General features: G+C 44.1%; 14 protein-coding genes and 1 long non-coding RNA gene across 22 annotated transcripts; 10 read left to right on the top strand and 5 right to left on the bottom strand.

Annotated features, from left to right (window-relative positions):
- Window positions 1–1,206: 1,206 nt before the first annotated feature.
- On the top strand, window positions 1,207–6,200 carry LOC127765063 (probable UDP-3-O-acyl-N-acetylglucosamine deacetylase 1, mitochondrial). The gene is made up of 7 exons (XM_052289862.1): window positions 1,207–1,365; window positions 1,435–1,734; window positions 1,857–2,063; window positions 2,979–3,077; window positions 3,441–3,505; window positions 4,119–4,263; window positions 5,857–6,200. Exons 1-7 carry the CDS (start codon window positions 1,303–1,305, stop codon window positions 5,941–5,943), a joined length of 966 nt encoding a protein of 321 aa, XP_052145822.1. The 5' UTR covers window positions 1,207–1,302; the 3' UTR covers window positions 5,944–6,200.
- A 12,808-nt stretch (window positions 6,201–19,008) lies between these two features.
- Window positions 19,009–24,271, top strand: LOC127767912 (two-component response regulator ORR21). 2 transcript variants are annotated; one of them, XM_052293398.1, is made up of 6 exons: window positions 19,009–19,392; window positions 20,660–20,812; window positions 20,895–21,293; window positions 21,471–21,547; window positions 22,303–23,640; window positions 24,067–24,271. In XM_052293398.1, the coding sequence occupies exons 1-5, from the start codon at window positions 19,269–19,271 to the stop codon at window positions 23,623–23,625; spliced, it is 2,076 nt and encodes a 691-aa protein (XP_052149358.1). In that variant the 5' UTR covers window positions 19,009–19,268; the 3' UTR covers window positions 23,626–23,640; window positions 24,067–24,271. The 2 variants fall into 2 exon arrangements, with proteins under 2 accessions (XP_052149358.1, XP_052149357.1); XM_052293397.1 differs by having other exon boundaries at window positions 19,010–19,392; window positions 22,303–23,648.
- A 698-nt stretch (window positions 24,272–24,969) lies between these two features.
- On the bottom strand, window positions 24,970–28,447 carry LOC127767911 (alpha,alpha-trehalose-phosphate synthase [UDP-forming] 6-like). Its single transcript, XM_052293396.1, has 3 exons — window positions 26,279–28,447; window positions 25,641–25,914; window positions 24,970–25,548 (listed from the first exon to the last, which is right to left on the bottom strand). The coding sequence occupies exons 1-3, from the start codon at window positions 28,309–28,311 to the stop codon at window positions 25,234–25,236; spliced, it is 2,622 nt and encodes an 873-aa protein (XP_052149356.1). The 5' UTR covers window positions 28,312–28,447; the 3' UTR covers window positions 24,970–25,233.
- Window positions 28,448–38,337: 9,890 nt separating this feature from the next.
- LOC127768219 (uncharacterized) lies at window positions 38,338–40,919 on the top strand. 2 transcript variants are annotated; one of them, XR_008016562.1, is made up of 4 exons: window positions 38,338–38,549; window positions 38,633–38,756; window positions 39,768–40,006; window positions 40,576–40,919. It is a non-coding gene; the product is annotated as an uncharacterized LOC127768219 (long non-coding RNA). The 2 variants fall into 2 exon arrangements; XR_008016561.1 differs by lacking the exons at window positions 39,768–40,006; window positions 40,576–40,919 and having other exon boundaries at window positions 38,633–39,172.
- Window positions 40,920–41,861: 942 nt separating this feature from the next.
- LOC127768697 (heat stress transcription factor A-9) lies at window positions 41,862–45,711 on the top strand. The gene is made up of 4 exons (XM_052294324.1): window positions 41,862–42,351; window positions 43,583–44,468; window positions 44,945–45,002; window positions 45,402–45,711. Exons 1-3 carry the CDS (start codon window positions 42,028–42,030, stop codon window positions 44,965–44,967), a joined length of 1,233 nt encoding a protein of 410 aa, XP_052150284.1. The 5' UTR covers window positions 41,862–42,027; the 3' UTR covers window positions 44,968–45,002; window positions 45,402–45,711.
- A 3,771-nt stretch (window positions 45,712–49,482) lies between these two features.
- LOC127765733 (mitogen-activated protein kinase kinase 9-like) lies at window positions 49,483–50,826 on the bottom strand. The gene has a single exon (XM_052290679.1). It carries the CDS (start codon window positions 50,739–50,741, stop codon window positions 49,722–49,724), a length of 1,020 nt encoding a protein of 339 aa, XP_052146639.1. The 5' UTR covers window positions 50,742–50,826; the 3' UTR covers window positions 49,483–49,721.
- A 6,130-nt stretch (window positions 50,827–56,956) lies between these two features.
- Window positions 56,957–62,688, bottom strand: LOC127765741 (cyclin-SDS-like). 6 transcript variants are annotated; one of them, XR_008016154.1, is made up of 8 exons: window positions 61,828–62,688; window positions 61,553–61,723; window positions 60,323–60,489; window positions 58,975–59,103; window positions 58,707–58,887; window positions 58,405–58,449; window positions 57,975–58,281; window positions 56,957–57,870 (listed from the first exon to the last, which is right to left on the bottom strand). XR_008016154.1 is itself a non-coding variant. In XM_052290687.1 (7 exons), exons 1-7 carry the CDS (start codon window positions 62,509–62,511, stop codon window positions 58,249–58,251), a joined length of 1,410 nt encoding a protein of 469 aa, XP_052146647.1. In that variant the 5' UTR covers window positions 62,512–62,688; the 3' UTR covers window positions 56,957–58,248. The 6 variants fall into 6 exon arrangements, 2 of the variants coding, with proteins under 2 accessions (XP_052146647.1, XP_052146648.1); XR_008016153.1 differs by having other exon boundaries at window positions 56,957–57,585; window positions 57,671–58,281; XR_008016152.1 differs by having other exon boundaries at window positions 56,957–57,595; window positions 57,671–58,281.
- Window positions 62,689–63,454: 766 nt separating this feature from the next.
- Window positions 63,455–65,775, bottom strand: LOC127765208 (pentatricopeptide repeat-containing protein At5g47360-like). The gene has a single exon (XM_052290056.1). It carries the CDS (start codon window positions 65,739–65,741, stop codon window positions 64,329–64,331), a length of 1,413 nt encoding a protein of 470 aa, XP_052146016.1. The 5' UTR covers window positions 65,742–65,775; the 3' UTR covers window positions 63,455–64,328.
- Window positions 65,776–67,055: 1,280 nt separating this feature from the next.
- Window positions 67,056–70,767, top strand: LOC127765023 (uncharacterized). The gene is made up of 4 exons (XM_052289822.1): window positions 67,056–67,097; window positions 68,396–68,755; window positions 70,178–70,249; window positions 70,444–70,767. Exons 1-4 carry the CDS (start codon window positions 67,056–67,058, stop codon window positions 70,765–70,767), a joined length of 798 nt encoding a protein of 265 aa, XP_052145782.1.
- Window positions 70,768–73,749: 2,982 nt separating this feature from the next.
- On the top strand, window positions 73,750–81,343 carry LOC127766764 (nuclear pore complex protein NUP133). The gene is made up of 8 exons (XM_052291903.1): window positions 73,750–74,083; window positions 74,288–74,412; window positions 74,513–76,288; window positions 76,873–77,588; window positions 78,619–78,777; window positions 78,947–79,256; window positions 79,863–79,930; window positions 80,423–81,343. Exons 1-8 carry the CDS (start codon window positions 73,908–73,910, stop codon window positions 80,963–80,965), a joined length of 3,873 nt encoding a protein of 1,290 aa, XP_052147863.1. The 5' UTR covers window positions 73,750–73,907; the 3' UTR covers window positions 80,966–81,343.
- Window positions 81,344–81,744: 401 nt separating this feature from the next.
- On the top strand, window positions 81,745–88,332 carry LOC127767643 (conserved oligomeric Golgi complex subunit 6). The gene is made up of 11 exons (XM_052293046.1): window positions 81,745–82,094; window positions 82,228–82,280; window positions 82,855–83,002; window positions 83,147–83,254; window positions 83,828–83,895; window positions 84,903–85,026; window positions 85,124–85,270; window positions 85,602–85,862; window positions 85,942–86,226; window positions 86,853–86,996; window positions 87,624–88,332. Exons 1-11 carry the CDS (start codon window positions 81,879–81,881, stop codon window positions 88,137–88,139), a joined length of 2,070 nt encoding a protein of 689 aa, XP_052149006.1. The 5' UTR covers window positions 81,745–81,878; the 3' UTR covers window positions 88,140–88,332.
- A 1,783-nt stretch (window positions 88,333–90,115) lies between these two features.
- On the top strand, window positions 90,116–94,596 carry LOC127768831 (wall-associated receptor kinase-like 14). The gene is made up of 3 exons (XM_052294484.1): window positions 90,116–91,112; window positions 92,116–92,190; window positions 93,182–94,596. The coding sequence occupies exons 1-3, from the start codon at window positions 90,344–90,346 to the stop codon at window positions 94,450–94,452; spliced, it is 2,115 nt and encodes a 704-aa protein (XP_052150444.1). The 5' UTR covers window positions 90,116–90,343; the 3' UTR covers window positions 94,453–94,596.
- Window positions 94,597–99,317: 4,721 nt separating this feature from the next.
- Window positions 99,318–101,227, top strand: LOC127768833 (allene oxide synthase 2). Its single transcript, XM_052294486.1, has one exon. It carries the CDS (start codon window positions 99,523–99,525, stop codon window positions 100,957–100,959), a length of 1,437 nt encoding a protein of 478 aa, XP_052150446.1. The 5' UTR covers window positions 99,318–99,522; the 3' UTR covers window positions 100,960–101,227.
- Window positions 101,228–107,349: 6,122 nt separating this feature from the next.
- Window positions 107,350–108,464, bottom strand: LOC127768836 (non-symbiotic hemoglobin 2). Its single transcript, XM_052294490.1, has 4 exons — window positions 108,232–108,464; window positions 107,986–108,100; window positions 107,769–107,885; window positions 107,350–107,676 (listed from the first exon to the last, which is right to left on the bottom strand). Exons 1-4 carry the CDS (start codon window positions 108,366–108,368, stop codon window positions 107,536–107,538), a joined length of 510 nt encoding a protein of 169 aa, XP_052150450.1. The 5' UTR covers window positions 108,369–108,464; the 3' UTR covers window positions 107,350–107,535.
- A 912-nt stretch (window positions 108,465–109,376) lies between these two features.
- LOC127768837 (probable protein kinase At2g41970) lies at window positions 109,377–110,114 on the top strand. The gene is made up of 3 exons (XM_052294491.1): window positions 109,377–109,503; window positions 109,653–109,739; window positions 109,822–110,114. Exons 1-3 carry the CDS (start codon window positions 109,378–109,380, stop codon window positions 109,939–109,941), a joined length of 333 nt encoding a protein of 110 aa, XP_052150451.1. The 5' UTR covers window position 109,377; the 3' UTR covers window positions 109,942–110,114.
- The last annotated feature ends 5,843 nt before the right edge of the window (window positions 110,115–115,957 follow it).

A 115,957-nucleotide genomic window follows, 5' to 3' on the forward strand; every position in this document is an offset into this window, starting at 1 on the left:
TTTTTTTTTTCAGAATATTGTTTCTGTAGCTCCAGACATTTGTAACATGCTGAGTTTTTTGGGCTGATCAAGTTGGGGAACAGCTTATCATAGCTTACATGTGATCAGGTGGAGCACCTGAATCTTTGCTTGCTACTCTGTCGTGCTAAAACCTGTCCAGTTCTGCACTTTGGTATGCTTTAACGTGGGGCTGGTACAACAGTTTTTTTAGGTGGTTATTTTAGGACCTAGGGAGTACACCTCATCCGTACCTTTTATTAGCAAGTAGAAAATAATTGATAGTTAAAACTTTTATATACGAGTTTTTAACGACAAAAAAGTAAATGCTGTAAAATAAATCATGATTAAAAAACCATAAAGTATAAGCGAAACCATAGGGCTGTTAATATACCTGTGATCCGAGTTTTTCCTTTTTATAGTGGAGTGGAGAATTTTTTATAGGCCGGAAACAGCCAAGAAATAACAAGTCAGTGGTTCTCGTATATTGATTAATCCCATTTATAAGTGTAGCCATAAGTTTTCTTGCCCAGCTTTGATCGTCCGTCTTATTTGAAATTTTTTTATAATTAGTAGTTTTATTATTATAAGATGATAAAACATGAATAGTACTTTATATGTGACTTATATTTTTATTTTTTTTAAAAAAAATTAAATAAGACGGACGGTTAAAATTGTGCACGGAAAATCATGGCTGCACTTGGAATCATAGTAAAAAAACCAGACCGGCCCAATGGTTCAACCGGAAAATCGGAACCAGTGCATGTCACGGTTCGGTTTACAGAAAAGACAGTCAATATATTTGAACCGGTACAAAACCGTCGAACCATCAGGTTTTCTGTTGAACCGGCTTAAAACCGGAGCGGTTGGACCGAAAACCGTGCTAGACATGACTTAAATACCGGTTCATGGCTAATTATTTTTTACTTCATAATTGACTTTAAACTGCTAAATAGAATAGCTATTGCATTCAAACCAACAAATATCTCTGGCACAGTTGGTTTGGTGGGAAAGTTCAATGAATGCAGCGCCACAAGCATATGAAAGTCAATTACGACTTAAAAAATAATTAGCCATGAACCGGGGAACCGGCGGTCTGACCGGTGAACCGACGAGCTCACCGGGTCGGTTCCCGGTCCGGTTTTTTCCGAATGTGACGGAGTACTGACATATGGATCCGAGAAAAATGCCGGCCTAGTCCCACCGTCATACTCATCGGGGGCTCGCCCGTCTCCGCAGAGATCGCCCCACACCTGAGAAAGTGAGAAGTTGAATCCCTTCGCCGCCGCCGCCGCCGCCGCCGTCATGTGCGGCTCCGCCGCCCGAGCCCTGAACTCCGTCTCCCGCGCGGCCTTCTCCTGGAAACCAGTGAGTAAGATGGTTTGCAAAACACTTCTCTGAATCTCCGATACTGACTAATCCCCCTTTCTCTACCAGACAGGGTTGCCGCAGCAGACGCTCGCCGCTGCGGTGAGCAGGTCGGGCGTGGGGCTTCACTCGGGGGCGAAAACCACCGCCACGCTGCTCCCCGCGCGAGCCGGCGAGGGGAGGTACTTCGTCGTTGAGGGGGAGGAGACGAGGGTGGCGGCGGAGGTGGCGAATGCCGAGGCGCACTCGCCGCTATGCACCGCGCTGCGGCGGGGCGGCGCGCGGGTGCGCACGGTCGAGCACCTGCTCTCCGCGATGGAGGCGCTCGGCGTCGACAACTGCCGCGTCGAGGTCAGCGGCGGCGACGAGGTGCGGCGCCCTTTTGGTATCTCGAGGAGCTTGATAGATGTTGATGTGCGACTGCACTGCAACGAGAAAAATGTTGCAACATGATGCCTTCCCGATTTATGTGAACTGTTCAGCGATGACAGATTCCGTTGCTTGATGGATCAGCGCAAGAGTGGGTGATGGCTATAAGAGGTGCAGGTCAATGTGCGGCCAAGGATTCCAGTGGCCAGAAACTGGAGAAACTGGCTCCGGAAATCCATGAGCCTGTTTACTTGCAGAAGTCTGATTGTTTCATAGCTGCACTCCCTTCCTCAAGAATCCGTATAACCTATGGGATTGATTTTCCAAAAGTATGTTTTATCTCTTCCTTTTATGATCAGGAAATGCTAACTTCTAAGCACATTCATTTATTTTATGCAGTTCTTTTAAACCCTTATTTGCTTCTATTTCTTCTTCTAACTTTCTTATAGGATTACTGATAATTAAGTTAGTCTTACCTTTTGTAATGTTGATTATGTCTTCATTATGCTGCAATACATGTGATTGGTATGTAATTGGGTTTAAATAATGGGTGTTTTGTTAATATGCACTGAAATAAAGGTCAGCTTACCCAAAGTTTCCCTTATTTTGGACCTCAAGATTTTTGTTTCTAAGGTTCAAGAATCACATGAATAAACCACATATTATCTATTCCCTCAGGTGACAATACAGTGTATGCTACCTACTGCCTTTGTCCACAAATATAAGCATTTGAAATTTTTCTAGATATATAAGAAGTCCTACCGAACTACTTATCCCATCAATCACCTCATTCAAATTTATCCCCATCTTACCCTCAACAATCCTCTCACCCCCAATCATCCCTCATTCGATGAGCGGCACCAAAAATATTTTCTCCTCAGCCTTAATCTCTGCTAAACAACCTAGAAATGCTTATATTTGTGAACAGAGTGAGTAACAGTAACTTATAAACACTATCTATCAGCTATCAATATCTTATGAGAATATATTGGAGGTAAAAAATGCACAGATTGTCAATAAAGGTAGTATCATATTATTATATGTTTACCATCTTAACTACGTCGTAATAGAAATTAATAGTCAAAGTTGTGTTTTCAAAACCATGTCGTTGAATGTCCAAAAAATCACTCTATCAGAAGGGAGTGTCTTTATTATAATATTTGGAATATTTAACTTGGATGTCAATGCTAAAATATCTCAAAATATATGTTTAGAACTTGAGCAGAGCATGCATCCTGTTGCAGGTGCCAGGAATTGGGTGTCAGCGCTTCGCAACAGTCCTAGATGCTAATGTCTACTCAAGCAAGATAGCCCCAGCAAGAACTTTCTGTATATTTGAAGAGGTATTTTACAGTAGTTGATGTTATACAATATGGATGTTGCCTTCTATGTTTTGTTCATGCAACTTATGGTGTCTCTTACAAGAATCATGGCAATGTAACTTTCCATATATGCTTTCGCGTTCATCTACTTTGTCACGATCTCATGTTGCATTAGATCATCCATCTTTCAATCACATCTGTTTTCATATCTTGGAGTAGTCAGCAATTTCTCGAATCTTGCACGGGTAAGGCCTAAGTATTTGAAGTACTTACATTTTCTGCTAGTTGTGCTGTCCACATTATTGTTTTATCCTCTCTTCCATTTTTTTTTAATTTTGACCGCAAGATCATTTTTGTATTTTGCTGCATTTATGGAATTTATAGGTTGAAAAATTGCGTTCTGCTGGGCTCATCAGAGGAGGATCGCTAGAAAATGCTACGGTTTGCAGGTGAGGAATGATATCCTGGAATTTTGTGTTCTTTGCCGTGGGTTGGTGATTTTTTTTCCTTGACGTAGTTCTGAGAAGCACATACCTGTTGACTTATTGCGTGATGGATTTTGATATTGGGCAATAATCAGATCATGGCATCATCCCAACCTGTATGGATTTAGAAATTTGGACTTCCACTTGTTGCTTTATTTCTTAAATATATCGGGTTGTTTCTTAAATATTGTCTGGCGCAATGTCTGAATGAGTAACAAGTCAAATGATCTTATAATTGCTAGATATTTTAAAAAATAGGTCAACCTGCTTAGTGCTTTCTATTTAATGTTTGTATTGTCTAGGTTAGCATGAATACATATTTCAGGTTTTCTGAAAAGAACTTAATACTATGCACAATAGCTTAGCAGTGAACTTTATTCGTGTTCTATGATCACCATCCAAAGTTAGTATACTGTGTACAGTTCAATTAGTGGCAGTGCAACTGTTTTTACAAAGATATGCCTGTTGATGATGTTGGGCTCATGTGGCTAGGCGTTGAAATTGTTGCACAGCTTAAACTGCAGATTACGTTGTTCTAATTCAATTATATAATTGTATACTCATTGGCTATTGGCAGTATTTCTGGTGGTTGGCTTAATCCACCACTGCGGTTTGAGGATGAACCTTGCCGCCACAAGATTTTAGATCTTATCGGTGATTTCTCGCTTCTTGCACAGAATGGTAACCAGGGTTTTCCACTTGCTCATGTAGTTGCCTACAAGGTATGTTCTTGAAATTTAATTTACTACAGCATTGTTATCTTCTGATGCTGTTCGTAGCACATGCCATGTCAGTGGTAATATAGTATAGCAGCTTTGAGATGGCATGTCAGATTTTTCCAGTAAAATTGTCAGCAAGTATGCTGGAGTTATCACATATAGAATATCCATGTTCACATATGGGACAAAGCTGTGAGTGAATGTAATCTCAACCCAGTAGTCTACAAGTATAAAACCAGTTCTACATGTGAATACTAATCTATGTGCCTATCTAATGAGTGGAAAGATAGAGGAAATTACGGTAATGTACTGGGATGCCATGCTGTTTATGAGAACCTAAGCGACATGATTTCACGTGTATATGTTTCAGTCAGAAATTCTGTGCTAGCTTCTCAGGCTAATGCTTCCCACCTGAGTAGCATCGTCTGATAGGTGGTGCCACTCTGATTTTACATGGAAACTAGGAAAGGCATTTCTGTCTAGTATGGTGTGAGGCCTGTGAGAATCTATGTTTAACCATTCGTAAAATGAAATCATGCCCAAATACACAGGATACAAGATCCTTACGTAAATATGGGATGCTGGGACCAGTCACACTTGCTATGAGCTATATATTTCTTCCCTGCCCTGAAAACTAGTGTGTGTTGACACCTTGAACATCATTTTTTTTTTCTGGAGTTGTCTTCCATCATTTGAATTATTTAAGTTCACCACTGGTCATCCAGTTCCACGCTTGGATTTGATTAACCAGTGGTGAGTTATGTAGAACTTCTTGTCTTGATTGTTTATCTTTTGCCAAATAATTCTTGAACTTGTACTAAATCTTGGAGATAACTGAAGGGTGTGCTACTATGGTTGAGAGTTGAGATTAGTTTGTTTCGTGAAATTTCATATGTGCATATTTTTTTTTGAAAGAAGTCAAATTTCATAAATTGTACGTGTGGTTATGCTCATAGTTGACTTCTACAATTCCATGTACTTGTTGTCTTTTAGGTTTGTGCAGCACCCTTTCTTTTTACCAATCGCATTGACCTATATTTTTAGCTTTGGCTGGATTAGACCATTCTGTTAATTACTTAATTTCATTCCATTTTAACGGTAGCTATATAGCTTCTGAGTTATGAAGTTCATGACAATGAAACTGTGGATGCTGACTTCTGACCATTGGTAAAACCTGGTCTAAGCTTAGTAAAAGTTACCATTGGTCCTAAAGGGAACATCAATTACCAACCAAAAAGTATTATTATTGTGTTATGCTGTTCAAGTGAACGTTTCATAATAAGTTGCAAAAATACTCATTATTCTGATTGTGACCTTAAAGGTTTAAACTACATACACATTTTTGTTTTTGCTGATGCATCACAACCTCTTGCTTTCAAGTACTGTCTATAGCATGTGGTCCTTACACTAAAAGGTTTATCTGAAGCCATAGGATATTCCTTATCATATTGCCTTTCTGCAGAAAGAAAATTCTCTTGTATAGAACAAATTGCAAACTTCTGTGCTAATTTCTACTTCTACACCTTTTATTCTATCCCTAAATATCTGTAACCCAGTTTGTGACATCTAATTTTAAGCTTTCCTTCTGTGACAAAGGCTGGTCATGCCCTTCATACTGATTTCCTACGGCATTTGTTGGGAAGGAGCGCTGTGGGCCAAGAAAACCTTGCTGAGCAATGTTGAAAGCATATGGATACCGCTGCTCCGTCGATAATGGCAAGGACGCAAAATTTCAAGGATACAAACATAGGATGGTCGCCCTTCTTCCAGCTAGGCCATGCAGTACCAACTATTCATCTTGCAATTATCTGCCAGCCATTTTTCCATCTATTCCTTTCTCTCTCTTTCTTTTTTGATCTGATGAATCATGTAGCCCATCAGCATCTGTACAACCTGTTTAGTCTTGCAAAGTTGCAATTCAGCATAGAAGTAGATGCCCATGTTATCTGTGTGTACAGTTCTGAGCAGCCAAATACAACTCAAACTGAACCCTTCTCTCCCTTTTTATCCTCTGATGTGGATGGAGAAAGCTGCCATCCAACCAGCGATCACCCAGGCCTCGCCACGTCGTGGGGTGGCTTGGCCTGGCCTCCCTTTCCATTCCCCGCGTGCGGATAACTACGAAGGAAGCCGAGGTGGCGCCCAGGCGGGCGGGCGGGCGAGCGACGCGGTTGGATCTGGAATGGATGCGAGGCAGGGGTGGAGTCGTGGAGGCGCGAAAAGGGACGAAAGCGACGGCGCGACCGTGGAGAATGTCTTCACGGGGAGGAGGAGGAGGTATCGAGGTAGCCGTCGATGGATGGATGAGTCGGCCCGCGTCGTAGGCTGGCCGGCTGGCTGGCTGGGTGCAGGCACAGCGCACGGCACACAAGCCGACCGAAAGCGCGGTGCACTTGAACTTTCCCCCGCGCCGCAAATGTGGCGTCGCCATCGCGGAGGACGCCGACGTACGCCTCCGTGGTGGTGGTGGCCTGGTGGGTGTTAAGCCTGGGCCTCTTATCGCTACAGTTTCTCCTATAATTACAAACTTTCTTAATAGTTTCGCTTTTAGTCTAAGATTTAAAAAGGTATAGTTATATAATTGAAGAATATAAACTACGAGCTATTAAAAACACCAGAAAACCTAGAAAAAAAACAGTATCCCGTTGGAACGGGAACGGGATACCTTTCTATAAGACAGTATCTAATACCTGATACCTATTGTGTTACCAGCTGCATGATACCCGATACCTGTGATATCTGTTACCCGGTATCTGTGATACCTAGGACCTGATACCTGTGATACTCGTGCAAGAGAATAGTTAATATGTCTATCCTGTTACAACGGGATTCCGTTTTGTAGCAGCCCTCTAAAAAAACCCTACTCCCTCTATTTTAGGTTATAAGACGTCTTGACTTTGGTCAAAGTTAAACTATTTAAAGTCGGATTAAGTTTATAAACAAATATAGTAATATTTATAATACTAAATTAGTTTCATCAAATCAATAATTAAATATATTTTCATAATAATTTGTCTTAGGTTAAAATGTTATTACTTTCTTCTACAAACTTGGTCAAACTTAAAACTGTTTGATTTTGACCAAAGCTAAAACGTCTTGTAACCTAAAACGGAGGGTGTAGTTTTTTAAATTATTAAAAGGTATATTAATCAGGTGTTTCTCGTAACTGTCACTATGTAAGCTCTCTTAGGCTGTGTTTGAGAAAGGGAAGATAGAGAAGATTGGGAAGATACGTAAAACGAGGCGAGCTATTAGTGCATGATTAATTGAGTATTAATTATTTCAAATTTTAAAAATGGACTAATATGATTTTTTAAAGCAACTTTCCTATAGAAAATTTTTATAAAAAACGTATCGTTTAATAGTTTGGGAAGCGTGCATGTGGAAAACGATGTGCAATCTATCTCTAATCTCCCAGAACGAACGCTGCCTAAATTTCCCAAGTAAGATTTGGCTTTCTCTCACTGAGGCGAGCGAGCTGGCACTTGGGGGTTCCAGGGCGAAGGCAGGAAGTGACGGAAAGCGTGCGAGAAGCTGACGAGATTTTCATGTTGGTTGGTCAGAGTTGGACGGCATGCTTGGTGACTACTGGTCCTTGTCCTACTCTACTCGCTGCTCAATTATTCGTCGCTTTGGTCCAGTCGTGTGCACCTGTACGTGTTCGCTTGATCACTTCCAAATCAAGGAATTCGAGGAGTTCTACATGTAGGAGGTCAAGCTCATGTCAAAATTGGAACAGAACAGAAAAAGCTACTATCATGTTCAAAGCCAGTAGAAATAGGCCTGTATCCTGTAGAGAGCCAGCATTTTTCTTGGAGGCACGTCTCAAGTTGCAAGGTCCAAGGGCTTTTTATGTCACATACAGATAGGTACCTTGGGGATTGGATTAGACATGAAAGAGTAAACATCTACAGCAACCAGAAGACCGAGCAAATGGATCCAACTTGGGGGAGCAGACCACAAAGCACGCTACAGCTTCAAGCTGGCCATTTGGCTTAATGATGCTAACTAAATCGCTTTCCTGCAAATTATAAGGCGTAGCATCAAGTTGTTGTCATGCAACTGCTTGCGTCTGCATACACAACAACGGATGCCTGTCATGCTTTTATGAGGCCCCTGCATAACTAATAACCAACAAATGGCACAGAAGTACACAACATCGATGTCAAACAAGACGCAAATAACACAAACCTCTCGCAAATGGACAGGCATCTACAGCAGAAGGCAGCAGCTGCATGCTGCTACTTGTAGAACAAGTGGAGTACGTGCTGTGCACTTGAATAAAATTTGGAGTTCATTAAAAAGCCCCAACTTGATTAAGCTGTGCGGCTCTGCCATGCCCATGCCCAAAAAGATTCGCCATCAGGTGGATTTAGTTAATTAACCGCTTGCTAACCATCGAAAGAAGAACCAAACCAATCCTTTCTCGGGACGCACGAAAGAAGAAGAAAAAAATGGAGAAGAAAAATTGAGCTCCAAGATTCCCTAGCAAGCACCTTGAACGCACACCAAAACCAGTAGTGCCGCTCTTTTCTCCCATCTTTTGGAGGTTACTGCAGTTTTCATGGCAGGATCCAGATCTTCTCCTCGTATTTTTATACTGCAGATAAACCTGGCACAGTGTGCTGACCTGCTGATAGTGCGGCCATGGTTTCGTCTGTGTCATGCAATGACACATGCTTTGTTAAGGTGGTCCCTGATCAGTGATCACCCAGTGCACAGCGCGTGTACGTTTGAGTTGCTGCTCGGCTGGAGAAAAGTTGCAGTAAATTAAGCGTGCAAGTAAGTTAAGATAGGAGTATCTCATAGGCGTCTCGGTTAACACAGTAATCTATACCCAACAGGTATGACCAAGGAACTTGTGTATCATCATTTCTACTAGGTTTGTAGTGTCTAGTGTGTATTCTCAATGCAGAGCCCGAGCCCGAAGTATCTTACGATCTTCCCCGAAGTATCTTACGATCTTCCAGTATCTTAGGGCTCCTTTGATTTATAGGAAAAATGTAAGAAGTTTGGAGGATTTTAATCCTATTGAAAAAAATCATATGAAGGCCTTTGAAACAAAGGATTGAATCCTATCCAATCATTTAAAATTCCTATGGAATGGGTAATCCTATGCACAGTTTGGAGAAAAGTTAGCAATAGGTCTAACATCTTGGAACATTTCCTCTGAGTCTATCTCTCTCATCTGATTCCTGCATTTTTTCTGTGGTCCAATCAAACGGTCATTCTTATGTTTTTCCTGTGTTTTGCAATTCTCTGTTTTACAACTGTATTCCTGTCAGAATCCCGTGTTTTTCCTATTCCTCTGTTTTTTCATTACTACGATTCAAAGGGGCTCTTATAAAAAATAAATCATCCTTAAGATAGAACGTGTTTTAACTGTAAAAAAGCTTTAATAGTATATTTTTCTTATACTATTTCGCTTATGGTTATAAAATTATTGTCATACGAATGTATTTTTAAACATGAATCAAAATTGAATAATCAACGTCTTATATTACTGAATGGAAGGACTATCATTTTCAGAGAAGCAATAGGATCTTATTACCATTTGATTTCTGGAACCCTGTTATTCACTAATGGTGTAGTTTTTGTTAAACAAAGAGGTCTCCTAACAATGATCAAGTTTTAATTGACTTGGAACCAAAACATTTTGAATGAACAGAAAAGAAAAAAAAAGAGAGTAGGTGCTCTCCTATTATGTGTGCCATTTTAAAACATCAAAGGTTAGGTGCAAGATCACCGGAGAAAAGGAGTAATACAAGTACTAGTATTACTAGATTGGTCGATTGGTTCTGTGCATGTAGATGAAATCATGAAAGCATAATGATGTCAAAAGAGCTTGCGCAAGGCAATTTCAGGTACTCGCTCATCACGAGCCGAGAATGGATGGATGATCCAGCGAATTTTCTTGGGCAGATTTTGCTGGATGATGTGACTATAGTTGTACTCCACCCAACAGTGGGGCAGGCAGTTCGAGCGGTCCGGTTTTCTATATAAGCTCAGTTTGGTGGATTGCTTTTGCGTTGGCAGTTACCCATTTGCTGTGTGCAAAACTCTGATTTTACTATGGTTGTTTATCGTTGTTGTTGGTCCCAAAACCGAGAACGATCTCTTTGGCCACCGACCCATTGGTCTGTTGCTTATATTAGGATGAACATTTTGTTTGGTATACTGGCGTAGCATTTTTGTGATTGTTTTTATTCTTAAAATATACTCCTTCCATCTACTTTTGATAGTCATATTTCCAAATCTGAAAAGTTTATTTTTGATAGGCATATTTCAATCCAACAACCTACCCTCTTAATGATTTTCTCGAATTTAATGCGTGACTCACCATTCTTCCACACATGATTGGCTACATGGGCATTGAGAAATGTAAATATTAATGAATCGCTTATTTACGAGAAATGACTAATAGCATGTTTAAATGGATGATAAGTAGAATTACTTATCATTGGTCTGTGTGTTAAGATGAAATATGACTATTAAAAGTAGATGGAGGATAGTGATTAACAATCAAACATGATACAGTATTGACCATTGACCCAAGTCCAAAATAGATCATTAGAGCTAATTGTGCATAACAATTATGGTACGATTTAATATTCTTCTTCTTGTCATTCTATTTCAATTTTTTTAAGATAATAATTCACCCTGCTTTGTTTACCTCAAAGCTACTCCCACCATCCCAAAATATAAGTATTTTTTAACTTCGACATGGTCTTTAAGATGCTACTTTGACGAACGATATCTATAAAAGTGAGATGTTTCAAATAAAAAGAGTTGTATATTGTGTTTGTTTAATGATAAATATATTAACATCAATTTTACATGGTTGATCTTTTTTATCTTTTTGCTATTAATAGTTAAAGTTACAAATATTTGACTTGACACTATACTAATCATATTTATATTTTAGGACGGAGGAAGTATACGAAAACATCACACCGTACTAGCACTATACATATCCTAGTACTACTAGAACTAGTAAAATACCCTACTCCATTTGTTTTCTTCTACAGTGATGTACTTAGTGTATCAAATTGATCATCTCTGGGCAACTAAACAGGCAAGTACCTGTTGGCCTGACTGCTTGAGCCTGTCAAGTGCCGGAAGTTCACATGATTCTTCCATCATGCCCTGTCCGGGCACTTGCGCCAGCCAAGTCCCATCACATGCCACACATCGGCGTCACCTCACAGGATCCCCAAGCCACGAGTAAACCTTGACCAATCATAGCCCCATAGTCACAGAGTGCAGGTTTTATTCTACGCCTTTCTACGGTGTGACCTACGCTGTGGCGTTGGTAGGAACCGCAGGTGTTTGGGACGTTTAGAGCCCACTGCTAGCTCCAATATAGCCGATCTAATAGCTAATTTATACAATAGTTGCTTGCTATACTATTAATATATGGTCCCACCTGTCATACACACATTGCGTCTTGGAGTCCGTGCTGCAGCTGGCTACAGATCTATAGCCTGCTGCTCTTCTCTCTCATCTTTTATCTCATTAAAATATGTTTATAGCTGGCTAATAGTTTGCTATTGTGTAACACCCTGAAAATTCGACCTACAAAAATCTAAACTCTAAAAATATGGGCCTTCAAAAACTTTTTAAATAAATTGTATCATGCCGATTTTATTCGCCTATTCCATTGGATTTTGATTTCGGAGTTTGTTGATCGCGAATAAAGAATAATTAATTAGGAATAAAACCTAAAATTAAATGAGCAAAATAAATAACTGAAATATAATTTAAAATAAAGGTTGAGGTGGGGATAGAAATGAATAAAATATCATCGCAGTCATATTTGTATTAATTAAATCTAAATACGACGGAATAAGAATTAACCCTAATTAAAAATTCAAATAAATTATATAAATAAAATATGAGTAATATTAATCTAGAGTAAATCCATTGGTTAGAATGACACAAATATTGAGTAAACTTCATTTATACAAAATCCAGGATTTATAGAATCAAATTTACAAGAAATAGGCTAAAATGGGGATTAAATAGGAAAAGACACTATTCATCGGCCGCCAGGTGTTCGACGTGGTCCCCTAACCCAGCCCCTCCTCTTTCCCCCTCTCTCTGTCGCCACCTTCACCACGCACCGCCGCCCGTCGCGCCTGGCCGTCTCGCGCCCCGAGCCGCCGCGCGCCGTCGCCATCGTCGCCTGCCGCCGTTGCCATCGCTGCCTGTCGCCGTCGCCATCCCATCGCCGCTGCCGCGCCGCGCCGCCGTCGCGTCGCCTCGTGCCGCGCGCCTGGCCGCCTCGCGCCCCGCGCCCCGTACCTGTCACGCTGTCGCGTCGCCGCGCGCCATCGCCACCGCCGCTGCTGCGCTGACGTCGTCGCCGTCGCGTCCCGCCTCGCGCCGCGCGTGCGTCCCATCGCCGCCTCGCGCCGCGCGCCACCACTGCCGCGCCGTCGCCGTCGCCATCCCGTCGCCGCGCGCACGTTCCATCGCCGCCTCGCGCCCCGCGCCGCCGTCGCGTCACCCGTCCCCTCTCTTCCCTCTTCCCCTTACTCCCCCCTCTCCCCTATAAAAGCCCCACCGTTCTCCCCTCTCCTCACTCCATCTTCCCCCTCCTCTCCCTCTTCCCCTTCTCCACGCGCCGCCGTCGTCGTGCCGCCGCGTCGCCGCCTTCGAGCCGCCGCGCCGCCGCCCTCGTGCTGTCGTGCCGCCGCATTCGTACCGCCGCGCCGCCGCCTCAGTGTGCCGCGCCGTGCGCCGTCGTCGCCACCGCCGTCGTCGCCACCGCCGCCATCGGTGAGCCGCTGCCCCCCCCCCCCCCCCGGTTTGTCGCCGTGCCGCCGGGTAGAGAGGGAGCCGAGAGAGAGGAAGGGAGAAGCCGAGGGAGAGAAAGAAGAAGGAAGGAGGAGAGAAACCGGGAGGGAGAGAGAGAGAAAGAAAAAGAAAAGAAAAAGAAAGGAAGGAAAAAGAAAAAGAAAGGGAGAAAAAGAAAAGGGAAATAAATAGGAAATTAGAGGGAGATTAGGGAAGTTTAGAAAATTTAAAATAATTAGAATTTAATTATAGATTAATTATAGTCGAAGAATTGCGAAATTTAATATAAATTATGGATTATTCTTGGTAATTTCTATAATAAATCAATTCGCGGTAGTAATTTAGATGTAATTAATAACTAAACAAATAGATGAATTCTTATAGATTATTTTTGGGTAATCTCTATAAGTAATCGATTCACGGTAGAAATTCGGATTTAATTACTAGGGATTTTAGCCGTGTGTTATATTTAATCGTTTAATCATAGACTAAATTAAATCGTACAATATTATAAGATGATTTTTGGATTTTGTCTGATATTTAGCTCGCGATAGAAATTTCTAACCTATTATATGGATATAATGCTCGGGTAGATTAAATTAAAAACTTATGATAACAAAATATTTATACCCGCAAAAATAGTTTAGGATGTATAAATCGAGATTGGGTTTGCCCTAGTTCGCGAATAGTGAAGTTAATATAAAAGAGTCGACTTTCGCATTCGGCTTCCATTTGGATTTATTTGGATTTTTATTTGAATTCTAACCGAATTCAAATCAATTTTCGCACGTAACTATAGAGCCCGAGGGAGTTGCGGATCCAAGTGAAGGCCAAGACCCGCAAGACTTTGAACAAGGCAAGTCATCACTATTCTTTGAACATGTTGATCCCAATTGCGAAATTATTTTTATTTACAAATAAAAATTGCATGCAATGATGAACATCCTACTTGTGATTATGCCATGCCTTGATTATTGTTACCCTTAAATCCTTGTAACCATGATTTACGTATAAGTCCCTAGTCAACTATGACAAATGCTTAGAAATGCTACTCTAGATTTATGTATACTCATATTTATCAAATGCTATATGCTTGGGCAATTACCTTTGGGAAGGTAATTGAGATGCGGCATGTGGAGACATGAGCGCCACATTGCCATGATGTTGATGATATGATTTGTGAAAGGAGAAATAAAATTAAACAACTGTTTTCGACTGGGGCGGACGGAGGATTTGGGTGGTATCTGGAAAAGGCTAGTACCGTCCCCGGTCAATTAAGGACCGAGCCATGAAGTTAAGCATGAAACGACCCCCGTACAACCGTACTTCTCGTATGGGTATAGCCGAGCGGAGGCAGTATCCCTGCATAGATGGTTCACCCCTGAGTGAGGCAGGTGCGCTACGGTGGGACAGCCATTGAGGTAGGGCCGAGAGGCGTGCCCTACATCGGTGTCGCCATCGGTAGGACTGCCATGAGTGTGTGAGAGAGAGAACTTAACTTGAACCATAATTTAATATGTGTGTGAGACTTCTCTTTCTCGGGAGCGCCAGAACTCCTCTCACTGCTAGAAACATGGACGTCTAGAGTGCATGAGGATTTAAGTTCATGGAGCGGGTACTGCCAATGCGAGGTTATCGAAAAGCTTTGCCGTGACGCGTCTCATGTGTTGGGACGAGGCTATGTGTTGGGCAGTCGCGGAGTGCGGGTAAAGTGTACATCCACTGCAGTGTGAGTAAACCAAATCTATTCGAATAGCCGTGCTCGCGGTTACTGAGCACCGGGACATGTATTACACTTGGCTAGACTCTAAATTCTTAACTTGTGTGGGATGGGATATTGCATGATGATTTCTATGCTGATGGAGCCACTTCCTGAGAGGCGGGAAGGTGGACGTCCTCAGAAAACCATGTCGACTCAATGGCGGGAAGCTATCCTTGGGATCACAATGGATGGTGGACAGAACCGTCATTGTTTAATATGAACACTGGTAATAAAATTTGATCAGTCTGTGCTAGGTCTTAGGTTTGTGAAAAGAATTACAAAACTTGCTTTGCGCAAAAGAATCATAGCCATCCTTTGAATACCCCTGTCATATGCATTGTTGCTGTGGTGGCTTGCTGAGTACGGTTGGTACTCACCCTTGCAATATACAAACTTAATCAGAGGCCGGAGATGAAGCTTCGGAGGATCCCTATGCCTATTACCAGGAGGGTGATGAAGACGATGGCGCCCAGTAGGTCTTAGTTACGGTCGTTGCCTGTGGCAATGGCGTGCCGCTGCCTTAACTCCGCTGCCTTATCCACTTCTGTTTTTGGAATGTATTCCGGACCGCTCGGTCCGATGATTTAAGACTATGCCTGCGGGCTTATGATATAATGATTCGTACTAGACACTCGTGTATGTGCACTTGGTATCTCAGCTACGAATTCGTGTGTACCAGACTACTTGATCCAGGGAAATGGTACTGTTTGCACGATTGATTCCTGTTATAAAAACGGGGGTCGACATATTGTACCTGCTCTTATTAGGTGGGGAGGGACATGGCCCTTTATTTTCTTCTTTTTCAGGGGATAAGCATTGTTTTATTTTTCTTTTGAAAAAAGTGGTATCACCAGGATTTCCCTTACCGTCGGCGCCGGAGTTACCGCACCCTGACGATAAGCATGGTTGCCACGCGGTAACCGTGGCAAACTGTATAAAATTTAGCAATAATTTGAATTATTTTCTAAATTTATTTGAATTTTAATGGGGTTTCCGCGGATTTATCTTTATCGTACCCTGGAGGTAAGCGCGATAACCGCACGGTTACCGCTGGTTTTGTAAACATTGGGTGTCACAAACTTATGAACTTTGAGTTTTTGTGTAATCCATTTGCAATGTCTTATGGTGCTCAATATTAGCAATTTTTTCCTTCTAATTTGATATCTCTTAGCCAAAATATAGAAGGAAGCAATCCATCTGACATAGAGTTCATTTTGTAGTTGGAAGTAGCTTTTAGGTTTCTTATAGTATTAGATATATTGAATCCATGGGTTGAAAAATCCTTAGTTGATGCGGTAGGTCGGTGTTGTTAGAGTTCGAATGCTTGAGTTGAAGAAACTATTTGTCCTCAAAAGTAAAGAAAAGTTATTTTTTGTCCAAAGGTAAAGAAAATTATTTTAAAGTAGAGTAAATTTCACAAAACTACACGTTTTGTGGTCCAAGTTACAGACAACCACACACACTTTGACACTTGGCGTTTAAGTACATATATTTTGGTAGTGTAGTTTCACAAAACCACACTATCAATGAATGGATTCACCTGTGATATGACGTGGTTGTTCCACTTAGGACAAGGACGTGGCACCCTATTACAAGCCATCGCATGAAATTAATAGGATGCCACGTCCTCATCGTAGGTGGAACAACCACGTCATCTCACAAGTGAATCCATTCATTGATAGTGTGGTTTTGTGAAATTATAATGCCAAAATATATGTATTTGAGTGCCAAGTGTCAAAATGTGTGTGTTTTATGCAACTTGTATCATAAAACGTGTAGTTTTGTGAAATTTACTCTTTAAAGTATAACATAAATCTTGGCAATAAAAAGTTTTATATGGGAGTTGAAAGTTTGTGTTCGTTTTACTTGAAAGCTTTTTCTCGAGATGAAAAGTGATTTGGTGGTGGCAATCTAAACAGGATGAGGCGATTTTTCCTTTACTTTCAGTAATATAGGATAATTGCTAAAAGCAACATAGTAAAACATTTTGTTAATTCAACTATTATACCATTATTCTTTTATTCTAAAAGAGACCTTTCGATGATCTACCGTTGGATCAGCATCACATGGATCTATGTCTACCCTGTACCCTTTATATAGCCCTCTTCCTCCTTCACACCCTAACCCTAGTCCAATACCTCCTCCCTCCACCGCGCTGCGCCGCCGCCGCCGCCACCACCCTCATGCTTAGATCTTGCCAACAATTCAGGGCGGTAATGATGTTCTTCCTCAATAGAGTAGAGATGGACGCGATGTACTCACTAGTTTCCTTTGCAGGTGCTCTTTCTAACTTGATCTATAGTATTCTTCTAATAGTACCAGGCCTCCTTTTGCACGGAGGGATTTTGCGGGAATTTCACGGGAATTGAGTTGATTCCTGAAATTCCTGTAAAATTCCTGCGTTTCAAAGGAGCCCTCGATGTTGATATCCCTAGCCCTGCCCCCTAGATCTGAGACTCCTTAGCTAACTTCGATATTCATCTGTTTTCCAAGACTGAAGGTGGAAGTGCAAACGTTGCATTGCCACCGGTAGATTCCACAAAAAAGAGCATCACGATGCGAAAATCATGATAGCCGCCTTCGAAGCCCTTATTGGAGCATGGATTAAAACAACAATCAGTTGGTAAGAAAATCAACTATTTTCACTATAAAGTTCTTCAATTTAATCATTGTGCATCCTTTAGATTGTATAAATTTTCTATTGAGATAGTAGTAGCGCGGTATATATTTTCAAGGGAAGAAATGGAAATAAAAAATAAGCATGGATGGCAAGACATATAAATTTCTTTTTCAATACTCATTTGATTGTCTATATTTATTATTGAATTCGTTCAATAACATAATCAACATGATGTATCATTTTCCCACATATACATATATATATATACGCACTATATATCAATAGATGTATGCTAATTACTAACACACATGGCAAGTGGCCCACTACATGCAACATTCAAGAAAAAAACATAGCAATTTGTTGTTGTAGGATTGCTAATTTTCCTGTTTTATATTGACATATCTAGTAAAAAAAGAACGTGTGAGGTATATCATATATGCCCTCTTGACCTACTTGTGATAAACAACTAATTAATTTAAGATTCACCTCTTTATTTTGAACTTTGAGGACGGACAAATTATACTAGAATGAGGGAAAACTTAGTTGTCCATCTGAAGACAAAGATCCTAATATTGGTGACTCCATTTCTTTTCTAATCAGCGAGGGATAATTATATGTAGCATACCCTTGCTAGTTAAGCCGCTTTCATCGTGTCAATTCATACCATTGACGTTTAGAAAATGTCGAAGATGCCTTCTGTTATTTTCCAATGAAAAACCTTGAATTTTTCGTCCGTTAGACGCCCAGGTGGAAAACTAGCATTAAAGTAATTAAGTAAGGCTAATGAATTAACCAGGTGATGCTAAGAAAATATATTTTGAATCAGATCAGCTTTTGATTTCGTATGAATATTGAAACATGCGTGCCTGCATTTTGATTCCGATTTTATTTATGGACACCATTCACGTGCATATATAATCAGAAGCAGCAATGGTGTCTTTCCCAGTATAAAAGAGAGAAAACATTTGCTCTATTTGATGACACTCCGGTGACGTGTTCTCCATACAGTCAATTCTAGTAGTCCACATGGAAGAATTCTCATCTTAATTTATCTGATTATCTGGTTTTTCAAATTCAAAATTCCATACTCAAAACAACACGTGTTACAAATACAGTGGAAACCTCACGGTGTCATTACGCGTAAACATGGCTGTTAAGGTGGTGCTAGCCATGTACCTGCCATATTGGCAATGCCACAGAAATCCTGATACAACTGTGTTTGTATCTGTACTAGGGGAATTTTTATTGCAATTCCCAAAACAAAGGGGGGAAACTCAACTAGAAAAAGGGAAAGAAATCAATGGAAAATCAATGCGGCCCATTTTTTTTTATAAAAAAAGGGAAGCGTCCCGGTAGCCGCCAGCTCAGCGCGCACGCAGCCATCTCGGGGCAGAAAAGGCGCCCCCACCCCACCCGCAGCCGCAAGTGGAAAGCAGAGAGAGAGAGAGAGAGGCGGCCGCGGCAGCAGTAGCAGGCATCATTAGCTGCTAATCCCTCACCCCCTCTGTCGCTAATTAATCCCTCGGATCGCCGTATTTACTAGGTTTACTAATCACGTTTTGGCGATTTAGTCTTCTCTCTTCTCTCTCTCTCTCGTCTCTCTCTCCCCCACCTCTTCTTCCCTTTCCCCCGCCTCCCTCTCCTCTTCGTCGTCACCCGCCGCCTCCCGCTGAATCCGCGGCTTGGGAGGAGACGCCGGAGTCGGGGGCGTGGACGGGGGTTGGATCTGCTTGCCTTGATGGTGGCGATTGGAGCGTGAATTCGTGAGGGGGGCGTGGTGGTGGTGGTGGTGGTTATACGGTTTTCGGTTTCGTGGGCGGGGGAGAGATGGCGCCGGTGGAGGATGGCGGCGGGGTGGAGTTCCCCGTGGGGATGAAGGTGCTGGTGGTGGACGACGACCCTACATGCCTCGCCGTGCTCAAGAGGATGCTCCTCGAGTGCCGCTACGACGGTGAGCAGCTCTGCCTTCGCCTCTGCCTCTCCCGCGTTCTCTGTCCTTGTAGTCTATCGCTTGCTGTGCTGCGGTTGTGTGGGCGTGACATGATTGGTTGCGTGGAGGCGGTTGGTCGGATAAGTTTCGTTGTTTCGGTTAGTGTTTCGTGTTCCGATTTGTCTGGGGTTGGGGAGGAGTCGGCTGCTCCGTGGGTTGATTTGCTTTTCAGTGAATTCTGGGGAGTTTTTATTTTTTCTGCACATCTCCGTTATTGGGAATTTTTGCCCTTATTGTCGGTTTTCTCAATCTGGGAATAGATTGTTGAGTTTATATAGATTAGTGATTGTATTGGAGATCTGAGCGAGTTTGCGGTGTGAAATCTGAACCGTGTTGCTAATATCTAATCCTGCCTTTTTGTTTGTGCTAATATAAGCAGTAGTTTTTAAGATTCTTATATTCTGTGGATTCATGCGGGCTTCGAATTACTATTATATCATCCCAACCTAAGACTTACAATATATTGGGAATATATCGTCGATGCTCCTAGCTTTTGTTCCCTATCCCGATAACATTTTGTTATGCCTAATGACTGTGAATTATCACCCATAGTGATGACTGCAAATTATCACGGAAAGTTTAGCTTAGGATCAGGAGTTTATTAGAGGCGCTATGCATCACCCACCTACCCCACAGTTAAGTTTTGTTGCAACAGGAACGAATACTCCAAGGATGCAATGCGGCATATCTAGGTTGCAGCCTATATAGAATCTTTGTTCTGTAAAGTGTTGCTATTCCTTTCTAGTTTCTGTTCTGGGCGCCAATAGTTCACATATGCGCATCACAGCTTAGGGGAAATAACAAATAATATAATGGGTTTATTACTGATCTATTTTTTCTTATTATATTACAGTTGATTTATTTCCTACTATAAGTTGAATGTGTGCAGCATGAGAAACTGTTGGATTTTATTCCTTATCCAGTCTTCTCTATTGAATGATCTCTGCTTTAAAACGAACGTGAAAAGCATTAGGCATACCCATGGAGGTATTCAGTATTCATAATGTAATGCAATTGTACATAAATATCATCTGCTGCTTTTATGCCTTCAAATACACTTTTAAGTTTATATCATGTTGTGTGCAGTACTTTTTCGTTGCTTTGTTTTGTTTTCACTCTGTTGTTTCCGAAAATTCCACTCGTTCGTGGGAAGCTAATATCGTAATTTGCATCTGCTTCATTTGTATGTCTGAATAGTTATTTTGTTTACTTTGTTTTTTTTGGGCAGCGACAACTTGTTCTCAGGCTACAAGAGCATTAACTATGCTGCGAGAGAACAGGCGTGGTTTTGATGTTATAATTAGCGATGTTCATATGCCTGATATGGACGGATTCAGGTTACTTGAACTTGTTGGCCTTGAGATGGATCTCCCAGTTATTAGTAAGTAGATTAATATTCTCCACCCTGCTTGTTAATTCTGGTTTGTCAAAGGCATTACTGAAATCTGTTGATAATATTGCAGTGATGTCTGCTGATTCAAGGACAGATATCGTTATGAAAGGAATAAAACATGGAGCATGTGACTACTTAATTAAACCCGTCAGAATGGAGGAGTTGAAGAACATCTGGCAACATGTTATAAGGAAAAAGTTTAATGAAAACAAGGAGCATGAGCATTCAGGTAGCCTAGATGATACAGATCGTACCAGACCAACCAATAACGATAATGAGTATGCTTCATCTGCAAATGATGGAGCTGAAGGTAGCTGGAAGTCTCAGAAAAAGAAACGGGATAAAGATGATGACGATGGTGAATTGGAAAGTGGTGACCCTTCTTCTACATCAAAGAAACCAAGAGTTGTTTGGTCAGTTGAACTCCACCAACAATTTGTAAACGCAGTTAATCATCTGGGGATAGACAGTAAGTTTTTCCTACTTTTGGCACTTATTTTCATCAACAGCAATGTTTGGTCGGCTGTACACTTGCTAATTTATTTTTCTTTTGGTGTTGTTTACCACATTTGAACACCTGAACCTTGCAATTACATCAAATCTTTCCGCTTTCAAGCTTACACAAATTTTATAACTTTCTCTTCAGAAGCTGTTCCCAAGAAAATTTTGGAGTTGATGAATGTTCCTGGTTTAACTAGGGAAAATGTCGCCAGCCATTTGCAGGTTTGATTCTGGTTTTCATTTTTAATCACGGGTCCTTTTTCTTGTATCATATTTAGCATGGTGTGGTGGATGTTATGTTTACTGGCACCATGGAATATCTACCCTTTTGTATTATCCTAATTGTTATTATTCGTATTTATTTTACACATCCTTGCTCTACCTGAATGTATCTACTCTGATTTAGTTAGCAGTAGAAACCAACTAACCAAAGGACTTGCTCCTGGAATGATCTTGTAATTCCAGGGACTTGTACATACACTATTTTAGTGCTGTTACACTCTTTTATTGTAGAATGAAACCATACCAAATTATAGATCATTCAACCAGTGCAGATGGCAACGAATCGCTCTATAATAGATGTTTGATAATAAACATTGTTTTTCTGTTGTTCTTATTGTGTTGCCTGGGGATCATCCATTTGAAGGTTTTGTCTACAGAGTAAAATTCCATTGGTTACCTTGTGCATTTGTGCTGCTTGTCTGTTGAGCTCCAATCTCCCTGTTACCTTCATTTTTTTAATATATACCAGGACCTGTTTAAGTGCTTAGTTCAATAGTCATGATATACAGTAGCTTAGACCCTGTTTGAACTCAGGACGTCCCTAAGTTATCTTGAAACAATGTCGTTTTTCTTGGGCATATTGAAGTTGCTGAAACAGTAATGAAGTATCTGTTTGCTCTTGCTGTAACTTCCAGTTTTTTAGTTATGTAATGATAATCATGGTGATGCAATGAGTTTTTTTTTTCTATTTTCAGAAGTTCAGATTGTATCTGAAGAGGATTGCTCAGCATCATGCCGGAATAGCTAATCCATTCTGTCCGCCTGCTTCTAGTGGTAAAGTAGGCTCACTGGGAGGACTTGATTTCCAAGCTTTGGCTGCCTCAGGTCAGATCCCTCCTCAAGCCCTGGCCGCCTTGCAGGATGAGCTCCTAGGGCGACCTACAAATAGTTTGGTATTGCCTGGAAGGGACCAGTCATCTTTACGGCTTGCTGCAGTCAAAGGAAACAAGCCCCATGGGGAGAGAGAAATAGCATTTGGTCAACCTATATACAAGTGCCAGAATAATGCATATGGGGCATTCCCTCAAAGCAGTCCAGCTGTTGGAGGAATGCCTTCATTTTCAGCTTGGCCCAATAACAAACTTGGTATGGCAGACTCAACCGGCACATTGGGAGGCATGAGTAATTCTCAGAATAGCAATATAGTCTTGCATGAATTGCAACAGCAGCCAGATGCCATGCTGTCAGGAACCCTTCACTCTCTAGATGTCAAACCTTCTGGGATAGTTATGCCTTCTCAGTCATTAAATACTTTCTCAGCCAGTGAGGGTCTCTCCCCTAATCAAAATACCTTGATGATACCTGCTCAGTCGTCTGGTTTTCTAGCGGCCATGCCTCCATCCATGAAGCATGAACCTGTTCTTGCAACTTCTCAACCATCGAGTAGTCTGTTAGGTGGTATTGATTTGGTTAATCAAGCTTCTACAAGTCAGCCCCTAATAAGTGCCCATGGAGGGGGGAATCTTTCTGGCCTTGTAAATCGTAATCCAAATGTAGTACCTTCTCAAGGGATCAGTACTTTTCATACTCCAAATAATCCATATTTGGTTAGTCCAAATTCTATGGGAGTGGGCTCCAAACAACCACCTGGTGTTCTTAAGACAGAAAACTCTGACGCTCTGAACCATAGCTATGGTTATCTTGGTGGTAGCAACCCCCCTATGGACTCTGGCTTACTCTCTTCACAATCAAAAAATACACAGTTTGGTTTACTGGGTCAGGATGACATCACTGGTAGCTGGTCGCCTCTGCCGAATGTTGACAGTTATGGTAATACTGTTGGGCTAAGCCACCCTGGGTCCAGTTCATCTAGTTTTCAAAGTTCTAATGTGGCTCTTGGGAAATTGCCTGATCAAGGGCGAGGAAAGAATCATGGATTTGTTGGTAAAGGTACTTGCATTCCAAGCCGCTTTGCAGTGGATGAGATTGAATCTCCAACTAACAACTTGAGTCACAGCATTGGAAGCAGTGGAGATATTATGAGCCCTGATATTTTCGGATTTAGTGGACAGATGTGAAGGCTTCTTGAATTTGTAAGTAGGTAGGTACAATATCCTAATTTTGGTAGCAGATAGCTTTGGTGTTCTTACCCCAAATATTGCTTTAATGCATTTTGTCCTCTCTATAATGTGATCGTCTCTACCTAGTGATCCCATCAATTTTGGCATATCATTCATGTTGCTTCTTTGGACAATAACAGACCTTGGTTATGTTTCAAGCTTTGAACACCTTGATGGCTTGGTTGCTATATTTATTTTACCTCGCGCATTTGTTATGGAGTATTTGATTTGTTATGCCTATGGTAATTTAGCGAACTAGCAGTATGTTCTTCGTGAGTCATGTTCATAATTGATATTTCAAGTTGACTGTACCTTTTGCCTTTTATGCAAAAACATTGTTTAATTGTGCAATTACCGAAACCTCATTTTTCTAATGGCATTGTTTATTTGTTTATGCAGGGTAATCACTGGAAACAATTTTTAGTGGGTTGATGAACGGTTGCCGTGTTTTTCATTTCATCCTTTTTTTTTCCTTCTGTAATTGGTTTATAAAGGGAATAATTTATGTGACAGCATGTCGAATCTTGGTTTATAGAAGGTTGTTCGGTTTAAACAACTTTGGATTATTTAGCCTCATGTGACATAGCTCATTTTCCTTTGTTCATTTTTTGTGTACAGTTTTCTGATTTTGTTGCAAATCTTCTTCTCACTAGTTCTTCAGCTTTTCTGTTTTCCTTGCGATCTTCCACTTAAATTGTTACCAAATTAGCTATTCATCCTTGCATCTCCCAATGAGCAGGTTGCAATTCATTTGCTGTACATGTTCTAATCACTCTTACTCTTTTCATGGAGAAGATGTTCTCCAAGTGCTCGTTAATTCTCCCATTTGAGTTACCTTGCGACATATTCTGCGCATAATGATAGCTGCTGAAATACAATGTTTTGCATTCCGTAAAGTTCAAATGTATCTTAAGTACTACTCCGTCCCAAAAAAAAACAAACTCTAGCTACGAACCATACGTTACGTTCAAGTTCATAGCTAGGATTAGGTTTTTTTTGAGACATAGCTAGGATTAGGTTTTTTTTGGGACAGAAGGGTAGAACAACTCCATTTGCATGTACATTTATCCGAGCTAGTGGGTCTGGACCATTTTTATCCGTCAGTTCATCATTTAACAGTCTGTTTTCTAGTAGTACTCTCTTCCATCCAGTATATGACATCGACTGCATCAGTATCCATCTACCAACCGGAAGTGAAATCAGACATGCAGATTTGCTCCAGATGAAGGACCATGCATTGATTAAGCAGCAGATTTGTCGAGATATAGTTCAACACAAGATCACGTGTTGCTCGGAGAAAAATATGATAATTGTTGCGGTAACCCGAGCTTTACTAGATCAATAATACTCTCTTACTGATGACAAACCAATTCATGATGCTCTAACCAAGGACTAAATCACTACGCCGTACGGTACAATACCCTGAAGAATCATAGGAAATCATGTACACCTAACTAGCAACTACGACCCATCAAACGCTCAAACCGGGGGGAACTAAACGAGGCTCTCCGGTGCACCGCACTGCCTAATCCTTTCCATGGCACGCCTCGCGCGCCCTATGGGTGCTCATTCGTCGTCGTCCTCCGGGGGGCTCGCCGCCCGAGCCAGCTCGTTGGAGACGGAGGCCAAGCCCTGCATCAGCCTGACGACCTCCGCCGTGTCGTCGAGGTAGTACTTGGCCTTGCTCGGCTTGCGGCCGACGGTGCAGGCGAAGACCTCCGCCGTGGCCGCCAGCGACTCGCCGCAGGTGGAGCTTGTGATCATCTGGAACATTTCCTCGTCGGAGCGGTCGTCCCCGATGCACAGCACGAAGTCGGTGCACATGCCCCTCTCCTGCATGCTCGCCAGCAGCCGCCGCGCCACCAGGCCCTTGCTCACGCCCTGCCAATGGCAAAGGTATCAAACACCGCGAACGACCATGGCGCTCGATGCTAACAACAACGAAGATGACGAGGAGTAGGAGGAGGATTCACCTGTGGCTTGACCTCAACGGAATGGCCGGTGCTCTTCACCGAGACGGGCTCGTTGGCGAGCACGCTCTCGAGGTGGTCGACGAGCTCCTTGGCTTGGCATGAACCGAAGTCAGGGTCTGCGTCCTCGTAGTTCCAGACGAGCACCGTCTCCCTGTTCTCGATGATCGAGCCGTCCGTGGTCTCCCTGTACAGGCACATCACCGGCTCCGCGATCTGCTTCCAGCTGCAGTCCGCGGGGGGAATGGAAATCTCCCACTCTGCATCCCTCGATGACCTTCAGAAACATCATACAGATTTGTCAAAGTGTTGAAAATTGCTCCCCTTTGCAAGAAACATCAAGGCAGAAAAGGCGTTTATAGTGTTGAAAGGTTTTCTCATTTGGCCATTTCAATGTTACTACTGAAACATTTCCCCATCCATGTGACACTATGTTTTACTAGTGCAGATCACAATCATGTAGTACTACGCTTTTCATTAAGTAAAAAGAATGTACTAATCTTTTAATTCATTTCTAGTCATGAATCTTGTTATCTTAGAATCAGGTTAGCTAGATGGTCCGTCCACATGCACAATTCGGTATTTTGAGTCATGAACTGTCCTTGCAAGAACACAAACCAGAGTAAGTCACAGGATCATACCTCAGGAAGTAACCGTGCTCAGCCGCCAAGCCAAGGTTCTCGCAGGGGAACCAGTCATGGAGTGTTCCCTTCTCGAACCCGCTGCAGAGGAAAACCTTGTTGCTCTTGTCCCTGCACAAGCTGGTCAGCGTTTCGACGGAATTGGCGCTCGGGCTCTTGTTGATCGCCTGCGGCATGAGCGTGCCGTCGTAGTCGAGCAGGATGGCGCGCGTCTTCGCCCTCCGGTACGCCATGACAATGTGCTCCATGGCGAGCTTCCTGAAGCTGAGGTCAAGCGACACCACCCTGAACCGCAGCCCGAAGCCGATGCCCCAGCACCGCCGCTGCGCGTGATCCTTGCACGTCCTCTCGAGGTCCTGCAGGAAGCTGGTCGCCCAGTAGCCCACGTCGTGGGTGTCCACGTAGCGGTAGTGCTTGTCGTGGCGCATCCGCTTCTCCTTCTCCGGCAGCACGAGCGCGCTCTCCATGGCGTCCGCCACGGCCTCGATGTTCCACGGGTTCACCCTTACCGCGCCGCTCAGCGACGGCGAGCACCCGATGAACTCGGACACCACCAGCATGCTCTTCTTCTCCTCCGGCTTGCTCGGCTGCAGCATCCTGTCGAGCGCCTCGTTGCCCTGCCTCGGCTGCAGCATCCTGTCGAGCGCCTCGTTGCCCTGCCTGGACACGATGTACTCGTAGGGGATCAGGTTCATGCCGTCGCGGACCGCGGTCACCAGGCACACCTCGGCGACGACGTAGTACGCCACGCGCTCGTAGAACTGGAGCGGCTCGTCGATGAGCACCACCGGCTCGTACCCGGGCGCGCCGTACGCCTCGTTGATCCGCCGCACCATGGCGTACGTCTCCCCCTTCACCTCGTCGACGTCCTTGCCGCGGCCGCGCGCCGGGTTCGCGACCTGGACGAGCACCAGCTTGCCGCGCCACTCGGGGTGCTGCCGCAGCAGCTCCTCCATGGCGAGCAGCTTGAGGCTGATCCCCTTGAAGATGTCCATGTCGTCGACGCCCAGCATGACGACCCTCCCCTTCCCGGAGTAAGTCGCCATCAGCTCTGCCACCTTCGCCTCCGTCTCCGGCAACGCGAGCACCGTCTTGAGCTGCCCCATGTTCACCCCCACCGGGAGGATCTTGATGCTCACCGTCCGGCCGTAGTACTCCAAGCAGATGTGGCCACGCTTGGACTCGTAGGAGAGCCCCAGCATCCGGCCGCAGCAGGAGAGGAAGTGGCGCGCGTAGTCGAAGGTGTGGAAGCCGATGAGGTCGGAGTTGAGCAGCGCGCGCAGGAGCTCCTCCCGGACGGGGAGCGTCTTGTAGATCTCCGACGAGGGGAACGGCGAGTGGAGGAAGAAGCCGAGCTTGATGCGGTTGAAGCGCTTGCGGAGGAAGGTTGGGAGCACCATGAGGTGGTAGTCGTGCACCCACACGAAGTCGTCGTCCGGGTTGATCACCTCGAGCACCTTGTCCGCGAAGATCTTGTTCGCCGACACGTACGACTGCCACAGCGCGCGGTCGAAGCGGCCGCCGAGGTCGGGGGAGAGCGGCAGCATGTAGTGGAACAGCGGCCACAGATGCTGCTTGCAGAAGCCATGGTAGTAGCGCTCGGCGATGTCGGGGGGCAGGAACGCCGGCACGCAGTTGTACGACTCGAGGAGCGCCTGCGCGACGGCGTCCTGGTCGGCCAGCGGGATGTCGTCGCGGAGGCAGCCGATGTAGATGAACTCCATGGCGGGGGAGGAGGACGAGTGCTGGAGGTGGCGGAGGAGGGAGTCCTCGTCCCAGGAGAAGGTCCACGGCTCCGACGGCGACGCCGGGCGGTGAGCCCGGATAGGGAGGTGGTTGGCGACCACGATGGTGCGCGGCCGCGGCGACGGGGACGGCGTCGAGGGGGACAGCGGGGAGTCGTCGATGAGCCCCGCGGTGGTCACCACCCGCGGCAGCCGCCGCCGGAGCGCGCCGAGCGCCGCCGGCGCCGGCGCCTGGTCCGCCGCGCCGGTGGCCAGGTCCAGCAGGTTGGAGTAGGACCGAGAAACCATGGCTTCTATCTGGTTCAAAGTTTTGGATCAAAGATTTGGGCTCTCGGTTGGGGAAGAACAGTTGCTGCTGGGGAATCCAAGAATTGCGAAGAACTGAATCCAAACAGCGCCGCAATTGGGGTTTAATTAGCCAAGAACAGAGCCGGTGTGTTCGGCTCACTGTTTCTTGCAGGAAAGTTGCACACTCGCACTCGCAGCAGTGGTTTTTTTTGGCCTTTCGGGAGAGGTGGCACACGCACCTGGGATTCAACAAGCCTCCAAATGCCAGTATCCTCACTGTGCCCTTCTCTTTAATCTCGAATCAATATAGTTGTGGTTATAATACAAGGGAGAGAACCTTCTCTTGCAAATTGGTGATGGTGGTGTTCCTTTCCAAGTTCTAGCTTGGTTGGTGCAAGAACATGGGAGGCACTGAGAAACACAGCTCAGATACTGTCTCTGCGGTAAAAATCCAATCCTTTTCAGCTAATAATGACCATCAAGATTTGATCTCCTGCAAATAAGGCACCACCCGGCAAGAAGAAAGAAGGAAAAAAATATCAGGTAAAAGTGCCAGAAGAACTCAAATGAAAAGAACCCAAAAAGGAATCTGGGAGCCTCCGTGCCTCACACAACAGTTGCTCCAACCCCGGACGATCTAGGGCTGCTCATGTCGTGTGAGAGGGAGCGAGGAGGGAGCAAGAAAAACAGCTTTTAATAGGAGAGGAAGGATGACTCACCTCATCACCAGCATCATCTCGTTGAGTTGTCCTTGGATTGATCAAACGACCGGGACAAAATAATCGCATGGGACAGCAGGAGTGATGGAGACTGCAAAATTTTTCTCTTCCTCTCTTTTTTGTGGTTGATGGATCAATTCAAAGGCGAGCAAGCGAAGGGAAGTACAAGAAAAGGCGCAAAAGAGACGCGAGATTATTCGGAGATCGAGAGGGGCTTTGCTTGGTTTGGTTTTGGTGGTGGCGTTTGGATCTTTCGGTGGCTCACAGTCACAGCCACGCAGCTGCTAGATTAGTTGAACTGAGCAAGAAATTTACGGAGGGGAAAGAGAGACCAGTGGCCGTTCCAATCAATCAATTTAATCGTTTTATGGTAGGACACAGTGAAAGAGCGTGCAGGTCTAACACTTTATGGATTTGTTTCTCTTGTGGAATTTGTTCCATTATGGTTAGGATAATTTTCTTAGGACAATATTCCAATCACTGGAATTTGTTTCATAGAATTTGTTTCGGAGGACAATATGGCATGGCATGGAACAGGTAAAGAACTGAAATAGCAAACTGAACTGACTCCACCCACTTATCAGAGCCAAATACAGGCTAGATTATATGCTCTCTACCCAACAGAGAGAATATTGCCTCCTAATTTAAGCTGCCGGTAGATGAGATCTATCCATCAAGGCACAGGGGCTGGCAGTCGCCATCCTCATCAGTTCGCACCAGGGAAAAGGACTGCATTACTAATCTAGGTTTAGCAGCAGGGAATCTTGAATTCTTCATCACCCTTAAGTCTTAGGGCTAGTTTGGTTTGTGACCTAAATTGGCCTTACCAATTTTTGGCAATGTCAAATTTTGACAAGTTTTGGCATGACAAATTTTGGGAATGCAAAATTGTATTTGGATTGAAGCCAAAATAGCCTAAGTTAACTATTGAAATGGCCTATTTTCGTAGACATGCCAAAATTTGGCTTCAAAACAAATAGACACTAAACAATATTAAAATTGCCAAATATTGGTAAGTCAAATTTAGACCTCAAATCAAGCCAATCCTTAACCTCACCCCAGTCAAAACAAAGAGATAGGAGATGCCTCACGCATTTGGTTGGAGCCACCGGACAATCTTTTGTGCATCACGATTGTTTGTTTAATCGAAGTGGATTCCGCTCTCCACCGATGACTCTTCTGCCATTGAACACTGACAAACCTCTAGCCTGCGTGAAGATGCCATGCGAGCGAGCCGCGGCTGTCCGTGCGGCGGCAACAGCGACGGGGCCGGCGTGGCGCGCTGCGGTACGTCCGCGGCGGCGAGTCCGGTCGGGCCAGTGCACCGGGAAAAGGCTTGACAAGTGGGTGCCAGGCGCGCGCTGTTCTTTCTTCTCGGGGAGTGCGATAGATCGAGGAAGAGTGACAGTGACTAGTGGTAAATGTCATACTCCATGTTGGGGACGGTATCTGAGGCTGTGTTTAGCTCCGACCAAAGTTTAAAATTTGATTGAAATTGGAGACGATGTGACTGAAAAGTTATGTGTGTATGAAAAGTTTAATGTAATAGAAAGTTGGAAGTTTAGAAAAAAACTTTAGAACTAAACACACCCTAATTGGGTTTCCACTTTACTGTCATCCACGCTGGATCTGGCGTTCTCCAGAATTGTCTCCCAAAAAGTACAATTCACCCATTTTAAGCCACTGCCTCGTTTAATTATCTCCTCATCGTATATATAATACTCCATATATCGCATAACACTCTTTATACGCCCAAAATATATTTTAATTTGTACCGAAAAATGATTTATTTTAGAGTAAATTTCACTTCGGGCCACCTTTTGTTACCTATGTTTCACTTTGGACCACCTTTTAAGCAATATTTTTACTTTGGACTGGGTAAACTTACATTTGTTTTACTTTGGACCACCCAACTCTCTTCTCAAGCATATGAACGATCTCGATTACGCCGTCTCCTACTCGTCAATGAACTGCCACAGCTATATGTAAGACTATTTCTTCGACATATTACAAGTTGGATGTAGATGGATAAAAGAGTGAGGGTGGTCCAATGTGAAACAAAGGTAAAAATACCCGGTCCAAAGTGAAAACATTAGTCCTAAGGTGGTCCAAAGCGAAACATCGGTAATAAAAGGTGGCCCAAAGTAAGATTAACTCTTTATTCTACCACCAATTTATTATGCAGAGAACACTACCACCAAGTTACAGGACTGAAATGTGATGTCATTGGAATGGTACTCTTCAATCTATATAGTACAGTACTGAAATGCAGAGTAGCCGCATCCTGTTCTGCCGAGCCTGTGACTTGTTGCGGGGTCAACTGGGCCACAAAGATAAGGTTCCAGCAAGTGTACAGTACTCGTTTTTGTCACCTGCCTGTGCTGCCACTTTTCTCGTTTGTTGCACCGTCCATCCCGTAGACGCCCTGTGCGCCGCCCGCGCCCACCATCGCTGGCCGCCCGCGCGTCCCCCGTCCCCTCCGCTGAAACAACAACCGAGCAAGAAAACGGGGGAAACAAACCCCCCCCCCCCCCCCCCCCGGGGCACCACGACGGGCATTGTGATTGTGCTCGCCACCGCCGCGCTAACCCGTCGACCGGATCGTCACTGGCACGCCACGCCACAGCGTATTTGCGACCTCACCACACGATGATTCGTCGGCGAGGAAACGTGACGAGCCGCGAGCAGGCGCGGCCCCGTCACCTCGCCCTCGTGGCACGAACGATAACCATCATCTCATCAACCGAGAACGCGCGTCGTGATGGCCGAGATGACCCGCGGGCAAACGGCGCACGTACTCCTCCGGTCCCGACCATCCGACTATTAGCCGTGCGAAATCCGTCGACGCGACGGCTGCGATGCTTAGTGCTACGAGATCTTTTTTCCATACTCCAGTTGCTTCCATGGGCGTGCACGTCTCGTCGCTGCAACTTGCCATGTATAACTGCGGCCCCGAGTCATACGGTTTGCTCCACTGCAACTGGTGGTGGCTGTCGGTGTGGCTGATCGCACTGTAGTACTGTAACATCTACTACAGGGGAGCAACTTTGATGTGAGGACTAGTAAGGGGAAGGCATGCCACAGTGCCGCACGCAAAGGGCGTTCCACTGATAAGGCACACTGTACGTGCATCGTGTCTACTAGGAGTAGAAGTACTGCTATTATTATCTGTTTTTTTCAGCAGGTTGGGCCTCGTTGTCAAAGGAGTCAGGTAGCGTATCGAGTGTTTAATCTCCTGATCGTGACGTCTGCTGTTATTAACTTCTATAGCTCCAGCAACCTTGGACGCAAGCCACCCGCAGATAAAATTTCCAGGTAAATATCGTGGGTGTGACGAGCCGTGAGATTTGAGAAGACTGTAACCGATGTCGGTCTCATTGGATCGCTATATTTTGGGCCTTTGAACTGTCATTGGTCGGTAACCTCTTGAGGTCTCAGGTATGACTTACGGAACAGTATCGTTTTCGCTAAATAGAAGTACAAGTGACTTGCGTGTTGCATGTCGAGGTTGACTTATTTATTTACAGATCACTCCAAATATAGGCCCACTAAATCTCAATTCAGCAGAATATATGCTTCGACTTTTGCAACTTAGGTTTGGTACAAATCCAATTGAACGAATTAAGTTAGATACTACTCTATCGGTTAGCAAATACTTCCTCCGTACTCGTAAAGGAAGTCGTTTTGGACAGCGACACGGTCTCCAAAACACAATTTTGACTTCTTGTTTCTATAAAAATATTTATTAAAAAAATGAAATATGTATACTTTTATGAAAGTATTTTTCAAGACAAATATATTCATATAATTTTTACATTTTCAAACTCCACAACTTGAGAATTATTCATGATATATATTCCTAAGGTTTGACTTAAAACATTGTTCTAAATGACTTTCTTTATGAGTACGAAGAAAATATAAGCATTTTAGTAGTTTTAGATAAAATCACCTTGTAAAATGTCGTCGCGAGATTACTTTCAGAAAATATCATACTGAAAGATGCAATCACCAATGAGCAATAAATGCAGCGTGTGGATGAATTGAAAAATTAGCTCTCCCGTTTTAAAACATGACTTTGAATTTTTCTTATCAAAGTTTATTTTTATATTGGTTTTCAAATCACAAAGGACATATATATAAAAGGGTTTACCTAGAAATTATTATTCGTTTGCTAATAAATCGTATGGATTATAATCAATATATGATCAATTGATGAAGACTGGTACTAGAAATATTTACGTTTTTGGATAAATTTTAAACGATAAAAGTAGTTATATTTCTGAACGACGGCAATATGAGTTTCAAATAATTAGATCACAAAACTTCTTGTGCTACTAGTACTTACCACCAGGGTTTACGTTACCACCGATAACCGCGCGGTTACCGTGGTTACCGGGCTTACCGCGGGGTACGGTAATATAAATACCACATTAACCTTTTTAAATTTAAATAAATTTTAAAATTATTTTAAATTTTTAATAAATTTTGCACGGTTTTTCACGGTTACCACAGTTACCGCACGGTAACCGTGCTTGCCGCTAACCGTGCTTGCCGCCGGGGCGAGGTAACCCCGGCCCCGGCGGTTTGGGAAACCCTGCTTACCACCTGAAACCTTTGAGCAGTTGCACATACTACCACTCTCCTCTCTAGACTTGCCTACTTGCCTCTAGTCCTCCGTTGGTCTGCGTGCTCTCTTTCTACCAACAATCCTCTCAAGATCTCGCGCTTCTCACATGTGGTCATACTCTACATTTTGGCGCTTCTTGTTACTTTATGTTAATCTCAAGTTCTCAACCTCTACTCTCGCCCATAGCACTAGTGATGGGTTACGAATACTGGCCTGTTTGCTTTCGACCATTGGGCTGCCACCCGATCTTTCTGTATCCCCACGCTGTTCATTTTCATAGAAGGGATGAATGCACGTGTTTCTTGAGCTCTAAACCGGTACGAATTTTATTAAAAACAATCTATGTATTAAATTATTTAAATTAGTTTTAACTATAATAGTTATTATTAATTTATAACCTAGAATAATTCTCACAAATCATCGTGGTATTCTGTCACCCAGCCATTTAGCGCAAAAAAAAAAAACTTAACACCCTCATATTGCTAATGAACTTTTTATTCGTAACCCGAAGCTCCGATCTGATAAGAGAGGGCTAACCCGCCCCAATCGCAATTGACATCCAACAAATAGAGATTTTGCTCATTTTTGGGAAAGAAACTTAAAGTAAATTTTGTTTGGCAAATCCCTTAATCAACTAATTATTCTATAACTACGAGAGTTTAGGGAAAAAACAGTTAATATAGGATCAATTTTGTATTGATGGTACAGACCCTAAATGCTTTAATCTGGATAAGATTCGCAGCTTGTACAACAACTCTCGCTTTTAATATTTCTAGGTAGCAGATACTCCTACAAATGACTTGGTTGATGTGCGGGCCGTGTCAACATATCAGCTTAAGGACCAAGCTGCCATTTAATTGGGTCGATCTCGTGGCAATTGATTCTTCATCACGCAGAAGAAAGCGAGGACACAGGACACTGTGGCTGTTTTTTTGTAAGCGTGATCAATGTTTTTGGCACACACACTGATCTCGTTCCGTGTCAACTCGTCATCACCAACCTTGCTTGCCATTTTGCCTACCTAGTACAGCTACTAATCCTAATCCTTTCGTGATTATCCAAATGGTCGTTGCAGCCAAAGCTTGCAACAAACCAGGAATGGCTAGCTAAATAATCTGGCAAACTGTCCACAACTTCTCATGTGAAATGTAGTCTTTGATCTATACGCATTCTTCTTAAATAAATTGGTACTACCATGCTTTTCGCCTTTTCCTCTAAAAATATCTCACACTGTCTCTCCTAAAGGTGTGCTTATATTACTTGTAGGTAGGCAGTTGCTTGTCACTATCTTTTCAATTAGATGGAAATGATTGGGCAACGTAAAGTTCAGTTAAAAATCTTCTTTTCCGTCAAGAAAAAGTAAAAAAAATGTTTTCCGAGACAAAATATATAAAGCATTGGTAAATTTTGGCCCTTTCAACATGAACAGAGATGAAACTTTCTGTTGGCTAAACACGTTTGGCTGCACCTCTTGTTCGGAAGGTCTCTAGGATAATACAGTAATACTCACCCATTTGTTGAGTACGCACTACAACAGCTACCATATCATCAGGTCCAAATGATATAATGCAACATCCGACAATTGGTCTAAAATTAGTGATTAGATAAAGATACATTTTGTGGGGGACAAAGAAAGGTTGATGCCTTGTTAGTATCAACTTGGAGAAGATTCATTGAACCTGGGACGGTGAGAGCAACGCCCCATCGACCAGTTGTAGAATACTGCATCCGTTCCTAAATATTTGACGCTATTGACTTTTTAAATATGTTTGGCCATTCATTTTATTCAAAAAAATTTTAAGTAATTATTAATTTTGTTTCCTACCATTTGATTAATTGTTAAATATACTTATATGTATACATATAGTTTTACATATTTCAAAAAAAATTGAATAAGACGAACGGTCAAATATGTGCTAAAAAGTTAACGGTGTCGAATATTTGGAAACGAAGGGAGTACTAATGATAATTAATGGCAGTATCGCTTACATTGAAGTTGGCCTCAAATGGAAGCCGCTGTTTTTCTAACCATGGCCGCTGCCCGCTGGCCCGCATCGTATGTAACGCGGTCGCATTGCTGGTTGCTAGATCAACATAGAAACAACAGACGAACACATGATCGCTTTAGCTTCTGCAAAAATACTCTCATAAAGTTTCTTTAACCTCGATGATCATGCAAGATGACGAAGCAAAGCCGCAAAAGCGACAGCATACATCTTAAGTTCGTTGATTTACTCAAGTGGCAGTACTAATCAAGCAAAGCTTTTGGCAACCACCGGCAGAGCAAGAAAATACCTGCATACCATCCTTGCGGATGCAACATTTTCCTAGGAAATTTCACTTAGGAGATTAGGAACACATTATATACAGAGGTCTACTTATGGCACTGATATATAACTTGTCTTCGTACTCCCTCGGCCCCCCCCCCCCCCCCCCCTCCCAAAAAAAAAAATCACTTATAGAGTTTAAATTTTGTCCCACATAAAACTAACTTTTATTATTCTGCCAACCCTTAACACGTAAAATGAGAAGTTTTATCCATTTAATATTCTTTACCTATCTATCACTCTTACTATTTTTTTTAATAATTAAAGATATTTTAGCCATTCTCATTTCTCGCTAATTCTACCTTGAAATATCATGAATTATTTTTTAGGACGGAGAGAGTATAAGATTAATATAAAGTAGTTAGCATGATAACCAACTCCACTTGGAATTATTTACTCACATGAATTGTTCCAAAGGGAATCAATCAAAGTTCAGTAAAGTCAAAGTGAAGTCGATGAGTTGATGGTGAAACTGTCGCGTTGCATCAGCAGCTACCAACCTGCACGGTTGCAGGACCTGGCAGGCGGGCCTTGGTTTGTTAATTGTTAGTAAATTAATTACTCCAGGTCATTGTTTTAGTAAAACCATATATACTCATGCCACTAGCGTTTGTTTGGCTGTGGATGGTGACGACCGATGACGTGTCACTGGTGCACGGGCCCACCAGCCAGGGACGATGCCGCCTAGTAAATCCTAGAATGTTTCATAAAAAACCAAGTTAGTACGGGATTTGATATATTAGGACTGATTGGTTCAGCTGGCTGCAGAGTTTTGGGCTGCAGCTCTGCAGCCTAAAATTCTACAGCAACTCTTATGTTTTGAATGTGCACACTGCTGCAGAGGGCAGCTGCTTGTTGGTTGCTGTTGCAGCCGTTGTAGTTGTTGCGAGCTGGCTGCTGCAGCTCTGCAGCGCTGCAACAATAATCATAAGCGATCAACCTTATTATATGTCTAAATTTATAGTAATAAAATGTGTTATATCTAATTTTAGATTCTTTTTTATGGGACATAGAAAGTATACGCCAATGGCCGGCCGGCCTGCCTAGTATACAATGGAACGGCGCATTTGCGTCGTCTTCTCCGACGGCGTTGGTGGACAGAATTGCAATGCGAGAGATTCAGCTGGAGGCAGTTGCGTTATCCAGCGCGCAGTAGCGGAATACGTGCTCTGATGAAGCAATATAATAGAAGGGTTCATCAGAGATGCAACTTGCAAGATGCTCTCTCTATGATCCTATCCATTCTAGGGACCGTACGAGATAAGGTTGGGATTAGTTTTAGTAGAGGTGTCATGTGCCCTGCTGCATCTTCTGTTCCAAGGACGAGAGGAGTAGGACGGAGCCGATAAGATAATGAATATTACTACTGCATCTCCTTTTCAACCAAACAAAAAAATTCTAAATCTTTGCTTAGGGAGTAATCAAGCAATCATGGTATCCTCTTGCTGGGGAACGATGGATGGACCGGTAGCATTGCCATTGTCAGCTCTGATCAGCACCGGCTACTTTGTCCATCTGTCTTCTTTCAAAACGAACAACAACAACGACCAGTCTAAAAAAACGAACAACAACAACAGAAAAAAAAAAGCTTGGGCCTTTGTCCTGTATACTGCGAAGTTTATTGGGCCTACATTCTTTTATGGCCTGTTTGGGGCAAAATGCCAGGCTGGTTGGGCCTGTTTTGGAAGAGAGGATACAAGGGCCTTGTGGCTCTCTCCGGAAGCCAGTTACTAGTTCACCAAGGTCCCTCAATTTAACATCAAGATTTTTTTAATATTCCTAAATCACAAAACAGAAATATATACACCTAAACTCACATAAGAGCAAGTTTAATAGTATAGCCAACTACTAACTTCAATTCATCTATAACCAATCTAATAGCTCATCCATACAATAGTTACATACTACACTATTAATACCTGATCCCACCTGTCATATACACTGCGTCTTATAGTCCGTACTAATGCTGGCTACAAATTTGTAGCCGGCTTATAACCTGCTATTACACCTGCTCTAAACCATATAACTCATCGATGTCACCGTTCCAGCGAGAGTGCCTGAGTCTCGAGGAAGGAGCTGATGGATGACAGGAAGGGGAAGAAGGGTGGTGGTCGGCGAGAGGCGGCTCTCCGGCGAGGACCAGATCGGCGTCGGCGACGGCGGAGAGGGATAACGCAATTAGCGCCATCAACCGTTGCGATCGTGGCCCAGATGGAGGAGAGCAAAAGCTGGACCTTTCTGACCGTTCGATCAACGTTAGCAACGGCCGCGATTAACCAAACGGCAAAGGGAATTTCGCATCGGAGCCCTGATTTAACTGGAGCTTATCCTCAGTTGCACTAATCCCATCTGCCCGCTACGCTTTCCTTCCTCTTGCTCCGCGCCTCCGCCGACGAGCTCCGGTGAGGAGCGGCGGCGACCGGCAGCCGGCAGCCGAGACAGACAGCAGTGAAGGATTGCCATCAACACGAACCAACTGGACATCGAAATGCTCTTGCGCGGCGAAGCCGGAGACTAGCCGTCGGCCAAGGTCTTCCGCCGCTTCGTCCATGACGCCATCGAGAGGTGAGATTCTAATCCTGAATGGCCCCCAACATCAAGTACTCTCTCACCGCTGTTAGTATTAGCGATTTTGCTCAAATGCGCAGACCGGACGAGTTCATATTGCATCCTGCCGCTCCGCTGCCACCATCCGTGGAGATTGTCCGCGTCATGGATGTGATATCCAATTTTGTACCCCACTTCCTCTTGAAATTTGCAGCATCTGAGTAGGTATGGAGGGAGTGATGCGTTTTTTGCGATTGATGATTTGGTCAGGTTTACTCACTGATTCAGCAGAGCTGTAGAGGAACACGCAATCAGATAGATAAGGCTGTGTTTAGTTTAGCGCAAAGTTTTGATTTTAGTTAAAATTGAAGATGATGTAATTGAAAAGTTGTGTGTGTATGACATGTTGATGTGATGGAAAAGGACTGAAGTTTGGATCCATTTGAGTTTTTGTTTTCAACGTTTGACCACTCGTCTTGATTAAAAATTTTTGAAATTATTATTTATTTAATTGTGACTTACTTTATTATCTACAGTACTTTAAGCATAATTTTTCGTTTTTTACATTTGCAAAAAAAATTTGAATAAGATGAGTGGTCAAACGTTATAAGCAAAAACTTAAAATCCCTTATATTGTGAGACGGAGGGAGTAGTACTTATGTACTATGTGAGTTTTTGGAGAATTTTGAGCATCTTGAAATAACCTCGATAGTACCCAAATCGTTTGGTTTGAAAAGAAGTGATCGAACTGAGTGAAACATGACCAGGTCTGTACCGTTAAATTTCAATTTCCTGTAACTCTCTGTCTCTAAAATCCTGTATATACATGATGTTTGAATCTTCTAAAAATGTAGATTGAAAATGTAGATGAAGATAAAGATTAAGTGTTTCACGTAAAACGAGGTGCTGATAACGTGTGATTAATTGAATTTTAATTATTACAAACTTGAAAAATGGATTAATCTAATATATTAGAGCAACTTTCATATGAAAAGTTTTCGCACGAAACGCACCGTTTAACAGTTTGAAAAGCGTGCCATGAGTATCCAAAATTTCATCCAAACCTTGTTGGAGAAAAGAACAGGGCACGTTGAGACTGAAGCAAGTAAATCAAATTGCATGCTGACCTTCGAAAGATCTTCCTAAAGGTTTCCCTTTTTTTGTGTGTGTGTTACCGAATCCCCTACTTCTTTTTAATTGGAGTGTCACTAACAACCTAATGTTACTCCTTTACAGATAATGTCGAGCATGTTAATCAGATCAACCTTGAGATTGCTAGCTGGGTAGAAAGTGACTATCAAATACAGTTTTTCCCGTCGAACTATTCATCTTGGTTTTGCATTCCTTGTTCCAGTTGACTATCTGCAGCTTACTATCAGCAAGTGATATCATTATTTGGTACCATTACTTGTTGGTGAGATATATATGTTCGACATATATGGTGTTGAGTTCACACACAAACCTTTGGTAAATTGGTAAGCTTATTTTTTGAAAATATATTATCGTTTAGTGATGGTGGTGTGCATAACTAATAAGTACAAGGCTAAGGTGTATATATGTAGTCCTCTCGGTATATATGTATAGTTGATGATGGTTTATTCAATATACAATTTCCTCTTTTTTCCATGTATAGCTGGAAATAAGAAACATAATATTGGTTCTCAGTTTATTTGCTCCATGTCACGCACAATATGCTTGAAAGTGTATTCATAAACGATCTGTTATTCAAATGTCAGTTCTGAATTGTCATAAGAAATTCCTGTAAATTAACTGTTTAGTTTTTTTTTTAAAGGAAGACAAAAGCTTTGACTTTTTTATATTGATAAAGGAGTTTAACTGTTTAGTTACCTTGTAGCTTTCCAGTTGCTGTCCATGTCCAGTATATTTTCCTAATATCTTCTTTTTAGCGAACGCGAAATATTTTTTTTCACTAAATTGATTCTCTCTGTTGTAATTTAAAGCCGATCCCATTGATTTGAGGCTCTTAAATATATAAATCTGCCTGTGGCTATTGCGAACTTATTTGTTCTTTTTCCTGTGCCAGGTTCAATGAAAATGTTATGAAGAAAGCTGTCCACCTGCAGGTTGGATTCCTAGGGGGGTTGACTGTTGAGGAATAAAGCAATCCAATGGATATTTCAAAGTAAAATGGTCTAATGATAGTTACAGGTTCAGGAACCTTATCATCAGCAATTGAGATGGGCCTCAGATGAGGAAGTATGTCCCCTTCGTTCCAGTCACCAAACATTAGCTAAAAAACGTGTCCCCTGCACTAATCTAGCTGTTATTTTGATCATATGTCATAAACTGTTCAAAAAATAAGTCCACTGACTGTTGTCCGCAGTCTATGCTGTTCCATGAAATCTGTAATTTAATCAAACGTTGAAGAACCGGAACAATAACTCTTATCTTAATCGCGTCCCCCTGGTAGTACTGTTACTGTACTACTACCGAAGTACGGATTGTAGTTGGTAGCAAGAGCAGGTCAAATATTTCATCGAGGAAAAATATTTGACACGCCTTTCTCTAACACAAGCAGCTACTCCTATTCGTTTGGTCAAAGTTGAGGTCCAATGTGTTCATCATCTCGCTCGTGAGAACGCAACGACAATGCGCTATATTCTGCGCTGACAGGTGGAGCCCAGAAAGGATGAAGCGCGTCCGTAGACTCCGTACGGGGAAGTTGCTACGAACCGACGCCAGCTGGACTTTGTACTCCAACAAACGGCAGCGATGACGCCGACCGACCTACCTTCCCGCATGTGGGCCCGACACGTCAGCCTCTACATTCGGCCTTTGGACTGCGTCCTAAAGATCTCGTTATTTTTTATATTTATTTTCTAAAAGATTTAAAATATAAATTTCCATTTCAAAATTTTTACATGAAAATACTCCTCCCGGTAGAAGTATATTTTTTAAAACTTTGAAATGATAATTTATTTTTAAATTCTTTTTAAAAAATAAATATAAAAGTTTAAACAATCCAAGATCTCGCTACTTCCGGCCCGGGCCGACCTGCCGCTTCCCTTGATATGACGCACACGATTTTACTGCTGGCCCCACATGTCACAAGCACAGCCACGAATTCGGAACGAACCATAAACCCCACCCGCGGACGTGACACAGCCACGCTGACTATCGTGCCCCACAAGAAATCCTGCACGCTGTTAACTGAAACGCTTCTGACTGACGGGTGGGACCAAATTTACGGGCCCACAGGTCATTCAACAAGGAAGGTATATATAGCAATATCGCATAAAGTATTTTGCAGGCCACGCGCCTTTCGTGATCTCTGGTATAAAAGTCTACTCCTACCAATTAACCTCCTACTACTAGTACACCAGACGACAACACACACACAAAAAAAAAAAAGAAGAGAAAAACCGAACGAAAATCCCCTCGCGCAGACGACTACTACATCCTTCTCGTCTCATCCCGTCGACCCGCCGCCGCCTCAATCTCGAAGCCTCGGCGAGGCTAGGGTTTCTGCGTCTCCATGGGCTCTAAGAAGCGGTCGCCTCAGCATCCGGCCGCCGCGGCGCCCCCTCCCGCCGTCGGCGGCGGCGGCGGCGGCGAGGTCTCCGGCGATGGTGGCGCCTCGACGGCGAACGGGCCGGTGGTGCCGAAGCCGTCGGAGGTGGCGCCGTTCCTGACGAAGGTGTACGACATGGTCTCGGACCCCGCGACCGACAACGTTATCTCGTGGGCCGAGGGCGGCGGCAGCTTCGTGATCTGGGACTCGCACGCCTTCGAGCGCGACCTCCACAGGCACTTCAAGCACAGCAATTTCACCAGCTTCATACGCCAGCTCAACACCTATGTGAGATTCCCTTGATCCCTGTGTTCGTTTGTTTCTGATGCGCGAATTCGGTGCCATTTCCAGTTGGTTGGACGAAATCGGAAGTGAAATCTGAGTTTCTGTTCCCAATTTGTTGTTTATTATCACGGCTAGACAGCAAATCTTGCTTGCAATTATAAATTGGGCAGTAGCTTCCGATGCACTGCATATGAATTTGTTTGAATCGTGACTGCGTGTTATATGATGTTACTTTCTTCTATTTTGTGCCTTTTAAGTTGATTGCGTGTATTAGGGATTATCTGCCATTTTGGAGTTAATCACTTATTAAATTTTAACTACGTTGGAAGCTGTTGGCGATATAGTTGGATGCCTTTCTTCTTCTAGTCGAAAGACACAATAGAACTAGTTTCTGCGGTGGCTTTCTATTCAACAACAACTTCTAGAGTTCTAGTACATAAAACACGTCATTGGGGGTGGGGACTAATATTGTTAATTTTGAGACCAGTTTCTGTTCTCTTAATGTTTTGTGAATTTGATCGTATGAAAGCTGGCTGTAGAAACTATGCCAAACTCTTGGCTTTAAATTACAGGGGAATGATATGTGTTGCCTATCACTCCTTCTAAAAGTCTATTTCCCCCATATTTGTATTTAGTGAACTTCAGAACTAGAGAAAGCATGATGTTATAACCTACCATCATGCTGTATAAGAAGAATATGTTCCCTCTTGTTTGGCTGAAAGAAATGCATGTTTGGTTGTGCTGATATTGTACTGCTATTATCTTCTTCTGTGTCATTTGCCTCAATACATTGTTTTATTTGAATTTGAACTTCCTTTTCACAATCGAATTTGTCTGATGAAATATAAGATTATGAATTTGCTCTTTTATTGAACTATATGGACACTTGATTTTGTGCTTTTGGCAAATCCATGTCCTCATTTTGATTTCTGGATAAATCACTGGACTCTTGCACCCAGGATTTCTTCTGATGTCTAATTACTTAAATGCGAAAATCACCTGACTTTTGTTCACTGGGTTGCTTTCCTGTAGTTAGGAGTAGTTCTATTTAACCATCTATTAGTTGTTCTTGGCTTCATATACTCAGTAAAACTTAAAAACAAAGCCTGAAAAGTGAAATCTCCAATGGGATCAGTAGAAACATTACTTTATCTGCTTTCATTGATGTTCTCTATTCTTTTGGAGCATATGTTTTATATTAGCTGAAGTTACTCAAGTTTCCTTTCATAATCAGGGATTTCGTAAAGTTCACCCTGATAGATGGGAGTGGGCCAATGAAGGTTTTATTATGGGCCAAAAACATCTTCTGAAGACCATTAAGAGGAGGAAGAAGTCTTCTCAGGAAGCACCTAGCGAGATACAGAAGGCGCCTGTCAAAACTGCACCTGGTACTGAAAATATTGAGATAGGAAAATATGGTGGCCTTGAAAAGGAGGTTGAAACCCTTAAGAGGGATAAAGCTCTTCTCATGCAGCAGCTTGTAGATCTCAGGCACTACCAGCAAACATCTAACCTTGAAGTGCAGAATTTAATTGAACGGCTTCAAGTAATGGAACAGAACCAGCAGCAGATGATGGCACTTCTAGCAATCGTTGTCCAGAATCCTAGTTTTCTCAACCAGCTTGTGCAGCAACAGCAGCAGCAGCGCAGATCCAACTGGTGGAGTCCTGATGGAAGCAAGAAAAGGAGATTTCATGCTCTTGAGCAGGGCCCTGTAACTGATCAGGAGACCTCTGGCCGTGGGGCACATATTGTTGAATATCTCCCACCTGTCCCAGAAACATCAGGTCAAGTAAATCCAGTGGAAGGAGCCATTTGTTCGGCCAACTCACAACCAGTTCCAAGTCCTGCAGTTGCCACACCCATGGACATGCAAACGTCTAACGTTGCTGATACTCTCGGTTCATCTGAGGAGCCTTTCACTGATAACTCTACTCTACATGAATGGGATGATAACGACATGCAGCTTCTGTTTGATGATAACCTAGACCCAATACTTCCACCATTTGAGAATGATGGTCAAATGGGCCCTCCTTTGAGTGTTCAAGATTATGATTTTCCGCAGTTAGAGCAGGATTGTCTGATGGAAGCACAATATAACTCCAACAATCCTCAATATGGTAATGACTAATTACTGTATACCCTATGTTTTTGTTCATCATTTTGTGGAAAACAAGCGTGATGTCATTTTAGTTAACTGTGGAGTTTCTATGTGCATGTTTCATGCCAAATGCCAAACAATGGATGTTTACAGACCACCCTTTTAGTCTGTTGTGCTAGGATTTGGCAAAGATGACATGGAGCCTTATTCAAAGTTCAATACTTGCTTCACAAATGGCTTTGATATTTCCTTCTGTTATTTCACGAAAGTAGTGTTTGACAACTAGAGTGATATTTTTTTTTATATCTGGTTAATTGGACAATTTTGATCACGGCCAAACCTCTTGATTTAGTTTCCTCAACCAAAACAGATCTAAGCTGTGCCTGCATCACATTGATTATTTTCCCAATCAGCCTATTCTTTGTTTGATCATATCGGTTTCAATTCACTCTGCAGTACTTCTATACATGCCTGACATCTTCCCTTTTTCATCAGCTGATGTCATTACCGAAGCTTGATTGGTGGTCCAGGAGCATACTTGCAGTAACATTAGGTGGGTACAGTCCATTTTTAACATGAAAAAGGAATTATTCCTTAATGTGCTTTGTTAATGGAATGCTTACTTTGCGTTGCAATACCAAAGTACCAAACTGAAAGACATACCATCCTTGTTTAATTCCTCTAGCCGTTGTTTCTTACAGAACTTTAGGCTAGTATTTCGTGTCAGGCTAGGACTATATGGTCAACTAACCCTGCAACCGCCTCCAAATTGAAATTCAATCGAAAAAATATTGAACTTAATGGCTTGAACTGAATGCTTACTAAATAAACATGATTGGTCGTTAAAAAAATGCCATCAGCCATTTCTTGTAAATAAATACACGAAGCTATATTTTTTTTATTTGTATGACCAATGTTTGTTCCAGTACTGATCCAGTTTCAACATCTGCAGTTCTTCGGTGACCAACCTCCGGGCGCATCTGCACCATTGGCATCCCGAAATGGCGTCCTCAGGGTGTACCGATGAATTATGCTAACACAGAAGAAGATATAACTCTAATCTGGTTGACCATACAGAACTACCTTTCTTGTTCAAGGCATTTTTTGGGGACAGGGGACGCCTTTTCGCAGTTCTCGTCGTCTTACACTAGCGATGGTTGCTACCATCGAATTCATTTGGTGTATATACTGTTGTTCGTCTTATAAAACATGAGCAGTTTTGTACATTTACCTTGCGTATCATGATCGCAGCTGTGTACCTCTGCATTGCATTACTCTTACCTTTTTGCACACCAGGCTGCCGGCCATCTTGCGTGATGCCGTTTATGTAGAAGCGCCTTTCCGGCTTTCCGTCGTAGAGTCCACCGGTTTTTTTTTGGACTGCTGAAGGATGAAGGATGCATTCACTGCCGTTTATTAGCGGACGACCAACGATTCCTGGACATCCAAATTTAAAGGGGAACAAGCTTCCAGCACCAAAGAAGCGCATCTGGTGTAGTGGTATCATAGTACCCTCCCACGGTACTGACCGGGTTCGATTCCCCGGATGCGCATTTTTTGGTTATAGCCCTAGGTTCTGTGTCCTTTACCATGTTCTGTGTCATCTTTTTGCCACGAACAAATGCTTGACGATGACGTTGCAATGCTGCATAGCCTGAACAAACATCCATGTTCTGAATAGCCGCACGCGCTTCAATTCTCAGTTTATCACACATGAAATGGAGGTCACGACTCGTCCGACGAGTCCCGACCATCGCGCACCGCAGCAGCGGCCGCTAAAGCTTATAATAGGCTAATAGAACTGAGCAATAGAACATGCCGACCTCTGTATCGCACTGCTAGAAAAACTATTTTTCAGACGATGATATTTTTTTCTCTGACGGGTATGCCACTCAGAGCTAAATGACCGTATGTGAAAATAACAACTGCGGAGCGATATCGTCGTCCGCTTGCAAAAAGGTTAAACATGTTAAAAACATTACCTACCCACCAAAATGCTAAGTCAGAGCACTTCGCCCTCACACCTCTCCCTCCTCTCCCCTCTCACCTCTCCTCTCCCCTCCTTCTCTCCCGCCGCGGGATCCAGTCGGAGGGCGGTGGTTGCGGCGGCTACCGGCGTTAGCAACGCGGAGGGTGGAGGACACGGCGGCTTCCTCCCAGATCCGGTGGAGACTGTGGCGACGGCGCAGAGGGTGGTGGTGGCGGCGGCTCCAAGCGCTGGCGGTTCCCCTTCCTCCCTCCTAGATCTGGCCGGAGAAGGGAGGGGTGATGGTAGCGGTGCAGCTGGAGGTGTATAGGGTGAGGGATGGGGTGGTATTTTTTTTATTCTCCTAAAATATCTCCGCAAACGAGTGGATACGACGCCTATTTTTATAGACTTATACGCACAGACGGGCCGTCCTCCCGTCTAGGAAAATGATTTTTAACCGTCTGAAAAAAATGATTTCTCTAGTAGCGTCGAGCTCTCTCGCTGCCTGACTCATGGAGAGATTGCTGGGACATGACGCAAAGGCCCAAGGAGGCGGAGCCACGAGCCCACGGTGAACTCCGACCTGCGATCTCACCCGGTCACGCCGCTCTGTGCCTCTCTATTCACATCGTCCTACCTGTCCATCTCCGTCCCGGTTGGCCTCACACCACTCGTGCCGGCTCGCCGCCGTGCCTCGTCATCTTTCTTATCCCGTGGTGCCCCATCCGCATCGCCCGATGGCAAACCGACGGCCTTGATCGCCCAACCGGATCAACCACCGCCCCCGTCTTACCGTTACGTTGATCCAGTCAGTCGCGTGGGGAGATCTGATGGGCCACCGGCCAGGCCGCCCAAGTTTTTGCACCTGCGAACCCACCGGGCGGGCTCCTGGTGGGCTTCGCCTTCGGCGAAACGCCCGCGGCCGGTGCCCTTCTTCTTCCGCCGAGGCAGGAGGCAGCGGCGGCTTCCGGCTTCCTTCTTGTGGCTGGTCGAACCGTCTCCGATGATACCTTCCACGCAAGCAGCTAGTCGATCGCGCCAACGGGGGAAAAGCCATTCCTATCATCCTGTGGACGCAATAATGCGCCGTCAGTTATCAGGTACTGCTGCCTCCACTTGTGCTGCTGCTCTCCATAAATGTCCAACTTGACAAAACGGCGACTTTGTTGTACCCTGGCCCATTCGATCTGCAGTGGTACACATATGATACGTACCCGCAGCGACTGTTGCTCGTTTTCGTTTTTGCGGCCGTGTGGCCGTGTCCAAACTGGGCGCAGAGCCAACCCTCTCTACGTCGGCTTGGGAATATTTTTGGTGGCCTTGCTACTTGATAAATATCTTTTGTTTAAAATGTGTTCATATATACTTACTCCGACTTATAAAAATTAAAATTCTAACTCCGAGGCTTTATCCCATAAAAAAGTATTTCTAATCACGTGAAACTCAACAAGTAATTTAAGAATGCTAATTATGTGGATTAATTATCTTAATTTTTTTAATCAATTATATATATATAATGTATGTATGTATGGGGTTCATTATCGTGGTCATTTGTCTATCCTTCTAATATGTCCTAAATTAGCTAGAATTTTAATTTTTAAGGATAGAGGTAGTAAATAGTAATATTTGGGTTATAGCTTCTCCATCCTGACCATTCCTTATTTATTTTTTATTAAATCCTTTATGAATACTTATATTCGTGAACGAGGAAAGTATTTTAAGATCATGATTCTGAAGTCTGAAGACCATTTTGGTCAGGAGCCTGATGAAATTTCGTAGCAAATTTTTACCACTCAATACAGGCCAAAATAAATCAAAACCAACTTTATTAATATTTTAAATTTAAATTATAGCTTTTTAGATGATAACAATTTTAAGTGTCGTTTTTTTTACCTTGCTTGAGAATTGAGATATGGTGGGGGGATTTTCAGGATCCTGTGGTTCTATATGAGGAGAGTCCCCTAGTCAATATCATGCGCATATGAGATTTGACACACAAGATGCATATATATATATATATATATATATATATATATATATATATATATATATATATATATATATATATATATATATATATATATATATATATATATATATATATATATATATATATATGACACTCTCACTACACATGCTAATGAAGGATCCAAATGGCGATCCATCGCTGCACATGTACAATGTGTTGCCTATAGCACATTTATGGACGTTTTATTATTTTGCTCACTACCTAATGGAATGAGTACAACACTGCAGTAGTTGTGCTGTCTATCTAAAATTAAAACATATCGTCCTTTCGACCGGTTGTTGGAGCTACATTTTCAGCTCACAGCGACCCGGGTTAGTTTCCTGTACCCGTTTTTGTTCTTTACATCTTCTGTTTATGCCGCTGCATCTCTGTCGTATATGTTGGTATGAGTCACCACATGAATCCAGCAACTCTAAAAGAGATTTCTTTTTAATCAATCCACTAATACTAAAGCTAGCTCAGGCTTGCTGTATTCACTCAGTCACAACTTTATCTCCTTTACAGATCGGGAGGCACAAGTGGGGGAGTTTACAAAAGCAAAACCATTGAAGAAAAATGGCATGTGTCCTGGCCCATTGGAAAATAGAATAATTTCTTAAGAGAAGGTACCGTGTCTGTGTGCGTATGTTTTTTTAGGACATGTGGTTACGCAGTACCTGTTCATTTGAAGTTTTTCAAATGAAGCAATCTGTTCCATGCCGTCAAGTTTCCTCCAATGTTATAGATGTCTCTAATATAAGTTAGCTTTGCAGTAAGCAGCATGTGGTGAATTTATGAATCCAAGAAATTCGATTTGTTTTTGGTTATATCGCTTTTATAATAAGATCTTTTTTTTTCGAAAAAGACGGCAGGAGGACTGTCTCTTATCATTAATAGAGAATGAGAGAATACAGATTATTTACAAAATAAGACCAAATTGTTTTATGATCTGAAGGAGCACATGTTTTATGATCTGAAGGAGCACAATATCATGGATAATTTTTCTTGCTGTGCTCTGGGTTTCACGTAGTTGCAGAACTTGTAGCAAACATATCATTCAGACAATTGAACTAGACTCTTTAGTCTCTCATTACGATTGCACAAAATTGTGTTTTACAATTTGGCCAAGAACGAACTTAAAAAACAAACAAATCCTTGGATGGCAAGAAGTGAAAAGAGAGGAAGAAAAAAACACACGGGACAAAGCTGTTCGTCCACGTGGCAGAGATTATGTACACGTCATCTCTGATTGGTTCCTAAATCTGCAGAGTTAATTTAACCGGCGGCTCGATTGGCTATAGATCGCCGCTCTGCTCCGCCTCGGCGACGAGCGCGGCGAGCGAGCGCTGCGCATCGGCGGCGTCCCGCTCGGCGATGAACGGGTGCTCGAGCAGCTCGCCGACCGACGCGCGCCGCCCGGCCTTCTTCTCGAGGCACCGCGACACGAAGTCCCGGAACTCCTCCGACGCGGCGGCCGGCATCTCCGGCGCCTCGCCGAAGCATATGGCGCACATGAGCGCCGCCCAGTCGGGGCGCTGCCCCACGGGGAGAAGCGGGAAGTGGCCGAGGTACAGCTCAAGGATCGCTACCCCGAGGCTCCACACGTCGGCGGCGTACGGGTCGTAGTCGCCGGAGTAGGCCTCCGGGTCGAACCTCTCCGGGGACATGTAGGCCGCCGTCCCGACGTAGGACGCGCAGGGGTCGAGCCGCCGCCGCAGGACCTTGCCCGCGCCGAAGTCGGCGATCTTGACCTCGCCGTCGGCGCCGAGGAGCAGGTTCGACGGCTTGAGGTCGCGGTGCACGATGCGGAGCGCGTGAAGGGCCTCGAGCCCGAGTAGCGCCTGCCTCGCCACGGCGGCGATGGGGCGCTCCCCCATCGGGCGCCCGAGACGGCGAAGCAACCCAGCCAGGGAACCCCCGGGCATGAGCTCGAGCGCCAGCGCGGCGGGCTCCTCCACCCCACCGGCGGCCGACGGGACCACCGCGTGGAGCCTCACGACGTGCGGGGCATCCGCCGCGAGCCTGAGTATCTCGGCCTCCCGAGCCGCGGAGAGGTCCCCGGCGGCGAAGAGCTTGAGCGCGAGCGGCTGCTGCGCGGGGCAACCCCGTCGGTGGCGCGCCTTGTACACCGTCCCGCCGTTGCCGTGGCCGAGGACGGAGATCCTCTCGAAGTCCGAGAGGCGGACGTCAGAGGAGGTGGACGGCGCGACTGCGGGCTGCTGCTGCTGCTGCGGCGCCGGCGGCGGGCGGAGGGCGAAGTGATCGAGCGGGAGGGTGAGGTGCGGCAGGTGGCGTCGCTGGCGGACGAGAGCCATCGGTTGGAGAGGAGAGGAGAGGAGAAGAGAAGAGAGGAGTCGAGGAGAGATGGGAGCTGACGAGGAGGGGAGGGGAGGGGGAGCGGGCGTATATATGGAGTGGAGAGGAGAGAGCAGAGAGGGGGGGAGTGAGATGGAAGGCGATGTGTGGGTGCGAGTGGAGGAGAGTGTAGTGCGGGTGGAGGCACCGCCGGGTGAGTGATTGTGTGTGATTCTCGGTAGGATCTGAGTTCTGTTTTTTCCGTTTCCGTTTCGCTTCTCCTGTCATGTCCTGCCGTGTGTAACTGCTTCATCTGGGCGCGGAAGAGATGGCCAGCTGGGGACATTTCATTGTTTTCTATGAGACTGTCTAGGCTCGTTTTTCTTAGATGATGAAATAGGGCATCATGATCTTTGCTCAAAAGTTACAGCCAATTATTACAATCTCACATTTAAAATAAGTGAAATTAAAAAAACTTAAAAATGAAACCAACCAACAAGAAGAAACAAACTAAAGAGTAAAGATTGTCAACCTAAGATAATTATACAATTATTGAATTCTGTTTAAATTTGGATTTTATGAAACCAACTCATTGCCCCGGATGCAACATTCCAATATGATTTATAGATTGCTGTGCATTAGGAAGGGTATATACAGTGGTGTGATTTCAGCTGGCTGGGAAATTTGGCACGCAAAAATTTCAAGTGACGTGAAGAACATATTAATATCATCTGTTCAAACATCTTGTAGATAGTTTTATAGTATTATCTAAAATACTGTAGGAACTGCCTATATAATCAGTTCATTTCGTGTTAAGGGTGGAACCCATGCACCCACGTCGTGACGTCGTCCATCCCATTTTCTCCGTCTTGCCATTGCTAGGGGGCAACCCCATGTGGTTGCGAGGATTACATTGGCGGGCTCTCTTCCTCTCTCACACCCCATCTATATTGGTTGAGAAAGTTTGTATTCCCTCTATCCCAAATATAACAATATAAAAGAGGATTAAACAACGTATCCAGATTCATTATATCTAATCTTTTTTACTAGATTGCTATATTTTAAGAGAGAGGGAGTATATATCTACTAATAAAAATGACAAAAAATTGTGCATATCTAACAAATACCATCATACTATACTTGCAAGAGCAAGTTCCCAACACTCCCCTCTCATTTTCCGCGTGCACGCTTTTCAAACTGCTAAACAGTGCGTTTTTTACAAAAAAAAAAATTTCTATACAAAAGTTGTTTAAAAAAAATCATATTGATCCATTTTTGAAAAAAATAGCTAATACTTAATTAATCACGTATTAATAGACCGCTCCGTTTTCATATATGGGAGATGGGTTCCCAACACCCACCTCCAAACACAACCTTAGAGCATCTCCAAATTCCACTCTCCAAATACCTATATAGCTAACTCTTTAACTGATTTGGGTAATCAAACTAGGTGTTCACTCCAACAGTCTCTCTATTTACATCCCCAAAATAACAAAGGGACCCACATATAAGCCTCTGTTACCTTCTTCCTCTTCTTTCTCTTCTCCCACATCGACCCATCCCCGCGCGAGGTGGACGGCGGACGGCGACGGCGGCGGCGGCGGCGGCGGCAACTCCTCGTGCGGGCGAGGCGGAAGGCGACGGCAGCGGTGGATCCCCGCGCGCGAGGCGGGAGGCGACGGCGGCGGCAGCTCCCCGCACGCGCAAGGCGGACGACGATGGCGGTGGCTCCTTGTGCGCGCAAGGCGGGAGGTGACGGCGGCGGCGGCGGCGGATCCCCACGCGCGAGGGCAATGGTGTTCCGGGCGGAGATGATGAAGACGGTGGCGTTGAGTGGCGACCTCGGCAGCGGTCGACGGTGGCGTCGGCAACGCACGACGACAAGGCGGCCTCGGCAGCAGAGGGCAACCGGCGGCGGGCCCGGCAGGGGGCGACGACGGCGGAGTGGTGGCGCCGGCGGAGCTGTATCTGGGGAGTGGAGAATCGGAGAAATTGCAGAGAGAGTGTGGGATGGGAGGGGGAAAAGGTGTGGGATCCACGTTTGGCTAGGCCATTTTGGCTGGCCAAAGTTGGCCAGCGCGAGAAGTGCTATGGCCAGCCGGATGGCTTGGCTATCCGGTTGGCTAGTCTGTTGGAGCATGATTTTGATCTAAAATTGCCAAATTTTGGCTTAGAGAGTGGAGTAAGAGGCTGTTGGAGATGCTCAACTTTCAAAAATGCCGGTTTCCATTAGCTCATAGACTATATGTATTGAAGAAAAGTACTTTTTTTTTCTTATATAGTAGTTTGTGCCTACGGAGTCATGTAGATATTTACATTACCTCATGCGTTCCAAATTGCTGATCACGTGGTATATTAGCAGTTTGTTAGCACACGCGAGCTAACCTCGAGAGACTTGTCATTAATCAGGTCCATAGCTTATGCCTACATTCTACCGACCGAGTTAGGTTAGGTAGGTGCACGATTTGTTTCAGTCTGAGATATCTAATCTGCTCAAAGTCCGGAGCCACAACCGACAACAACAAAATTCGGCAGGGGCGGCCGCGCGCGGTCCTTCGATTTTCTCCGTTTCTTTCCAATCCTCTAGACTTCCGAGTGGGATTGGTTCTTCGATTCTCCCCGTTTCCTGCCTTTCTCTCGGTCTCTCGCGCGGGGAGGTCAAGTCCATTTCCGCAAATTCTCAAAAAAAAAAAAAGTCCATTTCCGCAGCGGAGCCATCCTCGCGCGCGGTCCCGAGACCGGTAACCACACCAACTTCCGCAGGCCAGTGGGGGCGAAAGCAAGATCTAACCGAGAAAGTGAGGGCGAAGTGAGGCCCCGCCCCGCCCCGCGCGATAAGGACAAGGATTTTTCTCCGTTTCGTCTGATACGATATGCGTGACGTGACGGCGGCAGCGAGCGAAGGGCGGCAGGCAGGGGCATTCGCGAAGAGGGGAAGAACTTTCCGACGTCACGGCGCGCGCGCGCGCGGGCGCGGGCAACTTGCGCCCAACGGGAGGCAACCGCATGGGGGACGGGGCGCGTGCGTCCGTGCGTGACTCGTCGCGCTCTTACGCCGTGGCGTGGTGTTCCGTTTTGTGCTTGCGCTTGGCTTGTTTTGTTTTGTTTTGGGGTGCTTTGCTTTTGCAGCTGAGGTGCCACTGCCCACCACGTACTACTGTGCAAATTGGCCGCAAGAAAGCGATGCTTGGATAGGTACTTGCTCCGTTGCTCGTCGTGTGGCCTGGATCAGTGGATCTCGGAGGGGATAAGCATGCATGTACCGTGCGTGCACCTATAGAAGTGTAAGTAGAGAGAGGTGAACTATTGGGCGAGGCAACTCGAAAACTTGATAGGTGGCACGGCAGCGAACACAAGTACACAACATGTAGTAGTAGATCTTTATTTTTTCACCAGTGGTATGGCTAGGAACGATCGTGGAAGCGTGAGTGAGTACGGTGAATTTTTTGCGGTGATGTACAACGGGCCAACCTTTTGATTTTATTTTTTATTTTTCTATGCGTGGGGCCAGGTTAGTGTCAATTTCAGCGTCGTTTTCCAATGGCATAAACAATGCTAAATGACGCACGCATTGTTCGTGATAGGATATCCATCCCGTCTCTCTCTCTCTCTCTCTCTCTCTCTCTCTCTCTGGCCCCGGCTATCCTCTCCCTTTCTTCTTTTTTAGGCGCAACTTGTCAGTTGAACCCATCTCGCTCGGTATTAGCTTTGCGTTCGGTTCTCGTAAAGACGGAATAAAAAAACCATAATACCTTTGTGAAGTAAAAGTAACCAACCCCCATCATTCAATCCAATCCAACCTGAGGTACACGTGATCGAATACGAAGCGCGCACGATGGCACGAGAGGCGCGGCTTCTTCCGCCTCGCGCGATTCGCAACCGTCCGTTCCTGCCTCCTTCCATTTAACTGTGGATCCATTCCTGCCTCACCCCTGCAAATCTCTGTGCGCCTTGCAGGTTGGAAGAAAAAGACAAGAGATACGAAGTGGTCTCGTTTCATCTCGTGCGCTAGAAATGCTGAGATGATGCCCAGTTTTTTTAAGAAAGTTTCTCGTGGAATTATGGTGGTTTGAGCTCACATCAGCCGCCCCTGTTGGAGGAAATCTAACGTCCCAACCATATATTACGAAGTGGATGGATTAGGTGTGCCATGATTAGTTTTTCAGATAATGATGCGATGATTAGCTAGCAGAATTCCAGCAACTAAACATCGTACTACGTAGAAATTAGTAATTGGCATACGCGCGCATTTGTCTCATTGTGGAGGAGTGAGTGCTTGAAGAATCTCACCTGCTGGCCGTATTTGGTACGAAGCCGCTAAGCCATCGAAATAAATCAGTGGAAAACGAAAAACTCATTGCTAGTCATCCAAGAAGATGGATCAACCAACTATGCTTAAACGTGCAGACGATTGTTGGAAAGATTCTTCACCCCCACTTACTAGTGTTCTGTTTTGTCCGATCCTGTGTATAGAATAAATGCCAACTATTCTTACTCGTAGCTAAAAAACAGAGTACAGTGGTTCAATGTGAAGAACCGTTCCTGGAGTATATCCCATTTCGTTTTCTCACCGCACCAAAAACCAAGCAAAGATTTAGGCATGTATTGCTTGCCTTCGCACGATACCTGATAGTTGATCAATGGATTCACTGTTATCTAACCATCATGAATAAGACCTAAGCAGCGACTTGATGTACGAGTAGTTATCGGAGTTCCTCTCGCTGGCATTGAAAGAAATTGAGACAGGACGCTGGCAGAGAGCGATTGGATCACTGAAACCTTTTTGGATCAGCTGAATTTCAATTTGCAAGAGATAGTAACATCGATACATTAACAAGTTGCTCCATAATTCTTAAGAGGTTATACCACTTGAAACATAACATATCTTATGTTTCCATATTTAGGATAAATGCCATGTAAGACACATGCATGGCTTTCGATCACCTGGTGAGTTGCTTGTGATATTAATAAGTCCTAAAAGAGACAACTTCCATTCTCAACTCGCAAGTAATCTACATTACCATGTTACTTGGAGGTGATCTATAATATTAATAGGGTAGAATGGTTGGATATATATTAGAGCACTGAGTCTACCTGTATATAAATTTATAATTGCTTCCAAATGACTTATAATCTTGCCCACAGTTATTATGTAAGAAATTCAGCTACTCTCTCCGTCTCAAAATATAACAACTTCTAGCATTAAAAATTTATCCTAAAATGTAACAGCTTATCCACCAATATTCTCTTCACAACCAATCACAATCCTTCACCATTCAATTTCTTCACTTACCTCCACGTCTCAACCAATCACAATATTCTCCTATTTCATTATATCTACTTTCTTAATAGCTATATCAAATTATAAAACTTCTAATATTCTGGGACGGAGGCAGTAGCAAATTTGGTAAAGTCATCATAGTTCACAAATATTATAAAGATTATGAGCATTTTCAAAACTCGCCTATAGCTCTGTACTGTTCTATTATATTATTGCATATAAGGTGAAAAGTTCACAAAATTTTCAAAACTCGCCTATAGCTCTGAGACTGTCATATTGAACGGGATAGCAAACTTTGGACCAACTCACTTTGCATTTGCCTCCATGCATCTCCTCATTGCCAACCCATAGGAAGCGCACCTCTTGTTGCCTTGTCAATATCTTGAATGGATTGTTTTGGCGGCTTCAACACTGTGAGGACGTATGTTGGGATGGCACTTAGGACTGAGTTTACCATAATCTAGCGTCCCCCTGCATATAAGAACGATGGATTCCATCTCAAGAGATGACCCTTAATCTTGTGTTGGACAAGCTGAAGATGTATACTTTGCGCAAATGGCCAAGGTTGAGCCGTAGTCCAACAAGTTGGTGGGAAGGTAGCCCTCACCATAGAGGAGTTGCACAAAACGTCATCGAGATCAATTTCCTGACATCGTATGGGTGCCAGCAGGCCCTTTCCGAGATTGACATGCAACTCTGTTGCCTCGCGGAAGTCCCTAAGAATGCCAATAAGATTTTCATAGCTCCACTTCATTCCTTGCTGGAGTGAGGAAAACAGCCGCATCACCCACATATAAGATTTTCGGATTTAAATGCCAAAGTTGTAGTATAGTACTAATATAATTATATTTATAGGTAGATAAAAAAATATCGGCATTAAAAACAAAGAAAACGACTAAAAGCAAATTTATAGGAGACATGGATCCACACTTTGAGAGAGTGGGAAGGGGCAAATAAGCATTTACCATTTTTCGATGTGGCGTTAAATAATTTGTCACTTATATGTTTATGATTTGTAGGTTTATGTGGTAAAATATTACATCTAAAAGTGACAAATAATTAAATATCTCTGTCGATGAATGGAGTAACCACTTCAGGTTCAGTAGTTCAGTGCCGGGACTGGTTGATCGCCACCTGCTCTTCACTTCAGCAGCAGCTGAAAGTTGTTGGCACACCACATTACCCGTCGCCGGCTCGCCCGCTAACGTGCCGACCCTATTCACTCTAGAACCCCAAAAGGCAGACGGCTCAACGAGAGCGCGGGCGCAAGTGGGGCTGAAAGGGGGGTGTACGCGAACGCCCTCCCTTCTGCAGACGCCCCCAACATTCGGGGCACATGCATGAACAACACTCTGATTAGGATGGCTCAACAAATGCCACGCACTTCATCATAGAGAAAAGAAGCCACGCCCTCCCCACCTCGTTTTCCTCATTTTTATGGCGTGCAGGAACTCTCGCGATCCGAGTTTTTAAAGTGGCCGAGGCATCGGGCGCAGCCGGGGTCCCCACTAGGCCACTCGAGCAGCGGCACGAAGATGACCGCTTCGTCCACTTCAGGTAGCCCACCTGGATGCAGACCCTTCCTGTTGCATCCTGGAGATAGATTGGAATAGAGAAGTCTAGAGAATAAAACTAGAGATTAGTAGTAGATGTTTTGATGACATGTACCTGAGCAAACGAGGTGGTACTCTGGATCTTCAGCTAACTGAACATCTGTTTGCAGATCCAGAAGAAGATGATACTACTAGTAGCATTTTATTCATCCCAGAATCTGAAACCTGAGCATCAGAGTATCTGAGTATGCGTCTTTCAGGGTCACAGAATCGAACCTCGTGCAGTGCAATACCACCCGGAGAACAAATTTCATTCTGGCACCAGTTGCAATTTGTAAACAGGATGTTTGATTAGAACAACAAAGTCTCAACCTTTGGTTGCCCTTAACACAACGAAGGCTGATTTTAAGACAGCTTACAACAGGAGGTTAGTCGTAGTCACTGAAGCCGGCAGTAGTAGCAAAATTTCGTGGTTGCGATGCTCCCTATAAGTCTGGTGCCATCACAACCACGTTTAGCCGGCTTCTTTGCCCTCTTTTCTACCCTGCTGTCAAACTAATGCTATGCACGAAGAATTAGCTACAGTGCACGTGTACTATGTACACCTCCTCCTAAGCGACTCTGTACGTACTACACTGTGTTTCTGGGAATGGGCAGAAGATTGGGTCGGCATATCACCTGGGTTTGTTCAAATCAGGAAGCATAATTGGTCAACCATTCGAGACTCTGCATAAAAGGATTACTGCACGTTATATGCCATGGCACACTAAAGATCCGGGTAATAGTCAAATTGCTGCAAACTGTGTACAACACTTTTCACCAGAATCATAATTTGAGGAGAAAACAAACCATTAGGCATTCAGGCAGATCATCATTCTTCGTTCTCATGTGAGTCTGCATTTATGTGAAGAGCAAGTGGTTAGACATTTGTATTCTTTGCAAGGATCAGTATGTTGTGAATTGGAATAAGCATGTGAAGACCTAGGTGATTCATGGCATTTGTCATCTGGCTACGAGATAACATGAAAGCAGCAACATACAAAACTGAGCAAAAGTTCAGAATCTTTTTCCTTAAGGAAGTTCTGAACGAATAGCAGACTGCAGATATAAGAGAAATAGCATAGCCAGTGATGGAAGATTAAAGTATTTACCTCCATAACCAAATGGCATGATGACTCATTGTTTGTGGCAAGGCAAGCAAGGGCTACCACTGCGGCTGCCACAGTGGAGGGCCAGAAGGAGAGATGTTTGTGGTCCAGAAGTGAGAGCAAGGCCAAGTACTTCGCCAGGTCCTCGACTCTGTCATCTGCATTCACAGCCTTCAGATAGAACCTGAAAAGTTGAACCAAACAATTGTAAGTTTCTTATTCATTCTGTCCAGCTGACACAGAAAATGAAGCAAACACACAGGCATAGTACCAGAGGAAATGATGGGTTGTTGTGACAAAGCACTGGAAGTCAAGGACCTCCTGAACCAGCCACTCCATGGCGACGACCTCACTTCGGCTGTAAGTATTGATCCCTACTTTGAAAGCTTTTTGAAGGATGCTGAAAGAGATCGTATTATTAGGTTCCTGTAGAGTGTTCTAAAGAAAAGGTCTATATTGCACATTGCCCTTGACAGAAACTAGGCGCTTGAAACAAATGCGCATCCAGAGGCAAACTCATAAGTTCAAAAGTGATACTTCGTGCAAAGTAGACAGGCAAAGAAGAATAGTTCCTGGGTTCACTTCACATGCTTCTGTGCAGTAATAAGTGGCACATAAAACATTCATTTACTAGCAAGTTCTCAGGGATACAAATAAGGTCTACTTTCAAAAATGCTGAAGATTCATATGAGTTTAGTCTTTAAAACTTAAGGGAAAACACAGAGAATATCTCGCCCACCAGAGCGCTGATGTAATAGCTTTATTGTAACATCAAAAACAGAGAAATAAAACTATATCAAGGAGATCTATGCAAGTGATAATTTCTCAAAATCGCATCTCTCCCAATAATTGATAGCTTAGTTCTTTTTTTCTTAAAAAACAATAGCTCAAGGATGCCAACTGGCGCGGTAAATTATTTTGAGAGATGCTTGATCATAGTCAACACAATCAAGAAACTTCTGGTGTGTTTGGTTCTCAGCCAATCAAAACCATACCAATATTTTGGTCTGCCTAAAATTTTGTTAGCTTTCTTTTTGTCACCAAATTTTGGCAACACCAATATTTTTCCTTGGTAGCAAACTAAATACTAACCTAATCAATCTTGCCAAAAAGTTTGTCAACAAACCAAACAAGTCCTTTGCCAAGATTTTGGAGTGGCTAAATCTTGCCATTGCCAAAAAATTGGTATGGCCCACAATGGCTTAGAACCAACCAAGCCCTTCATTTCTAAAATACCCATCGTGTGAAACCTTTTTGTAGAACAATGGTCCAATGGTCTGAGTTCTCACATGCAGTGCTCAGTATTGAAAGTGATAAATAGCTACTAGATGAGATATGAGTTACCATCGGATGTTCCTGTTGTTATTAAGTTATTTATAGAACATAATTAAACTCATAAACTCATGCTAATGTCTGTTAGAATTAAGTTCAACTTTCAGAAAAATCAAACTATCAAAGAATACTAAGGAATTTGCAGCATTGCAATTGAGCACTATCCCATTTAATAATACATGCTATATTCAAATGAGACGAACTATTTAGGTGAGTACCAGACAAGCAGACACCAACAACTTGCAGAAGTATTCATACTGAAACTGGTCATTTAAGGGAGCCATTACCAATTATAGGGTTGATTCTCTTCAATGCGGGTTGCCAAGGTGGTGCAGGCGATTCCCAGCAACTGCAGGTTCCTAGAGCCCTTTACATATCCACGTGTCAAGAAGCGGTCCATCAGCCCTATCCCCATGAACACGGTCTCTGGCTGCAGCTTCATCGCTTGTGAATGCTAGCGATGCATAGAGAACAAGTCATTCTTTGCAAGTTATGTATGAACTCTATGTAAGAACAAACATATTCTCCACAAATGACAGTACATTATTTTCAGAAAAATCAAATTACAAGTATAAATGATCATATCACTTAAGTACTTATCGCTGAGTTGCCCAAAAAAACTTCAAACAAAAAACACACAGCGATTTCATTTTCAAAGGCTACCTGAAGTTTCAATGCAAATATAAACTGATGGAACTAGAGTTAGAAAAGATTAAATTCAGATGATGGTGGATACACAAAAAAAGGGAATACACTGGCAATATGTTTTTCTAACACTTATTGCATATATAGGTTTAGAAGTAAAAAGTGATGCAGACATTTCTGGAGGCCATATGCCAATGCCCAATGCCATGGGATTTCAGATGGCAAATGACTACAGAGCAACTTTCAGGTGCGAAAATAAACACCTAGAAAAATCCTATGTATCTCTTTTCTTTTCATACAAGCATGCCATTACATCCAAAAAAAATATGCAAGCATGCCAAAATAAGCACCTAGAAAATCTTTATCACTGCTCTATAGAACGTGAATGCGATGACATAAAAGTTAATGACTAGAGTTACATTGAAATCACTAGGATTACCACCACACTGCTGGCAGACTAACACGGGGAATGCTGCAAAATGTACAGGCAGCTAACTGTGTGATAAACGAATCAGCAAATGCAATGCGTATATTGGTATCAGATAGCTTCCCCTACACAAAATATGCAAGATCACAACCGGATCTGCTACCTCAGCACTCCCACCCAGCACAGCATTTACACTGCAGAGTAGCATGTTAGTGCAAAATGCAAGCAACTACTGTTCTTGCAGAACACATCAGTCAGACAGATAAGCTGATAGAATCTAGATCAGTACAGCACTCCGAAAGAATACATGTGCATTATCAGCACAATACCCGTGCAACAAACATCTGCAGCTACCACACAACAAATTGCGCTCGAGCTAGATGAATTATTGGACCAAGGCAAAGTCATGGTCGCAGCATACGTGTACAATGCAGAGCATACTGACCTCCATGATCCAGTTCACCATGACAACGCGCTGCTCCACGACGGCGCGGCCGTAGCTGCCGAGCATGGAGGAGTACACCTCAATGTAGTCGCGGGCTACCACCCCTCGCCGCTCGCGCCGCCGGAACCGCTCGTAGCTCACCTCATTGTCCAAGTCCTCAAATCTCTTCCCCTGATACAATAATTCCCATCTGATTACATCAAATGTCGCACTGATTCGGGAGAGAGCAGCCAAACTCCAACAAATTTGAGAGAAGCTGTGTGGAACCTGCTTACCTCTCCCGCTTGTAGAGCGACATCCGTGGCGGTGGGCGTTTTGGGATGCGTGAAGGGGACGAACTGCTCCGCCAAGGCGAGGAACAGGGAGAAGGTGGGGGAGGGCACGGCGTTGTCGTCGTCGGACGACGAGGACGACTCATGAAGGGGGCTAAACGAGCAATCGGTGCAGACGCAGGGACCACTGCGCACCTCCTCCTCCTCCTCCTCCTCCTCGGTCTCCGACAGCGTGAGGTCCTCGCGGGCTGAGGAGTAGGCGGTCGTCTCGGCGTCGTTGGCGAGCTGCTCGGGGCAGGCGAGGTAGGACTCGAGGACGGAGGCGAGGCACGACGACTCGGAGACCTCGACCTCGGCGGCGCGCGGCCTCGCGCCACCGATGATCTCGGAGCACTCGGAGGCGGCGGGCTGCTCCTCGTCCACATCCTGGTACCGAGGCCGCTTCTCCGGGCGCTGAGCTGCGGCGAGGGAGGTGGGGCAGGTGGTGAAGGTGGCGGAGATGACCTCGCTGTGGAAGCAGGAGGAGGCCGAGGTGGACGACTCCGCGGGTCGCTTGGCTGCCGCCGCCGCCGCCGCCGCGATCTGATCAGGGAGCAGAGGAGGAGCCGCCGCCGCCGCGCCTCGCCGCCGGCGGAAGGGATGGGAGCGCGGCCTCGTCGGCACCGATGCAAGCATGGTAGGAGGCATTGGCGTGCGGCGCTGTGTGCTTTGTGTGTGAATTGTGAATTTGTGATGCTATGGGCCTACGGCTATGTTCGTTTGGCTTGCTAGTTATATAGCCGTGACTTGAGGCGTGGAGAGGAAGGGGGAGAGGAGTGTTCAGCAACCTTCGGCTGTTCGCCGCATCGCCTGATCGGTGAAGTGTTTTTTGAACTTCCAAAAATCCTCAAGCCACGACTGTGCTGCGACGATGCACATGCGCCGCTCGCGCTCCATTGGATGGCCTGTGTACTCCAGTCCGTGTAGATTCGCCGGCGTATCCCTGTGGGTCCCAGATGCATCTGGTGCACGAGCGATCCGCCGGAATAACGGCCTTGCCTCCCGTGTCCCAGCCTCCCAGGCAAATCGAGGCGTTTGCTTCCAGTGGGGAATGTCGGGCTGGGGCCAGCGCATATGCCGGAATGCCGGATGGGCGGACGGCGGCCAGGTTGTCAAAATGCTATCCTGACCCTGATTAATTCCTTACCCGAACAATCTCGATCGAACGATCCGGTTAACCCAGTTGGGATCGGGGAAGAATTACCCAATCCCAACCAGGTTGTCTCCAATTGGGTCACTGCATACTCGGATCACTACGTTTTTAAGGAAGTACAGTTGAAGCTCGATTGTTTGAATCTGCTGGTATTCCGGTGGTATTTCAAGTTACACATAGCTCCTTTGATTTGTAGGAAAAATGTAGGAATTTTGGAGGATTTCAATCCTATGAAAAAAAAAATCCTATGAAGGCATTTGAAACAAAGGATTGAATCCTATCCAATCCTTTAAAATTCCTATGGAATGGATAATCCTATGCATATTTTGGAGGAAAGTTAGCAATAGGTCTATCCTCTTGGAACATTTCCTCTGACTCTATCTCTCTCATCTGATTTCTTTCATCTAATTCCTGTGTTTTTCCTGTGATCCAATCAAACGGCCATTCCTGTGTTTTGCAATCCTCTATTTTACAATTGTATTCCTGTCAGAATCCTGTGTTTTTCCTATTTCTCTGTTTTTTCATTCCTACGATTCAAAAGGCCTTGAAACGGCTTGGATAAGGTTTGGAGCAAATAGCTCGGGAAAGAGGAAATGAAAGAAAAGGAAAGTGTATGCATGTAGATGGGACCCTGATGGACTGATTGATAGTCTGATACACACTTCTGAAGACCGTCATTTGCCGCAGACTTCAGAAACGTCTCCTCTGAATCTGAATTCTGAACAGAGTACCGAAAACCTTGGTTCCCTTGTGCATCACCCTGGGGAAACACAAGAGTTCCCGTAAAACAACATTCACTACTAAAGTCAGGGAACTAAAACACTTGCATCAAAGGATGCAAGTTGGAACATTCTAGCTGTAAATCGGTAACCTGATCTTGATTAGAGTTGGCCGCTATACAACGAAGGTCGAAGAACTACTACAAGTTACAGTGTCAGCATATGTGTTCTTTAAAAATGTAAAACATTTGATTGATCACCACTTAAACAAACATATCTGTTTGGGAGCATACTAATGAGGAACCTGAGAATTCCATCGCAATCATAGTTCACATGTCCTGAAGCATCCCTTGGACTGGAGGATCTGAACAGAGTTCAGAAAAACTACAGGAAATGGGCAAGTAAATGAAGTAACTCATCCACATTTTGCTCACACAAATCACTCTGTGCTGCACCCTATCCCCACCAATCTATTTCAGCGTAACAAACCCTCAAAGCCTTTTCTTGCTGTAATCATGCAGCACGGAAGCATTTTTCTTGATTTGAAATCAACCAAGCATGATACTTGTAGGAGGGTTCGGATCACACATTGGTTAATGTGACAGCACTTCAGAGCACCTCCTCAGTTCTGATATTTTTGGTGCTAGCTCCTCATCACCATATTGCTTTAGCAAATCCATCAAACGATCAGCACAAGAAGCCTCTATGAGAATCCCCCTCTCAGCAACCTTCTTAGCCAACGCCAAGGCCTCACCAACATGCCCTTCCACACACAGCCTAAGCAACAAACCATTGTAGACATCAGTGTCACAGAGCACCCCGTTCTCTTCCATGACTCCTATCCAGTAGCAAGCATCCAATAGCCTATTCCTATTGCAAAGCTCTCTGACCATAACACTGGCCGCAAGAGGGCTCAGCCGCACCCCTTTCTTCATCATCCTCTGCACAAGCCCTTCAGCTTCACCATCCATCCCAACCCTCCACAGGCAAATAAGCAGCACATTGTAGCATTGGTCGCTCGACACACTCCCATCGCTGACCACACGCTCCACTACAGCATAAGCGTCTGCGACCATCTCCTCTGAACAGAATCCACCGACGAGCGTTCGCACGAACACCCGGTTGGGCATCACCCCTCTTCCTGTCATCCTATCCAGCAAGCTCAGCGCCTCCCCCATCCTCTTTTTCCCACACAGGCATTTCACCAAACACGTATACGACACCACGTTGGGCACGCACCCTGCACCCAAGCTCCAACCCTCCATCTCTTCCACCAGCCCCAGCGCTGCATCCACATCCCCGAAACTGCACATCCCGTCGAGCAACGCGGTGTACACGGCCACATTGGTCACGCACCCAAACTCCGGCATTTTCTCGATCAGCTGGCGGGCACCGACGAAGTCCCCCGCGGTTGCCAGCTTATGCACCGAGGTCACAACCAGTGGGACGCTCGGCGAGACACCGCACGCCGACATGATACCGAGAACGGCACAGACATCGCCGGGAGAGCCGGCCGAGCGGAGGGCGGAGCGGAAGCAAGCAGCATCGGGGGCGAGGCCGAAGGAGCGCATGTGCCGCAGGAGAGCGAGGGAGGCGGGGAATAGTCCAGCGTGTGCGGAGATGCCCAGGAGGAGGGCGTAGTGCCTGAGCGGGAGAGGTTGCGGCGACGAGGAGAGGAGGAGGGGCACGGCGGACGGGAGATCGGGGAGCGAGGCGGCGAGCGAGGAGAGGGCGTACGAGGACGGGAGCGGCGAGGAGGGGGGAAGGCGCCACAGGAGGAACCGGAGGGAGAGGAGTGGGGAGGGGAGGAGCGGGAGGAGGGAGGGGAGCTTGCCGAGGGGGAAGGAGTCGGATGGGGACGGGAAGGCACTGGAGAGTGCGCGCGGGAGCGACGTGGAGGATGCTGGCGGCGAGCGGAGGACCGAGAGGAGGGCGGCGAGGTCGCCGTCCCGGCAGGTGGAGAGGCGGCGGGTGAGGGACGCCAGGCGCGGCCGCCGCTGAGGCATCCCGTGCCGGTTTGGGGTGGGGGATCGCGCTCCTCTGCGGAAAGGCAAAGGCACACGGTCACGGACGACGGGACTAGTCGACGAGGTGGATGGGTGAATCCAGTACTCCAGGGAGAATTTACTTTCGAGTTGTTTTTTTGAAACTCAAAATTGATTCACCTTTCTTAAAAGTTAAAATCAATTTCAGAAATGAACTGATAAGGCTGGGAAGAATTTGAGCGAGATCAAAGGCGGACAATAGTTGAAATAAAAAACAAGAAAGCTTCAGAACACAATATTCATTGGGAATTTTGGAACAAGAAACTCACCCATAAATATTGTGTTTTCTATTGGTTTACTTTTGTGTCGGTATAATTTGTAGGAACACTGGTTTAAGTTTTTAAACTGATTTTTTTTACAGTTTAGTTTATAAGTCGGTGGTTTTTTATTCCTTAAGTTTAATGGTGGGTCCTATTAAAAGCCTCTTCTTATTCATAGCTCCACAATTTTTCTTTTCCGCGAACGCCTAGCTCCACAATTTTCATGGTTCATGTATTAATTCTCTTTATTTAAGCCACTCTTTGCATGCATAATGTCACTTCTCTGTTAGTAGAAAAGGAGAACGAACATGAGTGAACCAGTTTTTGATAATCTTTGATCATTTCATGGGAAGTGAAAAAACTACATTTCTATTGTAAAGCCACCATATTACAAGGCTAATTCGCAAACATTTGCATGGCTAACTCACGTGAGCACCCACGCTTTAATATTTCTACAACCATATATTTCCTTTTTTTTTTTAAGTTTATACACTGAGAATTTATATATAAAAATAAGTATGTTCTATTCGGAATCGAACATTTATACACCGAAAAATTATATGTCCGATTCCGATTCGGAATCAAAGTTTCTTATATATCGTATGCTGGAGAGATTCTCGGTTGGTGTGTCCATTGTTCCAGTGAAAAAAATGGAAACGTGAATATATATATCGCGATGCTCTCAAAAATGCATATGAAATGGTTTTCCTTTTTAGAATGGGTATGAAACGGCATCTTTAGAACGTGTATGCATTTACCCCTTGACATATAGTTGGATAGATTTAATGCGAACGTTAAAACTCTGTGGGATCCAGTTGTCATACAGAGGGCAAATGTAGAGTGAAAAATGTCCGCTGTTTAGTTTAACGTGTTGCGTTTCTTTCCTTCTACAGCCAAGTGCCATCTTTGCCTCTAGCTTCATAAAAACCCAGTCCTCTTTGGCACAGTACTATTTGCTCATGTTCGTGAAAATCATTGAGCTCTGCAAGGTGCAAGCTTTCTGCTCTCAGCCGTCATGTTTCCCTTCGGCTCCAAACCCATCCCGTCAAGCAACAAGGTAAGGAAAGAGCTAGGATACGATAAATTCAATGGAGTACCTCCATTTCTTTTTGTTTGACGTTGGTTAGTTCTTTGACTAATCAAGGCTGTAAAAAAAATAGAGGGATCATATGCTATTTTGTTTCATAGCACCTTTCTTCAAAAAAGATTTCGTAGTATATTTGAAAACATAATTTCTTCGTTTTTGCATATATCAATCTTTTGGGATTCTTGTAATGTTGTAAAGCCTGGTTTTGAAGACCATGAACTCAACTATATTGTTTTCAGTCGTTTTTTTTATTTTTGTAGAAACGGTATGCTTAATTTCTAATATATGAACATGTTGTTTGAATGATTGGAGATTATGTTCAATCCGTTTGGATTGGCACGAGAATTACAGATCTCTGGATATCCAAGAAAATTGGATCTACTGTCTTTTTATTTAGTCAAGCCCTGAATGGATGGCAAATAAATTATAAAGGGGTAATGGAGGGCAAAAGCCAGCTGTTCACAGGAAACCAAAACCGTTTGAATTTTTGGCAGTTCTCAAACCTTGTCTGTCATATATTTCTTCTTTTAGTTCCACATATATATCTTAGGTTTAATGATAATAGCAATAACAAGATGAAATTGCTTGCGAAGTTAAGAAAAAATAACACTTGTTTGTGTACTTGCCGGTCGATCTGAGTGTCTTATGTAATTTTTCAGTTTTCTTTGTGGGGGTATGGCTTGCCTATTTTCCTGTCAATGTTTAACTTTTAAAACTATCCTTCCAATCTTAATGAATTTTGGTTAGTCTAATCCTTTGGCCGATCCGGCCAAAATAAAAAGTATAGCCTAAGCTCAATTGCCTATTTATTTTGGTGCCAAGGACCCCATTATTTCGCTTATTGACGGAATAAGCGAGAAATGACATATTTGCAAACAGAAAATAATTTATAAATAAAACTTTTATGTATATGTTCTTAGTGATCTAAAAGCAAATACTGAAAAATAAACTACGATGATAAAACCCCAAAATTAACTTAAAATTTTAGGTTGAAAATTCAATTTTTTACCTATAAGCATAAGCATAAGCCAAAAGATATTTTTTATGAAATCAAACTATCTGGCACTGGCATACCTGTCAGTGTTTCATGTCGAGAAAATAAAAATGACAACATAGTTGCAGCAGAGTTCATGATCCTATTATTTGATACTCTATATTCTACTTAGTGTTAACAAACTATTTGCCGTTATCTTCCCCAAAGGGGGGAAAAATCCAATCTATCCAAATACAAACTGACTAATCAATCAGCCCATCAGTTTGTGGTGCAGCTTAAGGGTAAGGAGACCAGGGCGGAGCCGGATGTTTCCAGCGTCAGCAAGGCCTCGGGGGGCAGCAGCGAGCACATCAACAAGCTGCCACCGCCGGTGCCGGTGCAGGAGGAGGAGGAGGCGCCGGAATGGCTGGACGTGCTGCTGCGGACGAAATTCTGGGGGCAGTGCAAGCAGCACTGGGACGCGAGCCGCGCGGAGGTTTGCATCTTCTGCCTCAGCTGCCGCCAGGTGCTCTGCCCGCGCTGCAGCCATGACGAGCCCGGCCACCGGCTGCTCAAGGTCCGCCGCTACATGTACCGCTCCGTCGTTCTCGCCAGGGACTTGCAGGACCTCAACGTTGACGTGTCCAGGGTACAGGTAAGTAATTAAGCGCGTGTTGGCCGTGTTTTCTTCCTGTCTAGTCTTCATCAAGCCAAACTCCATTTTAAAACATGTAACATTGAAAGTACTCCTAAACATCTTATATTTAAAAGGAAAAAAAAAGTACGAATTACCCCACAAACCCAAAATCCATATATTTTTCACTCTCAACTTTCGTTACCATATGACCCTCCAGCAGCTTTGCAAAACGGTTTTGGTCTACGTGGCAGTCCAATCAGCAAATTTTTTATTAAAAAACAATGGGGCCCACCTGTCAGATCTTTCCAGTCTATCTCTTTCCCTCTCACACACCCTCTCTCTCAAATGTCGGCGGCTGCGACTTAAGCACTGACGGCAGCGGACGACCCCTTCGTCGCCTCGACGAGCCGCGTGGCGGTGGCTGCAGGCACTTCCTCTGCCGTCCGAGCTCCGCCCGCCGCCATCCTCGGCTCGCTCCGCCTCCCCCTCCTCCTGCCGCCCCAAGCTCCGTCGCCCTTTCCTCCCGCCGCCCCTTCGGCCCCGAGCTTCGCCCGCCATCATCCCAAGTGCCCCCTTCGCCACCCCTCCTCACGCCGCCATCCCGAGCTCCGCCCGCCGCCGTCCCCTTTTCCGCCCACTCCACCCGTCATCGTTCCGACCTCTTCCCATCGCCGTCCTAAGCTTCACGGCCCCTTCGTCGCCCCGAGCTCCGCCTGCCGTCCTCGAGGTGAGGGAAGGAGAAGAGAGTGGATTTTGGAGAGAGATAGAGAGGTGAGGGAAAAAGAGAGGGTGGGAGACTGACAGGAGGGGCCCGCTGATTTTAAAAAAAATGAATTCATGTCTGGACTTTCACGTAGACCAAAACCGTTTGCAAAGCTGCTCGGGGGGTTTTTCATCCGGTATTGATAGTTGAGGGTTAGTTGAGGGTGAAAAACATCCTTGTTTCGTGTTTAGGGGGTAATTCGTACTCACCCAATATTTTAGGGGGTAATTTGTACTTTTTCATATTTAAAACGACGTGACTAAACAACGTATAGTCGCTGTATTGTCTAAACGCAGCCCACTTTTTTTCCTAAATCCGTACATATACGGATGTGCGTCTCTTTCCGAAAACGGCACTCTGCTCCTTTTTATGCTGGGCTATCTCACAACTCAAACGACAGATAGTCATTACCATGTCTCCAACAATTAATGCTTAAATATACGGCTAATTCTTTTAGTGGTAGATGATATACCGTCGACAGCGAAACGTCTATGTTACTTGGTAAATCTTAAGATATATTAGCCTGATCTTTGAAGGTATTCATAGGGGATGGCATGTATGTATTCATGGGGATAAATATGCATCAAGTTTTGAAAAAAAAAAAAAAGCTCCCGTGATTGTTGAAAGCCTGAAGTACTGAAACTCAATATGCTCACAAATTTTACTCGTGATTGCAGACATACATTGTCAATGGCCAAAAGGGCGTGCACCTGAGGCCCATGAGGAGGTCCCCGCAATTCAAGCCTCACGTAGAGACACCTCGCTGCTTATCTTGCTTCTGCTGGCTCCGCAGTGCTCCCAACATATTTTGTTCTCTCAGCTGCAAGGTTACATTCTCTTAACTATTGTTCTCAATTACCCCCCTTTCTAATTGTTTGCAAAATAAAAGCATCGAAATTAAAAGGGTTTAAAATCTGATTTTTTTCTCTTTCTTAATTACCAGGTTGGTGTAGATATATCTCAGGATGATTTCTCAGGACCTGAAGCTGAGCGTAGGCATAAGCAGACTCTGGGAATTGTGGTGGAGTCATCTCCTCAACAGAGCATCCCACAACCATTTGATGCCTCACCGGTGAGAAATGAAGATGCCACCATGGTTGAAGCTGAGTGTGGTCAAGTTCAGACGAATGCGACGGAGTCGGAGTCGTCAGCGGTAGGAGATGCAGATGAGGTTATACCTAAAGTTACTAAGTTCAATGTTGATATCCACTCTTTGAGGAGGCGAGTTCGCAAGCAGGCGGCACCACAGAGGGCCCCCTTCTTCTGAATTTTTGATATCTCGAGGAAGGTTGTGCCATGGTTAAGTTCGAAAGTAGTAATAAAATCTACTAGCTATGACAGCTAGGTGAGACATTTCTGCTGCGACATGTTTTTTTCAGGGTGAACCTGCTTTGCTGCACGCTGTGATTTTTTTTTTCATTAGCTACTGGTTTGAATGATGTTTTTGTAGCACCCATTTGGAGGTGCTAAGCTCTGTAATAATACTGTAGGATCGAATCACAAGAACTAAGCCAATTAGAGAGGGGTGAATGGTTGGTATACCCAAAAACCAAAAACTTTTAGCGGAAATAAAAGTTACCCTCGAAATCGACGGAGATTGGTCTGACCGAAGTTGCCTTGCCGGTCTGACCGTTCAGATGCCGTCGGTCTGACCGGTATAGATTAACCGGTCTGACCGCCGAAGCTGCTCGCCGCGCCTGTTGCCGCCACCGGTCTGACCTCCGTGCTCCCGCCGGTCTGACCGCCGTAGTGCCGCCGGTCTGACTGCCGGTGAGTTGCCGGTTAGACCGCCAAAACCCGGTGAAACACGAATCGAATAACTCTTAAAGTAGATGACGACTTTATTGCTTCTCTCTGTGTTTACAAAATGCACCAACAGCACTCCTTACAAAAATTTCGATTAAACTCGAAACCCTAACTCAAAACTCAACTCAATTGCTCTCTAAAGCGATACCGGGAAGCCTCACGCTCCCCCTCTATTTATACATGAGGTAGGCAGCCTAAAGCCACGAACCAAACTCATACTAGGAGTCCTAAACACCTTAGGAAACCCTCTAGTACAAGAAAGAAACTTTACATAACCAATCGTACCAAATTTGGACTCCTTCCAAATTTGACTCCGCATCCCATACGCACACAATACCTCCATCGTATGCCATATGGAATCTCCATCAATCACGTGCATCAACTCTAGCCTAAGTATCCCGCATGATCTCTGACCACCACGGACGTCGTCTTATCCCCAAGCCGACTCCCGGTCTATCACCGCAAATACTCTCCCGAGACATCGAGTCACCTACACATGGAACAAACAAAGAAACCATATTCCGAGACCAAGCTATCTCCAACTTGACTCATTAGCAGCAAACAATAGTATTACATACGTATATAGTATCCATCTGGAAGTCATAATCATGAAATAAACTCGGATATCCAAATAAACAACCCGAAACCGAAACCGACACAGTGTCGGCCGGTCAGACCGCGGGCTGACCGGTCCGACCACTCGATCACCGCCGGTCTGACCGGCAACACCTGCCCGGTCTGACCGGTCCACATAAAATGATAACCTGTAGATTCACCTGTGAAATCCAATCATCTCCAAAACCACTTCATAAATAAATTCCAAATAACAAAACCAATAATTTTCAATGCCCAATTATTCATCACAGAATAATAATCAAAAACACTTTTGATTTTACAAATACTAGCATCTCAGCGATACCTGGGACTGCTTTAATTTGCACTCTGCTGTAGACGTTTCTTATTTCTCGGTATTTTCTAAAAGTTTCCTATTTATCATTCTTCCATTTCACTAAAATATGAAAATTCTTCTTTGTTTATCACTCCTCGTGCCACTGGGATGTGGGTCTCAATACCACGTGTCAATGAGGCAATGAGCATAAACCAGGAACTGGAAACTTTTACAGTGCCGAACAAGGAAATGCTATTGCTAGAGTGAGATGTGTTTTGCTTTTGCTAAGCGAGATGTTAGGAGTCATTTTTGGAGCTACTAACTGCTACAGCTTATAAAAAAATTTGTTTTAGTTGCAGCTGTTAGAAACTCCCAAACAATATATATTTACTCTTTCATGAGTAGAATGTACTGGCGGTTCTTAAACTTGTAGAGGTGTGTCATTTAGGTCCATAAACTCTCAAAATGCATATTCAAGTCCAAGAACTCGTCATAGTGTGTTATCTAGGTCTCAAATCGCCACAACCCCTTCAGGATCCTACGTGGCGTTGATGTAATATGCCATACATACATGACGTGGCATTATTTTAACTGATAAATGGGATACATTTAAATTTTTTTCCTTTTTTTCTTCTCTTTTCCCCCCTTTCTTCTCCTTTCTCTGACCCGTGCAGAAGAAAGGAAAACAAAAGAAGAATGAGAAGAAAACGAAAAAGAAAAAGAAAAGAAGAAAAAAAAAGAAAATGACATGTCACGTCCATATGGCATTGCTACATCAGCGCCACATGGATCGCAGAGGGGATGTGTCAATTTGGGACCTAAATGATACACTTTGACAAGTTCTGGGATCTGAATATGTATTTTGAGAGTTTAGGGGCGTATATGACACAATTCTACAAGTTTAAGGACCGCCAATGTACTTTACTCTATTTTGATTTAGATTATGACAATATGTAGTTGTAGCATCGAAAAATGAAGTAAGTTAGAAGCTGGAAAATTTAATATTTTCATATTAGTTTTATATGAAAACTTTCGCCTGAGTTAGTTCAAAGTAAAACTTTGAAAAAAAAGCTTAGCCCAAAGTATACATTACTCTTTGATTAATCATACAATTCGTTGCGTTTTCTGCGCCGGAATACAACACCTTCGAACTAAGTACTAAGGCCCTATTTAGTTTCAGAGGTAAAAAGTTTTGACGTGTCACATCAGATATAAGGACACACATTTAAAGTATTAAATATAGACTAATAATAAAACAAATTACAGATTGCGCCTGTAACTGCGAGACGAACTTATTAAGCCTAATTATTCCGTCATTAGCAAATGTTTATTGTAGCACATTGTCAAATCATAGAGCAATTAGGCTTAAAGGATTCGTCTCGTAATATGTGTAATTAATACTCCATACATCTGTCCAAACATTCGATATTACAGAGCCAAAAGTTTTTACGTGGGATCTAAACATGGCCTAATACTTGGAAATGAACATTTCAAAACGGGAAGTCGCCCCAAATGATATTCCCGTAATATTAACCGCCAGGAGGGACCAAAGCGCAAAAACTGAGAACTGGGGAGCTCAAAACACTCGTAAAACCCTAGCCTACCGGAGCGAGCGCCGACGCCGAGACGCCGAGAGCCCAAGGCCGGCTAGTCGGAGAGTGCGGCCGCGTGCGGGTGGCTGCTGTGCTGCGCGAACTCCCCCGCCGCCAAAGATGTTCTCCCCGGCGATCAAGAAGCCCCACCTGCTCCACCGCAGGGACAAGGAGGAGGCGTCCCCCTCACCCCCTCCCGCTCCCGCGCACACGCCCGCGCCTCGTGGATTTGCCGTCCACGACCGCCCCGCCACCGGCACCCCGGCGCCGTGGACCTCCTCCTCCCTGCTCGCCAGGTTCCGTTTATTCCCCATTTTTCTTTGATTTTATCAGAATCACCGCATTTCATCGTATTTTCGTCCCCAGTTGAGGCGCCGGAAGCGAGCGATTCAAATGAGCTCGTTTGCCCTTTTTGCAGTAGTCTAGTGCGTTAACTACAGGTCATTGTGCTGCGATAGTTTTATAAACCTTTTATTTTGAAACTTTTTGCAAACTAGCAGGATTTCAACATCAACACGAACAGACAGGACAGGGGATTCTGGCCAGATCCAACCGGTGCATGTATCCGAATTTCCCCAAATAGTTCGAAATGCTCAAGCCAACCTTCTGCAAAAGAGTTTTTCCGGTAACTATTCCTGTTTGATGGTCCTGTGCTAGTTTTTCCTGGTTATTAGTTTGCTTGTACCATACTGAACAGTAGATGCTTGTTAAATACATCCTTGTAGGCAAGAACATGCTTGCTGGTGGCATTGATAAAGAAACATCCCTTGCATGGATGTTATGTGGAAATGAGCTTTTTATCTGGAGTTACCTGGCTTCTGTTGCAAAAGACTGTCTTGTACTTGAGGTCCCTTCTTCTCTTATGGGGAACAAAGAAGAAAAATCTCTATGTGGTAATCAGTGGGCAGTTTGCATAGTGAGATGGGGTAGTAGTGGTGCATCAACACGGAGCAGTGGAGATATATTGCATCGAAGAAGTTCGACTGGTTTTATCCTGTGCAACAAAAGAACACAAGCTATAGCTTATTGGTCTGATATCTATGCTGAAAGCAGTAAGAGTCCAGTTCTTGATTTAATTGGATATGGTGATACATCTTCAGGTGATGGCACATCTGGAAACTGCAGGATTAATTCTCTTATTGCAGTGGCAGTTCCAGGAGGTATTAATGAATGCATTGTGATTGCTTCTCAGCCAACAGGCACATTATGGATGTTCTGGTGTTCACCAGCTGCAGTTCGTCGAAGAGAAATTCATAAGGGTACATTAGGAGTTTATAATGCTGATCATTCTCAGAAAAATAGTGGTGGAAGGTCCTTGGCTTGGCTACCAAGTAAAGCATCATCTAAGGCTGCTGAACGGACGTTCTTTTTATTGACTAGTAATGAGCTGCAATGCTGGAGCATCTCATTCGGGCATGATATCAACTGCAAAAAAATAGGGTCTCAGGAAATTGTTGGTAGTGATGGTGATATGGGAATAAAGAAAGACATAGCTGGACAGAAAAACATATGGCTTTTGGACATGCAGATAGATGATCATGGGAAAGAAATTATCATTCTTGTTGCTACCTTCTGCAAAGATCGGGTGAGTGGGTCGAACTACACTCAGTATTCTCTTCTGACGATGCTGTACAGACCTAACCAAAAGTTTTCATCTGAAGATAATGTGATTAAAACTGAAAGGTTTTTGGAGAAAAAAGCTCCTTCTCAGGTGATAATCCCTAAGGCTAGAGTAGAGGATGAAGAGTTCTTGTTTTCTATGAGGCTAAAAACTGGTGGTAAGCCTTCTGGTTCTGTAATCATACTGTCAGGTGATGGAACAGCAACAATAGCCATATACTGGAGAGGTTCAACCCGTCTCTATCAATTTGATCTGCCTTGGGATGCTGGAAAGGTTCTCGATGCTTCAGTTATCCCATCTTCCGAGGACAGAGATGAAGGAGCTTGGGTTGTTCTTACAGAAAAGGCAGGAGTGTGGGCAGTTCCTGAGAAAGCTGTGTTAGTTGGTGGGGTTGAGCCACCAGAGCGGAGCTTGTCAAGAAAAGGAAGTTGCAATGAAGCAGTTGCTGAAGAGAAAAGAAGAAATCAGGCATTCAATGCTAGTGTTGTACCCAGAAGAGCTAGTTCTGAGGCTTGGAGTGCTGGGGAGAGGCAAAGACCAGCATTAACTGGTATAGCTCAGCAGGCTGTGGTTGATGAGGAGTCTGAAATGTTATTAAACCGGTTATTTCATGATTTTGTTTTGTCCGGTACAGTTCATGAAGCACTTCAAAAGCTTAGAGCAGCAGGCGCATTTGACAAAGAGGGTGAGATGAACATATCTGTTCGAATAAGCAAATCCATCGTAAACACTCTATCTAAGCATTGGACAACAACTAGAGAAGCTGAATTTCTTGCTTCAACAATTGTTTCATCCCTAACTGAGAAGCAGCAAAAACACAAGAAATTCCTTCAGTTTCTTGTCTTGTCTAAGTGCCATGAGGAACTCTCTTCAAAGCAAAGTATGGATTTTCTCTTGTGTCATTATTTATATTCATTGATTTATTATTTTAGGCATATATCATCCTAGCTATGATATTAATCGAACACATTGGTTCTTTGTTATTCAAAATAGCATAATGAATGCTGATGACAATTTTGATGGTATTAAAACTATAGGAGCTGTCTGGTAAAAAAGAAGAAGAAAATCTAGATATGCTGCTGTAAATCATGAAAAATACAAACTTCTTAGCTGATTTTAAAGCCGTATACAGTTGTAGAACTCTTCTTACCTTCATTTCTGTATACATGATTGTTGAAACTGGTGACTGAGCATGTAACTCTATTGGAATCTTTACCTAGCGTTATATAGGGATGCTAATTTTGGCATGCCTGATGGGACACGGACATATATTATGCACTCTTAGAACAGCTTGCACCTTTATTTCTGCTAAAAGATGGTACTGTTACTAACAGTACAGTATGAGCTGTAATATTGACAAATAACCATACAGGTTAGCCACAATTTTTTTCAAAAAATAACTGCCAGTGCATCATTTTGCGTGACAACTTCTGTTGGAAAAGAAGTAATTTGATTGTCTTGTAGGAACTGCGATGCTAACTGTCATGGAGCATGGAGAAAAGCTCTCTGGAATGATCCAGCTCAGAGAATTACAAAATGCTCTTAGCCATCAACGCTCAAGCATAAATTTATCACCTCAGTCAAAAAACCAAACAACTGGTGCATTGTGGAACCTTATTCAATTGGTTGGTGAGCAATCTCGAAGAAACACTGTTCTCTTAATGGACCGTGATAATGCTGAAGTGTTCTACAGCAGAGTTTCAGATATAGAAGATCTATTTAATTGCATATCTCATCAGCTTCAATACATTATAACCGGAGAAGAAAACCCTTCTGTTCAGATGCAACGTGCACTTGAGTTATCAAATGCTTGCATGACCCTAGTTCAGGCAGCATTGCGCTACAGAGAGGAGCACAAGGACTGGTATCCTTCTCCTGAAGGACTGATAACATGGAACAGCCAGCCTGTTGTACGATCTGGAATCTGGCGAGTAGCATCCTTTGTCATGGAGCTTTTGAGAGAACCAGGGGCTGCGGACATGTCAATGAAGTCAAACCTATGGTCTCAGTTGGAACGACTCACAGATATCCTACTGGATGCATATATCGGGTTGTTAACTGCTAAATTCGAGCGTGGGGATGAGCATGGTGTGCTAATCCAAGAATACTGTGACAGAAGAGATGAACTTCTTGGGTCCCTCTATGACCTCGCAAAACAAATTGTAGATGCAAAATATCAGGTTTGGTTTAAATTAAAATCACTGTTTGCTCAATACTTTTCCTTACTACAGTAAGGCGCTTTACCTTTTGCAATTTCACATTGTCCAGCTTTTTACCCGTTCTGTCATATCAATGTAGTATCATTCATTATATTGCCCATCATTCCTTGAGATTTTGTGGTTACATAGTAAGGCATAGTTTATTTCAGCAATCATGTGCTGTTCTACCCAAATTAGTGGATTGCTTTATGTCAGACACATATGCAATTATGTATGCAACAGTAACCAAGGAACCCTTTTTTGTCATTATTTTGGTAGTCACCCATTCAGTACCGAATCTGTGTTCTCCAATTCCATCCTCTCTCTCTCTCTCTTTTTATTTCTTTTTTTTTTTCATTTGTTGCTTGGTTGGTTCTCTTTGGTTGCTTCCTTATAGTGACTTAGTTCACTGTATGGGGTATTTACTACAGTCTATATGGTTATTGACTTTAGTTATTCTCCGATCTTAGCACAAATATTATTGGGCAGCTGCCATAAATGTATGTTCGTGGCATTTTAGCATTTACATACTTGAAACAATACTGATGTTCTAGCTTTGGTTGGATGGTGTTTAGCCGGAGTTGTGGCTTAGAGTGCCTGTTTTATGCTGTAAAGTAATGTTCATCGTTGTAACAATAGCGGTTGTACAGCTCTTAGCCTCCATGGTAGCTGTATTTGTTGTTCTAGTTTGAACCTCTTCTCAATCTTAATAAACTTCGGCCGCGTATCTTACGCTGGCCCGGCGAAAAGTTTCTGTAAGGGTGATCTCAAAATTCAAATTATAAGGTAACATTAAAAAGTTATTTTTGGATGACTGGCAATTTTTTAATTAAGGAGGCATATTTTCTGGATTGTCCACTGGTCAAGTATTCTACTGTTTTCAGTTCTTGACATCATATTTACATGAAGGCATGTAGCTGTGTAGCACTGCTGTTGAATTTGATACTGTTATTTTTTGTACTCTTTATCTTAATGTGGAACAACTAATATTTGTATTATGCATATATTTTAGGAGACGACAGAAGTCACTGACAATCTGGAACTGAAAGAATCTATATTCAGAGAAGTCACTTCTCCAATTTTGGCAACAGCTAAACGGCATGAAGGGTACCAAACATTGTGGCAGATTTGCTATGATCTCAGTGATACAGGCCTTCTTCGCAGTCTTATGGTATAATCACAATACCATATCCGCAATTTATCCCATTTAATCTTTCTAGGGGGTACAGTGTTGACTATGTTCTGCAGGCGATAACATGCCATGTGTTATTGCAATCAAATTGTTCTTTCTACCAAGTTTTATTAAGGGACATGGTTCTAATGTTGAACTTGTGTTGCAGCATGATAGTGTAGGACCTCACGGGGGATTCAGTTTCTTTGTTTTCAAACAACTAGTCAACAGGCGTCAACATGCTAAGCTATTAAGATTAGGTGAAGAATTCCCGGAAGAGCTAGCCAATTTTCTGAAAGAGCGGGATGATCTTCTGTGGCTTCATGAGATATGCTTAAATCGGTTCTCTTCTGCTTCGAAGACTCTTCATACTCTCGTGAGTCCTGAGGAAGATGCTAACCTTACAAGCAACAGGAAATCACTGTCCTTTGTTGAAAGAAGACGCTTTCTCTATCTCTCCAAAATTGCAGCAGCAGCAGGTTAGCTGTTTCTTCTCTTTTACTTCATGGTATACCTGAACCTGATTACCTTACGCTGTGCACTGCCCTGAAACAACAATTTGTTGAGGTTGCACTGTGTTAACCGTTGTGGTTGATAAGGAAGTTGTCATTCTCCATATATCATGCTGGCTCTGTGCAAAATCGGCTCCAAACAATTTTTTGAAAGAAAATTCTGACTATTTGATGATGGATAACTTGTATCGAATGCTGCGTAGCTTGATTTTAAATCAGTTCATATGAGCTGTGAACATAAGCTATAGTTCACTTTGCAGTTCTTTTTCTGTGCAAAAGGACAGGCAAACAATGCTACTTGCCATGCTTCTCGCCAAGAGGCTCAGTCTTTTTCATGGTTCAAAGAATTAATTATCCTTTGAATTGCTGTTGGCAGTGCATATGTCTCAAAGTCATGAACATTCAATTTGATGGGGGCACCTACACCTAGGTCCTGAAATCCCGAATTCCGGAACATAGTTCCTGCACCATTCTTTTGCACTAATTCTTGTTTACTTTAACATAGTTATTGTTTTTTTCTTATTTCTTCCCTTGGATAAATTCATTCCTGATATATTGCAATTTAACAAGCAGGTAAGGATGTTGATTATGAAGTGAAGGTTGCCCATATAGATGCAGATATCCAAATTCTAAATCTGCAGGTTTGTCATATTTCATGTTGTACATTTATTTTTCTAGTCATGATATTTGCTTTCAAACTTTTAGTGTGATGTTATGTTCTTTCATATTTGCCTTCACATGTGCATCACTTTGGTAGGGCAAGTGAACCCAAATCTACGTATCGATGATGAAATCTACATTTGTGTTCTCTCATGACTTCATATGTTCCATAAGACCCTGTTCTTTTGTACATTCATCCATCATTCCATTCCTTGAAAAAGACATTATCAAAACCAGCACACTAGATAGGTGTTTAACTGTCCAATGTAACAGCCTGACCATATTTACAACTTTTACATAATTGTATAATTCTGTCTTATTTAGCTTTACGAAAGTGTTCAAGCAGTAAAAAGAAGGAAAATAACCCATGCAAGATTTGCATTTAAAGATGCATTGTCTTTTAGTATCAAATAAGTAGGAATGAACAGCTAAATAAACTAAGTTCTACCTTTTTCTCTTTCTTCTCTTTATAGGAAGAGATTGTTCAGCATGACCCAGAGTATGCACCAGATAAATATACTACCAAGCCATTTCGTCCATTGGAACTGATCGAGATGTGCCTGAAGGGAGATCGAGAGCTCTCTCTTAAAGCTTTTGAAGTATTTGCTTGGACGAGGGCCTCGTTCCGGAGCTCCAACAAAGGCCTTCTAGAGGCTTGCTGGATGAATGCAGCCGACCAGGACGACTGGGTTAGCCTTCAAGAGGAATCTTCAGGAGGTTGGAGCGATGAAGTCATCCAAGAATCTCTTCAGGGCACTGTCCTGTTCAATGCCTCCAGGCTGTGTTATAGCCCAGACGCCGTGGTGTATGACGGTTCGTTTGAGGACGTGCTGCCTGTGAAGAAAGAAGACGTGCATCTGAGAGGCTTGGAGGGCAGATGTCTCTCAGTGGAGGAAGTGCTGATGCAGCACAAGGATTTCCCTGATGCGGGTAAATTGATGATGACCGCGGTGATAATGGGCAAGGAGCTACCTTATACTGTTTCCACAGCTGAACCTGTTGACATGGACTCTTGATACTGTCACATTCTGTCAGGGAGAAAGACCTGCAGGTTGGGACCTCCAAATCTGAAATCAGAGTCAATTTTCTTTTCTTTGCAGCACGGAATGTGTGCAATTCCAGATGTATTCATATTGCGGGCGAAACTATTTGTAGAGACTGCAAGATTTTGTCAGTTCGTGCCCTTTTTTAGCATGAGCTGTGGCTTGAAACGAGTTTTTCTCCCCCGATGGAACAAAGCAAGCTGATGCTGTATCTTAAAATTTTCTTATTAGTAGGAAATGCAAAATGCATTCTTTTCTTAGTAATCAAGGTTTTTCGTTTTTGGTGGAGGAAATCAAACTTTTGATAGTGAAGAGTTTAGGGGACGAGAGGCCCCCATCGTCTGCTCCATATAGAATCAGCCATTACCAAAATTTAAATTTTTAAATTTGATTATTTGAAACTTTAAACTTGATTTTGAAGTTTTTTTAATCAAAGTTTACTCAGAATTCGCATTTAAATCCTAAGAGCACACATATAAAAGTTTTATTTATAAATTATTACTTTTTTAATACATTGTACGGCGTATTATCAGCGTATGGCTAAAAACGGGGACCAGAGATTCGTAGTTTAGTGGAGGAGAGTTTAGGACGAGCGAAATTGTCGGCTTGATGATGAAATAGTGCACATGCGCATCCTTGTTTGGGCTTCCGTGGCCTTCAATTCAAGTGCGGGCCATGTATTTTTGTGGGCTTTCAAGTTGGGCCAGCCTTGCAGCCAACACAGCTACACGGCACGGCCAGCCGGCACGCGACCCGCGACCCACTCCCCTCTCACCGAGATCTCAGACGAGCAACCACTCCTGGCGGAGGGAGGAGGAAAGGGGGAGGAGATCGCCGACTCGACGGCGTTGAGCGCGGTGGGCGCGGCGGCGCGGAGGGCATCAGGATGGCGGCGGCGCTCGCTCCGGGGGTGTCCCGGAAGCTGAAGAAGGTGCTGGAGACGCGGACGGACAACCCGGATCTGCTCGCCTCGCTGGGCGCGCTCTCCACCTTCTACGTGCAGAACACCCCGCAGGCGCGCCGCAACCTCAAGTCCTCCGTCGAGCAGCGCGGCCTCACCATCAACCGCCATTTCCTCGACGCCTCCCTCCCTGCCCACAAGGTTTGCGCTCGCTACGCTACTGGCGCGTTGCTACCCACCGCATCGTGAGCCAGTCGTTTTTGGTTTGTGAGTGATTGTAAATTTGTAATTTCTAGTCGTTTTGGTTTGTGAGTGATTGCAATTTCTGTTTCAGGCGTTGGATCGCGTCGAGGGGGAGGTGCACGCGCTCAACGATTCCTGGAAGAAGTGAGTGTACCATCCATTCCGCGCTTTCATTTTGTTCCTTTTTCCTGTTTGCCTGTGTGGAATTGTACTATAATCTCAGTCCAAGACTTTAGATTCGGCTAAGCTTTCCCCGTAAAAAGAAGTCAAAGCTTAATTGTATGTAGATGTAGGAACGGTTGGTGTTTGGATGTAAAATCTGGTATTAGCATCTTGTTATGGATCCTAAACAATATTTGACTCGCATGGATGCTGAAATGTATTTGCAGAAGGTTTTTACTTTCTACCATGAGCCAAGCTGTTAGGTTGGTTTAGTTTGGATGATACTATTATAACCAGCTGCTCTACTACGTGGAATTTACATTTTTTGTTAACATAGTTTGACACTTGCTGCCTACTTGCCTAGTACTCAAAACAATTCAAGTGTCTAGCCACTAGGACATCTTCAAAAAAGAAACTGCAAAATCTCTTACATAATTGGTTATATTGTTACCCAAAGTTGGTCCTAAAGTAGTTGTGTTTTCCTCTTATTATGCGCAATGCTCGACATGGTTACTTTTTCTACTAGTGCTGATTTTATTCTCTTTCATTGTGTTAGGATTGAGGAAGCATTGGGCAGTTGTAGTGCAAGTACGGGGGATATCATCAGTACAACGGAGAGGCTGCAACAAGAACTTGAGGTTATCACTCAGCGCCAGGAAATTGTGTCATGCTTCCTGAGGGATTACCAACTTTCAAATGAAGAGGTAATACCCCCTAATACAATAGAATCAATCAAACAAATGAATCAATGATTTGGTTGCCAAACTGTGATGTCTTATTCATTTTTTAGTGCATGCAACCTCGACTTTTATGTCCATCATATTTATCTATTGTTCTTCTATTAATAGATACATGCACTCCGGGACGAAGAAATAGATGAGAAATTCTTCAAGGCATTGTTGCATGTCCAAGAAATACATTCAAACTGCAAGGTTCTGCTGCGAACACACCACCAGGTACGGGTGCTTTATCCTTGAATTTTGTAAACTTAGGTAACAGATCATAAAAACTTTGTTGTTTATCTTACTATGTACATTCCTGTAACTTAGGTAACAGATCATAACATTTTAGTGCATGTTATATCCTCAGATCTTCAACCCAAGCAGGAAAGTTGGATTTTCAGCTGCCAGTAAAAACATTCATGAGTATACCAAGATTATGGAATGTTTCCCCTAAAAAAAAGATTATGGAATGTTCCACAACTATTTTAGTTGATAGGATATTTCAGTTACTTTTTTTTTTTTAGCTTGGAATGTTCCACAATTATGGATTTATATTAACCCAGTTTATTGATAAGAATTGAGCATGCTCAAACTATGTGAGATCACCCTAAACTATACCAAGAAAGTAGTGTTTTTTTTTGGCTACGATTATACCAAAAAAAAATAAAGCCACCATCCTTATATTTCATCTCTGCCCAGATAAAGATGCTTTGGCATGCAACGTGTTGCTTGTACTATTAATGGCTGATTTTAAGCAAGAGAAAGTAGTGTTTACTTCGATATCTTGTTTTCTCTATATTTGTTCAGCGTGCTGGTTTGGAACTTATGGATATGATGTCTGTTTACCAAGAAGGAGCTTACGAAAGGTTATGCAGGTATTGGCTGTCCTTCTATAGTAATCTTCTCTCCCTCTCCCTCCCTCCCCTCGCCTCTCTCTCTCTCTCTCTCTCTCTCTCGTGTCATTTCTTTTACTTACCTTGTATCTCAGTGTTCATTCCACAATACTCCCTCCATTCCTAAATGATTGTCGCATTACCAAAAATAAAAGAAATTCAATTTGATCGTCCTATTTCGTTAGGAAGCAGCAGAAATCACGGGCAGACGATAACGGTGCTTCGTATTACACAGCACTGCATGCATGCATTGGCTCTGCGAGAGTTAAGTTGGGAGCTGCTGCATGCGTGGAATTAATGCGTTACAGCTGATTGGGTGGTTCATGCGGCATGCAAAATTGATGGAGCGACATGCATGGATATGAAGCGTTTGTATGTTGATCGATGCGGATAGTAACTGCTCCTTGGTCTTGCTGCTTAGGTGAAATACGACAATCAAATTGGAACGGGGGGAGTAGCATTTAGAATTTCTATTCACTAGCTTTTATTGCCGATGCCTCTATTGGCTATTTCATTAGTTTTTGATCTATTCTCTTAATTATGTACCAAAGCATGAATGTCTAATTTAGTTTTCATGAAGTTCAACCACTCCTTATTTTGTTACTAGGTACAACTGAGGAATTAGGCTGTGTTCGGATATGGGGAGTTGGGAACTAAACTCCCCGCACGGAAAATGGAGCGGTCCATTATCGCGTGATTAATTAAGTATTTGCTTTTTTTTTCAAAAATGGATCAATATGATTTTTTTAAGCAAGTTTTGTATAGAAACTTTTTGCAAAAAACACATCGTTTAGTAGTTTGAAAAACGTGCGCGCGGAAAAAGAGAGGGGTGAGTTGGGAACTCTGGGTTCCGAACACACCCTTAGTTATCTTGATAAGAACTATAGAACCTTCAGATTGACTAATCTGTTATTTCATTTTGCTCTTTATAACATGTTCGCTTGACATTTGATGTTCAAGTGGTGTAATTCATCTTGCTTTCTTTTCAGGTGGGTTCAAGTTGAATGTAAAAGATTAGGTGATACTGACAACCCTGAAGTAAGTGAACTTCTAAAGAAGGCTGTTCGATGCCTGAAGGAAAGACCTGTTTTATTTAAGTACTGCGCAGAAGAGGTATGCTATATTGTACCCTTTTTGAATACTAAGTTTACCTTGAAGATAGTAAAGTTGCCACAATTTACATGTTATGATGAGTGATCTGCATCGACAGGTTGCCAATATGAGACATCATGCCTTGTTCAGACGGTTTATAAGTGCTCTTACTAGAGGTGGACCGGGAGGGCTCCCAAGACCAATAGAAGTGCATGCTCATGATCCTCTTCGTTATGTTGGCGATATGCTGGGGTGGCTACATCAGGTATTTTCTTTTGTCCATCCTTGGTCCTAGTGTAGGAACTAGTAAAGGATGAGTGACTTCGGTTCTCTTTTTGCCCTTCCAAATCGTGTGCATTTACAATACACCTTGCATCTGTGCCTTTATGATATTGCTTTGGACGTACTAAATTTTCATTCTCTAATTTCTGAAGGCACTGGCATCTGAGGGCTCTATAGTTCTATTGCTTAATCCATCTGATATAACTGACATGAATAGTTATTTTTCTCCCAAATAACAAGCATATACATCATGCATGTGTTTCTATAAGACATTTCTTTACCATCCCTTAATTTTAAATCCTTCATTTGTGTAGGCTCTGGCATCTGAAAGAGAGCTTATAGTTGTTTTGCTTGATCCGGATGCGATGACTGACAGTGGTCCAACTACTCGTCGTTATTCTGTCCGAGAAGGTGATCCCTCCAAAGGAGAGCATGATATAACTTTTGTTCTTGATAGAATTTTTGAAGGGGCTTGTCGACCATTTAAAGTTCGAGTTGAACAAGTTCTGCAGTCACAACCAAGCCTGATAATTTCTTACAAACTTAGCAATACCTTGGAATTCTATGGTTACACAGTAAGTCTGACATACTATTTTTTGCCATTTAGAATATCCATGAGCTGTTCTGTTTACAAATAATGTTTTTCTGTTCTAGATATCAGATCTGTTGGGTGGAGACGCTGCACTGTGCAATACAATATGGTCACTTAGAGATGCAACGCAGCAGACATTCTTTAATATCCTTAAGAGCCGAGGAGAAAAGTTATTGCGATATCCTCCACTTGTTGCTGTTGACCTCTCTCCCCCTCCAGCAGTGAGAGAAGGAATTTCATTGTTGCTTGAACTCATAAATACCTACAATAGCATGATGGTTCCTGCCTCTGGAAAAAGGCCAAATTTCGATCCTGTCATTTCTGCCATACTGGATCCTATAATTCAGGTGAGTTTTTGTGTATTTGATTTGCTTTGTAGTCTGTGTAGATATCTGAAAGTTTTGGTTGGCATGCGACTTAGCTTGCCCACAGTGCAAATTTGCATAGTTATCCCAGCTAGTATCGATCATCTGCTAATCACGCTACAATTTCTTTTCCAATGAAAGGGATTGCATGCTATTTTTAGTTTTGTGTGTGTAGATGTATAATATTAAGTAAATGTTAAACTAATAAACATATATAATATCATGTTTGTACTCCTACACATTTGGCATTGCCATATATGATCTCTCACAATTAGCTCCAATGTGGTAAACTCTTGAGCTTCTCCAATTCTTTTATGCGGTTTTGTGGGACGTGTGTTACTATGTCCAATGATTATAGGAGTTCCATACTTGCATCGTTAGGCCATTGACTAAAAACCGATGTGCTCTTGTGCTATTATGTCTGGTGCAACCAGTTACTAGTTTACTGCAGCTGGTGCAAATTTTATATTTTACCTAGAGACAGCTCTTTTCTTTTACTTTTTGGATATGTTAATAATTATTCTTCTTGTCTTGGAATATTGGGATGTTATCTACAGTATGACTTTGTTGCGATATACTGTTACTGATATTCCCGACTTGCTGTACAGATGTGTGAGCAAGCTGCAGAGGCACAAAAGTCAAAAGGGACAATTGCACGGCGTGGTAGAACTAGTTCTGATCCCACTGGAAATAATAGAGATTCAATCTCAGTTGATGCTATTTTATCTAAGAATTCATCAACATCCTTTCTGGTTAGTAGCATATAATTCTTTTGTTTCCGCTGTATAGAAAACCTGGAGTATATGGAATAGTACTCACCTAATTCACTGGCTACTGAGCACATGTTGTAGGTAATTTTAAGTTTGTAATTGTAAAATGTGGATAATTTGGACCAAGAAAATGTGGCTCATGTGGGACTACTTAAAAAAGTTCAATGTGGTTTGGGATTGAGATAGTAAAACTGACAACCTTTTTTCTCACCTCATTTCTAATTTCTAATTCTGAACTAGGAACTTGCTATTATTGTCGATTTCTAATTCATATTTTGATGTCATTATTAGATATGGGAAACACTCATGGTTTGTTATTATATAAATTGCTCTTACACATGCCAAATTACATGCAATCTGAATTTCTATTATCTAACGCTGGCTTTATGGAGGGAATTGCATGTGCTATGAATTTAACGATTGGCATCACCGTCTTTGAGTCTCAACTTTTTGTATTTGAAATCTGATTGATGAAAGCATGATTTCTGATGGTGGTCTAAAACCCATTTGCTTTCGAACATTTCAGCTGGATAGACTTTGCTTCTGCTGTGCCGATCGTTTTTGGACATTTGCTTATCATTTTCCTCATATATGTCATAACATGTGCAGAGTGGTGAATCTTCATCCAAAATCTACCTCATCAACTGTTTGTCAGCTATTCAGGAACCATTGATGGGCCAAGATGTTGCTACAAGTTATATTAACAACCTGCGGTCTATGATTGAAACACATTTGCACACCCTAGTAGATAAAGAAGCTGATAGCATTCTTAGGAAATGTGGACTATCAAACAAGATGCCATACATAAAGGACTATAGCTCTACTGGCAGCAAGGATGACGCACGACCTTTGGCTGATATTGTGGAGACATCACCGCAAATGTTGTTGGAATGCTTGAAGGCATTCTATGGTCTAGTGACTGGAACAGAAGGTTCCTTGCCTGAATTTGAGCAGCTGCAGGTACCAAGGTTGCGTTCTGATGCATGCTATGGTTTGGCTAGAGCTCTGGCGGAAGCTTATGAACTGATCTATAAGGCAGTGGTGGATCCAAAGAATTGCTACCCTGACCCAAGGTCTTTAGTAAAACACTCGCCTGAGCAGATAAGGACTATACTAGAAATCTGAGGTCTATTCACAATCTCTTCATACATGTTAATGAGAGAACCCTTTTATAGAGTCAATGTCAATGTGGGGTATATTTGCTACGAAAAGGTGTGATTTCAAATTCTTTTACTGAAGTTGTTTACACCTTCACTGAACTCTTGTATCATAGCGTTTCTCTTGTATTAATGTTTTTTCTATCTTTGTAAAAGTAAAACTGCTTGAATCGTAGTGTTTCTCCTGTATGTCTTTGCACCTTTTGCAAGTGGATATTTAGTTATAAATCCACCTTTTTTAATGCATGAGTACCCTCTTAAAAAATGGATGCATATGATTTGCTTTTTCTAGAAAACTACATCCAACGTGCCAACCAATAAAGTCAAACTGGCAGTTCGGTTGCTCATATGCAGATTGGTAAGTTTCTGTCTTTTCTCGATCCATTTGCATAACCTTCTCTCTTTTTAAGTTGCAGAGCATCCAAATTAACTGTATCCTCTGTATTGTCAGTACTAGTGCACACTTATAATCGATCTTGTTTCAGCTTTCCTTGTGGCCCCTTATAGTTCTATCCAAGCTCCTTTTTGCGCTGATTTGGCGCATGGACCAGCTGGAGTGGTTGACTGCAGCAAGGAAAGAAAATCTGAAGTTTGGCAGGTTGGAAATAAGTGCTGCTAATCAGGGGCAACCTGACAAGTTACACAGGTTTGGTTGAATATTAGGCCCCGTTTAGTTCGCGAAATAAAAATTTTTAGGTGTCACATCGGACGTTTGACCGGATGTCGGAAGGGGTTTTCGGACACGAATGAAAAAACTAATTTCATAACTCGCATGGAAACCGCGAGATTAATCTTTTGAGCCTAATTAATCCGTCATTAGCACATTTGGGTTACTGTAGCATTTATGGCTAATCATGGACTAATTAGGCTCAAGCAATTAGTTTTTGTTTTTATCTATATTTAATGCTTTATGCATATGTTTAAAGATTTGATGTGATGTTTTTGGGAAAAACTTTTTTGGAAACTAAACAGGGCCTTACTCCATTCATTTTTATGACAATCATTTTGGTGTCCTTAATTTCCACGAGCACGTCTTCTTTGTCCTGTTATGACATTTTCTCCTTTCAGAAATCAGAACTGAAATTGGGTTAGGCATGTCTCCTAATTTTAACTGACTGGATACTTTGCGGTACATCAACAGCAACTTCGTTGAAAGGATTCAGTAAACCTTCAAGTTTCCTCTAGTACAAGTTAATTCCACATCTTCCCTATGAACAAAAACGTATTAAGTAGAGACCTACAAAAAGTTGGTTTGCTCCATTGTCTTGATGGAATAGTTAATGTAATGCCGGTGTCCTTTACTGTGCTAGCGTACTACTAACTACTAATACTAGTACAACTAAATTAGTTTCATCTAATCTTTAAACGTTGGTCTGGTTGAGTCCTTAATTCACCATTTCACCTCTTAACTCCGTATCGACATTATATGTGCATGGACCTCGAACTTGAACAAATTATTCTACGCCGTATTTACCAAGAAGAAAACCGTCCAACCGCTCCATGTTCGTTTGTGTCCTCCGTTTGGTCAGACCGTAGGTTTGTCGTTCAGATTTGGATTAGTTCGAGGGTTTCGTGCGCTGGCAGGCGGACCGGGCAAGTGTCGCAACGTGTTTTAAGGGTGGAACTGGAACGGGTGTGAGGCGAGGCGAGAGTCGCCGGTCCACGGCCACGGCGGCAGGGAAGACCGGAAGAACGCTGAGCCGTGACAGCGACGGGAGGGAAGTGGGAACGGGTGTCCATGAGCCGGAAGAAGACGACGGCCCCGCATTCCTTGCCGTGACGTGACATGGCCACGGCCAAAGAGGAACAGGATGAAGCGATGGATAATTTAGTGATCGGTTTCCATGGCAGCTTTGCACGGTTGTACCGTGGCGTTACTCCGCGGGGCCCACCGATGAGCTGCCTGTGCAGTACAGGATGGGGGTAAGAAGCGGAGGAGATGCAGGAGTAGGTTGGTCGTTGGTCCGACTTGGCCTGGTTTTAATGCGGAATTCTGCGCCAAAGAATCCAAAACAAAGACATCATCGCATCAGCCGCGGCGGCAAAGCCCACCAGGCCACCCACCCGTCCAATTCCAAGCGCGCGCCCGGCGCCTCGTCGCGCATCGCTTGCTCAGTAGCTCGGCTCGGATGAGACGCCTCGCGCGGACGCGGTAGCCGGTTTCCGTGGGAGATGCGGGGCGCGGCGCGGCTACTCCTGCCACTGGTGGTGGTGCTGCTGCACGCAGCACGCGGATCAGCGGGATCGACGGGCGGCGGAGGCAACGGCAGCTGCACGCAGAGCTGCGGCCGCATGAGGGTGCCGTACCCGTTCGGCTTCTCCAGAGGCTGCACGGTTCAGCTCGGCTGCGACGACGCCTCCGGCACCGCGTGGCTCGGCGGGACGCGCGGGCTGGGCCTGCTCGTGAGCAACGTGACGCCGCGCGCCATCGTCCTCACCCTGCCCCCCAACTGCTCCCGCCCGCTCAACGAGTCCCTGGATGCGCTCTTCACCGACAACTACGCGCCCACCGCGCAGAACGCCCTGGTCGTGAGCTCGTGCGACCCGCAGGCCGCCGCCCGCCTCAGCAACTGCAGCATCCCGCCCGAGGCCTACCTCGAGAAGAGCTGCAATTCCATCCGCTGCGTCTTACCTTCTACCAAAGGCAACGTCGACGGGACAAACGTCACAGACCCTTTCTTGAATAGAAGCGAGATGCGGCGGCTCGGCTCGGACTGCCGCGGGCTCGTGTCGGCGTCGATCTATTCGAACACGGCGGGGCCGGCGCTGCAGCTGACCGCGCTGGAGCTGGATTGGTGGGTGCAGGGGCGGTGCGGCTGCTCGAGCCACGCCATCTGCGACGGGTTCACCCCGCCGTCTACGCAGAAGGAGGCGTTCCGGTGCGAGTGCCAGGAGGGGTTCGAGGGCGACGGCTACACCGCCGGCGCCGGTTGCCGGAGAGGTCAGTACTCAGTACATTGGCTGGATAGTATCCACTGATTAGCTTCATTGCTCTACTTTTTTCGTCCATTGATTTGGTCAGTCAAATCCTGCGAGCTAACTACTCTAGCCACTCGACCATAACCATTAATCGTCCGGAGTAGACAGTACACAGTAGAGTAAGCATATCTTGTGCTTCGTTGACTATACACCTAGCTAACCAGCAGCGCAAGACCAAGGATTGGACCAATGACCAATCAGCGTTAAAGATGAACGATTAACTTGATCATCACTTGATTGAACAGCGAAAGGCTCTGCTTACCGGCCTTTCAAAGGAAAAAAAAAAGCCTCTGTTACTGGTAGGTGCGAGAGCGTTCGCTATAACATTCCTTGCACAACTGCAAGTGCTGTCAACTGGGTTCTCATACCGTCACACATGTAAAGCGACTGGCAGTTCAAGCTAATTATTTTTGGGTGGTTCGCTGATGTCAAACCGTAATGTACTACTTGCGCAAGTGACATAAGAGTATATTCGGTTATTTATTAGAGGATATGTAATCGATTTAAGTACTATCAGAACTTTTGTTTTCTACGACAAGTTGCTTGAAATGTAGTGCCATTGATATATTAGATATTTTGAAGCTCTCGAAGAAATATTTTTCTGACATGTTGGCTTTGATGCTTGCCTGCCTGCCTGCCTATGTGCTGAGGAATATTTGTTTCTTTCTTTTGCCTGACATCCTATATAGATGGTATTGAGTCCCATAATTATTCATAAAAACAAGAACCAGTTGCTAAGAAAAATACAGATCAACCAAGTGGGGTGTAGTTCCACCCATAGTTTTTTAGGTGCTGCCATGCTTACCTTCTCTGTATGGCTTCATCCCTGGAAGAAGAATTTTCCAAATCACTGCATAAATTATGTTGATTTTTCTCAATGTATGAAGTCAACTTTGATATAATAAAGTTCCTCGTTTGTTCCCTTCTTCCCTTCGAATCTCACACTAATGTTTGTTTTTTTTCAGTTCCAAAGTGTAATCCTTCAAAATACCTATCAGGATCATGTGGCAAGTTGGTTCAGATCGGCCTTCTTGTGGCAGGTAATTGCTTATAAATCTCGTCTGATTGTCAGAGAAAACAATATCTACTTTTGGCCAAAAGTGGTTGGAATTTGATTTTAGTAAAAATGCGTTGCAGTTTGCTCATCGATCTTACAAGTAGCATTCAGAAATTAAAGACAGAGTATTTATGTAGGTTTGAGCTTCATCCATAGAGAAACAGCTCGTCATACGTATGGCTACATGACTGATATTTAGGAGGATATGGTGCTAATATTATTTAGTATTTTGTTCTAAGAAAAAGTTCCTTGAATTCCTACAAAAATCTAAAAACCGTCCTAAATATCTAAACCAGACACCATTCAAGCCGAACATTTCAAGACTTTCGAGAGGACCCATGTAGCAAGTTCCTACAAATATTTGTATGGAACCAATTAGTTTGAGGCAGCAATACATGTGTCGAAATAGAAGAATTCCAATGTTTCAAAATCCAAACTACTCTCCCATATTCAGATGATAAAATGTATTGATTTTTTTTCTAAACCAAACCTTTTCAAATTTGACTAAGTTCATAGAAAAACAGAGTAACATTTCTAACACAAAATTGTAGATTTCATTTAAACTAATTTGGTGTCATAGATGTTGGTGTGTTTTTATATAAATTTTATTGAACTTGAAATAGTTTGACTTGTAACAAAGTTAAAATGTCTTATAATTTATTAAAATTGAGGGAGTAGCAACGAATGGGCCTTGAACTCAGACAGAGTTAAGGCCCAGATTAGAGAAAGTTTAAATTGTTTGGGTAGTAGAGTTGAGGCGATTTCAAATTGGGCTGGTATCCGGACTAGAAAAATGGCCTTGTCCCTTATCTTTTATTTAGTCTAGCAGGCCAGATTTTGGCTATTTTTCACTTCCTAACGATCTCCCGGCCTATTTGCTCGAAGCTAAGCAACCACACCAACCAAAGCCACTAGGCTTTAACCGCAATTGTAATTGGATTGCATGATGGATTCTTTGCGCTCACACAATGCAGGAGTCTTTTTTGGAGCCATGGTGATGGGCATCACCTGCTTGGTGTACCACCTGCTGCGGCGCCGGTCGGCGGCCCTCCGGAGCCAGCAGAGCACGAAGCGGCTGCTGTCGGAGGCGTCCTGCACGGTGCCCTTCTACACGTACCGCGAGATCGATCGCGCCACCAACGGCTTCGCCGAGGACCAGCGCCTTGGCACGGGCGCGTACGGCACGGTGTACGCGGGGCGGCTGAGCAACAACCGCCTCGTGGCCGTGAAGCGGATCAAGCAGCGCGACAACGCCGGGCTGGACCGCGTGATGAACGAGGTGAAGCTCGTGTCGTCGGTGAGCCACCGCAACCTCGTCCGCCTCCTCGGCTGCTGCATCGAGCACGGGCAGCAGATCCTCGTCTACGAGTTCATGCCCAACGGCACGCTGGCGCAGCACCTGCAGCGGGAGCGCGGCCCGGCCGTGCCGTGGACGGTCCGCCTCCGCATCGCCGTCGAGACGGCCAAGGCCATCGCGTACCTGCACTCGGAGGTGCACCCGCCCATCTACCACCGCGACATCAAGTCCAGCAACATCCTGCTCGACCACGAGTACAACTCCAAGGTCGCCGACTTCGGGCTGTCGCGGATGGGCATGACGTCCGTCGACTCGTCGCACATCTCCACTGCGCCGCAGGGCACGCCGGGGTACGTCGACCCTCAGTACCACCAGAACTTCCACCTCTCGGACAAGAGCGACGTGTACAGCTTCGGCGTCGTGCTCGTCGAGATCATCACGGCCATGAAGGCCGTCGACTTCAGCCGGGTTGGCAGCGAGGTCAACCTGGCGCAGCTGGCCGTCGACAGGATCGGGAAAGGCAGCCTCGACGACATCGTCGACCCCTACCTAGACCCGCACAGGGACGCCTGGACTCTCACGTCCATCCACAAGGTGGCCGAGCTGGCGTTTCGGTGCCTGGCGTTCCACAGCGAGATGAGACCTTCCATGGCTGAGGTCGCCGACGAGCTGGAACAGATTCAGGTCAGCGGGTGGGCGCCGTCCACGGATGACGCCACATTCATGTCAACGACGTCCTCGCTTTGCTCGTCGGCTCCATCACGTTGCACGGACAAGTCTTGGGGGACCGCTAAGAGCAAGAGGCAGGCCGCGGCAAACGCAGTGGTAAAGCAAGAGACGACGAAGGGTGCAGTCGCCGACTCCCCCGTGTCCGTGCAGGAGAGATGGTTCAGCGATAGGAGCTCCCCTTCCTCAAATAGCCTGCTGAGGAATAGCTCCCTGAACTAACTCAATCAATGTCCTTGTCATGGCATTTTAGGTGTAAGTAGCATTAGAACGATCTGTAATTGATGCAATGATCCCTTGTGCATCGATTGTCGATGTTTATATCTGCAATATTGAATATGGGGTTATACGTCGTGGTTAAAGCTACACACAGTGACATATATAGATGGCCATATGGCCTAAGGCCCGATGGCCCGACCCAAGGCATGGTGATTTGGCCTGGCCAATGCACGGCACGCCCTGACTTGGGTCATGCCTATGCCGGACCGGCCCAACAGTCGTGCCGTGCCTGGGGTGCTACCTCGGTACGCTGCGCTGGCACGACTTGGCACGAAGTTCAGAGATACGAAACAGACTTATTGTCAATCACATGTAAGGCACGCATAAATATAGATAGCCATAAGGCCCGCCCGGCAAGGCTCGGCCCAGGCACGGCCCGATCAACACTTCGTGCTGGGCCAAGCCGGCCCATGGGCTGCACCTCCGGCCCAGACACGACCCACCAGCAGTCGGGCCGTGCCATGCTGGCCCAAAGGAACGTGTGGACCATCGTGCCTTTTTAAAATAAGTCTATTTTCCTCCCTCTTCTTTGGGCTGTGATATATATATAGCTAAAATAAATCTATTTTACCTCCCTCCTCTTTGGTCTGACATATATATAGCTAAAATAAGTCTAATTTTCATCCCTATTCTTTGGACAGTGGCATATAATGTCTTTTTGTACTCCCTATTCTTTATGTGCCGGCCCGGCATGAACGTACTAGTGGGGAGGCCCAGGCATGGCCCAGCGGTCGGGCCGGGCTGGCACGAGCCCGACTCCCGTCGGGCCGTGCTGTGATTGGGCCGGGTCGTCGGGCCTGGGGCCTTTTGGCCATCTATATGCACAAAGAATAGGAAGGAAAAATAGACGTATTATATGGCACGGCCCAAAGACTAAGGACATGAAATAGACTTATTAGCTATATATATGCTAGATCCCAAGAAGGGAGGGGAAATATACTTATTTTAAAGAAGGCTCGATGGGCCACCCGTGCCTTCGAGCTAGCACGACCCGACTACTGGTGGGCCGTGCCTGGGCCTGAGGTGCAGCCCGTGGGCTGGCACGACACGGCCCGAAGTGCCGACCATGCCGTGCCGGCCCGATCGCCTCGGGCCGTGCCGAGCGGGCCTTATGGCCATCTATTGTAAATCCATGTAAATTTTGCTAATTCCTTCTATACTCCTGAATTTTGCTTACTTCCTTGTAAGCCCCCAAAATTTGATTGTGATCCCTTCCATATCCCTCCTGTCATTTGACCGTCTAATTTCTGTAAAAATGACCATTTTACCCTTTGTATGAACATAGAAATTTACATTATTAAAAATGTAAAAGTTTGTCATATGAGACTACTATAGTTATGAGTTTGTTGTGTGATGCATTATTGATGACAAAATTTATTTTTAGATAATGGAGTAAAAAAATATGTATTTATTTTATTTTTTAAAAAAAGTCATAAAATAAGGAGCATTTATACAAAGATAGTACTACCAATGCACATGATATTTTTTTTATGAATGCTCCCGATAAAAAAGAATCCATTGTCCTATAAAAATTTCAAATCAAAATTTTAATTTATTACATTTGTTTTATTTTCAAAATTTATGTCAAAAATTTCTGCGCTAATTATTTAGTCTCATTAGTTTCATAAAATGCACATATTGTGCACTCAAACAAAATTTTCAATCGTTTTTCAAGGTTATATTCAAATCTAAATCATCAAGGGCTTAAAAGACATTGCAATAGTGAAATAAAGAAAAGTGTAACGACAAGGTCATGGAAGGGATTAAGTTGAAATTTCAGGGGTATAAATGGGATCGAGTAAATTTAAGGAGTATGAAAGGTATTGAGTGAGTTTTGAAGGATATACAGGGAATCTATTCTATAGATTTAGGCCCTCGATAAGAGGATGGTCCTATTTGACCAGAGGTCGGTGTAGTATTACTAAGATTTGTGCCGACTAGAAAAAAATTTCTGTGTGTTGCAACGGATAAATAGTTTTTCTAGTGATACAACAACTATTAAGACCTAAGCAATAAATTGATTCATTGAAATCGCTATACATTGTAATTAAAAAAGTTAATGAAATTTTTTCCTTGGTTTTGGTCCGAAAGCTCATTCCTTTTTTCCTTTTCAGTCCCAGCCCAGTCTACTACCTTGCTCCACTCAGCCTGCCTCTCTTCGCACCAACCAACAAGTAGACTCGTAGGCCCAGCTCGCACAATGCCATCTTCAACCTCCGAAAGGTGGTCCCATACCCGTACAATGCCGGAGCCAATACTCCCTATTATGGTTATGGATATCACATACCTAATAATAGTTGACTAAACTCGGCAGAGCCCACCACATACCAAGTCTTATACGGAATCATATCTCGTATATAGAAGGAGTTCCGGATAAGGAAGGACAAATATAATTCTATACGGAAACGACAAGGACTACCCGGATTGTATCCATACTGGTCTCCCTAGTTCTACTTGAACAAGTGGACATCTATGGGTATAAATACAAGACCCCATAGGGAGAGAGGGAACAACAAAAACAAAAATAGATAGACACACAATACACAAGCCAACACACGCCAAGACAAGCTGACGAATATCGACATCAGAAATAAGCCTAGACAAACCCAATGTGGTGTATGCGGAGGCCAACAAGAGGAATCTAGCGTTATCTCTGATCTCGCCGAGTTCATACTCAAGGAGGAAGACTACCCTGTCGTCGACTACGTGTTGGTTATCCATACCGCCAAATAGACGACAGCTAGATAAGTTATCCCAATTATTGTACTTGTGTGATTCAGATGAATAAAGGGCAACACCGGCTTCGGTCAACAGGAATAGGGCTATTACCTGTCAAATAAGGGGCTTGAACCTATATAAAAATCATTGTCTCCATCTCTTTTACTTCAATCTCACATATACCCTGTACTAACGATCCCCATATATACTATGCAAAATACCGTAGTCGCGATCTCAAACGTCGACACTCCCCATCAAATTCGGCTGAATCTTTCTCGATCTCTCAAAATTGGTTGAGGGCTTTTGATCCACTCAATCTCTTCTTTCCATTTTTTCCAAAATCGGAGCGAATCAAGCTCGTGAACTAGCCATCATTAGCGACTTTTAAATAGAGATTAAATTCAATGAATTAAAGTCGAATTTTTAATGCTACTCAATTCATTTCATACTACAAATTTTGTTGGCTTTTTTTCGTAGTCAAACTTCTTTAGGCCTGACCAAATTTATATAAAATTTTAGTAATATTTACAACACCTACTTAATTCCATTAAATCTAACATTGAATATATATATATACATATATATATATATATATATTTATTTAATAATATGTTTGTTTTGTGTTGAAAATATTTCTAATTTTTACTATAAACTTGTTTGGACTTAAAAAAATATTGACTAGAAAAAAATTCAAAACAACGTAAAGAAAGGAAGTAGAATTTAGAAGTTGCCCTATTTTGGCCATGTTTCTTTCCATAAGTCTTAGGGCTAAAAATTAGTTCTAGGGCTAAAACATAAGTCATCTTTAGTCATACCCTGTTTGTTTGGAGGGACTAAAAGGGACTAAAACCTCATTAAATGACCTATCTTGTAGCACTTCATCCAACACCTACATGCTTCATCCATTCAATAGTAGATGCGCTATAGGCCTTTAGTCCAAATTAGCACCTCCCCTAAAGATTTATGGACCTAGGTAGTTTTAGCCTCTTTTAGTCCCTCCTGTTTGGTATTTTAGGGGCTAAAATAGACTAAAGTGAAGGGACTTATGATTAGCCTCTCCAAACAAACAGCCCCTTTGTATGAAGGGAGTACTGTTACATAGTGATTGACACATGAACTGTTGACAGATGGAACTGTCAGTACACGTTGGATCCATGCTTTAGACGTCTCGACAATAACTTTGGATTTGGATATACTAGGGAAACAACGAGGGAATACAATCTTCGAATTCTAGCCTTCGACCAAGTCACCCGCGCGCATGTACCTTGGACGACGATGTTGTCCACTTGCCGTGCGAACGTGTGGAGGTAAAGCGAAAAAAGACTAGGTAAAACCATGCAAGCAGCACACGCGTGCTTATTTACTGTTTAGTTACATGGACGGATGCACCAAATAATTTCAGCTAGACAGCAACCATTCCACACGTTGTCCTCTCCTGCTCCAGCTCCCCATCCCAGATGAGGTGGCAACAACACTGCTTAAACACGCCACCATCTCGGCCGCCGTCCGGCCGGCCGTCTTCGCGAGTGACGCAGCTCCCATCAGCAGCAACGAGCTCTGCTAGCTTCGTCTCAGCGCTCCGTCCTGCGGTCTTTTGGGTCTCGAATCGCCTCATGTGGACCCCACAATCACGTTGGCAAATAGCAGCTGCCCTGGTGCTGCTTCTCACGTTTTAGAGCAAGTTTAATAGTGGCCACTGCTAGCTCCAATTCATCTATAGCCATTACAATAGTTGCTTACTATGTTATTAATATATGGTCTCATCTGTCATACACATATTATGTCTTGGAGTCCGCGCTGCAGCTGGCTACAGATCTATAGCCTGCTGCTCTTCTCTCTCATCTTTTATCTTATTAAAATATGTTTACAGGCTATTAGCCTGCTATTGTACCTGCTCTTACAGAGAGTGTGTCGTGGGTGACTATTCAGTCTCCCCTCTCATTTCTCTGCCACCTCATCACTTTTGACATCGTGGACACACTATCGCCAGGCTCCAGCTAATTTTTTTCAATTGTACGTGCTCTTAGTCGACGTACGTCCAATTTCTTTCTCCAAGAAAGAACGCCGAACAAGCGCCGACGAAAAACGGTTCCTCGTTATTTCTCTCCAGCGCGCGCGCGGGCTATTTCTACCCCCGTCGCCGAGTAGTTAGGCGTCCAAAGTTTCGGGAGTTCATCGTGAACGGTGATCGATCCAAAGAACAAACAACTCGGAGCAAAGCTAGCTAACGAAGTTAGTTCCAAACAAAGCTAGCTTATCGCGATTAGCTAGCTAGAAGAGAGTTAGCTAGGCGCCATGGAGCTAGGCGTGCCACTGCCACGACGGCCCGTGCCCGGTAGCTACGGCGTGCCGTTCGTCTCGGCGGTGCGCGACCGCCTCGACTTCTACTACTTGCAGGGGCAGGACAAGTACTTCGAGTCGCGCGCCGAGAGGTACGGCTCCACCGTCGTCCGCATCAACGTCCCGCCTGGCCCATTCATGGCGCGCGACCCCCGCGTGGTGGCGCTCCTCGACGCCAAGAGCTTCCCCGTCCTCTTCGACGTCGCCAAGGTCGAGAAGCGGGACGTGTTCACCGGCACGTTCATGCCGTCCACCTCCCTCACCGGCGGCTACCGCGTCTGCGCCTACCTCGACCCGTCCGAGCCCAACCACGCCAAGATCAAGCAGCTGCTCCTCTCCCTCCTGGTCTCTCGCAAGGACGCCTTCGTCCCGGTCTTCCGCTCCAACTTCGGCGCGCTCCTCGACACCGTCGAGTCGCAGCTCACGAGCGGCGGCGGCAAGTCCGACTTCACCGCCCTCAACGATGCCACCTCCTTCGAGTTCATCGGCGAGGCGTACTTCGGCGTGCGTCCCTCCGCGTCGAGCTCCCTCGGCACCGGCGGGCCGACCAAGGCCGCCCTGTGGCTCCTATGGCAGCTCGCCCCGCTCACCACGCTCGGCCTGCCCATGATCATCGAGGATCCGCTCCTCCACACGCTGCCGCTGCCACCCTTCCTCATCAGCTCCGACTACAAGGCGCTGTACGCGTACTTCGCCGCCGCGGCGTCGCAGGCGCTCGACGCCGCCGAGGGCCTTGGCCTGTCGCGGGAGGAGGCCTGCCACAACCTGCTGTTCGCGACGGTGTTCAACAGCTACGGCGGCTTCAAGCTGCTGCTCCCGCAGATCCTGTCGCGCGTCGCGCAGGCCGGCGAGAAGCTCCACGAGAGGCTCGCCGCGGAGATACGGAGCGCGGTGGCCGACGCCGGCGGCAACGTGACGCTGGCCGCTCTGGAGAAGATGGAGCTGACCAGGTCGGTGGTGTGGGAGGCGCTGCGGCTGGACCCGCCGGTCAGGTTCCAGTACGGGTGCGCCAAGGCCGACCTGGAGATCGAGAGCCACGACGCGTCGTTCGCGATCAAGAAGGGGGAGATGCTGTTCGGCTACCAGCCGTGCGCCACCAGGGACCCGCGGGTGTTCGGCGCCACGGCGAGGGAGTTCGTCGGCGACCGGTTCGTCGGCGAGGAGGGGAGGAAGCTGCTGCAGTACGTGTACTGGTCGAATGGGCGAGAGACGGAGAACCCTAGCGTTGACAACAAGCAGTGCCCCGGCAAGAACCTGGTGGTGCTCGTCGGAAGGCTGTTGCTCGTCGAGCTCTTCCTCCGGTACGACACCTTCACTGCCGAGGCCGGCAAAAAGGTGGTCATCACCGGGGTCACCAAAGCTTCAACCTCCGCCGTCAATCGTACTGCTTAAGCCGGCCATCACTTCAGGCGTGGGTCGTCGATCATCCACTCAACCAGCTCCGTCCTACGCATATGCAATAAGAAATGCTCGTACCTGAATTCTTGCATGGCTAAACACTACTAATAAGTGTATGTATTCTGTTTATTTGTTCGATTCCATATTTGTAATTTTGTTGTTATTGTTTGCTGTTGAATTATGATTGTGTATTTTACAGGGCTGACAGTGTCTTTAAACACCTCTAATATGTATCGGATCAATCTGCCCTAGTCATGTCTAATTTGTGAAGATCCACTTTCTTTAATTATTCAATCATGCAATTTTTTTTTCTTCTTTGTCGTCGTCCTTCCCCCACGTACATAGCACTTCATATCTCTTAGAATAAAACAAGTAATCTTTACCTGTTGTTCCAATATTATTACTCCCTCCGTGTTTTTAAATATATGATGATGTTGATTTTTGACGGCGATGTTAAATCATTTGTCTTAATTAAAAAAATATAAATATTTTTTTATTTTATTGTGACTTATTTTATCATCAAAAGAAGCTATATGTAATTTTAACTTATGCTTTTACATATTTATATTAATTTTTAAATAAGACGAATGGTAAACATTATAACAAGTCAACGGCATCATAAATAAAAAAAACAGAGGTAGTATATTGTAAGTTGTTTTGAATTTTCCCTAACTCAGATTTATTTATGTTTGTCCAAGTTTTTTAAAAAATAAAACAACATTTTTAAAACAGAATAAATATGGTATAAAAATATGATTTATACTGAATATAACGAAACTAATTCAATAATGCTCAAAATCGACCCCCCCCCAGGCACGTGCATGCCAGGCCCGCCACATGTCGCGCGCCGCTCCCATCACTTGTCCCCACCATACGCGCCATTGTAACAAATCACCCGCATATTAAGGGAATTCGTTTCAATTTTTGTTCCACCAAAAATGTTTCACCTAATATGTCGACGGGGGATACCCGTAGACCAGATATAGAGGGTATTGTGGTCCGTTAGTACGAGGATCTACGTAGTACGATATCAAGCAAACAAAAGACAAGGATTATACTGGTTCAGGCCCCTTGATAGGTAATAGCCCTAATTCAGTTGATATCGGATTATATGATGAAAACCACAGATTACAAAGGGAATAGCAGAACTCGATGGTACCGACGAGACCGTAGTCGAGTTGGTTCAACTAGATCTCCCAGCGACTTGGCTCCTGTAGGCTCCGACTTCGTAGCTGTGATGGATGTATTGGCGGTGAGATTCGATGCCTTATGTCCTGCCCAGGGGGTCCCTTTTATACCGCGGGTCAGTTGATCTCCAAGTAGGACTCGGAGATATCGGACCCCTCACGATATGGTAACGACCCAGTCTCGTCTGAGTAGGACTCCTCCCATCTGTGGATTCTGTTTCTATCACGTGATAGATTTCCTTAACGTGTACAGGAACTATCCGTATACGCGCGGGTATACCATATCAGTATACAACGTATATCCAAGGATAGAGGGTATACCTTATCCATAACACTGACATAATGTACTCACAATGTTTCACTATGTATAGATTCAATGTTGCAGTGAATTGAAACATTCTTTTGCAACAAAATCACCCACATATTATGGAAACCCTCTATTAAGGAAATTCATTTTATTTTTTTTTACCAAAAATGTTTCACCTAGTGTATTCGTGATGTTTCACTATGTATGGATTAAATGTTGCAGTGAATTGAAACATTATTTCGCTATTTGCTGAAACATTGTTTTTATATAAGGTGACGCCCGATCTTAAACGATTGAAACATTTTCGATCTACTTAGTAAAAAAATTCCAATACACTTGGTACAACAGCGTGCAACATTTAAAAATAGTTCAATAATAAGCTATTTTTTTTCATCGGAATATATCCATGTGTGGTCTAATTTTAACGATTTAATTGCAACAAATTTAATGGTACAATCGAATCATGATTTGGATAAATAATTTTTTTAAAAAATAGTTTAAAGTGGTTTTGCATACATGCATGCTGACGTCAGCTGACGTGGGCGCCTGATTTTTTTACACCCGGATCAGGCGCCCAACACCTAGTCCCTTCCTAATTTGATATATATTGTACATATTACTATTTTATAAACTTTATTCAATTTAAGAAATTTGACTTATGATAAAAACCAGAAATATCTTATTTTATTGGAGGAGTACTACATTTGTCACGTGAAATCAAAGGCTCTGATTCTTTAATTTTATTTTTGTTAAGTAGTCGTGAGGCTTCGGTATATTGGGCTTCTGTATCTTCCAGTTGAATTAATTAATGGTTGGTTAATTCAGTACTCCACAAAGACAGCATATAAAGCTATACGTATATAGACCAGCTGTTCTTCAGTCCTCATCTAGAATTTTCTGCCATGCATATATATGGAACTTAATCATCCGACGTGCGTGAAGTCAGTCATCTATATAATAATCTACAGTAGAAACGTTGCCGCCGCGCGCCGCCGCTCTGGCAGCCGGCGAGTACGTCACCAAGTCATCATCACCAACCACCGAAGCGTGACGCCGCGCCTGTCCGGCGTAAGATACGTGCAGGTACGCCAGTAGTGACTGATATGGTTTCAACTTTAGTACAAGCTTAGATCGGTAGTACGTCCAGGACTGAACGGTATCTCTCACCTCTCACCCGGATCGGACTTTTCCCGGCTGACCAGTGACCAGAAATGTCAACTAAACTAATCGCATGCAGAAAAGGAGGGTTGAAGTGAGCAGATTTACTACGATAGCATGGTAATTTAATTCGTACTATCTTCTATTTTGTCCATTTCGAAACATAACGTATTGTATATGCAAAGGCGTTCTAATTTGAAAACATTCTCACCGCGTCCCCACTAATGCACCCTCCATACTATACATATATAGCTCAGATATGTGTTTGAACAGTTCAATTCAAACTCATCATGCATCTTTGTTAACTGGCAAGCCGAACTTTCGACAAACAATGCATGTTAATGTTGGCGTCGAAAATCGCTAGCACGCTTTTAGGATGTGTTTGAGGAGGAGGGGATTGAGAAGATTGGGAAGATACGCAAAACGAGGTGGGCCATTAGCGCATAATTAATTGAGTATTAACTATTTTAAATTGCAAAAATTGATTAATATGATTTTTTTAAAGTAATTTTCCTATAAAATTTTTTTACAAAAAACGCACCGTTTAATAGTTTGGGAAGCGTGCACGCGGAAAACGAGGTGTTTTCTCACCCAATGTCACTGGAACGAACGCACCCTTAGTCAAGAACAAATTAATAAAAAGATAACTATTTTTTTGAAACGAAATAAAAAAAACTATGCGCTTTCGTGATAACGACCGACCAATTTTTCAATCAAATCAGTAAAGGAATTAGATTAATCACTCCTAAACCTAGAAGAATAAATTCGGCGCTGAGCTACGACAATTTGGCACTTCTTCGCCGCCTCGGATAGAATCTCAGCGCCAATATTAGTGGCGTTGAGATATTATAGCTCAGCGCCATCGGGGTTGGCACAAAGGCTCATTTCTACAATTAGTTTTTTGGTACGGTTCAATCTTCAAATAAGTTTTCTAAAAGAGTCATTTTGTCAAAATTTCGGAGAATAAAGTGAGATAGATTATTTTTTTATCGATTATATTAGGGGTGGGCAGTAGGTGTAAAAACGTAGCTCAACCTTGTCGGGCCAACAATGACGGTGCTTTGGGCGTCATTTCCCTCTTGGGGTGTTGTCTCCCTCTTTCTTTAGTGGGGCTGCCAGGTGAAAACCTCATCTTGGTTTTTCTCGAGACCACAACGGATGGCGGTGTTTGTGCTCATCGCTGCTTTTCTCCCTGGAGACTTCGTCCAGGAGCCCCCCTCCCCCCGCACCAAAACTTCTCTCATACAACTTGTGGGCGCTCTCTCTAGATGTTTGTCCTTTTGCGGTGTAGTCCTATCTAATACAAGCTAGCCATGTTGGCAGGCCTTATGGGGGAGAGCGGTTACATTCTTTTCTCTCACCCTTTTCCTTCCAATCCATCAGGCTTAGATGAAGTTGAGTGCGGTGCTTGATGGTTAGAGTTTGGTTTTGGGCGGTTCGGATGTAGTTTCTTTGTTGGTATAGCGGCGACCGGTTCAGTGTTATCCTTCTCTAAGGTTCTATATAGGTGTTGTCGGTGATTTGGCTATCTATACAGAATAAAAAGAAATGGAAAAAAAACAAAGGAACAAAAGAAACGTATATAGGGAAAAAAAAAGTTCAACCCTTAACTAGGGAGAAAAAAAGGTAACGTGCAGAAATGATAAGTCCGAGTCAATTGGGTGCGCGGTTGTATGCACGACTTTCAGGACTGCACGTTTGCACGGTAACGAACCCGGGAATTTTTCCGATCAATCAACCAGAACGGCTTGCTCACACCCCATGGAATTTTTTGGTGATTTATTCGGTTCTTCCGCTAACTATATGCGGCTCGGCTACCTTCATCGTCCACACGAATAAATCATTTAATCCACAGAGACGGAGACAGGCTAAGCTCTCGGCCCAGTCCTGCATGGACTGTAGCTGGGTTGCTCGCCCTGTCACTCCCAGTGCTCTGTGCCCGTGCAGTGGCCTTTTTTCATTGGAATATATAAGTCTATATTGCTTCCCTCATTTCTTGTCCTCAGTAGAGCCACATCTCTCAACTATAAAACCGGGTACAACTCCTTCACAGACTTCAAAAAAAGTACAAATTGACTCCTTCGATAATTTGGGAAGCTATTTCTATCAATGCGGCGGATTAACTTGGTCCAAGTGTGCTAAGTGACAGCAGCGGCTAGCACTAGATCCTCCTCATGGCGGGTGGGACAACAGAGACATTCGGGGCATACAAGATCTACCACGACCCGACCGTGGTGGCCTGGCGCCACCGCCTCGTACGGCTAACCACGCTGCCGCAGCCTTCCTTAACGCTTCCATGTCCTCCGCCAACCTGGCAGCCCTAGTGGTTTCCGATCTTTGATTCCGTATGCTTCGATTTGGACGAGCTCCCCCTCAACGTCACGTAGTTGGCCAAGCTCGCTACCTACCCCCGAGGTCTCCGCCATCGTCACCATGTATACAGCGCCATCACAGCCGAGACACTCCGCCTAGTTGGATCCACTTCTTGGCCCGGCTTCAGTGGTGACGGGTGATGGCGGATGGTATGTCGACCGCCGATATCTCGCTCCTCCCCACCCCGGTTTTCTGGGACTCACTCCACGATGGCAGCAACCCCTCCTCTTCTCCGCCCCATTGCCTTGCTCAATGACCGCTCACCGATTATGCCACCTTTGTTGCTGGCAATGTGAGATCGAGGTGAGTCAGAGCCAGTGCCTCCCACCCAGCTTCCCTCCCCATGAGTGGCTCCCCATCGCCGTCGCCTATCTCCACCTTCTCCTCAACCCAACTTCCCACTGATATTCTTCGTCGGTTGTCCAGGATGGTGGCCATGGCGATGATAAGTGGGCCTCAAAATTTTTTTTTATTTTAACCCCTATCAATTACACGTCGGACCTACTTCTATTTTTAATTTCTTATATGATCTGGACTGCCACATCAACACACTTGAACGAAGTCAACCTGCTATGTTAGTAGAAACCGCTTCCTAAACCATCAAAGGATATAGTATAGATGGCCATAAGGCCTGAGGCCCGACGGCCTGGCCCACGGCACAGCCATCCTAGCCCAAGCACGGCACGGCACGACTGGTGTCGGGCCTGTGCCGACTCGGCCTGACAGTTTGGTCGTGCCTGGGCCGATGCCTTGGCACGGTGGGCCGGCTCGGCACGGCACGGTCAAAAAAATAATTGAGAGATCCAAAATAGAATTAATTTATCCATATAAGACATGGCCCAAAGTGAAGACAGATACAAAATAAGACTTATTCTATCCATGTAAGACACCAGGCCAAAGAGATGAGGGAGTAAAAATAGATTTATTCTATGTAGAAGCATGATGGGCTGTCGTGCCTTCCGGCTGGCCGAATACGGCCCTAGACTTATTGGGTTGTGCCTGGACCGTTGGTGTAGCCCGTGGGTCAGCCCGACTAACATCGGCCCAAGCCCAGTCGTGCTTGGGCCATGCTGGCCGGACGGCCCATTTGGCCATCTATAGGAATAGGATCTAGTCAATTTGCTCCCTTTATTTTACAAGAAGTTGGTGGATGGGTTATATCCGTATTACGGTTGAGGGATGTGATTCGACCAAGAGCAAGAGATGAGGGAGGTGAATTAGACTCTTTCCCTTTTGGGTGCAAGGCCCAAGGTAAGAATATGGCGTGATGGGTGTGCCACTCAACGTCCAACCCATCCAGCGAACGGCACACCAAACTACCGAAGTTGTACTTCCGAATGCTGCAGATCGAAGCGCATAAACGGCATGTAGAAAACCATCTTTATTTATGAGTTGTGTATCTTACATAGAACAAAACAGCAGTTGATTTAATCATTTGGACATACACACACCGACAAAAGTCCCTTTTGTGGGGCGAGGAATATTGAACGAGCACAATGCAACAAAGTTGATCAGCGAGATCATGGAGGTGGAGCAGTATATCTATCACTCAGCAGGCTTCATCTCCTGCTTGATGGCCGCGACCAGTTGGTTGTAGGCTTCGCTCCACGCGCTCTTCATCGCGGGGCTCCACATGTCCACCGGAACCGCCTCCTTGATCGTCTCAAGCAGCGCGAACCTCGTCACCTGTTTACGAACGTTCGACAAGGCCACAATCAGAACACGATCGATAGAGTTCCATGTCGATCGAATGGAGCAACAACTGGATATCACTCTACCTCAAAGTGGGCGTCTCCGACGCCGTACTTGAAGTGCGTGGCGCCGAGCCTCTTCAGGGTGGTGTCTCTCACGGTGACCTTCCCGGCTTTCCGCAGCTGCGCGGCGGCCTCACACGTCTGCAACATCGATTGATCACGACACACGCACACATTCTGTCAGTGCCTACTACTACAACAAATTTACTCTTGTCTGCAGCAATACTGATGGTAGTATTACCATGACGAAGACGGACATGGCGTGGGTCTTGAGCTTGGGGTTCTTCTCGAGCGGCACGTCGGAGTTGCGCAGGAACGAGAACATCTGGCTCGCCGACGGCGCGACCTCGAAGATCCTGGAATAGAGATATAGTAGCACCAATCACGCACACCGAAATGTATAATGCCTCAGAAACCAATGGTTGGTGCCGTAAACTGACTCTGCGAAGAATGGCACTAGTAAGTAGTAGCATGTAGTAGTACATACTTCAAGAAGAAGCGGAGTCCAATGTTGGCGGAATCCTTCTTCATGATGGCCCACGACTTGAGCACAAGCGCCTCCTGCTCCTCGCTGAAGCTGACCGCTCCCCCCGACACGCCGTTGTTTCCCTCCACGAGAGCCATGGCTGCTTCGATTTGATTCCTCTGTGTGGTGAATCGAGTACAATTCGAGCTCAATTCAACTCAACTGTTGGTTGCGATCTGAGTCCGAACTGGAGCAGAGCGAGGCCGATTTATATAGGTGGATCGGTCCCAGGCTGGAGCGGCCTTTCGCGCTCGCGAGGAGCCAAGAAGCATGGAGACGGGATAGCCATGCCATGATGCCACTCCAACTCTACGGTGAGACGTACAGGGGGGAAGGAACAACAGATCGACTTGGAGACTATGGCGGATATCCATTCGAGCCGAAAATCTGTGTGCCGGATGCAGCTGCGAGAGCGGGTAGCTGTGCCTGCGCAAGGCAGGCATGCCGCATGCTTCTGCAGTGTGCGCTCTCGTCTCGCCTCAATAACGTGGGCGGCCGGGCGCGCGAAAACCAGCGGCGGCTTTAACCTTTAAGAAACCAAGTCAAATACTCCACGCTCTCTCGCCTCTCCTCTCGGTCTCGGGTCGTTTCTTTCTTGTCCACCAAGACGCAAAACGGTCGTGTTCGCTCGGTCGTTCGTGCAGCCCAAAAGTCCAGTAGTGTGGAACGTTCCACAAACGAAAGTCACGGCCTTTTTTGGGCCCGGCCAGCCAGACACTCCGAGAAGATGTCGTTTCCTCGTTAACTGGGCTCTCGGTTGGGCCCTCTACGTGGACTCGTGGAGATAGGTCTCGTTAATTGTTTCACTTCCGCCGATCCTTATCGCGGACGACGGCCGGCGGGGTGGATGCGGAACGACGGCGACCAGCGGCGGCTGTGCCGTTTGCTTGCGAACTAGCCGTGAGCCCATGAGTTCGATCGGGCAGTGTACGTGATTTGTGGACATGCCAATCGCCACCTACATTCTCTGTCTGAATCCACACTGTGTTTGATTGGAGAAAAACATGATCAGAAGATTAGTAGATTAATTGACTTTCGGTAAGAAAGGTCAAGGTTAATTTTTGACCGGGCAAATGGATTCTCTCTTTCGCTTTCTGAAGGTACGCGATGACGGGACAGCTTAATCAGAAGAGCGATGTGTACAGTTTCGGAGTCATCCTACTGAAGTTACTGACCGGCAGGAAGCCAGTGGACCATACCATGCCGAAGGGACAGCAGAGTCTTGTAACCTGGGTAGTGTAGTAGGCCATGTTCTTGCACATCTTGTTGGAGCTTTTCATGTGTTCCAAGAGCCATATGCTCTTGTGGTTGTCTGAATTCTGGTTTTTTTTTTTTTGGACAATGCTGAATTTCTGAACATTTTCTACTGGTGAATGGACTAGGCGACGCCAAGGTTGAGCGAGGACAAGGTGAGGCAGTGCGTGGATCCGAAACTCGGGGATGACTATCCTCCAAAAGCAGTTGCCAAGGTAATACAAGACCATCAGTTTCTTGCAAGTTTGCAGGAACGATCTGAGATGCTATCTTGTCGTGCATTGTGTGTGTTTTCAGATGGCGGCGGTAGCGGCGTTGTGCGTGCAATACGAGTCAGATTTCCGGCCGAACATGACCATCGTGGTGAAGGCGCTGCAGCCACTTCTCAGCAAGCCAGCCGGAGCAGGAGGGCCCTAGCAGCACATGCATACTAACACCAGCCCATGCATCAAACCAACTTAGCATCCAAAACACATTATGTGCTCTGTTCTTCTTGGATGCTGAGACTTGTTAAACAGCTGGTGATTGTACCATGTACTACTCACAAATCAATCAAACTGCTAAAAGGGTCCAAGGGCTCACAGAGTTTCAGGTCATTGGCTGTGATTCTCCATTGTTCCTTCAGTCCTTACCTTTGTTTAGGTTTCAGATCAGTAGATATTTTTGCAATTTCGCTGTCCCTTTCTGTATGTACGTAAGGGTCCATTCCACTGCATGACTGCAAGCTACGTCGTGTTCTTATCTTAAGACATTTATTGACATCACACCGATGGGAGACAAACTGACAACCGAAGGACTGTAGAGAAAATAGGAGGCCTCCTTATCAAAGAGAGAAACATTAATAGAGACAATATCTCAGTGTAGCTGCAGTTTGTGATGACTGTGGCTTGATTGTTCGCATTACGCTGTCAGCTGTTATGGGTTAGTAGTTATAACTTTCTCACTATGAACAGATGATATTTTCATTTCAGCGTCAGTAATGGTCACTGAATATGATCGGTCTTATCACATATCAGAGAATGTGAGCACTTGATGAGTTGATGCTATTGTTGTGGAAAAGATCGCCTCAACTGTCGAAACAGTGGTTTTCAGGGAGATAATCAGAATATCATATTAGTATACTGGACTTAACAAGAATCAGGACGCTTACTTCACTGTTGAATATTTATTCCTCTCAGATAACTAAATACCTTGTCCTGTAAGAACAAATAGTAAGCTGCAAACACTGCGGTTCAAGATGGTGTGGCTGCTAGTAATTCTTGGATAAGGTCTGGCAGAAAGTCAGTAGCAACAGACTTGCAAAAATGAAGTTCACCAGTACTCCCTACACTCCCAAAACAAGCTGATTGAAGTGCAAAATGATCACACTGTAACAGCAACAGGCTAACAGCACAATTTTACAAAGAAACAACGAATATCATATCACAATTGACACCTTCTGGCGTAAGGACCACATGGTTTCCTGTTTGTATTGCTCACTTCATTTCAGTGCTCAGAAATTCATAGTTTAAGAGGCCCAGAGCACGCTGAAAAGCTGCACCTCATATTGTCAGTTTGTCACACAGCAAACTCACATGTCCCTTTCAGAATTTCCTAATTTCCTTTTGGCGTCAGAACAAAACGAAGAGAAAGAAGCAACAAGAGGTGTAACTGTACGTTGCTGTACTTCGCGGCAAGCGGCGATACCTCTTGCTGATAATAGCGGTTACGACGCACAATCGCGGTGAGAGGATGAGAGCCCATTCATCCACCCGTTCGGGATGATGATCCTACTCGTTTTCAACTGATCTCTTTCATCTCCTTCTCCCCCTTTCTGTTTTGCAAGGAAAGCTTTCAGCGTCGAAGAGAGCGGCAGGAAATGGACAAGAGAAGACGAACCACTTAGCCGAGGATCATATGGCGTGCAGAATCTGATCGGTGCAGCCCGCATCTGGAATTCTTGTTTTGCATTTGTTTCATCATGGCGTCGATCTGATTCCCTGTTGCTTTCACAAAGAAAGAATGATCTTTTTGGCAAGGAAAGCTTCTACCCATAGCAATTTACAAGTGACATTTCCATAGTTCACGGATCAGTATACAGAAAAAAGAATTGCATCATTTTCATCGGGACATCGGGTACGCTAGGTCGTCGGAGCCCTAAGCATATTCAATGTTTCATCCTTGTCGCCATGCATACAGGCAGCATGTGTTAGATGAAGGGATGGGCAGCAGCCATCAGCAGCAATGCCGTGCCAGTTGCAGCATAGCACAGTGAGAGGCATGTGAGGTGCCGTCCTGACCTAGCGTAGATCCCACTCATACTCTGTTCATCGAGAAAAATCTGTGACAATGCGATAATGCCCTAATGGTAATAAATGGAAGTACTAGTATATATATAAATTTTGAGCAAGCTCAAGAAAACTAAATGTCAAGTGGCCAAATTCTGATTTTTTATTCCTTGTAGTAAGATGCCTGAACTTCTCTTGGATCTTACATTATTTACTAGCAAAATCCTAATTGCGGTTCGCCGGCTCATGCCATAGTGGGGCTAGAAAATTATATGCTTACCTGCAAGTCTGCAAAGTGTGCTTCTCTTTTAATGCCTGCTATATGATGCAGAAATGAGGCCCAATTTAAGGTCACTGTCCCAGATTTGGTCCCTGTCAACAATAGCTGACGATTGTATTATACTCCCTCCGTCTCAAAATAAGTGCAGTTTTTCACTATTTATCTCCAACGTTTGACCGTTCGTCTTATTTGAATTTTTTTTATAATTACTATTTTTATTGTTATTAGATGATAAAACATGTATAATACTTTATGTGGGGTAATTTTTTTAAAGAAAATCATAAATTTTTTAAATAAGACGGACGGTCAAACATTGGACACGAATTTCCACGGCTGCACTTATTTTGGGATGGAGGTAGTATATCCAGGACTGGGTCAACTGCAATCCAGAGGTGACAACTGGTAATCCATAAAAATTCAATGTGAAACACACCTTGCTAATTTCGTGGATCTGAACGAGTCCTGGTCGATCCACACCAATTGTGCATAAAATGATCGAAGACTTCGGAGTTCTTATTCCAGAAATTGAATTTTGGTGATGCCGTCGTGCGATTGAAGAATGGACTTGACCTTGATCGACCTGAACAAAATTCTAACAAAAAGGAGGGATTGACCTGAACAAATTTTTTTCTATGTTTGATTGGGGCGCCACGTGATCTTAAAGAATTTTGACGGGCACATGACCATGAACAACCCACACCAACACATAACGCAAAATGTAGGTCGTTCGTTTGCATAATAAACGTGAAAAATTTGAGGTCAAGAATTAAACTGGGCCTATGAGCTATAGATGTACTACAAAATGGAGTATCTTCTTTGCATTCTTGTGAAGCTTCATTCAAACAAACAGAGTTACTTGTCCAAAAGCTAGGCAAGACAAATGTAAATCAAACGAACTAAACAATACTCCCTCCGTCCCATTTTAAAAGCAACCATTAGTTTCTATACTAAATTTTGATCGTCCGTCTTATTTAAATTTTTTATAATTAGTATTTTTATAATTATGAGATGATAAAACATAAATAGTGCTTTATACGTGACTTATGTTTTAATTTTTTTAAAAAAAACAAATAAGACGGATAGTCTAAATTGGACACGAAAAATCATGTATGCACAAAAATGAGACAGAGGGAGTACCCAATAGTACAGCAAAGGTAAGTCGCCGGTCGCATAAGTTCAGAAAATAAATGAAAAGGGCCGAACACATTAAGAAATTAAGGTGACTGCTCCCCATAGATAGGGACAAGCTAAAGTGTACAAAAACTGCTCATTCGATATGTACGTACAGACGACAGCCAGATTTCATGAATGTACATTGCAAATATCGCAAGTCATAAGCAAACAAGAAAAAATGTAGACCACCATAAATGTGCACTGAGTGTGTTCAATAAAATGCTTCCTGTCTTCTGAAATTTATTTTACACGCACACCATATCGCTATGAGCATCTCTAAAAGACCGGGCTGATATATCTTAAGATTGACGAAGTCACCACCAACGTCTCGTTATTGATAGGTACATTGCCTAACACTAAGGTAATTGCAAATGTGAGTATCTGTATCAAGTCTATGGCTTAAATTCGGGTGTTTTAGTTCCACCGTAAGAAAGCTAGCCGATTGAGTTAAGTTCACTTCGTAAATTCATCTTTGTATACGTGATGATTTTTTATTTGTATTTTAGAAATTGACGTAATGATCGTCTAGATCTGTACATGGAGTGTGCAAGACGGCAAATGCATCTTAAAAAAAATACATACTCCTCTAGCTTCGTCTTAAAATATGATATAACAACAAAAAATTAGATGGGATATTATCTAATACTACGTATTCATATCAGGAAGGAGTTACCTAAATACCTAATGCAACATGCTGTATTTGAACAAGAGAATTCGCCCAGTGGAAATCAAAGCAATTATTAACTAATTATTGTGAAATTCAAGTGTTTTAAATTGTGCCCAATGTTCAATTTTGTTAAAGATGTTAGTGATATGCTCTAGAGGCAATCATAGAAATAATTGTATCACATGCTATGTTTACATATTTATCCGACATTGTTCCTTGAAATAGATAACTCTTTATTAGTTAATGAATATGTGATTCTTTCATGAGACTCTTTATGTTGTTTGTTACTATTTCTAAAGGATCCCTGATCAAATATCATATGTGGAACAAATATGTTTATATGATCAGCACATGTATTAATTGATAATCATGTCTCATGGATCATGGTATAGAGATACCAAATTAATAATGTGGACACATGTTGGTGAACATGTTGTTGGATAGACCCAACATGAGACACTGCAAGAGCCATATGTGTTGTGTCATCAGTGATCTCATTGAGTGTTGGTGTTGAAGCCTTAGATCTGAGATTATCATGGTTCTCAACATGTGTAGTAGCTTACTTAGGGACTGCTAAACGCTACTCCGTAATTGGGTAGTTATAAAAGTAGTTTTCGGGTATGCTATGAAACATATAGTGGGATATGAATAATCAAGATGGGATTTGCCCCTCCAATGGAGAGATATCTCTGGGCCCCTCGATGTTGTAGATTATGGAAGTGCATGGCAATGCCAAAAGTGATTGAGGAGTCAATCACAAGTTATATAATCTATCAACAGGTTCGAGTGAATGATTGAGCTATTAGAGGATGGCACATATCTAGCCTTAAGCTTAATCGATATCGTGAGGCAAAGGGGTTCATACAAGTATACACTAGAGGTTCAGCCGATATGATCTTTATGTATGCCCGGTGGGTCAATACGTTCTGCTAGGGGGCCGCTGTTGACGCGTGGACCGAAAAGGAGTTTTCAGGTTACAGCCGAGTATATATGAACCTACAGGGTCGCACGCTTAATGGGCCGGAATAAGGGGATTGGATAGAGATCCAATATGAGCTTAATTCGGATAGGGACCGAATAGGAGTCCTACGGGCCTTGGAGGCCCGAGTGATGGATCCTATATATTCGTGAGGGGTGTGACCGGCGGAGGCATAGTATCACGTGAGAAACCCTAGCCATCACTTCCCTCCCCGAGCAAAACCCTAACCGCGCGCGGGTGCTAGCACATCTGCGCGTGGCGTTTCGTCCCTGTACGTGTGGATACCGGTAGAGGCGCCGCTGGTTTGCGGTGCTGATCGACGTGAGAGTACGGCGAGGAGAACACATGAGGAGGAGAAGGTCGAGCCGGTGCGATCGACTATTTCCTCTACATCGACGCGCGCTACTTCGCGAGAGTTCCTTCGACTTCTCAGCGTCTTCTTCCGCTGTACAGCGCGTCGAGTGGTAACGATCTATGATCTAATACTTGCATGGTTTCTCGTTTACGCGATAGAAAATTTTGTTTTATGCTATCGTAGCCTACGCGTATCCCAACAAAAGATTCTAGACGAAAAAAAAACATAGATTGGGTATAATTATTATGTTAAAGTTTCTTCCTATGTACTATAATTTGGAACTGGGTGAGTATATGCTGAGAGGCAAACTGTACATGATTGGTCTCCTTTGGAGTAAAGAAAAAGTATAGCAAATTTAGAGGATTGAATTCCTTGGAAATAATTATCATATGGTTCTTTGGATCAAGGAATGGCTCTTTCAAATTTCTTTGAAAATTCTATGAAATGGATCATTTCATAGAAATGTTGGAGGAAAAACAACACGAGGTAAGACCTTATGGTTTCTCTTGTTTGAGTCGTAGAATTCCTACATTCTTTCATACGGTGTTACCAAACAACATGTTTTGCAGACTGCATATATCCGGTTGGATATATAGACCGGGTAAAAAAATACCATTCTTCTAAAAAATTAAATTGTTTTGCTAATTCCTGTGGATTTCTATGTAGGGTTTATCAATACTCGGCATATGATTCATACCCTTTTTTTTTCTAT

Source organism: Oryza glaberrima, chromosome 3, assembly GCF_000147395.1.
Source record: "Oryza glaberrima chromosome 3, OglaRS2, whole genome shotgun sequence".
NCBI classification, from domain to species: Eukaryota; Viridiplantae; Streptophyta; class Magnoliopsida; order Poales; family Poaceae; genus Oryza; species Oryza glaberrima.

Bases quoted from the DNA above. Each gene is read 5' to 3' on its own strand.
- LOC127765023 (XM_052289822.1), top strand. From the start codon at position 67,056: ATGTTTCCCTTCGGCTCCAAACCCATCCCGTCAAGCAACAAG. The intron at 67,098-68,395 runs GTAAGGAAAGAG...TTTGTGGTGCAG, and splicing joins CCATCCCGTCAAGCAACAAG to CTTAAGGGTAAGGAGACCAG. The intron at 68,756-70,177 runs GTAAGTAATTAA...TCGTGATTGCAG, and splicing joins TTGACGTGTCCAGGGTACAG to ACATACATTGTCAATGGCCA.
- LOC127768831 (XM_052294484.1), top strand. From the start codon at position 90,344: ATGCGGGGCGCGGCGCGGCTACTCCTGCCACTGGTGGTGGTGCTGCTG. The intron at 91,113-92,115 runs GTCAGTACTCAG...GTTTTTTTTCAG, and splicing joins CGGCGCCGGTTGCCGGAGAG to TTCCAAAGTGTAATCCTTCA. The intron at 92,191-93,181 runs GTAATTGCTTAT...CACACAATGCAG, and splicing joins GATCGGCCTTCTTGTGGCAG to GAGTCTTTTTTGGAGCCATG.
- LOC127768697 (XM_052294324.1), top strand. From the start codon at position 42,028: ATGGGCTCTAAGAAGCGGTCGCCTCAGCATCCGGCCGCCGCGGCGCCC. The intron at 42,352-43,582 runs GTGAGATTCCCT...TTTCATAATCAG, and splicing joins TACGCCAGCTCAACACCTAT to GGATTTCGTAAAGTTCACCC. The intron at 44,469-44,944 runs GTAATGACTAAT...CTTTTTCATCAG, and splicing joins CTCCAACAATCCTCAATATG to CTGATGTCATTACCGAAGCT.
- LOC127765733 (XM_052290679.1), bottom strand. From the start codon at position 50,741: ATGGCTCTCGTCCGCCAGCGACGCCACCTGCCGCACCTCACCCTCCCG.
- LOC127767643 (XM_052293046.1), top strand. From the start codon at position 81,879: ATGGCGGCGGCGCTCGCTCCGGGGGTGTCCCGGAAGCTGAAGAAGGTG. The intron at 85,863-85,941 runs GTAAGTCTGACA...TTTCTGTTCTAG, and splicing joins TGGAATTCTATGGTTACACA to ATATCAGATCTGTTGGGTGG. The intron at 86,997-87,623 runs GTTAGTAGCATA...TAACATGTGCAG, and splicing joins ATTCATCAACATCCTTTCTG to AGTGGTGAATCTTCATCCAA.
- LOC127767911 (XM_052293396.1), bottom strand. From the start codon at position 28,311: ATGGTTTCTCGGTCCTACTCCAACCTGCTGGACCTGGCCACCGGCGCG. The intron at 25,915-26,278 runs GTATGATCCTGT...ATGTTTCTGAAG, and splicing joins GAGCACGGTTACTTCCTGAG to GTCATCGAGGGATGCAGAGT. The intron at 25,549-25,640 runs GTGAATCCTCCT...TGCCATTGGCAG, and splicing joins CCGTTGAGGTCAAGCCACAG to GGCGTGAGCAAGGGCCTGGT.
- LOC127765063 (XM_052289862.1), top strand. From the start codon at position 1,303: ATGTGCGGCTCCGCCGCCCGAGCCCTGAACTCCGTCTCCCGCGCGGCC. The intron at 1,366-1,434 runs GTGAGTAAGATG...TTTCTCTACCAG, and splicing joins CGGCCTTCTCCTGGAAACCA to ACAGGGTTGCCGCAGCAGAC. The intron at 1,735-1,856 runs GTGCGGCGCCCT...CAGCGATGACAG, and splicing joins AGGTCAGCGGCGGCGACGAG to ATTCCGTTGCTTGATGGATC.
- LOC127766764 (XM_052291903.1), top strand. From the start codon at position 73,908: ATGTTCTCCCCGGCGATCAAGAAGCCCCACCTGCTCCACCGCAGGGAC. The intron at 74,084-74,287 runs GTTCCGTTTATT...GCAAACTAGCAG, and splicing joins TCCTCCTCCCTGCTCGCCAG to GATTTCAACATCAACACGAA. The intron at 74,413-74,512 runs GTAACTATTCCT...ACATCCTTGTAG, and splicing joins TCTGCAAAAGAGTTTTTCCG to GCAAGAACATGCTTGCTGGT.
- LOC127768836 (XM_052294490.1), bottom strand. From the start codon at position 108,368: ATGGCTCTCGTGGAGGGAAACAACGGCGTGTCGGGGGGAGCGGTCAGC. The intron at 108,101-108,231 runs GTATGTACTACT...TCTCTATTCCAG, and splicing joins GGACTCCGCTTCTTCTTGAA to GATCTTCGAGGTCGCGCCGT. The intron at 107,677-107,768 runs GTAGAGTGATAT...GTTCGTAAACAG, and splicing joins TCGGAGACGCCCACTTTGAG to GTGACGAGGTTCGCGCTGCT.
- LOC127765741 (XM_052290687.1), bottom strand. From the start codon at position 62,511: ATGCCTCCTACCATGCTTGCATCGGTGCCGACGAGGCCGCGCTCCCAT. The intron at 59,104-60,322 runs GTAATGGCTCCC...GATCTCTTTCAG, and splicing joins GAGAATCAACCCTATAATTG to CATCCTTCAAAAAGCTTTCA. The intron at 58,450-58,706 runs GTAAATACTTTA...ACATAAATGCAG, and splicing joins CATGCCATTTGGTTATGGAG to ACTCACATGAGAACGAAGAA.
- LOC127768837 (XM_052294491.1), top strand. From the start codon at position 109,378: ATGACGGGACAGCTTAATCAGAAGAGCGATGTGTACAGTTTCGGAGTC. The intron at 109,504-109,652 runs GTAGTGTAGTAG...TGAATGGACTAG, and splicing joins AGCAGAGTCTTGTAACCTGG to GCGACGCCAAGGTTGAGCGA. The intron at 109,740-109,821 runs GTAATACAAGAC...GTGTGTTTTCAG, and splicing joins CTCCAAAAGCAGTTGCCAAG to ATGGCGGCGGTAGCGGCGTT.
- LOC127767912 (XM_052293398.1), top strand. From the start codon at position 19,269: ATGGCGCCGGTGGAGGATGGCGGCGGGGTGGAGTTCCCCGTGGGGATG. The intron at 21,294-21,470 runs GTAAGTTTTTCC...CTTTCTCTTCAG, and splicing joins TAATCATCTGGGGATAGACA to AAGCTGTTCCCAAGAAAATT. The intron at 21,548-22,302 runs GTTTGATTCTGG...TTCTATTTTCAG, and splicing joins ATGTCGCCAGCCATTTGCAG to AAGTTCAGATTGTATCTGAA.
- LOC127765208 (XM_052290056.1), bottom strand. From the start codon at position 65,741: ATGCCTCAGCGGCGGCCGCGCCTGGCGTCCCTCACCCGCCGCCTCTCC.
- LOC127768833 (XM_052294486.1), top strand. From the start codon at position 99,523: ATGGAGCTAGGCGTGCCACTGCCACGACGGCCCGTGCCCGGTAGCTAC.